General features: G+C 53.6%; 5 protein-coding genes and 1 long non-coding RNA gene across 73 annotated transcripts in view; 3 read left to right on the top strand and 3 right to left on the bottom strand.

Annotated features, from left to right (window-relative positions):
- The window catches only part of SLCO2B1 (solute carrier organic anion transporter family member 2B1), a 40,090-nt gene extending 1,051 nt beyond the window's left edge, over nt 1–39,039 (bottom strand). The window contains exons 1-13 of one of the 4 annotated variants that reach the window (XM_085216592.1): nt 38,891–39,039; nt 30,369–30,472; nt 21,880–22,017; nt 21,625–21,791; nt 19,882–20,129; nt 18,798–18,896; nt 17,906–18,036; nt 11,502–11,610; nt 7,058–7,222; nt 5,609–5,801; nt 4,741–4,894; nt 1,668–1,837; nt 585–649 (exon numbers count right to left, since the gene is read on the bottom strand). In XM_085216592.1, coding sequence (XP_085072718.1) covers nt 585–649; nt 1,668–1,837; nt 4,741–4,894; nt 5,609–5,801; nt 7,058–7,222; nt 11,502–11,610; nt 17,906–18,036; nt 18,798–18,896; nt 19,882–20,129; nt 21,625–21,791; nt 21,880–22,017; nt 30,369–30,449 — 1,720 coding nt within the window. In that variant the 5' untranslated portion in view covers nt 30,450–30,472; nt 38,891–39,039. Of the gene's footprint in view, nt 1–584; nt 650–1,667; nt 1,838–4,740; nt 4,895–5,608; nt 5,802–7,057; nt 7,223–11,501; nt 11,611–17,905; nt 18,037–18,797; nt 18,897–19,881; nt 20,130–21,624; nt 21,792–21,879; nt 22,018–30,368; nt 30,473–38,875 lie in introns of those variants that run through there. The other 3 variants (XM_085216593.1, XM_085216591.1, XM_085216594.1) reach the window with 3 other exon arrangements.
- Nucleotides 39,040–55,192: 16,153 nt separating this feature from the next.
- LOC109365395 (disintegrin and metalloproteinase domain-containing protein 9-like) lies at nt 55,193–75,556 on the top strand. The gene is made up of 21 exons (XM_085232597.1): nt 55,193–55,283; nt 55,596–55,726; nt 55,890–55,954; nt 56,039–56,117; nt 56,234–56,310; nt 57,105–57,291; nt 58,534–58,608; nt 59,416–59,487; nt 60,234–60,403; nt 61,106–61,181; nt 63,398–63,552; nt 64,254–64,422; nt 65,919–66,008; nt 66,598–66,790; nt 68,423–68,528; nt 69,500–69,683; nt 70,703–70,780; nt 71,939–72,050; nt 73,474–73,576; nt 74,196–74,250; nt 75,536–75,556. Exons 1-21 carry the CDS (start codon nt 55,214–55,216, stop codon nt 75,554–75,556), a joined length of 2,268 nt encoding a protein of 755 aa, XP_085088723.1. The 5' UTR covers nt 55,193–55,213.
- Nucleotides 75,557–77,048: 1,492 nt separating this feature from the next.
- Nucleotides 77,049–89,347, top strand: LOC104915964 (integrator complex assembly factor WDR73). Of its 5 annotated transcripts, XR_014881198.1 has the most exons (9): nt 77,053–77,214; nt 77,289–77,356; nt 78,226–78,356; nt 78,688–78,776; nt 81,629–81,696; nt 82,008–82,172; nt 82,921–83,280; nt 88,452–88,725; nt 88,807–89,347. XR_014881198.1 is itself a non-coding variant. In XM_085216589.1 (8 exons), exons 1-8 carry the CDS (start codon nt 77,105–77,107, stop codon nt 83,517–83,519), a joined length of 1,023 nt encoding a protein of 340 aa, XP_085072715.1. In that variant the 5' UTR covers nt 77,049–77,104; the 3' UTR covers nt 83,520–84,225. The 5 variants fall into 5 exon arrangements, 4 of the variants coding, with proteins under 4 accessions (XP_085072715.1, XP_085072714.1, XP_085072713.1 ...); XM_085216589.1 differs by lacking the exons at nt 88,452–88,725; nt 88,807–89,347 and adding an exon at nt 83,488–84,225 and having other exon boundaries at nt 77,049–77,214; XM_085216588.1 differs by lacking the exons at nt 88,452–88,725; nt 88,807–89,347 and adding an exon at nt 83,485–84,225 and having other exon boundaries at nt 77,049–77,214.
- A 3,558-nt stretch (nt 89,348–92,905) lies between these two features.
- On the bottom strand, nt 92,906–97,642 carry LOC146545851 (uncharacterized). Of its 50 annotated transcripts, none has more exons than XM_085216545.1 (10): nt 97,019–97,642; nt 96,292–96,891; nt 95,552–96,218; nt 95,254–95,388; nt 94,957–94,983; nt 94,796–94,838; nt 94,611–94,672; nt 94,299–94,464; nt 93,785–94,176; nt 92,906–93,447 (listed from the first exon to the last, which is right to left on the bottom strand). In XM_085216545.1, exons 1-10 carry the CDS (start codon nt 97,640–97,642, stop codon nt 93,098–93,100), a joined length of 3,066 nt encoding a protein of 1,021 aa, XP_085072671.1. In that variant the 3' UTR covers nt 92,906–93,097. The 50 variants fall into 50 exon arrangements, 46 of the variants coding, with proteins under 46 accessions (XP_085072671.1, XP_085072672.1, XP_085072686.1 ...); XM_085216546.1 differs by having other exon boundaries at nt 94,611–94,838; nt 95,552–95,593; nt 95,717–96,218; XM_085216560.1 differs by lacking the exon at nt 94,957–94,983 and having other exon boundaries at nt 94,611–94,851; nt 95,175–95,368; nt 96,425–96,658; ... (1 more) ...; nt 96,850–96,891; nt 97,019–97,503.
- Nucleotides 93,545–97,765, top strand: LOC146545850 (uncharacterized). 11 transcript variants are annotated; one of them, XR_014881197.1, is made up of 10 exons: nt 93,563–93,606; nt 93,696–93,994; nt 94,197–94,258; nt 94,355–94,421; nt 94,508–94,548; nt 94,591–94,652; nt 94,839–95,160; nt 95,717–96,218; nt 96,292–96,828; nt 96,955–97,765. It is a non-coding gene; the product is annotated as an uncharacterized LOC146545850 (long non-coding RNA). The 11 variants fall into 11 exon arrangements; XR_014881196.1 differs by having other exon boundaries at nt 94,157–94,258; XR_014881189.1 differs by having other exon boundaries at nt 93,696–94,176; nt 94,237–94,258.
- Nucleotides 97,766–97,787: 22 nt separating this feature from the next.
- On the bottom strand, nt 97,788–138,415 carry ARRB1 (arrestin beta 1). Of its 2 annotated transcripts, XM_085216584.1 has the most exons (17): nt 138,300–138,415; nt 117,773–117,803; nt 117,620–117,680; nt 115,561–115,605; nt 113,530–113,726; nt 111,123–111,182; nt 110,913–110,980; nt 109,850–109,985; nt 101,932–102,016; nt 101,771–101,843; nt 101,552–101,689; nt 101,368–101,451; nt 100,439–100,462; nt 99,935–100,005; nt 99,747–99,798; nt 99,480–99,517; nt 97,788–98,042 (listed from the first exon to the last, which is right to left on the bottom strand). In XM_085216584.1, exons 1-17 carry the CDS (start codon nt 138,317–138,319, stop codon nt 97,999–98,001), a joined length of 1,227 nt encoding a protein of 408 aa, XP_085072710.1. In that variant the 5' UTR covers nt 138,320–138,415; the 3' UTR covers nt 97,788–97,998. The 2 variants fall into 2 exon arrangements, with proteins under 2 accessions (XP_085072710.1, XP_085072709.1); XM_085216583.1 differs by lacking the exon at nt 99,480–99,517.
- Nucleotides 138,416–140,332: the final 1,917 nt, after the last annotated feature.

Below are 140,332 nucleotides of genomic sequence, written 5' to 3'. Positions count from 1 at the left end.
CTGTGCTAAGAGGATGGAAAGCAGCTGGGTCTGGTCTTCCTCCCTGTGGCCCATGAAGGATTGGTCTGTGCAGCACACCCAAGGCTGGCTGGGTTTGCAACCCCTGTGATGCAAGAAGATCCCTCTTTCTCATTGCTCTCTGACAAGGGGCCATTGCTCATCCCATTGCTCGCTCCTTCCTGAACTGCTCAGCAACGCTCCTTCCCATGGCTGAATCCCTTTGTGTGTCCACGCTCATGACCACCAGGTGAAAATCAATTCCCACCATGAGAAAAATAACTGCTGGGACCAGGGCATGAGACACACAGCCACTCTAATACTCCAGAGACAAGCACAGCCAACAGCAGTCCTCCTGGATCTGAGCCCATTCCCTCTTTCGTTTAACCATGCAGTTGCACCCCATGGGGATGACTCTTCACCTCCCACCACTCACAGCCTACAAAGCAGCTTCTTCACCTCCCTTAGAATGGAGTGTAACTGATCAAAGAGCATTTGCACAGCCCTGGGGCTGCTCAGGAATCCGTGCAGATTCCTACCAGTTAATACAATTTTCCAGGACAGCATCTCACCAAATTTCAACTTACCTAAAACTCTCAGCAGCATGAACTGTATCCCAACTGCAAACGATTTGTCTTCAGGTTGGATGCTCCTGCAACACGAGATGGAAAGTGTGACCTCTTGCAGTTGTGCAAGGATGGGTATTTCCCTCCCCAGCATCACAAAACCTTGCAGTGCCCGCACCCAAAAACTCATCCTTCCATCAAACCACCAAGGCCCCACACAGTTCCCTTGTAGGTCAGCAGAAAGGATGCTGTTTCATTCGCTGGGGCTCTGAGCTCACCACAGCTTTTTCGTGGCCAGGAAACAGAGTTGGTATGAGTAAAACACCAACAGAAGCCAATATAGCTCTGCCAAACACAAGCAGGACAAAGGCTGCTTTCTGCAACTGAAGAAGTGATTTCACCACTGGGGAAGTGGCTCTCTTTGCAATGTGCTGTCCCAGGGTGTATTTTGGTGGCACCCCGGATTTCTGAAATAAACCTTGTGGTTATGGCCAGGGTCACAGCTGAGGGGACCTGGGGTCAGCACACCTTCTCCTCTCTGTTTGGAACAGGCTGGGCTCACTCCTGGCCTGAGCAGTGATTTCATATTGCCTGGGGGGTCGAGGTAAAAATAGGTTTTAACCACAGCTCTTCCATAAAAAGCAGCTTTTCTGAGTGTATTAACCACGGAAATGGGCTGAAAGTTATGAGTTATAGATGATATCCAATTAAACCTCCTGGCTTAATAGGGGGCTGCATTAAAAAGCGATAAATCAATGGTGTAGCTTGTCACTGAGGTATGGGCTGTGGATGAGGAGAAGGAGCAGGAAGGCTGGTGGGCCAGAGGAGGAAGATCTGAGCATAGGAAGGGGGTGCTGAGGGCAAACATGGGGGTGCTGAGAAATGTGGCACTGAAGGATGTGCTGAGCAGGCGCGGTGGGATGGGTTGGGGTTGGACTTGGGGATCCGAGAGGTCTTTTCCAACCTGAATGGTTCTACGGTTCTGTGAACCAACCCTTCAGCCTTCCTCCCCTCTTCAAGAACCCCTTGCTTTTCCAAATGCAGCTTCTCCATGCAGCTTAGAGGAGCGCTTGCAGCCAACCTGGGACCCCCTGCCCTGCTCACCGGAGGATGAGCATGAAGGACGGCGTGTGGGATGTGCTGGCGAGGATTCCTGCCAGGCAGGAGAGCACCACGAAGGGCAGGAGCAGATGTGAGCAGCTGGTGCCACAGGTACCGGGCTTGGCAGAGCCCACGAGCCCATTTTCTGAGATGCAGATGCAATTGGTGTAGTTCTGCAAAGAGGAGAGAAAAGCTGCTGGGTTGAGGAAGGCAGTGGGGATGCCAGGGATAGCTGCCAGCTGATGTAGGGAAGGGGAGGGTGTTTGGATTTTGACTGTAAATAATTAGCAGTAATTAGCACTCAACACTTCAGGGAGCAGGAGGAAAAAATAAAGAAGTACAGTGAATTCAACAGAGGGCAACAGGAGTGTGTGAGGATACATGCTCTCCATCCCCACATCAGCTCTCCATCCTCATCTTCAGCACTCCATCCCCACATCAACTCTCCATCCCCACATCAGCTCTCCATCCCCACATCAGCTCTCCGTCCCCACATCAGCTCTCCGTCCCCACATCAGCTCTCCGTCCCCACATCAGCTCTCCATCCCCACATCAGCTCTCCATCTCCACACCCAGCTTCCAACATACGGCCACCGCTGGAAGGAGGTTCCCATCTCACCAGGTCCCATGGGCATCACTGGGATGTCACATTCATGAGCATGTACAGCTGATGGGGAAGAACCACAGCAGTAACTTTGGTCCTTATCTGTGCTTCCAGAAGCACCTGTTTGTGCTCCCAACCCAGACACATCCTTGTCTTGTTCACATGGGCTTCAGCAATGCCCCCCTGCCCCCTATTTCACGCTTGCTGTGCACCAAAGATGCTTCTGCACATGTTTTGGATGTCATCGTTATTTGAATGTCATCATTTCTCAGCTGAACGCCTTGGCATCGTGCATAAATCTGAATTCTTGGCATGGAAATGTCTCACCCACAGCTGATAAAACATTCAGACCCAATGTGAGTTTGCTGGCCTGTGTTGTGCATTTTGGCACTAGCCTCCAGGGGAGGGGGAGGAGACTGGGGATGAAAGAGTTCATATCCCCTCCTCCCACCCCCAAGAAAGGGGCCTTAATAGCTCAAATTAAGGCTGAGATTTATCTTCTTCAGCCATCTGAAATGAACCGAACCAAAGCAGGCTCCTTCTGCACTCAACAAGGGAGATGTGAGTCTCCAAAGGACGGCTCAGCCCTTCCATAGATAAATGCCTGTGATAGCTGAGATTTATTTGGGTCAAGGCTGATAAAAAAAAGTGCAGCGGGATACATTAAAGCTCTCATGATCTATATAACACTTCTTCCAGAGTCACAACATTCAGGGCACTTGCGTAAAGCCAAGAGGAAATGGAGGGTTGGAGATGCCTGTGGTGGAATCCTGGAGCCACGATGTGCCCCTCTCACCCAAAACCTCAGAGGACATCACGGCAGTGTGACCCCATCTGCAAAACCTCCGAGCAGTGGAGGCAAGCCACAAAGCTGCGGGTGGGCCGTCCCTATGAGACACACTGTCTGTGATGTGGTGCCACGGGGTCTGCAGTGCAGAGCTGCCCTGTCTGCTGTGAGAACCACCAGAGAAATGGGATGAGGAGGAAATCCATGAGCATCCCCACAGCAGGATGTGATCTGGGGGCAGGAAGGTGTTGTCAGAGTGGTATCTCAGCCGTGCCCAACAGAAGCATCTGGCAACTAGTTTCTTGAGAGGCTCCCATCAGTGGCGCATGTTTCTCTCTTAGTTCACCCTTATCAGACCCTCCAGTCACCCAAATTTTGGGGTGCACATTGACCAGCTCAGGTACAGTGCAGCTGAGAGCAGTGGAACATTCCCACTGTCACGCATGGCCATGCACCATGACGCAATGCCACGGAGACAGCCATAGCCCTGGGTCTCGAGCATTAATGGTCTGGATGATGGGGCAGAGCCAGACCTCAGCTAGCCAGCAGATCACACACAGCAGGTTGAAGAGGTGGATGCACCAGAGGCTGAGGAATGGGCTGCAGGAATCCCTGGAGTCCAACCAGGAGATGTTCATGGTGCACTGATACTTGGAAAAAAAGATTTGGCAAGGGATGCAAGCACGAAAGGAAGGAGTACTGCTGGCTTTGATAAGGAGTGTTTGCATGGCACTGTAAAGGGAGTCCCTATTTTACTGTAGTGTGTAGCTATATACAATAATATATAGATAATACATAGATAATAACATGTTTAGTGACTGCAGGACCAGGTGACGTTCAGGAACAGAGCATGTCAAAGGGCTGGAGGTGTCTTTGAGGAGGAAAAAGCAGCTGACAAGGATCTGCTGCACAAAAGGCAGGCACAGGCGTGCAGAAGAACACATCTGGGACCAAGCTCTGGCAGGAAATGTAATTGTTATTAAAATGGAGTGCTGTTAATTAACAAAGTGCTGCTAAAAAGTCCCCAGCCAGTTGCATGCTGCAAATACATCCTGCGCCAAGAACACGAAGGAAAAGCACTTACCCTCTATGGATTGCTAATTTTTTTCCAGATAGGTCTTAGAACTGGCAAATATTTCCTGGTTATTTATTCACTGGAGGAGCCCAGTGAGGGTGGGCTGGTTCACCCCATGGTGAAAGCATCCCTTAAGTACAAGAGGTGTCACACAGGGTGACAAAGGTGTTTATTTAGCCCTGCCCTCACTGCACGTCCTCCTGTGCCACCACAGGGAACACAGCTAAGAGAGGTGACCTCACTGGCCACAGCTTGGGGTGAAGGGAAAATAGAAGGGTTTTGTGTCGTCCATGGAAGGTGTCCACTGAAGCTCCTGGATGGTGAGGGAGATATTGTAGATGGGGTCTGTGCTGCAGAAGCAGTGGTCTCTGGGGTGGAGCAGCGGAGGGGTGAGGACATATCCTAAAAAGATGGGTATCAAAAAGGATTCTGCCTGCTGCCTCGGCCAAGAACCTGTACCAGCGTGGGTTGTGTTGGCCACTCTGTGACCACATGCCATGCATGGGGCCAATGAACGTTGGAGAACCCATTGACCCAACCTGAGCACTGCGTCGGCCATTTCTCATGAGCTGTCCCAAACCAGGATGTGATTGTGGTGGGAATGACTCACCAGGACTGAGTTGTTGGCAATACTGACAGTACTGCAGCCGGCGTAACAGGGAGAGATGTACTCGATGCCATCAGAGCCACAGATGGGGTTGTAGGCTTTCTTGGGGCAGTTACATTGGATGCTGCACTCTGAGGAGTAGTGTCCAAACTCAGAGCTACAATAGAAAGGAAATATTGATGTATGGCATTGAGCATAATTAATATGCATCTTATACAGAAAATATAATAATATTTTATATATATAAATATACCCGTTTTTATAGGGTTATGAATGAAACACTAGTTGCTTAATGCTGAACCTCCATAGAGATTCCATAGAGATCCATTGAGATTCCATGATAAACCCCTAGAGCCTGGGAGTAGCATTCACCAACGGTCCAACATGTTGCCCAATTCTGTCATTTTGTCTTCCCAGCCCTAAATGTGGGATCTTGGACCTTTGTGACCCACAGAAACCACTATGGGGCCCGCTGTGACCACAAGAATGTGAATGGATCAGCATGCAGAATTTGGGGTGGAGGATTTGGGGAAGACTGCACGGGCAAGGAGTCATAGTGCTCCCAGGTCTGGTCCCTAGCCATGTTATGAGCCCAGTGAGCAACGCGTTGTGCTTTCCAAGACGAAATTTTAATCTTGTACACTTTGTGCCAAAAAAAAAAAAAACAACACAACGCGTTCTCTCAAGTTTCACAACCAGTCAATGAAGCTGGCGTGAGTAAGGACGCGGTAGACTCAGAGTTTATTCGCAAAAGCATGAATCCCTTGCCTTGTTTTAAGGAAACAAACACAATTTTGAGTGTTCTGCTCAAGTCCCAGCCCAGCCCCAAAACGTGACCCCAGTGAGCCCCCCATCCCGCTCAGCTGCACACCTCTCTCTGTAGGTGACGCCGGCAACCTTCTGTGTGGGGCAGCCAAGGAAGACGAGGGGGAAGGCAAGGATCAGGCAGAGCAGCATGCCGAGGACACACATGGCGCTGCACTGCTTCAGGGACATCTGGAACCTCTTCAGGATGGCACCGCCGACCACGATGCCAACCATCGCCCCCGGGATGTTCACAGAACCTGGGGAAAGGCAGATCCCACAGCTTGGTGTCTGACCTCCAAACCAATGGGTTTTGTGGTCATGGTGGGGATCGATGGGGTTGGATTTGGAGACTTTGGAGGTCTTTTCCAACCTTCATTATTCCATGATTCTATAAGTGGTCATGGTGGGGATGGTTGGGGTTGGACTTGGTGACCTTGGAGGATTTTTCCAACTTTTACAATTCTGTGATTCTAGGATTCTAGGATATTTATTTTCTGCATAATGAGCCACTGATGTAACAGGGTGTCCGTTTCTGCTGTCATCATTACAAAACTGTAAATGCTTCCACGACAGACTTGGGGTTTTGAAAATCCCAACCTATAAAGGGATACTGAAGAAGTGCAGTGTGTTTAATTCATCAAAGGATCAACAGGGAGGTTACCTTCAGCCCATAAATACCCCATAAATACCCGAGGAAGGAAAGGATTTCCGGCTACAGAGAGCTTTCTGTTCTAACAGAAAAAGGAGAAGCAACATTCAGCAGCCAGGAGTGAAAGGTGGATAAATCCACATGAGAAATACACACACATCTTTAATGCCAAGAGTAAATCAAGGCTGGGCACGACCCAGTAGGGCACATCTGTGGAGAACACCGTCATTTCAGCATTTAACCTTCCTCCTATCTGCTTACTTTCATCTGATTTATTTTTTAAAGATCCTTACTCTGAGGATGCACATTGCTTAGAATTACATTTCAAAAGATCCCCCTGATTATTATCTAGATCCCTGGGTGCTCTGGTTGATTTCAAGCCTTATTCTTCATATCTTGGTTACCATGACACAGGCAGGTCCCAGCCTGAGACTAGACGTTCTGGATATTAAAAGTAAAAGCAGTTTTGTCTCGTGAGAACATATCCTGCCTGTAATATCTGTTTCCTTCATAACAATACCAGCAGCAAGAAATTAGCCCAACTTTTATGAGCAATTAGTCTAACTACAGTAAACATTTTGAAGATTAAGAGAAGATGAGCACACCGGCTGGGCTGCTTTCTTGCTGCAAAGTGTCTTTACAATGCACATGAGTATTTTTGCCATTTTTCATTTTATTTCATGCATGCTTGTTAAGAGAACCTTCACTAATGGTCTGTGTAAAGCAATCCCTACCATAGAAATGTGCACAAATCAAGCCTGATGGTTCCTAGCTCTGTTCTTGCAATGAGTTATTCTCCTCTCCTTGGTTTCCAAAGAGGAGCTCAGAAGCTGGCAAGTCCCCACGCACAACAGCAACACTTACCAATGATCATGTTGGCAAAGGAGGCTGTGAGGGAGAACTGTCTCTCCAGAAACTTCCCCATGAAGGTGGCTAAGCCAGCAACCATGGCCGAGAGGTTGACCTGAGCCAACACCACCAGCAGGTAGACGGGGTGACGAAGGTTCCTCAGCAGGACCACGGGGAAATCTGGAAGGAGAAGGGGAAGCCTGCTGCATAAGGAGGGGAACAACAAAATATCACCCATAGAAAATGGCATAGCTTTGAATCTCCCCAAAGTTTTGGGCAGGATTTTGGCAACCCTGCAGCAGTGGTGTTGGAACTGGACGATCTTTGAAGTCCCTTCCAACCCAAGCCGTTGTGTGATCCCATGGAAAATCCTGTGCAGGATTAACAATTCAGGATTGGTGAGGTCTTCCAAAGATTTCCCTTATAAAAAGGCAGAATGAGTGCTTTCAGGGTTTATCCTTCCAGTTATCTTATGTGGTGGATTGGATGTAAAGAAGTTGGGTCGAAGCATCAGTGGTTGCATGCATGTCCCAAGGAAACAGCCTCAGTTCCTTTCCCCGAAGCTTTCTGCCATGGCTCCTTCTGAAACAAGCATGAAAAACGTCTGGGAGGTCACTAAGTGTTAATTTGTTTTTTTACTGTGGTTGAAACTGTAGTGTCCTTTCTGTTTCGGTAGTAAAGATGCTTCTCTATTATTGTTATTGCTTTCAATGGTTCGGATGCATTTTTCTGAATTACAGGCAAGGAACAAGGCCAGCAGATTCCCCTGAGGCCAAACTCTTGGTACTTGAGCAGAGACATGCTGAAGGGACATTGACACCCACCAGCTGCAGACCTCCAGCCTGGAGCTGCTTCTCCCCCATGCTGAGCCTTCGTTCTGCTCATGCCTTTGCTTTGCAGCACATAAGCAAAGGACATACATAAAGGCAACTTCCAGACAAACAGCAGATGAGCTTCCCAGATGAGGGCTCTGAAAGCCAATATGTTGGAGCAGAGATAAGGAATTAACAGGGAGGATTAATGCGAAGGCCTTGCTGTAAATTAATGGTGTTAATTCCCAGCAGCTCACAAACATGGGGACAATCTCTCTATCTGCTCCAGCAGGGAGAACCATCTGCCGGGAGCTGCCCCAAGCTGTGCATTCACTTCTATTCTTTTCGTCCTAAAAAGTCACATGAAGAGCAAAGACCTCTCCACGGCTGCCAGAGGGTGACCAAATGCAAAGGGAAAGCTCACCTTCATTCCCTCTGAGCTCAACATTCTGCTCCCAGGGTTGTGCAAACAGCTGGAGATGTTGGGGACAAAGGAGGGCTCTACAGAGGGTCCAAAGAGTGCAAGGTCCTTGAGACAGGGACATGGGCATTGGGCATGGTGGGGATGAGTCAACAGTGGGATCTGGTGATCATGGAGGTCTTTTCCAACCCTTATGATTCTATGAGAGGGCAGTGATGGGAATGGGTTGGGGTTGGACTGGATGATTTTGAAGATCTCTTCCAGCCTTTGTGATTTGTGAGATGGGGATGGGTTGGTGGTTGGATAGTCTTATAGCTCCAGGTAGCCAGATATTAAAAGCATGTGGAATAAAGTCCTAAAAAACCCTTTAATACATACATATATATATGTATTATGTATATATATATATATATATATTTTTTTTAAAACAAAAAAAACCCACAAAACTTGAAACCATCTTTAGGCATCACCAAGAAACAAACAGGTCACGAGCCCCAGATTTTAATTGCTTTGAAGATCACCTTTCATGGATTAATTCCCAAATTGTGCAGCAGCGACTGAGCATCCTCCCAGGTGCTTTCAGCAGAAGGCTGGAAATTAGCAATGGAAATTAGCAATGGAAATGACTTCTAGCTCACTGCATCCTGCTTTCCTCATTGCTGTGCGCAGATCCAAAGGCTGTGAATGGAGCACAGTAAAAGGAGCAGGGAGCAGCCCAAAGTCACCCAGCACATCTGTGCAGGAGCCAGGATTGCTCTCCACAGCACTCTGACTTTCCTCATTTTGAATAGCTCTGGTGATTGGAGCCTGCTTGTTTCTCAGGAGTTGACCTCATTGTTTGGAAAGGTCCCCAGTGCTTTGCCTGAGTGTTTGTCCCATACACAGCCCCATCCTGTTATTGAGACTGTGAATGGGGAAGTTCTTCCTGTCCTTGAAGTGCAGCCCCCAGGGCTCTTCAAACTGCTCCTCGTGCCTCATCCCACACAGACCCAAAGCCCAGAGGCTGCCAGAGAAATGAGAATACAGAGAACCTCATCTATGGACCCGAGCTTGTCCTCACTTCGAAGCTTTCATAGGGAAGTCCTGGGATGGAGGTAGAAACAGTCTGCTGTGATCTCAGTTTGATCCAATTCCTGATGGGATATCGATGCTTTCCTTCATCCCACCCCGAACAGGACACCCATAGCCATCAGTGTGGCCACATGCAGGAACACAACCTGCAGAAATGCACAGGGCTTCCTGTCCCTGTACCCCCCTGACATCCTCTGGGATGCTGATGGACCACCAAGAAGACGAGGTCCAACCCACATCATCTTGCCAGTGACCATCTCCATCCAGCAGCATGTAGATGAGTTAGCTTCTAACTAATTAACTTCTGACTTCTTTTGGCTTCATCTAATCTGCCCCTGTTACATCATCACACCTACCATCCGTATTCTGGATCTAGCAAGGGTTTTGTGGGTGCAAGGATGGCACTGGAGGCTGGCACTGGACACCACTGCAGCCCCATTTCTGTAAGCAGGAGGTATATATTGAGCTGCTGGGGCTGAGATCAGAGAATCACAGCATCACTAAGCTTGGAAAAGACCTCTAAGATCACCAAGTCCAACCTCCAGATGTCTGAGTGAGGTCCAGCCCTGAGCTTTGCCATTGCTGGTTTTACAAAACCTTGGTCACCTCAGCAAGATTGCTTTCCTGGCCAAAATTACAGATTTCCAGGACTGAGACTGAGGGGATAAACTCTTGGCAATAATGGATTTATTATCACAGCCCTGATGCAAACCCCACACAGAGGCCAGGCACTTCCTCCTCTCCCCACCCAGGCACAGAGAGCTCATTTTAACTCATTTTTGGGGGGCAGAGAGCAGAGCATCAGTGTGAAAAATCCCAAATGAACGCCATAAATCTGCTCCCACACAACAGCTCCCAGCAGCGATGTGCTGGATGAATGGTTTGCTAAATGATGGTGCAGTGACGGTGGGGGAACAGCCCCCAGGCTGGCTCTTATAGCTCAGCATTGGGCTGCAAGTGAGTGGAGCAAAGAGCAGAATGAAAACCTGCCCACGCTGGCTGTGCCTGCCCTGTGCTGACCTTCATAAAACAAGAGAGCTTCCAATAAGTGAAAGGGATAATACTTGGGAAATAGACGTGGATTGACTGCAGAGGGTCACTTTTCTTAAGTAATTGCCCAAGAACCAAATATTTATTTCAAACAAACCTGACCCGTAGCCTCAATAGAGCCAAGCCCAGCTGATTCCCTTCAGTTCTACGTGCATCCCTAAGCCCCCTGACTTCCAAACAAGCTCATTGCACTGGATTAATTCCAGCCTGCACAAACAAGCAGCTGGTTTTAAATGCTCAGACCCCTGCAGCCATCCCTTGCAGGACAAGCAGGGCAGTGTGGCTGTCACATTGTCACCAGGCTTGACAGACAGGATCTGAGGAGGTTTTGGGGGCAGGATTGTGATCACTTGGAAGCTGAGCAGTAGCAGATGGTTGCACACAAGCAGCAAACCCCGCTCTAACTGGGCATCCCTCTCCCTTCCCGTGGCTCTGCTGTGAGTTTACCCCCTCTTCCTTGCTAGACTTGGGTTCTGATGAAGGGTTTGGGTTCCATTTGGCTTCCATTTCCATTGACCAGATGAGCCATGAAGCCAGGCAGTGCTGAGTGCTCCCACTCCCGGACAACAAGATGGTGCTGAGCCCCTCTCATACGATGCTTGAATCAGCACGGGCTGGGCTGTGGGTTGTGTGCAGACAAGGAGGAAATCTGTGAACTGCATTTAAGCCAGCAGGACGCCTGCCTGCATCCTGAGGGCTGAGCACAGGGAGGAACATCCCTCTTTCCTATTAGCACTGCGAGGATGGATGAATGGGACACTGCCCATTGCCAGGATGGTGGACGTGCAAGCAGAGAAGACAGAATCACAAAACAATTTAGGTTGGAAAAGACCTCCAGGTCACCCAGTGCAGCATCAGTCTGGCCTACTGAGTGCCATCACCAAACCACGTCCCTTAGTGCCATGTCCACGTGTCTTTTTGATACCTCCAGGGATGGGGACACCACTGCTACACTGGACACCTGTTCCAGTGCTTGAAGCCATGATGGACCAGCAAGAGGATGAGGACCAATGCATGTCTTCTTTCCCATGCACTCAACTCCCTCATTCAGACCACTGATATTAAAAAAAAAATCCCTGCCAAGCAGGAGGATGCACAGACTTACATTTGATGAACTGGAGTAGGGAGAGGTTTTGCACGTGCTCAGACCTCGACTTGAGCTGGCGGAGCACATCCTTGCTCTTCTTGCTGCTGATCTCCTTCCCACTTGTCACCTGTGGACAGGTAAGTGTTGATCACCACCAACATTCCCACCCAGCTCACCCCTCCCACAGCTGTGCTGAAGGAAGAAGGGGAAATCTCCCTTTGGAATCACAGCCTGGGGGAGGCAGAGGGCAGCCCACCCTCATCACAAATGGAGCTTGTGATGCTCTGCGCCCTGCCTGCAAATCCTGCCATCAGGATGAGGGCATCCATGCAGATGTCTGCATGGCAGGGCTCAGAGCCATTTTTTCCCCTTTTCCCCACAGGACTGAATCGTATTTCATAAATATCCATAGACACACAAACCCAAGAAATGATGTACCCGGACCACTGGGCAAAGGTGTATCTAAATGAGGCAAAGGGAGCTCTCATTTGAGATGAAGGATGTGAATTTCTCCAGTTTTGGATGGAGGATGAGCATTTCTCCTTAGTGGAGATGGAGATGGGGACGCAGAGGCAGCAATGGGGATGTGCCAAAGGCTCTGGGTTGTGCTGTGCAGCTGCAGACCCCTCACCTTCTCAGCCTCTTTCCACTGGTCTGGATTATGAGAATCCCAGCTGAATTCTAGCAACTCTGCTCTCTTCTGGTGCCTTTATAGGTTTTGTCCCTAAAGAACAGCAGCATGGAAGGGATATCCTTTCCCTCCATGGAAGGGACCTCCATTCTGGGGATCAACACAGCTGGAGGGCAGATGTGCTTACACCCTAATTTAGTGTCAGTTGGTGGTTGGAGCTTTGTAGGGATGGGATCCACACCCTGCCTGTCCCGCTGCCACCACTCCAAAGCAGAGAGAAAGACGAGAGGTGGGACATGGAGTCCTTGGATCACCCCAGCTCCATTCTGACCTCCTTAGGAGCCATCCCAGAGCAGCACCCGATGTCCATGCACATCATCCTGCACCAGCAAGAGGGAGGCCAAGGGAGAGGGGGGTTTTCTGGATGCACTTGTTCTGCAGGCTTTTTACTGGTGGGATGAGGGAATTAATTAGGTAAGAAGTGCTACTACAGAAGCATAACATGGAGAGGGAGCTCAGGGGGAGTGTGGTTTGATGGAAAACCACAGCTTATTTTCAGCCAGCAGCCCTGGGAGCCACGTCTGACATCCCACATCAGCTAACGTGAGTCAGACAAATGAGTTCATCTGATGGAAATTAGATGTTCCACGTTCCCTAAAAGAACTGGATGGTTTGTTGGCTGAAATGAGCTCTTTTTCTCTGAAAGCACGACATTAAACACTGGAAAGGTCACAATGTCCCGTGCTGCGAATGCCACTGTCTCTTCTGAAGAGTCTCTGCACAGCAGCAGTGGGATCTGTGCTGCTCCTTCTCCATGTGCCATTGGTGGAGCACAGAGATTGATATAATCATTTTAAATGCACAGATATAAATCCAGTTCCTGATGCTTTTCCATCAGGACCAGACAGGCAGGAGCAAAAACCACAGCATTTTTCAAAAACGAATTCAAGCTGTTGCTCACTGCATCTTTCCCAGCTGACAGCTGCTGTTGTTTCAGAGTGGGAACAGCAGTCAGGGCTGCACACCCAGAGCCAAATCCACATCCCCAGTCCTCAGCATCCCCCCAGTCTCTGTGTAAACATGACAGATCTGTGTGCATCTCCATACAAGGAGCAAAGCCCTGGAGGAGAACGCAGGATGCATTGGCTCAGATTCACAATATATTCCTGCAGGAGGAAATGCATTCCTGAGGGGTGAAGCAGGAAAACTGGGAAAGCAAGCAGAGAGGGAGCAGGTCCTGCCTGCTGTGGGGATTTCAGTGTTGCATCACGCATTGGCATGCTGACATCACTGGGTGAAACAAAACAGGTTGGTGGCTCGGCGCTTCCCGGCCGTCTGCTGCAGTCTGTTGCCAAATGAAAACAACCAAATGTAGGAAATGTCGTGCAGAATGGCCCCATGCTCTGTTTTTTTTTTAGGATTGTTCCTTAAAGGGCTCGATGGACGGGGCTCCCCTTGCATCCTTTGCTTTTGCAATGGGGTTTTGTCTAACGCTGTCAGGCTTCTTGGGATGGAGAAGGAGGCAGTCGGCTTTTGAGGGGTCTTGGTTGGGTTTCCCAAGGAAGCACCAGCAAAACCGTAGGCTCATGCACTCACTGAGGCTGGAAAAGACCTCCAAGGTCCCCAACCCACCCCACCATGCCGCAGTGCCCCACATCCCTCAGTGCCACATCCCCAGTGCTCTGGAACACGCCCAGGGATGGTGACCCCCACCCCCTCTGGGCAGCTGTGGCAGTGCCTGATCATCCCTTTGGAGAAGAAAGTGTGAGCACGGTGCAGCGTGAGCCCATCGCCTCTTGTCCCGTTTCCATGCACAGACACGAATAAATCAGACACAACGGAGCAGTGCTGGGAGACAGGGGAAGAGCAGGACCTGCTTTGCAGGACAGGCAGATGGAGGTGGCTACTGCAGCCTGGTTTCACGCAGATATACCATGGGAAGAAGGGGATAAATGACCCGCTTTTGACATACAGGTTTTCTGTGCTTAATTTGGGGTTTCTGGCAGATTTCCCCTCTGGCAGAGCTGAACCTGCTGCTCCAGGCTCAGTGCAAAGCAGGGTCAGTGAACCTATTTAGGTGTTGCACAAACAAAATGTGAAACCTCGTCGCCTGAAAAAGCACCCATTTCCCTCCTGACAAGCTTGTGCTCCTTACAAACACTCCTCTGTGCCTCTTCCAGCAGACGTGGATCCCCCTGGGCCCCATTTCCTTGCGTGCTGACATAGCCATCCTGCAGCCTTGCTCAGGTGGAGCCAGGTGATTATTTTTAACTCCTCCTGTATTTGACATCCCATTGGGAAAATCCAACCACTGAGACCGACCCATTCCTGTAACGCAGCCACTTCTGCACCATTGCACTCTGCCACCTGCCCTCCGAGTGCTCCCCAAATCATGTCCTCTATCTCCAGGCTGGTGCTTAGAGGTTTTAATGGGGAAGCCCTGGGGGCTCTAGGGAAAAAGAATCTCAACAAATGCTTGGATTCCCCTGCCCCAGCTCTTTAACCTTCGGCCACCAGCTGACGACACAAAAGGAGCAGACCACTGAAAGTTTCCCTTGAGTTCTTTTCCTTCCTCTGTGGGTTCTTTCCTTTCTCCTGGAAGCAAACCATGTCACTGCTGGATCAACGTGGGAGGATTCGGATAAATGTGGACAATTTGTCCCAAGAGAGAAATGGGAGAAGTTACTTTTCAGTTCCTCTCCATTGCACGAGGTCCCTGGGACAGAAAAAGACAAGTCACTGCCATCCCACAGCATGGGACCTGGGAAGTTCCCTGCTGATCTGTCTGCAGGGTGTTGTCCTAGGTTTGCCAGTTCCTGCCCTATAGTGCGAGGCGCTGTTGAGATCATCGAATCATAAAATTCCTCAGGTGGAAAAGATCTTCAAGACCAATCAAGTCCAACCTCAACCTAACCATACTACCCTAAGCCTGACAACCCAATGCTAAATCATCCAGTCACGAGATGGATGGGTTTAACCATGGAAGAAGGGAGGTGACATCCCAAACTTCTGCTCTGCCACATAGGTCTCCTACCTCGGTGTTTCCCTTTGCCTTCAGGCATCTCCTCAAACAATTCAGGGGTGAATTACAAGTGAGACCTGAAGGGATGGGCAACAGGGGATGCATCTCACTCAGGGACAAAGCAGAAATCCCAGCAGATGCTCTTTGGGGACCAACACAGAGCCATTGCGCTGCTGCAATGCCCTGTGAGCTCCTACACTTCCTATCCCTCCAGCCCTGCCATGAAATGCTCCCCAAAATCCACTGCAAAGGCACGAATCCACTGGCCACCCCTGTTCTCTCCCTCCCGTCTTTGGTGGCACGGTTCCTTTAATGTTCGTGCTTCCTTTCAGTCCTGATGTTTCACCTTCCAAGTGATGCACCACACGTGGGGCACTGGGATGAAGAAGGACCCAACAAGAGAGAAGCTTTGTCCCAGTCATCTCTACTGGTTTGCACACACGTGTCCTTCACATGGATGGGCTACACTGGGCTGGGGGCTGACAAAGGACGGATGACAGCATCCTGTTCTCCCTCTTCAACAACACCAGAGTTTAATTAAACAGTGGAAATCCATATGTCAGAAGGAGAACAACAAATACTCCAGGTCCATCTCCACATGGTCATGGGAGCCATGGGAGGAGCAAGAATGAACTGAAGACAATTTTTCCAGGGGAGGTGGGGAAGTGCTGGCCCTGCCTGCTGCAATGAACTGTGTTGGGAGAGCCAACAGAAATCAGGATGGTTGGAAAAGATTGTTCCTTGGGTTGGAGAGGTCCTCCACGCAGTGCTGAACAAGGTTAGTGCTTCCTCTTTTGTTTCAGGTGCTGAGAGGGCGCCTTTTCCCCTTTCAGACATGGGATGGATGGCACAGCGCTGACCCAACTGCCTACTGGGGAACTGGAAGATGCTCAAGGTCTGGGACAAAACTGTGAGAAATGGAGGCAGCATTAAACTGGAATGACTGGAATAAGACTGGTCTTGACTGGAGGCAGTTTGTCCACTAAAGGCCTTTTCTTCTCGTCTTTAACTTGAGGTGATGACAACCTTATGGCTTCGCTGTGGATGTCCCTCCAGCAGTGTTATTCAGGATGCTAGAAATGCACTGATGGGTTTCAAAGCAGAGGACCAAAAAAAGCACTGATGGAGTGATTGATTCATGAAAAAAAAAAAAGATCAAAGGAGTGAACTCTCATTAGTGTTAACACAAAGTGCAAAAGTCCTTCCAGGAACTTCAAAGGAAGCCGTGAAGATGAAACATGGCTGTAGAATGAAAATCCTCCATCTCTCTTGGCCAGCGAGACAGAGACGTCTGTGGGATGATGTCCATTGGGGACGGTGTGCTGTGGTCTGGAGGGACCACCATGAGCTCAGATGAAGTGTACAGAGTGAGCTGGGAGAAAGAAAAATGAAGGCAGAAGGACTCCCCTTTGCCCCACAGGGCCGCAGCACTTCTGGGAACCCAACAGGGGTAGAACACGACATCCCCCCAAAAAAGCCCAACTGGTCCAATTGGTGACACTTTACAAGGCAGGAGAAGCTCAAATCTCTTGAAGAATCACTTGCTGATGTGGTATTTCCAGAGAAACGAAGCAGTGTTCTGCACCAGGAGGTGCATGTGCTTGTTTAGACAAGTGTTGACATTCTGAGATGAAATCTACGTGAGAGCAGCCAGACAGGCTGCAGCATGACCATGACATTGAAAAGAATGCAATTTCATCAACCAAGCACCTCCACGGGACTCCAGCAGCCAAAAGAATCCCCAGCCTTCCTGTGTCACACCTCCTCTATAAGAACAACATGCTTTGAGTCGTTCTCTGCCATGCTCTGTTTGCCAGAAAGCCAGAACCACAGCCCAACATAGCACTTGGGAAGCCCAGCAGCTGTTTTGTGTGCTGGCACAAGTATGCATTTGCTCACCAGGGATGCAGAGATGTTGAGACCCCATTGGCAAGAACTGAGGTGTGAGCAAAGCTGGGTGCTGCAACCCCGTGTGCAAGTGAGTGCTGAAAAAATGGGGTTTAGCAATGGAAATGAGACAAACTACCCACTAGCCTCAGTATTTCAAACAGCCAGGGCACTTCTCAAGAAAGCTGGGGATGCATTGTCCCATTGTTTGTATTTCCTATGAAACAGGATTGACTTCCTCATCAGATATATAGGAAATGGGCCAGCAGTGTAACAGCTGCCAGCAGCTCCTAAGATGGACAAGGCAGAAGGAGAAGGACCATTCCTTCCCCTGAGATGTGGGGAGTGCAGCTGGGCCAGGAGGCTGAGAAAGCAGGACCTCCATCACACAGGGTTTTCCTGGCTCTATATCCTCCTGCACAGAAGTGCTGCTTTGGTGTCCCCCCATGAAGTCATCACATCCATTGAGCTGCTTGCACATGGCTGGGTTTCACTCAACTGGGCTGTGCTTAGCATAGAGCCTAAGTAAGAACAACTGATGCTGGACACAAGGCCACACCACAGCTCACATGGAATCATAGAATTATTAAGGTTGGAAAAGACCACTAAGAACATTGAATCCAACCATCAACCCATCCCCACCACGTCCACTCACAGAACCACAGGTTCATTAAGGTTGGAAGAGACCTCCAAAACCATCAAGTCCAACCCCAACCCATCCCCACCATGACTACTCACAGAATCATGAAGGTTGGGAAAGACCCCTAAGACCATTAAGTCCAATCGTTGACCCATCCCCACCATGCCCATACATCACATCCTTCCTTGAGGGAGGATGCTTGTGTGCAATGCCACAGGGACCACCCGCAGCCCCTCTCCTACCTCTTTTGGCATTTCCCGTGGGAAGAAGAAATAAGGCACTGCGGACACGGCCACGAGGCTGGCTGCCACCAGGAAGCCAAGCCACCAAGCACCAACCCACCGTGGGTCTTTGTTGGTCAGCAGGACCTCATCTGCAGCACAAACAGATGGAATGGTGTTTAGTCCAAGTCCCACAGTGCAGCAAAGGGGCGGTGCTGAGTGGCCTCAGGCACCCAAGACAACGGTGTGCTCCGTAAGGGAGGTTCCCACCCTGGGGCCATCAGTTCTGAGGTCCGAGCAGCCTGAAGGTATACTAAGTAAGGGTGTAGCTGATAGTAAATCAGAAGTTGTTGACTCCCTCCTGGGTAGAGAGGCCTTTCAGGGAGATCTCAGTAAATTGGAGGGCTGGGGAATCACCAATGTCATCAAGGGTCAGGCTGAGTGTTAGGGAGAGGTTCTGCTCTTGGGCAGTGGGCATGGCCCTGAGTTGCTGGAGCTCAGAGAGCTCTGGGACACAGCTCTCAGCCATAGGGTTGGGTGGTGAGGTGCAGGATTAGGAGCTCACTGGTCTTTGTGGGTCCTCTCCAACTCGAGATATTCCATGGTTCTGTAGAAGCATAGAATCACCAAGTTTGGAAAAGACCTCCAAGGTCATCTAGTCCACCTACCACTGACATTTCCCTACTAAACCACGTCCCACAGTACAACATCCAACCTGGCTCGCGCCACGCTACCAATCACAGAATAGTTTGCGTTGGAGGGGAGACTTAAGGGTCATCCAGTTCCAACTCTGTGCTGTGGGTTGGACTGTCACCCACCCAAACAGGTTGCCCAGAGCCCCATCTCAGCTCACTCCTCAGCATCACAGCACGATGGGGATGGATGGCTGAGCAGAGCTGCTGCCCTCACCCACCTCCAGCCACTTTGTCGATGTCGACGTAGAAACGCAGCATGCCAGAGCCCAGCATGAAGCCCACCCCCGGCCCAACCACGGTCAAGGAGAACAGGATGCCTGCAGGGAAGAGAGCAGAGAGGGGCTCAGCCCCATGCTGTGGGGTTGCAGGTGGCTCCCACCACACCTGCCCCCACTGTGGGCTGTTTCCCAGCAGCTTTCTCACCTTTCTCCTATTGAGATCTATCCTATCTATGGGGATAACAACCCCGTGCTTTCTAGGCTCCTTTTGCAGGAAAGGATTTGCAAAACTCAGATCTTTCCTTGCTACTTTTCTCCAGCCTCCTAGGCAAGGTGAAGCCAGATGTGCCCTTTGACATCATAAATCTAGATAAAACGAAGTTGTTCGAGGGATTTTTGACGTCATTGTGCCACGTGCGTTAATTTCCATTGCCAGTTTACTGTCTGCCCTTTGCAGAGTGAGGGTGATAACAGTTATCAGCAAACCCTTTGATATGAATTGCCGATGAAAACAATAATGCTGAAGGTCCCACTCCCATTCTTTTAAATAAGCTCCAAAGGTCTGGAGCAAAATTTAGAACCACAGAATGGTTTGAGTTGGAAGGGAACCTTAAAGGCCATCTGGTCCCACTCCCCACAGTGCACAGGGACACCCACACCTCCAGCAGTGTTCAGATCCCCATCCAGCCTGACCTTGGCTGTCTCCAGAAATGGGTTATCTATTTGGTATGGTGCTTCCAGACAGTAGTGACCTGCTTTTGAGTCATCCTTGCAGGCCCATCCAGCTCAAAATACAGTTAATAGATGCCAAAGGGCTTGGAGGACCTGTGTGGACCATCTCATCCATCCCACTACCGTGAGACATCTCTCCCATGCATCTGCCCCTACTCATTGCACTGAAGGATGCTTGCCCACCCTCTAGATGGTTGTTCCTGCTGTTTCAGCCTCCTGTCATTTTCCCCACACCTAAAAATAATCCCAACCTCTCCCCTAAATCACGTTTTCCAGCACACCTGGTCCGTCTGCTCTTGCTACAGAGGGTCAATTCTGTTTTCCCCTCTTTCCACCACTGCCCCAGCCTTACCCAAATAGAGGGGGGAGTTCCTCTCGCTGGCAAAGTCGTCAATGTAGGAGATGCCGAAGGGTTGGATGGGGACACCGCCGATGCCCAGCAGCACCTGGGCGATGAACATGACGAGGAGAACCTCGTGGTTCTCCCTGGCAGTGTGGGGGGCACAGATGGAGTCACTGAGGTTCCCCGAGGAGCCCATCCCTTCGGGTTGGCACAGGTCGGTGGTGTTGCTGAACACACCTGTGGGGACAAGGGAGGGGCTGAGGGTTGGTCAGGAGAAAAGAAGAGAGCAGCAAGAGTGATTTGGGTTGGAAGGGACCTTAACGATCATCTATTTCCAATCTTCCTGCAATGAGCAGGAAAAACAGAAATAAAATATCATAGAATGATAGAACGGCCTGGGTTGCAAAGGAGCACAGTGCTCACCCACTTCCAACCCCCTGCTGTGTGCAGGTCATCAACCAGCAGCCCAGGCTGCCCAGAGCCACATCCAGCCTGGCCTTGAATGCCTGCAGGGATGGGGCATCCACAGCCTCCTTGGGCAACATGAATAAGACCATAGGGGAGGTGTTTATAGCAGGATGTTTATCATTATACCCCAAATCACCTGCAAATCCAAGTGTTCAACACAGCCACCTGTACCATCTACTCCAGAATGAGTGGTTAATTGTTATCCAACCACCATTTACACCTGATCCCTGTGCGCAGCCGTGAATTATTCACCTATTCCATCTTCCTTTGGTGCCCATAGCTGAGCAAACCAGCTGCTCTCTGATGAGCCAGAGAAAAAGCATTCATTCAGGGCTCCTACAGGATTTGCTGGAACTCTGTGGCAGGACTTCATAGAATCATAGAATGGTTTGATTTGGAAGGGACCCATGAAGGTCACCTGGTCCCACACCTCTGCAATGCATGGGGACATCCACAGCTCCATCAGTGCCCAGAACCCCATCCCCTGACCCTGAGTGTCTGCAGGGTTGGGGCATCCACCACCTATCTGGGAATGTGGGATGGTGTCACAAGAGAGAAGTATTCTCCCTTCTTTTCTTCTCATCCCTTCGCCTTCTTTCAGGAAGAAACCCCCAATTCCACCCCAACCCTGTTCTCCATGAGCAATATATATATACATGCCTGTTATATATATTTCTCACAAGATGTTGACTTTTAGACAGGGTCTAGAACCCCAAGGAAACCCTCTGAGTTGTCTCAGCTGCACATGGGCAGGCAGGGAGATGCCCCGCAAGCAGGAGATGGGCATGAAGCTGCTGCTCACCCACTGCAGATGACATTTCACCTCCTCTGCCATCCTCGCTCCTTCCCACAACTCCAATTTCCTTCCCATAAAAAGCTCAAAGGGGTCAATGTACACACCGTGTCTTATCTCAGGAAAATGAAAGTAAAGGAACAGCTGATGTGGGTGAGGTCAGCTTGGTGCAGCTGATGGAAGAGATGGCTTCTGTGATATGAGTGAGGTCAGCTTGGTGCAATTCATGGAAAATGGGAGCCCTGATGTCTGGAGAAGGCCTTCCCGCTGCCTGGCTGCAGCATGGGACAAGGGGAACCAAACTTCACGCCCATCCTCATGCCCTTCCCTCCGGCTCCAGCATACAAGCTGTCTCCTGGCTCTGCCTCCCCAAGGGCAGCAGTTGCCATTGGGCACTGAGATGGTTTAATTCGCTCATTAAAACTCATCTTGCAACTGCTGATCGTTTCCTTCCTCTATCCCAAAAGGCATAAAATAAGTTCCTAGAGTACCTACTGGCAACGGACTGGTCGTACTCATAGGGTCCTGTGATGAAGTGAGGGAGGGACATGAGGAACCCAGCCAAGGAGACCAGGATGGCACCGCAGCCGATGAAGCGGGGCCGGTGCACGCGACTCCCAAAGTAGCTTATGAAGACAATCAGCAGCGTGTTCCCCACCTGCAGCAGGACACAAAGCAAGAAGCCTCAGAAATGCCAGTAGAGGAGCATGGGAGGAGCGTGGACAGGAGAAGTGAGCAGGGCTCACCTCGTTGAAGGATGCGAGCAGCCCTGATGTCTTGCTGGAGAGGCCGTAGCGTTTCTCGATGGTTGAGATGGAGCTCTTCAAGTAGCTGGAGACCAGGAGCTGGGAGAGCTGCAGCAGCCCGTGGCAGAACACAAAGAACTGCCGACACAAAACGAGAGCATCAGGCACCGTTACTGCGAGCTGCAACACTGCAACAAAAGCGTTTGTGCAACTCTTACACTAAGGCATGGCCATGGAACACAAACCAGCCAATGTGGGATCATGAAAGGCAAGTCCTGCTCGACCAACCCCATCTCCTTCTATGACTGCTTGACCCAGATGATGCAAATCTTATGGGGAGCAGATGAGGGAACTGGGATGGCTTAGTTTGGAGAAGAGGAGGCTCAGGGGAGACCCCACTGTCCTCTTGAAAGGAGGTTGTGGTGAGGTGGGGGTCAGCCTCTTCTCACCGGTAGCAGCGACAGGACAAGAGGAGATGGCCTTAAGTTGCACCAGGGGAGGTTCGGGTTGGATATTAGGAGAAATTGGTTCCCCAAAGAGTGGTTGAGCGTTGGCGCAGCTGCCCAGGGAGGTGGTGGGGTGTACAGGAACCGTGGGGATGTGGCGCTGAGGGATTGGTCATTGGGCACGGTGGGGGTGGTTTGGGCTTGGGTGTGGGGATCTGGGAGGTCTTCTCCAGCCCTAATGGCTCACTGAAACATTCTCTCTGCTCCTGCCAGCAGCGGTTTTCAGTCACCACCATTAAGTAGTTCTCTGTCCAAAATTACCAGAGGGTTAATGCTCGTAAGGAGAGTGCAGTTTCTTCAGCAGATAAATAGCTGCGGATCAACAAATCCTTCCACCTGGGCTGCTGCTCACTTGTGTTGGCCTTGACCTGAGGTCTGCAGCAGGAGCTGTGCAGCCCTCCTACACCCAGCCAGCCTGACTCCAGCAGCCACCCCGGTGCTGGCAGGAGATCCAGGATGGGAATGAGCCCTTCCAAACATGACAATGAGCAGCTCCTCTAGAGAAAGTCAGGAGGAGGTCAGGGAGGGGAATTCAGTTCTCCACTTTTCCTCCATTTTTTGTTTATTTTTAGCTCCTGCTAAGATTTGGATGCCTCTTCTTCATTTCCAGAAGGAAAACTTGTCAAAGACTGCCAGCATCCCAGAACAAAACCCTGACCCCATCTCCTCCCAAGTTTGGGATGTATTTGTGATGTGTGCACAGCTGCCCCAATAAACTCATGCCTGAGGGCAGCATCCATCCTCCAGTTCCTCACACAGAAGCATTTCTCCATCATCAAATAAACCATCCCCGGAGGGATGGGGTCTCCCTTCACCACATCTCTGCACTCAGTAAAGGGAGGGAGGTGATGCCAATCTCCTACCCTGCTGCCACATGGCTCACCACATCCTTTCCCAGTCTCCAAAGGAGTTCAGACCACCTCAGCACCCTAAGGATCACCAGGGTGTGGGTACCACTACCTTCAGCCACGTGTCGTCATCCTGCCAGCTAGATAAGATGGGCAGAATAAAGCACAGAAAAGAGAGATGCCTGCACAGGAATCCACGTGGCTGGGTTGCAGCTTTGGACAAGGATCTCTGCTTCTGGCTCAACCACCAGCTGGTTATCCACCAGGAAAAGAGGAGCAGGCTGGTGGCCATTGGATCTGCTGGAGAGACAGGCATCCCTGCTCTTGTTCTGCAGAGTTATCCAGGTGTTTACAAACCCCTCGCCCTTCCCCATCCCTTCCCACTTCTTGGAGCACAGGTTGTGATTCCTGGCCCTCAATGCCAGGGATGTGACACCACGCATCCCCATCTCCTCCAATCCAGCTCGCTGGATTTGGGGTTTGGTTCTGTCCCAGTGGTGAGGTCTGTGATTGCAATGGAAGCAGGCTGGGGGCATTCTCTGGTGCCAATGTCATGGCAAAAATACCAGCAGTCATCCTTCCAAGTGCCCCAAGCACCCACAACAAGGGGGTTTCACCAAAGACAAGGGAGGGGGTTCACGAAAAACAATGGGGTTTAACCAAAAACAAGGGGGTTTCACCAAAAACAAGGGGTTATGACAAAAACAAGGGGGTTTCAACCCAAAAAAAGGGGCTTTCACCCAAAGCAAGGAGGGTTCAAAAATAAAACCAAAACAACGGAGGTTTCACCAAAAAAAGAAGGGTATTTCAACAAATAAAGAAAGGGGAGTTCAACAAAGAGGTTTCACAAAAACGTGGGAATTTCAGCCAAAAAAAGGGAAGATTTCAACCCGAACAAAGGGGTTTCAAAAAAGAAAAAAGCAAAACAAACAAAAAAAAACAACAAAGCAGTTTCACCAAAAACAATGGGATTTCAAGTAAAGCGAAAGGAATTTCAACAGAAACAGGGGTTTCAAAAAACAACACATGGGGATTTCACAAAACAAGGGGAGTTTAAACCCAAACAAGGGGGTTTCAACCAGAACAAGGAGGTTTCACCAAAAATAAAGGGGGTTCAACCAAAACAAGAGAGTGTCAGTCAATAAAAGGGGGGATTTCAACCCAAACAAGAGTTTCACCAAAAACAAGGGAGTTTAACAAAAACAAGGGGGGGTTCAATCAAAAAAGGGGGCTTCAAGCAAAACAATAGGGCTTCAACCCAAAGAAGGGGGGTTTTACTAAGAATAAGTGTTTTTCATAAAAAATAAGGGTTTTTCACAAAAAAAAAAAAACCTAAGGGTTCGAAAAAAACAAGAGGGTTTCCACCAAAATGAGGGGGTTTCACCCAGAATGGGAATAGTCCCCAATCCTCAGCTTCCTTTTCTAGGGGAAAAGTGGCAGCTGGCCCTGGGCAATGCCACATAGGCAGCACACTGCAATCCAGAAGATGTGAGCTCTGGAGATCCCTGATCTGCTGGGAATCTGGGGGTGAAAACATCTCCCTGGGACTTCCCAGTGATGGAAAGGAATATATACTCATGGGAAAACAAAACCCAGAACTGGAAGAAGGATCCCAGGGAGGGAGCAGGAGCCATGGGAGATCTGCAATGGTGTAACCACTGCGGGATCCACTGGGGAGAAGCAAAGGGAAGGAAACTCAGCACAGCACAGCTTCCTGAGATTGATATTGATAGCAGAAGGACTGCTTTGATCCTTCATTTAACATTTTGACCTCCTTTCTTCAGCACGTGACTTTTATTAAATGACTGTTAGCGACCAAAGGTTGAAAAGCAAGGAGCAAGCAAACACGAAGAGCACTGCCCAGTTTTTTTCCAACTTCTGCAGTGATTTTAAGCCAACAAGTTCTGGGGGAAAAAAAAAGCATCACAGAAAAATTCAGTTATTTGCAAAATCTGGAAGAACTTCTGCACTTCCCATTCCTCCATGGTGATGATTTGCTTTTCTTGGGCAGCCAAATCTTGCAAATAAAGCTCTGTGAGGCTACATCTCCTTCTTGTGCTCCTCAGGGAGTCATTGCCCTGACCACAGGGCATCGTTAGGCTGGGAAATATCTTAGTGAACAAATAAACAGAGAGTGGGTAATTGCTGGTGTCCAATTCCCAGTTTGCTCCATTGCAGTTGTGCCCAGCACAAAGTCTGCCACGGGGTTCCAAAGGGACCTGCAATGAGGTCCCATCAGTCTTCTTCTTCCTTTGGGGCAGAAGACCACCAGGGCTGGACAGGTGAGGATGCAGATGACACCTTACAGTGTTCTCAGCTAGGCAGGGAGATAGGATGTGAAACAGGGCCTCTGTGTCATCTTTCTGTGCCACTTAGTTATTTTAGACCGTGACTTGGGACCAGTGGGATAAACTGGCCTGGGACAGATGGGCATCGTGACAATGAAGGTTGAATCCTCTAGATTTATTGTTCCAGGAGCTCAGGAAACCCCATTATTTTAATATGTATGAAATTTGGCTGAAAGGTAACCTTCCTGCAGCCTAAGGCCATCCTCATAAGTGACCCCATCAGCCCATGGAACCACAGCTCCTCCTGCGCTGAGCATCTCCACCATCCACAATGGAGTTGGAATCATAGGATCATAGAATCATTAGTCTCACGGAACCACAGAATCATTAAGAATCATTAAGGATGGAAAAGACCTCTGAGATCATCAAGTCCAAGCTCAACCCACCCCCACCATGCCAACTCATAGAGTCATTAAGGTCGGGGGAGATTACTAAGATCATCAAATCCAACTGTCAACCCGTCAGCTGGGGAGAAGAAGACCACTGGGATATGAGGTGGGTCTGCAAGCATGAGCCCCTCGTGCCTGACAGACGGACAGACCTCCCAGAAGCAACCCCAAAGGCAGCTGCTCGGCATCTCCTCCTCATTAAGGGCCAAGCCACACTGACATCCCCCCCCTTATAAATTGGCAGTGTGCTAACGACTCGAAAACTCCAACTGAGTGCTTGCGTAGGCTGAAGAGGAAGGAAGGGAGAGGCTTTTTAATGCAATTTATGTAAACATTTGATGCCTCCCAGATGCCTCCTTTGCAGGAAACACCTCGAAGGAGGCAGGACTTGAAGGTAAACACTCTCCTGGAAGCTGAGAGAGAGGCAGAGCAAGATGGGATCCCATCGGAGACCTGCGCACAGAGCTGGGCCACCACCAAGTCCAGCACTGTGCCTGCAGTGGGGTCAGATTGTAGCTAGGACATCTGTCCAGAGCAAAGGGGAATCACAGATTCATAGAATCACAAGGTTGGAAAGGACCTATAAGATCATCTAGTCCAACCATCCTCCCGTCACCATTAATATCACAAGCTACTAAACCGTATCTCATAGGGAGCACTTCTGCTAGAGGGCTGGAACTGGATGATGGGTTGGAGCGGGATGATCTTTATGCTTCCTTCCAGTCTAAGCCATTCTAGGATTTCTGCCTCTCGAGGAGTTCTTCTCCTGGTCTGTACTCATATCTGGGATTACCTCTACCCAACACCTGCACATGGCTTTGTTGAACCCTCTGGGTTCTTGTGTGCCCGTTTTTTGAGCATGTCCATGCCTCTCTGGATGGCATCTCTTCCTTCTTTGTGTCAACTGCACAACTCAGCTTGGCGTCATCTGCAAACTGCTGAGGATGTGCTTGATCCCACTATCAGCATCACTGATAAAGATGTTGAAGTGCACCATTCCCAAAGCAGACCCCTGGAGGACGTCACTTGTCACCACCTCCACCCAGACACGGAGCCATTGACCACCACCCTCTCCAACCACTGTGACCACGCAACCAATTCCTTCTCCACCCAATAGTCCACTCTTCAAACCTGTATCTCTCCAATTTAGTGACAACGATGTGGTGCAGGACTGTGCCAAAGGCCTCGCACAAGTCCAGGCAGACATCAATTGTCCTTCCTTTGTCCACCAATGCCATCCCTCCGTCATAGAAGACCACCAGATGGATCAGGCACCAGATTGTCCTCCCTACCACAGGAGGAGCAGGAAGCAAAATTCTCAGCAGTGCTTCTCTGCAATCATGGGCTCTTGGAAAAACTCAGTATTTTTTTCTTTATATTTCTGAAAGGCACCACAGGAATTTTGCAGTTTCTTCTTTACGAAGCCTTGTGTCGTGTTGGCACAGTATGAGTGCTCCTACTCTGCACACATCATACAGAAATGCAGCCAACTCTAGATAGGCAGCAAAATGTAGAACTGGGAGCTGAACACCAATAACTTCCCTTCCAATGGTTTGGGAATAAAAAGAAGACTCTTACAAAGCTTCTATTATGTTTTCCAGTTTAATTGCACCTCGTTGCATGGGACTGGGTGTAAGGCTCCAGCACTGATCTGAATGACTGGCAACAGAGGTGCGGGGCTAAGACAGCTCTGTTTTGCTTCCAAAGCGAGGCACAGAGCAGAAGACATCAAGGGCTGAATCCAGGGTCAGGTGCACCATGGAAAAATGGGCAGTCCATGCATTCAGGTCTTTGCCAGGGTGTTGGAGCCACGATGGAAGCATCAGCAGGCCTGACTTTACCTATCCTGATGCTATCTATCCTGACATTATCTATGTCAACATCATCTATCTTGACATTATCTATTCCAGTGTTAGTTGTCCAGAAGTTATCTATCCTGATGCACTGTGGGAATTACTGTCAGATATCTTTATGAGTTCATGGCCCATCAGCCCATGGAACATTCCCTAGGAGGGCAGCTTGATTTATGCCTCTCCGTTCCCTTTGGACACACAGCAATTAACTTTCACACCCTCATATATGCATGCTGATAAAAACTGCACTCCTCAGTCACTTCAAATGCACGAATTGCACTGTGCAATTGTTTTGTGCTTCTGGGAGAACTGTTCAAGCACCGGTTTTGAAGTTATCTTCTGTAAGGAAGTCATCTACTCATTTAGAAACTGAACGGGGTGACAGAACTTCTTGAAAACCGAAAAATAAAAATAAAACAAGGTTTGAGGGAAACATCATGTGCTGAGTACAGTTGTGTAGTTGGACACAGGCAAGCCCAGCTGTGCCACAGGGGTGAGAAGAAGCCCTTTGACCGTTCAGTGTAGAACACAGAATTGGAAGAGGTGTTGCTCTCCTTTGTCATGCCTGGTTGTGGCTCTGGTGAGGTTGGTCCAGCAACCATGAAGGGTCAGTCAGAGCTTGTGATGCACTGGAACAGGTTGCCCAAGGAGGCTGTGGATGCCCCATCCCTGCAGGCATTCAAGGCCAGGCTGGATGTGGCTCTGGGCAGCCTGGGCTGCTGGTTGGTGACCTGCACACAGCAGGGAGTTGGAACTGGATGAGCACTGTGCTCCTTTGCAACCCAGGCCATTCTATCATTCTGTGATTCTTCTCATTTTTCCACACAGAAATCCAGCTCTATGGTATCTATGAGGAACATGGGTACCTGGGTACCTCCTCACTCCGTTTCCAGCCAAATCCTTCCCTTTTAGTCCTTCTTGGGATGGGCTCCAAACACCTCCCAGTATAATTCCAGTACATACCACCAGTTTGAGAGCTGCCTATCTCCAACCTGAAGCTCCCCACGAGCCTCCCGAGCACTTGCCCTCATGGATGTCTCACTCAGCAAAATGGATGTTGGTTCTGCACGTAGTCCCAGTGCTGACTTTGCACCCCAGTGGCTTTCATCACTGGAGTTTTGAACCACTTTAAAATATCTTTGCAAGGAAAAATCGATGGGGTTTTATATTTAAAGATGTTCATGCTGGAATGTGAAAAAATAGAACTGCAGGGACTGGAAAGAGGGTGGGGGAAAAAGCTCAGGACTGCATGGCACCAGTCCTGTGCCTCCAAGCCCACGCATTTCTGGTGGCTCACTGTCTATGTGACTCTGGGATCACACTGTGACCTGCAGGGGGTGAGAGGGTTAAATTCATCCACATTTATTAAAAAAAAACCCACAAACCTAAACAAATGTTTCTTGCTTCTTACGCCTTGAACACTGGGGTCTTTTTCCCTACAGCCCGGTGAGACTCTGATATTGACTCCCAGCTACACTGCTGGTAGCATTAAATTATCTTTAATTGAGGACACGTGGTGGCCCTGAGTCTGGCAGGACATTGCATTTCCACAGGACTTTGAAGGAGCAAGGTTTATATGACTGTCCTCACCAAGTCACCACCAACTCTGCCAAGTCAACGGAAGCATCTCCCATCCTGTTCTCCATTTATTCAACCAAGAGCCTCAGCGCTGGTCCTCTCCCTTTCTTTAAAAGACAACACTGGGATAGATAATATCAGGATAGATAACATCCACTTCTCTTTGTTTAAAGAGCATCTTGAAGGCTGATCCTCACAAGCTCAATGACACGCTCCATTGAACGGAGAAATTGCCGCCCAGCTGCTGCTTGGCTTTGGTTGTCTGCCTCTTTGGGTATGTGGGAAAAGAGCATGAAACTTCCAAACTTTGCAGAAGAAAAGATGGAAATATGAGCCGACGCCTGCTGAGCACTCGATTTCTTCCTGCAAGGCAGCAGTTGGTGCTGATTTGCAATGCTTTCTGCCCAATTTGCAGATGTTCCTTATCTCAGTGTTTATGCCTTTTTCCCTTCTGAACGTTGCTGCACTGTGCATTACCTTCTCCAACAGAATCTTCACCAGTGGTCCCTTGTGGCCCCACATTTCTTCCTAGCTTTGAGAAGGAACCTTCCACCTGGCTTTCCCATGGCTCAGCCCTACGTGTGCTCCACGACAGAGCAAACCACTGACAGACACCAACTTCTGGAGATCCTCAGAGCGGTTTGACATGGTCCATGTGGCTGGCCGCCTGCTCTGGGCCCAGCAGAGCTCCTGGGGGAGATGTGGAGGAACCTCCTTGTGTGCCCTGGAACATGGGACAGCCCAAATACCCAACACAGAGCTGCCTGAATCCCCATGGGGGCCAATGCAGGGCGGGTGGCCTGAGTCATTGCTTGGGAATAAATGCACACAGCAGCAGGGTTTGCAGCAGCTAGATGCCTACATTTCTGTAGGAATAAGCAGCAATCCTATTAGTGCCTTCTGCAGGAAGCTAAGCTTCTCCAGGCCAGCAAAACCAAAGGGGTTACGGAAAGCAGGATGCATTTACCTTGATGCTGAGAAATGGGTTCCTGCAGAGTGCTTTCTGGGACCGATCCGGGCAGCTGCTCTTTGTAGCAGTGCTTGTCATTCTGTCAGGTCTGCTTTGTCCTCCTGCCAAAATAAATCATGTGGCACAAAGCTAAGTGCTCCGTAGGAATCTGCCTTGCTCAGCACAGCAAAATCCTGTCATGCTTTGCAAACGCCCACGGCACACGGTCGTCATATTAATTATTCTCAGTTTTCATTTCTTTTAGCCTTTCATTTCTGCAAAAAGCAGCACGCAAAACACAAGCACAGTCATCCCCAGGGCGCATGAGAGGCTCAGAATTATCAGTCATTTCACTCAAATGCAACAAAGTACCAACTGCTTGAGGAAGGAGAGCTGGGGCCTGGATCCTGGCATTTCTGAATCTCAGTTGTACCAGAATGTAGAATTATAGGAGCACAGAAGGCTGGGTTGGAAAGGGTCTTAAGGATCATAGAAATCTAGAATGAGTAATGTTGGGTTGGGTTGGGTTGGAAGGATTGGGTTGGAAGGGTCCTTAAGAATCACAGAACCATAAAATGGGTTGGGTTGGGTTGGGTTGGGTTGGGTTGGGTTGGGTTGGAAGGATTGGGTTGGGTTGGTGGGTTGGGTTGGGTTGGGTTGGGTTGGGTTGGGTTGAAAGGTGTCGGTTGGAAGAGTTCTTCAGCATCACAGAACCATAGAGTATGTGGGGTTGGAAGGGACATTGAAGACCATAAAACCATGGAACGGTTGGGTTGAAAGGGACCTTAAAGAACCATAGAATGAGTTGGGTAAGGTTGGTTTAGGTTGCGTTGGAAGGGACTATGAGGACCGTGGAATGGGTTGGGTTGGCAAAATTCTATAAGACCATCCAGTCCCACCATCAACCCACCACCACCATGCCCACTCCTACAATCATTAAGGCTGGAAAAGACCTTGAAGGTCCCCAAGTCCAACCGCAGCTCATCCCACCATGTCCACTACCCATGTCCTTGAGTGACACATCTACACGCTGTGCCTGGGCCAAACTCCACGCTGTAGAATTTTTCCAGCCTCAGGTCACACCAGGGAGTTCTGGATTGGATCTCAGGAAGAATTTCCTCGTGGAGAGGGTGGTCAGGGGATGCCCACGGAAGTGGTGGAGTCTCCATCCCTGGAGGGTTTAAAGGACATATGGATGTGGCACTGGGGGACAAGGTTTGATGATGGGGCTGTACCTCACCTGGAAGCATCGCCTGCTTCCTGGCTTCACAACCATCTCAACTGTGCTGCAAAAAGAAACACAAATCCATGGGAACCCCTCCCTACACCTCTGACCTCCTTCCCTACTCCTGGCTCCATCCTTCCCTCTCTCTGCAGAGAGTGTTGGGTTTGGGTTTTTAGCAGGGTCGGGTATTCGGTGCCCAGACTTCCTGAGCAGGAAGTTCCTCCATTGTTTGCAGGCCTGTTAAACCCATTAGGCTGCAGCTAATTGTTCTGAACATCCTAATAGATATTTCCATCTTGGTGCCCTCAAGCTCCACAGCAAATGGGGCGAAGGGCTTTGCGTCATTATTCTGTGTAGTTCCATTTCCTCCAAGACGAGAAGCAAAGGAGGGGGTATGGTAACCTCCAACAAATTAACAAACACATGGGTTGAAGCAAATTCAGGAAGGAGCTGGCTTAATTGTGGTGTTTATAAACCCTTAAGTGAATTGCATGGGAGAAGTAAATCCCAGACTGCTCACTTACTGGCTCCTTGGCTTCCTCTGCAAAAAGCAATTGCTGCCCTCAGCCCCATTTGCAGAGACAAGATATTGCTACAACGGGATCAATAGAGTAAATTTGATCATAAATTAAAGCTTCCACCAAAAGCTCCCCCTGAACCTCCAGAGAGCACAAGCAGCACAAGAGCAGAAGCACCCGCCTGGCTGCAGAGCACAGCATCCCTTATTGCCTGTCTGATGAATTATTGACAGCCATGAAGCATTTGTCTGCTGGAGCCACGTCACCAAAGGGGCACTTTGATGGAGATGCAAAAAGCAAATCCTGAGATCTGGAGGAGCAATTGGGTGGATGCACGGCCAAGCCTGGCTCCGTCCCACCACGCACACCTCCTGCCAGGTGTCCTGTGAGCACTGCTGTATTCCCTTGGTGTGACTCCTCCTGAGACCCCAAATGCTGCAGGGTTACGGAGAGAAATCTACTGCGTTTAGGTGCTGCTCACCCACAGATAACATCTGAGAATAAAACAATAACAGAAGCAGCACTTTGATCCAGCACTGAGGGCAGTGAGCAGTTCAGAGGATAAGACTTCATTAACCTTGCAGTGGGGATGGCGAACCCAGGAGACAAACCATCATCGGGGCGAGGAGAGAGGAAAGCAAAAGGGGCAAAACGCAGAGGTGTTTGGCTGCCTCTTGCCCCTCTGGGGGCTCTTGCAGCTGCAGGGGATGAGCGAGCACCAGCATTTTGCAAGGCATGCTGCAAGCACTGCCACCAAAGCAAACAGCTGCTGGTAGAGCTGGCAGATGCTGTGCATGCAGAGCTGTTTACAAACACATGACCTCAATTAATAACCCGGGAGCAATTAGGTTCTGTTTGCACAACCCGACACGTTTATGCAGTGAGCTGAACGAGTGCTGCTGGCGGTGCTGCCAGAGAGAGAAATGCTGCAGCTGCTCCTGTGCTGCCACGTGCATTCCCAACCCCAATGCACCCCAGAGCCGCTGCATCCCAGCGAGGTGTTTCCTGCACCCCGTGCTGCTCTGTTGGAGCTCAGTGTTTCACCTTTCCTCCCCCAGATGACAGGAGCATGCAATGCATTTACTTAGGGAGGGAAAGGGCAGGTCTGAGGCTGCACATCCTCCAGATGACACTGCTCCAGCTGCAAGCAAAGGATTTGTCCTCAGTCTTATTTTCTCCAAACTGATGGCCTGGGTCACTGCATCTTTTGGTAAGGCAGAGCCTGGGGATGCTGGGGATGGGGGAGTGCGATGCTGAGCCTGGATCTGACACTTCCACACCAACGATGCTATAAGATGTTGCCATTCCTGACCTCCCTGCTCCCCAACACTGCTCCTGTGGACATAACCCCACTGCAAAATCTTTACTAAACGGCACGGCTCCTGTTAGCTGAACAAGGGAAAGCACACACTGGGCTCAGCTTTGGAAAATAACAGCGAATGTAAAACTGCAACGCAAATCCCCACGGGGGATTCATCTGTTATTCATCTCCTTTCTGTGGGATTTCTCAATAATTTACACTCTGCAGTGGTAAAGTGGGAACAGTGTCTGTGTGTGTTGATGAGCCCCCGTGTTAATTGGGAAACAGGCTTGGGAAGTGGCTGAGAAGATGCTCTGTGGTACAGCAGAAGGAACAGAATCCTAGAATCATAGAGTCATTATAGTTGCAAAAGACCTCCAAGATCATCAGGTCCAATGGTCTACCCATGTCCAGCGTGCCCCAGTCATCATGGGATCATGGAATCATGACCTCCAAGATTCCCAAACCTGACCCCAACCCATCCCACTATGCCCCCGACCACTCAGTGCCACATCTCCATGATTCTGGATCTCCTCAGGGATGTGATTCCATCACTCTCTGGGCAGCTTGTGCCAGTGCCAATAGATGCTGCAATACATAATTCCCCCATTGGAACAAGATTGAGAGAGGGAACAGATGTACGGCTGCACCCCAAAGCTGCTTCCATCTTGCACCATTGGGCAAAAGGGATGGGACCAGCCCAGCTCAGTGACTCTTTGAAATGGGAGGTGTCAGGGAAATGGCACAGTTGAGGGCAAAAAAGAAAGTGAAAATGGGATCAGCCCAGCTCAGCAACACTTCAAACTGGGATGACGCATGGCACAGTACCCAGAAGCAAAGTAAAAGGAAATTTGCCACTGAGAAGTGCAAAATTCAGAAGAAGAAATTGAAAAATGGTGTTGAAACCTATGAGATGGGACTATGGGTGGTGAGGGGACCCCACCAATCCCAGCTCCTCCGCCTCGGGATTGGGCCTATTGCACAGGAGGGAGAACAGAGACAGAGCACAGAGCCAAGCAGAGCAATGGTGGAGATGTCCCATTGGAAAGCTTTATCCCACAGCAGTCCTGAAGTCCTCACTGCAGCGTGTAACCCTCAATGCCACCTCAAAATACGGGAGATCTGTCCATCCATTCACCTCCACCGTGGATGTTGAACCATGTTTGCAGTCAGCAAAGACGATCATTTGCAGCAGCAAATCAGGAAACAAGATTATTCAACGTGCTGCCTTAAACCTTATGGGGAAAAACTCAACGTGCAGAGACGCAGCCCTGTGGGGCTGATCCCTTGTGTGTCCTTGAGCTGAACTGCGCTCCTGCTCGTAAAACTACCAGCACAACAATTGCAGAGTTCACACAGCTGCAAGGGCAGGAGCTGCAGGGAGGCTGAGGAAGGGATTGCTTTGCACAGAGCAGCTCCTGAGATGGGAAGCAGCAAGAGCGTGGGGACAGCAGGGGACTGCAGAGGTCCTGATCCAATCCCGGTGTGTTCTAACCCAAACCTGGTGGGTTCTGACCCAACTCCGATGGGTCCTAACTCAACATAATGGGTCCTGACCCAACCCTGGTGGATCCTGACCCAAATCTGATGGGTCGTGACCCAACCTGATGGATTCTCACCCAACCTGATGGGTTCTGACCCAATCTGATGAATTCTGACCCAACCCTGGTGGGTCCTGACCCAATCTGATGAATTCTGACCGAACTCTGATGGGTTCTGACCCAAGCTTGATGGCTGCAGAGCCTTTGGAAGTGATCCCTGTGAGGGATGGCTGTGATTGCCCAATTCCCAGCCTCATTGCTGATGTCTTTTCTGAGATACGAGATCTCATCTCTCCCTGCTCCTCCTGCAGCCTCTGCATTTTCTTCCCTTTGCTCTCCAGTGCTTTCTCCTCTTGTGGGCCAGTCCACCTTGGCCCACGTAGCTCCATCTCTCCTGCTCCTGAGGATGGTGGTGGTGGTAACCACAGCCTCAAAGTGACATCAGGACAGTCCCTGTGCTGAACAGACATGATGGAGTGGCATCCATCCTCAGAAATCGACCCTCCAAATGGTTCCCATTTTCCATGGATGAGATCGCAGAGCGTCGCAGCTCTTTGGGAGACTGCAGTAAGAGCTGCTCTGGGTTAAGCAATGCCAAAGGGATGGATCAGAGGGAAGGTGTGAGGAAATGCTGCTACAAAGAACAGGGAACTGAAAGAGGAGCTGAGGAGAAGTGCAAAATGTCCCCAGCCAGCAAAAGAGATGCTGAGTGGAGTTGGTTATAAATACCAGAAGGAAACACAGCGGATAGAAAAGATGGTGTCCAAATACCAGGAGGAAACACAGCGGATAGAAAAGATGGTGGCCCTGAGAGGCAATGATGGGACAAGGAGCCAGAGAGGCTGATGACAAAGGGCAGCCAAAGCCCTGTGCAGCAATGGGTGCTGGAGCCAGACTGGGGGAAAAAGCAAGTATTTTGAGCACAGCCTGTTACCCAAGCTGGCAGTGTTGCTAGTGCTAGATCATGCAACGTCAGTGGTGGGCTTTGCAATGAGCCCTAAGAAGCCCAGTCTGAGTTCTTTGGCCCAGAGATTAGAATCATAGACTTAAGGTTGGAAAAGACATTGAAGATCCCCAAGTTCAACCCCAACCCATCACTACCATACCCACTCCTACAGTCATAGACTCATAAAAGTTGGAAAAGATCTTGAAGATCCCCAAGTCCAACCCCAACCCATCCCCAGCATGCCCACTGACCCCACTAGGGGATGTTTGGATTGGATCTTAGGAAGAATTTCATCATGGGGAGGGTAGCCAAGCACTGGATGAGCAGCCTGGGAAGGTGGTGGAACACCCATCCCTGGAGGATTTAATAGCTGTGTGGATGTGGCACGGAGGGAAAAAGCTTGGTGACAGGCTGATGGTTGGATTTGGCCACCTCAAAGGCCTTTTCCAACCTAGAACCACATCCCCATCTGGCTGCTTCCAGTGCTCACCAAATTTTCAACCCAAACTCATCTTCCTTTGGGTCATTCGTGACTGTGGACCACCACACACAGGGCAGTGCTGCTTCTGGCATCCCACTGCAGCAGGGGGAGGTCGTTCATGCCACCACTCAGCACCCATCTTCCATTATTGGGTGGATGCAGAAAGCCTTCATCCTTAGAGGTGTTGCTTCTTTCCTTTTTGCTGCTGGGTTTTTGAACTCCCTTGAGAAGAAGGTCTGGGAGCATCTCCTGCACAAATTCAGATGGATCAGCAAAACCCAGTGAAGGAGGAGATGTTTTTTATCTGGAAGCCCCCAGACCTCAGCAGCTGGAGCCACAACTGGAGCTGCATCCCAAAGCAACCCCATCCTGATTTCTCCTGGAGGACTGCAGCCTTCAGACCAGGTTTCAAGCCTGCAATTCCCTGTGCTGCTCGCTGCTCTGCAGCATCGTAACACTGCTGTCTCCTTTTCTTTCTCAAAACTAACATTTTGAGGTCCTGAGATGGGTCATGAGCCTCCCCAGACATGTTCTCCAGTTGACATTTAGCAATCAGGCTCCGATCATGGTGCGCATGAAGGTGGAAGGCAAGAGAAAACAGAGAACTGGAAAGCAAGGAGAACAGGTTGCATCCCAACCAAATCACACCAATTTAGGATAGATGCATTTTTGGGGTGGCAAAGCAGATGGGAGCCACAAGCAGGCTCAACCCATGGGCACAGAGGGGGAAAAATGTCCCTTCTGATGCTTTTCACCTCTGTGACGTCTTCCATCTGAGCACCGTAGATCAGTGCAGAGCAGAGAGTGAAAAGACTGTAGTCATGAACTTCCTGCAGATATCTGATAATATTAAAATAAAAGCCTGTTGGAACAAATCAATACAGCTCGTCCTGGTGGTGAGAAATCATCTCCTGATGGAAACTCAGATAAAGGATGCTCCATCACCTGCTGGAGCGGCACCAAGGGATGCTGCAGGGGCTCATCACACACAGCTATGGGATGCCACATAGATGTGGATGCTGACAGGCCCCTGGAGAAGCTCAGCACTGCCCTGTTTGCATTGCTGGGACACCTTCCTGCTGCTAGCTGCTCACACCCAGTCCTGAGCAGCTCTCCTGGAGCTAATTTGCTGCCATTTCCCATTGCACTGTGGACCTGGAGCACTGAGAGCAGCAGTGCATGGCCAGGCTTGGGCATAAAGCTGTGGGACCTGAGAGCATCCTGGTCTACAAATCCCACCCAGGAGTCCCACTCCACACATCTCACCCATTTCCCAGCTCCACATACCCCCAGAGGGGCCACCAAACCAACCAGCAATGCCCCCAGCCAAACTTCCAGCCTGGGGATCTCCATGCCTTGGGTTGTGTCACTGGGTCACCCAACATGGAGACCCCTGGCACGTTGCTCCACTGCAGGAAATGGGAAGGAGTGGGGGTTTTGTTTGAGATTTGATGGCTGGAGAAATCCCATAGTGCTGCTGCTAATAAATGTGTGCAGCTGAAAGCTGCTCCAGCCATACCCAGGTGGGAAAGGAGCAAGGAGGGATGTGCCCTTCGAGCACCTTGCAGAGCGCAACCATGAGCCTCTTGAGCAAAGAGAAACTCCATAAAAGAGAGAAATAAGAGGTTGTATAACTCCTATAAATGGGCAGAGAGAAGGGTGTGAGCCATCCAGCACAGCTCTGTCCCTGGGGTGGGACATTGCTCCTCTGGGTGTCCCCATACCCACCAGGAAGCTGTGGCAGTGCACTGGCAGAGGAGCCCACACAGAGCTGCCACCAGCAGTATCTGCCCTAATTTGCAGGGAGGACAGCTCTGGTTTGCTCCAATGCTTTGCAGGAGTGGATACAACACTTCCACCGTTTGCACACCCAAGGAGACACGTGCTTCACCCCAAAGCAGTTCAACAATGCCAAATCCAGCAGGGACCTAACGCCACCCACCCTATTGCCTGCAGGCAGAGCACCGAAGGCTCCCCACGACCAGCAGCAATGCAGGTGCTCTTTGCAAACACCACATCACTGCATTCCTGCAGAGCTGCCCCATCACATCACTTTGCCCCCCACTCCTGAGCACAAATACCATCAGCAACCACTGCATGTTGGTGCACAGAGGGGTTCCTCGCTGCAGCAAAGGAGTGGGGTCCCCAAGTGCCACCACCCCACAGGGAGCCATCGTCCCTGAAGCCACCGAGACGCGGGGTGAGGGGAGGCAATCCCATATGCAAAGGAGCAAAACTGGGATAGAAAGGAGCCCGGCAGCTTTGAGGTGCAGGAAACATTGCTGCAAGAAGCGGAGCTGCTTTGTTGGAAAGAACGGACTGAAATAAGCAAGCAGAATGGAGAAGAAGCAACAAATGCATGTGCAGAAAGCCCCCCCTGCGGAACAGGACCCTCAGCAATCACTGCCTTTTGTTTCTATTTGATTTTAGTATTTTCTGGCTGCTGGAAATATCCAGCCCTGGAACCAAGCAGTGCAAAAGAAGGCAGTGAGCAAAGCAGCATCAGACACTCACAGCTGTAGGACTCACCACGTCCCCGTCCCGGGAGCAAAACTTTTCCTTTGGCAGAGCCTCCAGGGCCATTCAGTGCTTTTACTTTCCCAGCCCAGAGGTGGGGCTTCAGCTCAGTGCAATGTTAACCCCAACTTTTGCAATCGTCCCTTTTGATGGAAGTTTATTTTCTTTCCTGAGCTGTAATCCAAAAAAAAAAAAGAAAGAAAGAAAGAAAGAAGAAAAAGAAACAAACAAACAAAAAAATAAAAAAACAAAAACAAACAAACAAAAACAAACGTCAGAGTTCTGCCCCTGTGTTGTGCTGACAGGGGGCTTTGCAAGCCATGTGCACGGTCCTGGTGGAAAGCATGCTGGGCTTTGCTTTTTCCCCTTTCTCCATTCCCCTTTGCACAAGGTTCCATCCCTCCTAACATTTATTTATAATATTTTCCTGAGTTTAACACCGCAAAGGGGTTTTTCCCTTTGGATCCCACTGGGTTGGGATGGTGGTAGGTGGGCACAGGGCATCTCTCCTCCTTGCTTAAATCTGGAGGATGGCCCATCTGAACAGTGGATGTCAAAAGATTTATTGCTTTGCTTGACGACCCAGAGAGGTGATCCTGTTGGTACTGCATGCCACAAAACACCACCAGTGGGTGTTGTGCACCGTCATCCTGTGTGCACTTTTGCAAGTGCACCTTTCAGCCTTCCTAAAAGTCATCTGCGTGCAGCTGGAGCTGGGATTGCTGCACTGGTGTGCTCCAAGAAAGTCCTTCCCGGCCCCTTCCTGGGCTCCCAGCAGCACCAGAGCTCTGCAGGATGCAGCCATCCCTTTTTCTGCTGCTGCTCAGCCGAAGTAGGGAACCCGTTTTCTTCCCATCCCCAAAACCAAGAGATGGAAACCCCAAAGGGGATGCTTCCCATAGCAGATGTGCAGCCAGCTTTCCTCCTGGGATCCAATTGGCCATGGAAAATGGGGAGCAATGGACACTGGATGTCCCCAAAACAGGCAGTATCTGCACAAGCTCATTAAGCAGTAATTAAGTACTCAGCAAGGGACGGGCAAATCTTTGCCCAAGCGAACCTGAGCCATCCTCCAGGCAGGGCTGCATCATGCAGATAATGCACTGCAGAGAAAATGAACTCCATCTGCTCCCGCAGGCTCGAAGCTCCCCAGGACCCACACACCGTGATGGTTTGGGGGCTCAATTTGGGGCTTTGGGATCCACGGGGGAGGCAATGGCCCAGCATTAGCAACGAGACGCATCCAAATCTGCAGGGAGTCCTCGAGCCCATCGGTCAGCCCCACCTCGCACGAAGGAAGAGCACCATCTATTGGCTCCGATTCCCCATCGCTCACTGCAGCTGCTCGGATCGTGCGTTGTGTCCCCACCGCAACGCCCGCATAGGATGCAAGGAGGTGTCAGCATCTGCAGCACAGATGTCGGCCCAAACCCCTTTCATTGCTTCCGAAGACCAAAGAGTCCCTTTCCTGCCCCTTGAGCAAAGGTCTTTCCTTCCTGTCCTAAAGAAACAGGAATCTCGGGGCCGTGCAATGCAGTGGCAGAGTCCTCATCACCAGATGATTAAATCCATCCTCACATTCTTCTATTGCAGCAGAGGGAAATTTCCAAGCGTCTGTTGGACTGCAATTGGAATTATTATGAATGAGTGGTGCTACAGAACACAAATTGTGACAGAGCAGTTTCAACACCCGTAGCAATAGCAGGGAAAGGGCGCGGAGGGAAATGCAAAGGGAAAGGAGGAGGAAAGCCAGAGAAAAGGGAAAAGTGCAATTTCTGTTCTTGGGAAACACCCCCTGGGTGTAACTTCTGTCTGTGGCTGCTTGGGGACTGCGTTGCCATGAGCGATGCCTTCGGTCTGGGGAAGTCTTTCAAAAGAGGAGAAATGCTTTGGTGAATAATGCAGAAGGAGTGGCCCAGCTGGGGATTAACACCGAGCTGAGAGCATTTGCGTGCTGTGTCGTGGCACAAGACGCACTTCTTGGAGCGTTCAGAGCCTATGATGCACTCTGCTCCGTGGGGTGCCGTGTTGGAGAGGCTGAGATTTATGGAGAGAGACCAACAGCTTTGTGATTCAGCGAGAAAGCAGCTTGGAAATCACGATGCTTCGCTGCTCCAACCAGGTGTGGTGTTGAGTGGGAGAGTTCTCGTGTTAGCCCAGCTTTGTCATCTCAAAAGGGGTGCTGGAATGGGCTGCCCAGGGAGGCGGTGGAGTCACCGACCCCAGAGGTGTTCAAGGAACGTTCAGATGTTGTGTTGAGGGACGTGGGTTGGTGAGAACTGTTGGTGATAGATGGATGGTTGGGCTGGATGATCTTGGAGGTCTTTTCCAACTTTGGTGATTCGATGATTCTATGAAATACAAAATTGCTGGAAAATAACCAGTGGAGACAAATAAAGTATTGCCTGCTAATAACAAATGAAGCACGAGGCGTGCAGTGTGAGAATATATGTATTTTACATGCAGCCCAAGGCAATTCCTCTTCAACTGGTGGGGCCCAGGCAAGCCAACAGGTTGGACAACCATTTACAGAATCACTGAATCGTTAAATCAAGGAACTGTTGAATCATTGAATCATCAAATCAAAGAATTGTTGGATCATTGAATCACCAAATCAAAGAATCATTGAATTTGAGATTTGTGGAATCATTGAACCACTCAATTATAGAATCACTGAATCATAGAATCACTGAACCACTGCATCACAGAATCTGAGAATCAGAGAATCACTGAATCAAAGAATTATTGAATCATGGAATCATCAAATCATTGAATTATTGATTCATTGAATCCTAGAATTATTGAATCATGGGATCATTGGATCATCAAATCATCAAATCATCGAATCAGAAAATACGAGAATATGAGAATCGTTGAATCATCAAACCACTGAATCAGAAAATCACCGAATCATTTCATCATTGATTCATTGAATCACTGAATCTTTGATTGATCGAATCATCAAATCACCGAATTATTGATTCATTGAATCATAGAATTACTGAGTCATGGAATCATTGAGCCATCGAATCATCGAATCATTGAATCATTGGATCATTGAGTCATTGAGTCACTGAGTCGTTGAGCTTCCGAGATCATCAAGTCCCATGTCAACCCATCCTCACCATTCCGCAAAGCCTTCCCCTCATGCAGGCTCAAAATGAGCCTTAATTGTTTCTAATGACCTGAATGCCAACAGCAGTGCTGTGCAGAGAGGGTTTCTCCTAAGGAGGAGGATTTTACTGAAAAGCAATTAGTCACTGAGGCAGAGATCCACGTGGGCACTGCTGGGTGCTTAATAATGGGAAGAGTTCCTGCTTCTGGGAAGCACTGGTAATTTGCAGTTGTTATTGAAATGAGGCTGAACATGGATTTATACTGAAACCCTCAGAACTGTTCCTTTATCAGCCCTCAGAGTTATCTGAATTAGAAAACATTTTGTCTTCACTCGAGCAGGCTAAATAAATTACTGTAAACGCAACAGAGTTCTGCATTCTCTCTATTTTCACCAATATCCTCATTTTTCTCCCCAGTGAATTTTTTGGAGATGTTTACCATCACCTCTCAATTGAAATATAATCCCATCAAGCTCAGACTGAAGGAGGCTGTGGATGCCCCATCCCTGCAGGCATTCAAGGCCAGGCTGGATGTGGCTCTGGGCAGCCTGGGCTGCTGGTTGGCGACCTGCACACAGCAGGGGGTTGGAGCTGGGTGAGCACTGTGCTCCTTTGCAACCCAGGCCTTTTTGTGGTTCTGTGATTCTGTGATTCTATGGAAGGAGTGAGACAGATTTTTCATTGATTTCTACAATGGAAAAATCACTGGGATTCCAGCAATTAATTACTTTATTTGGGCAAAGTCGTTTGAAAAATAATTTTAATGTCACGAAAGAGAAGTCCATCTGGGAGAGTTTGGGTTAAAAATTGGCAGGACTGAGAGAGAGCATCCCTCAGGAATCACAGCGCTTGAAGGAACTGTCGCTTCTCACAACTCCATGGAAGAATCCCTGGAAGGGCTGAGCTCAGTGGCAGCGACATCAGGAAAACACCTCCTGGGCACAGTGGCACCTTCCCATTAAGCTGCATCAGTCACATTTTCTAACTGGGATTTCTAAATGGGATTACATCCTTGTGATAGTCATGCTCCCACCCAGCGGGGGCAAGATGGATGGATGGAGGGAGGGAGGGAGGGAGGGATGTATGGAGGGAGGGAGGGAGGGAGGGATGATGGATGGGTGGGTGGATGGATGGATGGATGGATGGATGGATGGATGGAGGGAGGGAGGGAGGGAGGGAGGGAGGGAGGGAGAGAGGGAGGGAGGAATGGAGGGAGGGAGGAATGGAGGGAGGGAGGGAGGGAGCGAGGGAGGGAGGGAGGGAGGGAGGGAGGGAGGGAGGGATGATGGATGGGTGGGTGGGTGGATGGATGGATGGATGGATGGATGGATGGATGGATGGATGGATGGAGGGAGGGAGGAAGGGATGGAGGGAGAGAAGGAATAGAGGGAGGGAGGGAGAGAGGAAGGGAGGGAGGGAGGGAGGGAAGGAGGGAGGGAGGGAGGGAGGGAGGCAGGGAGGGAGGGTGGGTGGGAGGGATGATGGATGGGTGGATGGATAGAGGGAGGGAGGGAAGGAGGGAGGGAGGGAGGAAGGGATGAAGAAAGGGATAGAGGGATAGAGGGAGGGAGGGAGGGAGGGAGGGAGGGAGGGAGGGAGGGAGGGAGGGAGGGAGGGAGGGAGGGAGGGGAGGGAGGGAGGGAGGGAGGGAGAGATGAGCGGGTGGATGGATGGATGGATGGATGGATGGATGGATGGATGGATGGATGGATGGAGGGATGGATGGAGGGAGGCTGGCAGGGAGGGAGGGAGCATGTGGATGGATGGGCGAGTGGGCAGATGGACGGACAAACAGACGACCTCCTCTGCCGCTACTGAAGAGGAGTGGAGCAGTGAGTCCTGGGAGCAGCATGCTGGCTGTGCAGCGAGGCCGAGCCGGGCGGTGGCAGTGTGGGAGCAGGGAAGGATGGAGCTCCGGCAGCGCGGCGAGCAGTCAAAGAATCCCGGCGCTTGGGAGCCGGATAATCGGGTTTGTTATTCCAAAATCGGTTTGCTTTATAGGAAATCCCCCTCAGCTTCCCAACACACAGCAGCAGGGCCTGGGGACACCCACCACACCTGGAAGCTGGTTCAAAGCAAGGCAAGAGAAAGCTCCTGTCCTTGCCCTGCCCCACTCGTTGGTTTTTCTGCTCCTTTATAGTTCTTCTTTTTTTCAGTGAAAAATAAAACAAAAAACGAGACAGATCATCATTTCAGAAAGCGTCGATTTAAGGAAGTTGGATAGAAATGAATTATTTGCTGGCTCTCTGATCATCCAGCACGTGCAAAAAGGAAAATATTTCCAACAAGTCCTAATTAGAATCAATGTACCCATCCCACTGCGCTGCCCATCGTGTGGGTTTGGGTGATAACAGGCCTTGGAAAAGCTCATTACCACGGTGCTGGGCTCAAACCCATGGCTGAGTTTGTCTCCATGCTCTGTTGAAGCTCAACCTCTCCCCATAGACCGCGTTGCCCAGAGCTTCCTAACATGGCAAAGCTGCAAAACTCCACTTGAAAAGGTTTAAGATCCTTAAGCCCTGAGGCTCTCTGGCACCCAGGCAACCTGAAATTTGGGCAACCCAAGCACTCGTGGCACCCCATTATGATGAAAAACCACAATGAAGCCCCAAAGAGCTGCAATCATCCAGAGACCAATTTGCACTGCCACCCTAGCGTAAGAGATGGAGTTTCCAAACAAACATCTTTAGAAGTGCAATTTGCCCTGGAGCTTCAGGGGGAGTGTTCTTAACAGAGAGCTCCCAGATGCACCTCACCCACTGAGATGCAACCAGAGATCCAAGTGGGGAATTGCTGCAGAAGTTGTACTTCAGGATGAGCAGAGCTGTTTCTTGTCTTGCTGGTGGAGCTGGACTCGATGATCCTTAGGGGTCCCATCCAAATTGGGATAGTCTATGATTCTATGACTGTGCTGAACATGGCAGTGGCTCATTGTTGCTGCTATTTGTGCTTGTGCCCACGGAGTGGGGTGGGGACCAAAGCAGGCAGTGGGTTCTCTAGCACCAGAAGAAGTGACCTCAAAACCCAAATTGCCAGAGATGAGCGTGCAAGGGGACAGGGAAGGATGATGGTGGGTGGGAGTGACAGCAGTGCTGTTCTGCAGATTGGTGGGTTTGGTAAATTTGCAAAAAATATTTTAGATTGAGGGGTGTGAAGGTGGGAGTGGGTTGGAGAGGAACCACCGTACCAAGGAGACTCATTCAGGTCAGAGGAGATGTGATTTAGTGTCAGACTGGATGGGGCTCTGAGCACTGATGGAGATGTGGGCATCCCTCTGCACTGCATGGAGTGGGACCAGGTGGCCTTGAAGGGTCCCTTCCAAGTCAAATGGCTCTGTGATTGGATGGAGGGATGGATGGAGGGAAGGATGGAGGGATGGAGGAAGGGATGGAGGGATGAAGAAAGGGAGGCAGGGAGGGAGGGAGGGAGGGAGGGAGGGAGGGAGGGAGGAGGGAGGGAGGGAGGGAGGGAAGGAGGGAGGGATAGATGGAGGGATAGAGGGATAGAGGGAGGGATAGAGGGATAGAGGGAGGGAGAGATGGATAGAGGGAGGGAGAGATGGATGGATGGATGGAAGGCAAGGAAAGAGATCTGTCCCTATTCAAATGCCACGTGGACTGCTCAGAGAGGGCAGGGAGTCTGCATTTGTGGAGATATTCAACACCCAAAGGAACACGGCCCAGGTGACCTCAAGAAGTGCCTCCCAACCTCAACAACTCTGCAGTTTGGTTATTTGTCTGACAGCATTTCACACTGCTGACTTTGATACTGATGTGAGCCAGCTCCCATTGCTCCACACGCAGCGTTCTCATGGTGCAACCCTTCCAGCTGCTCCAGGCTCCCGGGTGAGATGAGCTTCCCCAGGGGTGCAGCTCAGCTACCAACAGCTGTTGGTGTGCTCAGGTCCCTGCAACACTCAAACCTGCAGCAGCTGTTAGGCCTGATGGCGTGGATGTTTCCCATCATTGGTAGTTCAGTAAAATCTCCGGCCTGCAGGAGGGGTTGTTGACTCATAAGACATTTTTCCAGCTGAGAAAGAGCAGAGCTGAGATAATCCCAGGATCACACAGAGTGGGCTACATCTGAAGCTGTTTGTAATTCAAACTCGAATTGTGATGGACAAGATGGTTTATATCCAGCAAGGAGTTCTTCCTTCATGCAATAGGCATTTTATTGCTTATTTCCCAAGAAGGATTTCAGAAGCACATTTTCAGGTGGCTGAAGCTTAGGGTTCAGCCCTAGGATGCTGGGCCCCACCTGTATTCTTCTTTGAGTTATTCTCCCTGGAGCAGAACGGCTTTGGGGACAACCTGCAGGGGCACAACCAGAACCTGAATGGTCAACGCAGAGCAAAAGGACGTTTCTCACTGGGAAGGGCTCAATTCAGGAATTGCCCTTCTGTGTGAATTTCCCCCTCAATTGCTACAGAGCCAATGGGAAGGTCTTCTCCTGCCCCGCGCCTGCATTTCCCAGCCCACATGGCTCCCAACAACACTTGGCCTCTGTCACTTTCCAGCTCTTTAAGAGATGCAAAGGATTTTTCTGCAGTGCCCTCGACCAACATCTCCTTCCCATTGTATCTTTTAGTGCTGCAGACCTTACTTTTGCTGTAACAGTGATTTGTGCCTTGGGACTCATTTTGAAAGAAAACCAGAAAGGCTGAGAGACTTGAGGATTCCCTGCTGGTGTTGCTGGGAGGATCTAGATCTTATTATCCGTGCTCAAAAAAGATTTGCCACAGCTTAACTCGGTGAGAAATGCGAGCTTCCACGTGCAGCTCTGAAAAGAAAGATGCTGTGAGATGCAGAGGTGCTCCAAAAGAAAGATGCTGTGAGATGCAGAGGTGCTCCAAAAGAAAGATGCTGTGAGATGCAGAGGTGCTCCAAAAGAAAGATGCTGTGAGATGCAGAGGTGCTCCAAAAGAAAGATGCTGTGAGATGCAGAGGTGCTCATCCATGCAGACATGGCGTGCTGGCCAACGTACCTGGACGTCCCTGCACACACAGCACTGTCCTGGGCTCCTGTCCAATGAAGAAGCAGAGGCTGCTCTGTAGGGACAGCACCCGTGGGCTCAGAGATGCTGCCCAGCTCAGCCCCACGCACCATCCTTCATTTGTCTTCAAAATGCTGGAGAGCAGAACTGGAGCCAGAGAGATGTCGGTTGGGATGCTCTGTGGTTGTGCCTTGCATTGGGTCGTGCAGCTGCTGGCTGCTCCTGTGCACATCCCTGGCCATGCCCTGCATCCTCACTTGGGCCGTGAATCACAGAACTGTAGACCCATTCAGGTTGGAAAAGACCTCAAAGACCCCCAAGTCCAACCGTCAGCCCATCCCCACCATGCCCATTTAACCACACAGCCACACAGCCACTGAGGTTGGAGAAGACCTCCAAGGTCCCCAGGCCCAACCCCAAGAGCAGCGTTTCCCTGTGCAGCCATAGAGGAACCCCAAACCCTGGCAGAATGGCCCGATGCCATTGAACCACAGATTCCACGCAGCAAGAAGTGCTGTGTGACTCCCATCTCTGGCGTAGGGTCAACCAGAATGGGGCCATCAGGAGGATCACTGCAAGTGGAAGGGAGCTCACATCCTTCCACAAAGATTTCCTGCAGGTTTTCACTTATCCCTGGGGATGACATTAAGAAGAAGGGAAGACCGCGTTCCGACTCCAAAGCCCCAGTGAGTTATTGTGGGTATTATTCTGTTAACGCAATCATAATTTTTTTCAGCCTAATTAAGTGCTTCACCTTGATTTACTTTTTTCCCTCGTGGAGTCCGGGATGGAAAAAATACGATTGTGATTTATGTCAACGGTCTCAGAAAGATGAGAATTTGATATACGGCGTCTGAACAACAACTTCAAATCAATGCTAATTTTAAGGACATTACCCGCGGGCGATTTTAATTCAATACAATACATTATAGGGTTTGGTTGTTGTTGTTTTTTTTATGGCGCAGCTTGACCAAATTACATCCTCAAAGGTTGCCAGTTTGGAGGAAAAAAACAACAAAACACCAATAATAATGAGGAAGAGAAATGGACAAAAAGCAGATCAGGTGGGGGGAGAGGATGCAAATATCAATTGTATTTAAATCTCAGCGGGGCAGAACATCTATTTGTTTGTAATATTAAATGGATCTCCTCTATATGATTATGGAGATGGCTTTCTGGGTGAAAGGTAAAACGATCTGAAAATTAGGAGAGATTTAATAATGTTAGGAAATTGCAGGAGGCCAACCATCATTCAGCTCCTTGAGGTAAAGCACAGCGCGTTTCCAACAGAGCTTCATTCCTGTCCTCTTAAATTGGGATGAAGAAACGAAGAAAAGGCACAGAAACCAAATTAACCTTCACTGCTCCTCTCGTTAGTACCAGACTAATGAAAACAGGGGTGGCTGTTGGCTTTTTTTTTTTCCCTCTGAGCAGAATTTTGGTTTTGATTTGTCTGCTATTAGAGAATAGATAAATTCTAAAGGAATGTTGTGCCTGTGAAGGTGAAGGAGAAATTTGTGGCTGAAATGGGAGGCGATGGAAGCTCCCAAAATGTTTGATTTTGCTGTAGAAATAAAGCATATCGAGCAGGGATTGGGCAAAGCAGTGCTTCCTATTCTGCATCCAATCTTCATGAGCCACCGAGGAGTATTTATACGGAGAGGAAAAGAAGTCCTTCCAACTCAGAAATCTTACAAGCCAGTGATGGAGGTGTGAAATAAATGGAAAACTGTGGCACACACCTTCTTATCTTCCTTGGAAAATCCAAAATGCAGTGCAGGTTAATGTGAGTTATGTAAGCACAGAGCTACGCTGTGTAAAATAGCAACGTAAGGGCTGAAAGCTGACACGAATTGTGGGCAGATGAAGTGAAGTCAGTGATGGATTCTTGATCCTGCTTGGGTTTCTTCAATGTCTTTGAACTTCTTGAATCTCTAAAGCATTTCTTGCTGCAGCATGAGACACCGTGCTGACCTAGATCAGCCAAAAATAAAGGTTTGAAAATTGCTTTGTTTGCAAGAAACAACCTGGAAGTGGGGAGAAATTTGATGTTTTCGTCTGAATTTCAGCAACAGCACCAGGAACCCAGTCCTGCTGCGGAGGAACGCGATGAGCTGCAAGGAGACAACCAGAGGTAACAAAGGCATGGAGAGCAGAGAGCAGGATGGCTTTTGGCAGCAAAGCTGGTAATATCCCAGCAAAAGAGAGCCCGATGCTTTCATGTTTTACAGCAAAGCCCTCGAAATGTTGTTTTTTTCCCTGAGAAAAATGGGCATTTCCATTGCACAGTTCATCTCCCACTGGACAAGGAGGTCCTCATGGGTCCCTTCCAACTTGGCATACCCTGTGATTCAATGAATGGGGCAGAGGAGTGGTGACCCCAACATATCCCTTTTTCCCCAAGGGACCCTGCAGATTCAAGCTCTGCATGGAGAGGTGTTCAAGGCCAGGTCGGATGGGGCCCTGGGCAGCCATGAAATGTGGAGGTTGGTGGCCCTGCCTGTGGTGGGGGGTTGGAGCTTCATCATCTCTGAGCTCCCACCCAACCCAGGCCATTCTGTGATTCTGTGATTCTATGGAGAGCACCCAAAGCTGGGTGAGACGTCTCCTGCCCTTCGTGTCCAAAGCTGGAGACTGCATTGTCTACAGATTCAGGCATAATCATCATCACCGTCATCATCCCTTAATTCAAATCACCTTAATTGCAGGCTGGAGGCAATCGGGGCTGAGCTGTGTGCTGCAAAGTGCTCAGCTCTTCCCCTGCGTGCATTTTCCATGCAAAGCTCCTCGGAGAAATGCAAAGTGTTGCCCACCTCTTCCCTTTCATCCTCTTCATCCTTGCAGATGTTTTGACCATGGAGAGATGCAGCAACAATGCATCCACTGGAGACTTTTTCCCGGTGGGAATTCCAGCTTGGGGATCTTGGAGATCTTCTCCAACCTTGATGATTCAATGACCCTATGATTTCAATGCCTCCCATCTGCTCCTGGTGGGCAGCTCCTGCTCCATCACCATGGTGTGCATCTCCTGCAGGGCAGACATTCCCTTCCATGTCCACAACACTGTCATCCCTATTTCGACCCCCTTGTTAAACATAAAATTTGCATAAAATTTACAACATTGCAGACACCTCATGCTGGTCACTATGTCCTTCCTCTGGTTAATTAAGGGATTGTTGCCTTTAGAGCCCCGTTTGGGTCCCATGAGCTGTGGCATATCTTATGTTAATATACTGCAGCCTATTTCTGTCAAGCTTCCAGTAGACTTGCATGCAATATTTATATTTTCCTCCTTTGGTTTTTATCACCCAGCAACTAAACCACTAAATAAAGTTGAACCCCCCCCCCCCAAAGAAGTTGAACATTGCCTCTGGGCAGAAGCATAGAATTGTGGAATGGTTTGGGTTGGAAGAGACCCCAAAGATCTGAGCCAGGGGAGGTTTGGGTTGGATGTGAGGAGGAAGTTTTTCATGCAGAGGGTGGTGAGGCAGTGGAACAGGTTGCCCAAGGAAGCTGTGGATGCCCCATCCCTGCAGGCATTCAAGGCCAGGCTGGATGTGGCTCTGGGCAGCCTGGGCTGCTGGTTGGCGACCTGCACACAGCAGGGGGTTGGAGCTGGGTGAGCACTGTGCTCCTTTGCAACCCAGGCCATTCTATCATTCTATGAAATGATTCTATGATCATCAAGCTCCAACCCCCCTGCCACAGGCAAGCCCACCAACCTCCAGACCTGGTATCAGACCAGGTTGCCAAAAGACCCTTCACAGCACCCAATCAGTTGACCTTTCTGTTGCTGTCACTGCAGAGAAGCTATGCCCGACTTCCTCTTTGCTCATTTCCAGTCATAAGATCACATTTCCCTTTTTTTGGGTCTGGCACCAGATCCCTGTCACCCACATAAACTCACAAACCAGATCATCAGACCTCTTAGATGGGTGCTCAGAGGCTCTCACTACAATACCTATTCTCCAGATCTTCAACTGCTCTCACGATTCTTTATAGAATCACAGAATCACTACGGTTGGAAAAGCCCTCTCAGATCCCCAAGTCCAACCCCAACCCGTCCCACCACGTCCCCAAGTACCACATCTCTATGGTTTTCACACACCTCCAGGGATGGGCGCTCCCTGGCTAGACTGTGCCGATATTCTTCTCCCAGCTCTCTGTGCATTTCAATATTCTTCAAGGATGATCATAAAAACTAAACAACCATGATACAATCACCCTCCATTGGCTGCTCCATCATCACGTGTGGAGATTACCATTGCCTAACGCACCAGCTCTTCTCTCTTCTCTGGTATCTACAAGGTCGCCCTGCTCCCCTGAAGTCATTTTGCAGATCCCAGCACTGCGGGGATGCTCAGCCCAGAGGGAATCCTCACCCCATCCTGGCTGGCAAGCTTCTTCCTCCCCCAATGGCTCAGAGCCCTCCTGGCAGTCACTGAGCACCGCATGCACTCCAGGGATAAGCGAGGGCAGGCAGGAGAGAGAAGCAAGCATTCAGAAGAACATTATGGAAAATAACTGCACAGATAGGATGCTCAAGCCTTCCCCGCTTCCCTCATTCATCACACTTGACAATATAATCATTTTGCCTAACAGCTAGAAACCACTTCCAGCTAATATTGTTTGTTCTCTGCAGCAATGGCATTATAGCAGTATCTAGAGGGTCATGCAGCTGCGTTTTTACAAGATGTTGTATTCACATCATACATTTTCTGCTCCAAACCTTTCTCTGAGCTCCATGCGAAACAAAACAAAACAAGCAGGCATTACATCGAGCACAAGAAATTACAAGAGCGTAAATCTTCGAGGTGCAGCAGAGTATTTCTGAGCCGTGAGGTTTCAAAAACTACCCCCAGATCCTTCCACACCCATTTGTGTGGCAGTGCAAAGTCACAATGCTTTCCCAAAAGGGACACCCAAAATCCTCCCCCCCCACCCCCCCCCAAAAAAAAAAACCCACCAGCACTGCCAGCAAGGTTGGTTTGAGGCCATTTTTCATGGTTTGCACCCAGAGTGCAGTGCTTGGAGGCGTTTGATGTCTGCTCTCTCCCCTCTGCTTTTTGCAGAGACCTTTCTGGCTTGGAATGCACGCTTTGCTCCTGGAGACGCCGTGGCATTTGCTCTGTGTTTGTCATGCTGAGACAGTCTGAAAATAGGCAGAGGGAAAAACTGGTGTTTTGTGCACAGAAGAGGAAAGCGCCCACGGCGCCAACCCTGGGGAGCAGCTTCTAAATAATGCTTCCCTAATGGATGTAGAACTGAGGCTGCCATGGGGAGCTGCAGGACCATGAGGGAGATTTAGGGCTATGAGGGGCTGTAGGGTGATGAGGGGCTGTAGGGTTCTGAGGAGCGGTAGGGACACAAGAAGCTGTAGGGCCATGAGGAGATGTAGGGCCAAAAGGATATGTAGGGTCATGAGGAGCTATAGGGCCATGAGGAGCTATAGGGCCATGAGGAGATGTAAGGCCAAAAGGATATGTAGGGTCATGAGGAGCTATAGGGCCATGAGGAGCTATAGGGCCATGAGGAGATGTAAGGCCAAAAGAATATGTAGGGTCATGAGGAGCTATAGGGCCATGAGGAGCCATATGGGCATGAGGAGATGTAGGGCCAAAAGGATATGTAGGGTCATGAGGAGCTATAGGGCCATGAGGAGCTATAGGGCCATGAGGAGATGTAAGGCCAAAAGGATATGTAGGGTCATGAGGAGCTATAGGGCCATGAGGAGATGTAGGGCCATGAGGAGATGTAGAGCTATGAAGGGTTGTAGGACATGAGAAGCTGTAAGGCCATGAGGAGCTCTAGGGACAGAAGGAGCTGCAGGGCCATGAGGAGTTGTAGATCCATGCAGGGTTGTAGGACTTGAGAACCTGTAGGGCCATGAGGAGCTGCAAGGCCATAAGGAGCTGTTGTGCCATGAAGGGTTGAAGGACATGAGAAGCTGTAGGGCATGCAGGAGGCTTAGGACATGAGGAATTTACATATCCACAAGGAGCTTTATGGCCATGAGGAACTGAAGGGCCATGGGGGGCTGTAGGGACATGAGGAGCTATAGAGCCACGAGGGGCCATAGGGTCATGAGGAGCAGTAGGGTCATGAGAGGCTGTAGGGCCACGAGGAGCTGCAGGACATGAGAAGCCGTAGGGCCATGAGGTCTCCCTGCTGCCTCCTCTTGCTCCTCACACACCCCTGTTGAGCTTCCTGCAGCTGCCTATTGCTCAGCTCTGCAGTGTGTTGAGATCTCCCTGCACAGCCCTAATAGGGTCAATCACTTCTCCCACTTCAGTGTCCCCCACAAATTTATTGAATATGACCTCAGACCCCACATCCGGGTCGTGGATGAAAACATTAGGGAACTGGCCCTGAAATGGATCCTGCACAACCTCGCTCGTGACTGGTCCCCAGCATGATGGAACCCATTGGCCATCACCCTCTGATCCCAATCCATCAGCCAACCATCCACCCACCGCCTTCTGGTTTTGCCAACCAGACCTTTTAACCCAAAGAATATTGAGAGGAACGGTATTGAAAGCTTCACTGAAACCCCAGAAGGATTACATCATCCATCTTCCCATTTTTGCTGTAATCCATTCTCCCCATGGGCAGCAGAGGGGCTGCACCCCGTTCAGCCGTGCCCGTCCGGTCCCACGTCCCTGGGAGGACAGAGGGATGGGAGATGAGGATGAACGCATAAAATGCAGCATTTCCTGCATCAACGGTTACAATTTGGGCATAAACAGCCCCAGGAACTCAGGAGGTTATGGGCTGCAGGGAGAAGGAAAGCACTTGTGGGGCAGAGGTGGGTGGGACAGGGTGAGGAGGGAGAGAGGTGGCAGTTGGAGGTGGGAACGGACAGTGAGGGGGGGGCAGAAGGGGTACAGGTGGCAGTTGGAGCAGGGGTGAAATGGGGAGAGGTGTGGGGAGGGGATGGGGTGGGATGGGGTGGAATGGGGAGGGATGGGGTGGAATGGGGAGGGATGGGGTGGAATGGGGAGGGATGGGGTGGGTGAGATGGGGTGGTATGGGATAGGATGGCAGGTGGAGGAGGGATGGTGACAGTTGGAGGTAAGAAGGGAGAAGGAGGAGGTGCTGGAACAGGCCAAGGTGACAGTTGGAAGAGTGACAGGGATGGGAGGAAGGTGGGATGGAGATGGATGGATGGGATGGGATGGGATGGGATGGGATGGGATGGGATGGGATGGGATGGGATGGGATGGGATGGGGATGAGATTGGGGATGGGATGGGGATGGGATGGGAGGGGATGGGGATGGGATGGGATGGGATGGGGATGAGATTGGGGATGAGATGGGATGGGATGGGGATGAGATTGGGGATGGGATGGGATGGGATGGGGATGAGATTGGGGATGGGATGGGATGGGATGGGGATGAGATTGGGGATGGGATGGGGATGGGATTGGGATGGGATGGGGATGAGATTGGGATGGGATGGGATGGGATGGGGATGAGATTGGGGATGGGATGGGATGGGATGGGATGGGATGGGATGAGATTGGGATGGGATGGGATGGGATGGATGGGATGGGATGGGATGGGGATGAGATTGGGGATGGGATGGGATGGATGGGATGGGGATGAGATTGGGGATGGGATGGGGATGAGATTGGGATGAGATTGGGGATGGGATGGGATGGGATGGGGATGAGATTGGGGATGGGATGGGGATGGATGGGGATGAGATTGGGGATGGGATGGGATGGGATGGGATGGGATGGGATGGGTTTGGTGGGATGAGATTGGGGATGAGATTGGGAATGGGTTGGGGATAAGATTGGGGATGGGATTGGGGATGGGATGGGGATGAGATTGGGGATGAGATTGGGGATGGGATGGGGATGAGATTGGGGATGGGATTGGGGATGGGATGGGGATGAGATTGGGGATGGGATTGGGGATGGGATGGAATGGAGATGGGATCAGGAGGCAGGTGGAGGGGCTCCAGGTCATTGGAAGGTGGTGGATGGAGCCCAGATGGCAGTTGGAGGATGGTAGGGTAAGGCTGTGAGGCAGTGGGGTAAGAGTGGAACAGGTCCAGGTGGGGCAGGATACCTCACTGGGCTGCTGGTGGGGTGTGGGGGTGGATGTGGGTGATGGTGACAGTGGGGGCTTGGGGCCAACAGGGAGCTGGGGGCACTGGGGAGAGCATCTGGGTGACACTGCATCCCCAACAGGGCTCACCAGGCTGCCAGGGTCACAAAGATGGGGATGAGGCAGTGCCCAACCCTGGGGGGCACAGGGGTCGTGGCACTGATCCTGACCCTCTGCACAGGTAGGACAGGGGTGTGGGAGGGGGATGTGGCAGGTGGGCTGAGGGATGTGGGCTGGGGGATACAAGCAGGAGTTGTGCACACAGGGCTGAGCACCTTGAAATTCTGTCAATTGCCCATTCCTCCCAGTTTAAATAAAGAGATCTCTAAGTGGGGATTCTCCTATCTTACACTTCATTAGAAGTCGGTTTCAGCAGAGAAAAGAGATGCTGAACCCACCTCTTCCACACCTCTCACCGAAGAACCTGTAAATTTAAATATGACATTGCTACATTTATTGAGATCCCCTCAAAATCCTTCTCCTGCGTGGAACTGGGGGGGAATGCTTCCCACCCTGGTCCCCAATGCAGAACCTCTTCCAGGCTTTAGTGGAGCATCGAGGGTCATCTACTCCGAAGTGATGGTGCCGAGGCAGCTGGAGCTGAGGCACGAGGCAGCCGTGCAGGTCAGGAGCTTTGGGGAGTGATGTTGGGGAGCATATTTCAGAGCTGGGATGCCTCCAGCTCCAAAAAGAGGGGCAGATCCAAACCGACCTCCAGATGGGGTTTCCTCAAGGGGAGATGGTTGGAATGAAGTGAGGCGAACACGCCGTGCTTTGGGTGTTTCAGGACGACGTGGCCTATTTAATCACGGCAGAGGGAAGCTACCACGTCGTCCATCTGACTCGAGCAAAGTAAGGCTCTGCCTCGGCTCCTCCCCTGCCACCTCCAAGTGGGTCCCCTATGGGGTCAGCCTGAATTTCTGCTTTGCTTCACAGAAATCTGGTAGCCAAGGACCTCCCGGTTTACACATACGGTGCCAGGGGAGAGCTGATCACCGAGTTCCCCTACATCCAGGTGCAGGAAAATTGAGGAACCCCAAAAAATCCCCCCTCAATTCATCAAAGACTCGACACTGTGATTTTCACGTCTCCCTTTATGGATGCATTTCTCAGCTGACCTGTACCTTGCAGGATGACTGCTTCTACGAGGGCTTCGTGGAAGGGTCGCCAGGCTCCATCGTGGCCCTCAGCACCTGCTATGGGATCAGGTAGGGCCGTGCACTGAGCAATGCATGGTGGATTTTTAAGATGTAAATGTATCTGCAGAAGGATCCTGCTTAGCCACATCACGGCACTGGTGTGGAAATAAGCAGCCTGAAGACGGATCCCCCCTAGGAGGTGGACTTGATGATCCTTATGTGCCCCTTCCAAGTCAGGCTATTCCACGATTCCATGATTCTCTGAGCAATGTATAGCCTTCATTTGCAGTTTTTTAACCCTTCCCCAAAGCTTTGATTGCTCTTTCAAGGACATCTCATATCCCCCAAACGCTGGGCATGGCACTCTTTGTATCTTCTTACTGGATCCCTGCCTACAGGTTCATAGAATCATCGAATCACAGAATCGTTCAGGTTGGAGAAGACCTCCAAGATCCCCAACCCATCACCACCAATGACCCCATCCCTCAACCCCACATCCCCATGGTTCTGAACGCCCCCAGGGATGGTGACCCCCCGACTCCCTGGGCAGACGTATCAGTGCATCAGCACTCTTTGGAGAAGAAATTATCCCTAATACCCAACCTGACCATCACCTCTCACCCTATTGCTGTTACCTGCGAGCAGAGGCCGACCTCCCCCTGGCTACAACCTCCTTTCAGTGCTAGAAAGGACATTTTTCTCACTCCACCCTTCCCAAACATACAGAGTATGGACCGTCGGGGTTTCTGTTTGATGGCCCAAGCCCTCGGGACGGCCCACCCTTCCAGCACTTGGCGTCTTCTTCCCTTTACTAACCGATTTCAGAAGCCAAGCTTCTCACCTCTCTCTGTCTGAACACCCAGAGGAATTCTGCAGATCGGGGACCTGCAGTACGAGGTGCAGCCGGTGCAGAACTCCTCCACGTTCCAGCACCTCATCTATCGCACAGAACCAGCAGAGGGCTGGGTCCCACCCTGCCAACTGCCCACGGAACACCCAGCCAAGGATGGAGACCACACCAATGGGAGCAGGGAAATCCTCAGCATAGAGGTACGGGCACTCTGTCTGCTTGACTCAGCATCACGCAGCGTTCAGCGCACGCGGGTTACGTTAAAGGTTGGGTTTTATGGGCATCAGGGAGTGCTGCACTGCCCCGCTTTGCTCACATTACACGGGAAAAGCTCCAGTGCTGCCAGCACACACACATCTGCCACTTCTCTGCCGGTCAGAAACATCCATTCTATGTTTCTCAGAGGAAATCGGTTCGTTCTACATCTTGGGATATGGGATATTGCCCAAGTGCTCGTTTTCAGAAGAAAAAAAAGCAATTGTTTGCTTCTGCCCCCAGTGCTTCTGGGTCTGGTGAGGACGTTTGTCATCGCTGTCCCTTGTGTCAGGAGAGCTGAGATACAGTGTCATTCCTGTACCTGTGAGCAGGGACTGCTGACAGCTCCAGTCTGGCCAATGCCAGCACGTTGCGATTGCATTTGGGGCAAGAAACCAGGAGCGAAACATTCCAGTGCTTTGATTGCATTCGAACCCTGCAGATCACACAGCAGCACTCCGGAACACCTACGAGGACTTTTCGCCTCCCAACAGCAAAGCTTTGAACCCAAAAATGCCATCCTGGGCTTAGTGGTGAGGTGACACTTTGCAGAGGTGGGATGCTGCTGCCATCAAGGCTGGTGTTGGACTGGATGGCATTGAAGGTCCTTTGCAACATGGATGATGCTGCGATTCTACACCACGCGTGGAAGATCGCGCATCAACCAATTGCTGTCAGCAATTAATGTACAAAATGTGGAAGCCCAAGGCTGAGCACCTGCCATCGGTGGGCTCCCACTGCTGTGATATGTTGATGCTCTGGGGACTTCAGAGCCAAACAGAACAAAGCAAGAGCCATTCCAGTGCCTTTCCAGTGCCTGGAGCTTCAGTCCAGGAGCACTTGGAGTCTCACAGCAAGGAGCTGCTGGCCTCCTGCTGTTTGATGGGCAGAGCTCAGGTGCAGATCAGCTTTTTGGTGCTGCATTTCACGGTCTGAGCGATAGGAAAATCACGCAAAAGTTGAGCATGAGCAATGACACCCAATCTGTAACCATATTCTGCCTCTGAATCTCTCTGTTCTGTCCCTGATTACTCATTGCACTCATTAATGTTTTTCCTTCTCTATCACGTAGTCTCTGTGTTCTTGTGCTCTGATCACCAGGGAAACCCTGCACCTTGGGTCTGCAAAACTTCGGAGCCCTGGGCAGCCCCTGATACGTGATTTGTGTCATTTGTTCCCTCTTGCAGGAGGTGCCCGGTCTCGAGATCCTGCCCATGCCCACCAGATACCTGGAATTAGCTCTGATCACCAACAAGGAGCTGGTGAGCGCCAGGTGCCAACGCCGTGGTACTTCGCTACGGCCGTTGTGTTGTGTCAGAGGCACTGAACACTTCCTCTGAAAACAGGGCAGGCAGTGCCCCACTGTCTTTAGAGAAGAGCCCATCATTCACGAGCAGCAAATCCAAGCACTTCTTTAGGCAGCGTGCAATGCTGTAAGCAGAGGCTGAGAGAGAAGAAATGGTTTTAAAACAAGCGTTGGGGACTGGCTGCTGCAACGTGCTCAGGGGCAGATCTGAGCGGTGCTTTCTGGGATCGGCTGAGCGTTTGAGAACGACACTCATACGTATTTGAACGGAAGGATGTGTCAAACAGTCCTAAGGGAATGCAGGTCCCGGAAAGGGCTTTGTTTAACAGAGGCTATTGCAAGCAAGCAACACCTTTCCCTGCATCGTCTCACTGAATGAGCAGGTTCCTGTCTATGCCAAAAGCCATCTTCCCGAAACAACAGGGCCTCAGTGGGGTGGCAAACCCCACCCTGTGGGTCGTAGAATCATAAAGACTGGAAAAGACCTCCAAGATCCCCAAGCCCAACCCATCCCATCACATCCCTCAGTGGCACATCCCCATGGTTCCCCAGGGACGGTGACCTCCCCGTCCCTGGGCAGCTGTGCACTGCACCACCAGCTCACATCCTTCCCGTGTGGTTACTTTCTGATCCAGGCCTGCGTCCCTTCGTGCCGTATTTAATGCATCTTTGCACATCCGCGCGGCTGGGAAGCAGCTGAGGGGATCTGTGGGGCTTCCTGTTTGCACCCCGAGGCCGTAACTCGTCCCTTCTGCCCTTCCAGTTCAAAGCCAACAGACAAAACGAGACCCTGATGCTGCACCTCTTCATTTCCATCAGCAACGTCCTGAACACGGTGAGTTCCCATGGGAGAATGCCAGCAGCGCTCGGTGCCAAGCCAGGAGCCTGGGGAGGGGATGGCTGCTGTGTCTGCAAACACTGCCAGGCAGCAATGAGCTCCTGAATGATGTAAAACCCAATTCCACGGCTAAAAAATTGCTTCAAGTGTGAGTGAAGCCAATTGAGAGATAATTTTGAAATTATCCCCTTCAAGCTGCTTGATGGAATATGCATTATCAGTGCTAAATGCTTCCTGGTAGCTCATTATATTCTCCCTCTCTCTTCATTATCTTGCTTTGAACCTTCGGAAAGAACATTGATGGGGCACTGGGGCGGCAGCCACAAGCTCAGTCACTCCCAGCTAGGCAGAAAGCCCTCTTGCATTACCATAATGCAGGAAAACAAACACAGCGCTCAGCCACCAGCACTTGGCTCTGGAGCTTGGCTCCTGAATGAGTTCCAGAGAGAGGCAGGAGGCAGGATGATGGGATCGCACAGCACAGAGCTGTTGGCCAAGACCTCCCGGATCACCCAGCCCAACCATCACGACGACCTACCAAATCCCAGCACCAAACCACGTCCCTTGGTGCCACATCCCAAACACCTCCAGAGCTGGGGATGCGCCCACCTCCCCGAGCAGCCCATCCCAACGCTCAGCGGCCCTCTCTAGGGTGAACTTCTTCCAAACCTCCACCCTCACCGTCCCCTGGTGCAACTTGAGGCCGCTTCCTCCCAACCAACCCAAGCCCTTGCCACCCGCAGGTCTACAGGAGCATGAAGCTGCAGGTCGTCCTCAGCGCGGTGGAGATGTGGACCACAAAGGACCAGGTTGCGGCCAGGCAGAGCCTGTCCCAGACACTGCGGTCCTTCAGCAGCTGGTGCCAGCAGGATGCTGCAGATCGCCTCGGCTACGACCACGTGGAGATGCTGCTGTAAGGATGGCTTCCTCCCCAACCTTCCTAATTCCTCCCTGCTCATGCTAATCGGCCTTTTGTCCTGGTGGTATCTTACAAGAGAAGATTTTCCAGCTTAGCCCATGCTATTAATCAGCACGCATTTGTCATGTAAATTGGTACAGAGAGGATTTTAATTATGTTGCTCCTCCTTTTCCTTGTCCTCTTTTATGGCTTCCCACAGATATGTACACATAGCGTACATCTTTCTTCCAATTTCAATACAGCTGTCCGTAACTGAATTATTATAATCTCATAGGTAGACTGGCCATTCATTTTTTAGACTCGCTAACCCATTCTCAGGAGGTTTACAACCCAATATTTGAATTAAAGCTTTGGATGGGGGAGTCAGAGCTCAGCCTGCAAGCTGTTTAAACACTTACTTCGTTTGCTTTTTTTAAGACCTCTTATTTTGCTCCCGTTTTGACTTCTTTTTGCAAGGAAAGAAATCATATTAAGACACGTGCTGTGTATGTACCCGTGTTTATCCAGCAGGGAAGGGAAGCCACGCAGCCAGCCCAAGGTGCTGGCATGAAGCTGAAAGGATGCCCATGGATTTTGCTTTCAGAAAGAAGATCCTTGCTACCTGCAGCTGTTGTTTTCCAGCTGTAGCCCCAGCAATGCATCCTGTTGCTGTGATTAATTTACAGTTTCTCTAATGCCCAAACCTCTCTGCTGCAGTGGTGAGCACTACAAGGAGTGGGGCTTTACCTGGAAGGGGATGATGTGCCAGCCCAACTCCGTCGGCGTCGTTTCGGTAAGGAGAGACCTCACAGACCATAATATTCCCCCTGTAAGCCATACTCCTATATAGTACTTACAATTTTAAACAAGGATCAAATCATGGAATCATTCAGGTTGGAAAAGATCTCCAAGATCCCCATCCTCAACCCCAACCCATCATTGCCACTAAATCACGTTCATCAGTGCCACATCTCCGTGATCCACAGCCCCTCAGTGCCACATCTCCGTGATCCACAGCCCCTCAGTGCCACATCTCTGTGATCCACAGCCCCTCAGTGCCACATCTCTGTGATCCACAGCCCCTCAGTGCCACATCTCTGTGATCCACAGCCCCTCAGTGCCACATCTCTGTGATCCACAGCCCCTCAGTGCCACATCTCTGTGATCCACACCCCTCAGTGCCACATCTCTGTGATCCACAGCCCTCAGTGCCACATCTCTGTGATCCACAGCCCCTCAGTGCCACATCTCTGTGATCCACAGCCCCTCAGTGCCACATCTCTGTGATCCACAGCCCCTCAGTGCCACATCTCTGTGATCCACAGCCCCTCAGTGCCACATCTCTGTGATCCACACCCCTCAGTGCCACATCTCTGTGATCCACAGCCCCTCAGTGCCACATCTCTGTGATCCACATCCCTCAGTGCCACATCTCTGTGATCCACACCCTCAGTGCCACATCTCTGTGATCCACAGCCCCTCAGTGCCACATCTCTGTGATCCACACCCCTCAGTGCCACATCTCTGTGATCCACACCCCTCAGTGCCACATCTCTGTGATCCACAGCCCTCAGTGCCACATCTCTGTGATCCACAGCCCCTCAGTGCCACATCTCCGTGATCCACACCCCTCAGTGCCACATCTCCGTGATCCACACCCCTCAGTGCCACATCTCTGTGATCCACAGCCCCTCAGTGCCACATCTCTGTGATCCACACCCCTCAGTGCCACATCTCTGTGATCCACACCCCTCAGTGCCACATCTCTGTGATCCACAGCCCTCAGTGCCACATCTCCGTGATCCACAGCCCCTCAGTGCCACATCTCTGTGATCCACACCCCTCAGTGCCACATCTCTGTGATCCACAGCCCCTCAGTGCCACATCTCTGTGATCCACAGCCCCTCAGTGCCACATCTCTGTGATCCACAGCCCCTCAGTGCCACATCTCTGTGATCCACACCCCTCAGTGCCACATCTCTGTGATCCACAGCCCCTCAGTGCCACATCTCTGTGATCCACAGCCCCTCAGTGCCACATCTCTGTGATCCACAGCCCCTCAGTGCCACATCTCTGTGATCCACACCCCTCAGTGCCACATCTCTGTGATCCACACCCCTCAGTGCCACATCTCTGTGATCCACAGCCCTCAGTGCCACATCTCTGTGATCCACAGCCCCTCAGTGCCACATCTCTGTGATCCACAGCCCTCAGTGCCACATCTCTGTGATCCACACCCCTCAGTGCCACATCTCTGTGATCCACAGCCCCTCAGTGCCACATCTCTGTGATCCACAGCCCCTCAGTGCCACATCTCTGTGATCCACACCCCTCAGTGCCACATCTCTGTGATCCACAGCCCTCAGTGCCACATCTCTGTGATCCACACCCCTCAGTGCCACATCTCTGTGATCCACACCCCTCAGTGCCACATCTCTGTGATCCACACCCCTCAGTGCCACATCTCTGTGATCCACAGCCCTCAGTGCCACATCTCTGTGATCCACAGCCCCTCAGTGCCACATCTCTGTGATCCACAGCCCCTCAGTGCCACATCTCCGTGATCCACAGCCCTCAGTGCCACATCTCTGTGATCCACACCCCTCAGTGCCACATCTCTGTGATCCACACCCCTCAGTGCCACATCTCTGTGATCCACAGCCCCTCAGTGCCACATCTCTGTGATCCACACCCCTCAGTGCCACATCTCTGTGATCCACAGCCCTCAGTGCCACATCTCTGTGATCCACAGCCCCTCAGTGCCACATCTCTGTGATCCACAGCCCCTCAGTGCCACATCTCCGTTGTCCACTCAGTCCCTCAATGCCACATCTCCAGGGAAGATGCCCCCACCACCCCCTGGGCAGTCTGTGCCGACAGCTGACCCCTCATTTGGAGAAGAGTTCCCAGTTGGCACAAATTTCGCATTGCTGGAAGCCTGTCTCTGAGCATCTCTGCACCCACACCCCCTGCTCAAGAAGGCACGGACTTGTGTTTGTTCTCCTGCAGTTCTCTGGCCAGGACACTGCCCAAAACATGATAACCCTGGCGCACATGATCGGCCACAGCTTGGGCTTCAACCATGACGACGGGAAACAATTTCAGCACAGATCCTGTGACTGCAACTGCACCCACAGGGGATGCATCATGGGATCATACCCAGGGTGAGTGAAGCCTGGCTCTCCCTCCATTGCTTTGGGTGGGATTTGGGCGCTTGCCTTCTGCTGCCCACCTTCGAGTGCCTGCCGGGGTTCTGCAGGGGCGTGTGGCTGCTGTAGATAAGACAGGAGATCCCAGCTCTCCGTGAGACACACAACCACAGCAAACTCCTCTTCTTGGCTTCCGTTGGTGATGCAATAACTGTCTGTTCATTTTCCACCTGCTTTCTCCAAGTGCTGCTTGCTGCTGGCTCACAGCTGGCTGAGTATCTTAGAACCACAGAATCACCAAGGGTGGAAAACATCTCCAAGATCATCCAGTCCAACCATCCACCCACCACCAATATAACCCCACCAAACCACAGCCCTCAGTACTACATCTACATATTTACATCTTCCAGAAAGTCACCTTGCACGTGGCAGGAGATGCTCCTTCCACCCTCTCTCTTGTTGCAGGACCATAATGAAGAAAAATCGTTCCACTAATTAACTAAAATTACCCGAAATGCATTTCAGAGGGAGTCATCAGCAGTCCTGCTTCTGCTTAGGATGGGGTAAAGACCTCAGCAAGTTGGGGAACTGCATTTCACGACCCTCTGCTCCTTCAGCTTTCACCATCATTCATTGGAATAGCAACCTCTTTGAGTCCACCAAGTATATATATGTGGTATGGTTGTACATATAATCATTTTTTTTTTTTCTTGCAGATCTTGCTTGGCATTCAGTAACTGCACTCTGAAGGAATATTACGAGGAAGTAATACGAAAAAACAAACCTTGCCTGCTCAACATACCGCCCTTAAAACCATCCCTTTTCAAACTCTGTGGCAACGGCGTCCTGGATAGAGGAGAAGAATGTGACTGTGGCAGCGACAAGGTGAGCAGTTCAGTGTTTCACCACAATCTGCACGGCAGAATGGCGTTGGTAAAGCTGTAGTGATCACCAAAATGAGGGTTTTCAGACAGGCTTTCCGGGGGGCTCTGCAGAAAGGACACGTCTTTGCATCCAAGCTGCTCTATGCACAGGCAGATTATTACCACTCGCCATCTTCCTGCCTACAAAATAAGAGCTTTTCTGTCTCTGTTCTCTGTTTTCTATTGTATTTATGCTAAAGTCAATGGAAGAAGTGCTTCTGAGAGCACCTCGGTGCATCTCCACTGCTGCAACCCGTGCCGTTGCAACACTTCAGCAAGGCTGAATTTGCCAGCAAAAACTCACACAGGAACCGTGGAACTGCCAGTTGTGCCACTTAATCAAAATGCAGCCTTCACCCTGACGTGTCCCCATAGAGTGGTTTGCACGTCTACTAGATGTAGGCATAGGCAGAACACCCTGCACCTCACTGCTAAGGGGCCCACTCCAGGAAAAGCCAACTCCTGCCCCCAGAGCCCTGGTGGCTGCTCCCGGAGCTCTTCTCCATCAGACATGGGTTCAAGCATGCCAACCACGAGCTTCCTTCCATTACAGCTCCTTTCCATCTGTTTTCCACCTCCCACGCTTGTTCTGCCCTAATCCACCTTCACTTCTCTCCACCGTTGGTCTTTCCTCCAAGCCACCCCTTCAGAATGCCCCCAAAACGTCCCACAAAAAGTCTTAACAACATCCTACCTTCCCTCTAAAACAACAGATTACATGTCTGGTCTCTCCAGGTGACCCAAAGTCTTGTTCTCTGCCAGCAATTTGGGAGCTGTGGTCTTTGCAAAAGCCCCATTATTCCATCTTCCTCTGGGTTTGCGTACCTGTGTAATAACCCATTACTGTTTCTGAATCCCCTCCTTAAGTTAAAAAGCCATTGCTATGTAAGGAGAGCTAAAGAGAAGATGTTTTTAAGGATACACCAGGTATCCTTCAAATCAACTCGTTAACTTTGTTTATGGGACAAAGTTCAGGGTCACAGAATCATGGAACCATTAAGGTTGGAAAAGTCCACTAAGATAACGGAGTCCATCAGCTCTGACATCAACAAGGATTTGGAGAATTTGGGATTTTAAGGTGAATTATAGCTGGAAGAGTTGAAAAAGGGAAAGAAGGAAAGGACAAAAGAAGGGAAAAATGACAGAAAGGGAGAATGAGCTCTCCTGTCTGCTCAGAGGGGTTTCCAAAGCACCTATTCTTAGAGCATCCCTGTGCAGTGTGCAGAGATGAGATGGAAGTGTTCATCTCGAGAGAAAAATGGGAATTGTATCAGAAGTGTTGACACGAGGTGTCCTTCCCTGTGCCAGAGAACTCCAGAAAGCCAATGCTTGAAGTGCAGCAGAAAAGAGCAGGCTTCTCCTTCCCACGAATTCCTTTGATTATATGATCCTTTATGCTGGAGAAGGCGTCCTGACAAGAAACTAATGCCACAGTCTTCTGGCGTGGTTTACTTCCAGGCATGCCTCAAGGAAGGATGCTGCTTCTCCAACTGCATGCTCGCCCCAGGAGCTTCCTGCTACAGAGGAGAATGCTGCCGCAAGTGTCGGGTGAGCCACGGCACGAGCACTGCCTCTGCATTCACAATGCAGGGGAACCAATGTTTGCTTTTTCCCTTCCCTTCCCTTCCCTTCCCTTCCCTTCCCTTCCCTTCCCTTCCCTTCCCTTCCCTTCCCTTCCCTTCCCTTCCCTTCCCCCTTCCCTTCCTCCCTTCCCTCCCCTCCCCTCTCCCTCCCCTCCCCCTCCCCTCCCCTCCCCTCCCCTCCCCTCCCCTCCCCCTCCCCTCCCCTCCCCTCCCCTCCCTCCCCTCCCTCTCCTTTCCTTTCCTTTCCTTTCCTTTCCTTTCCTTTCCTTTCCTTTCCTTTCCTTTCCTTTCCTTTCCTTTCCTTTCCTTTCCTTTCCTTTCCTTTCCTTTCCTTTCCTTTCCTTTCCTTTCCTTTCCTTTCCTTTCCTTTCCTTTTCCTTTCCTTTCCTTTCCTTTCCTCTTCCCTTCCTTTCCTTCCCTTCCCTTCCCTTCCCTTCCCTTCCCTTCCCTTCCCTTCCCTTTTCCCTTTCCCTTTCCCTTTCCCTTTCCCTTTCCCTTTCCCTTTCCCTTCTTCCCTTTCCCTTTCCCTTTCCCTTTCCCTTTCCTTTCCACAGTTTCAACCAGCAGGAAAAATCTGCAGAGCATACCAGAGCGAGTGTGATCTGCCAGAGTACTGCAATGGCAACTCAGCCAGCTGCCCTGTGGATTTGTTTAAGCAAGATGGAACTCCATGTGGCAACAACAACCACTGCTACGAAGGGCAGTGCCACAGCCACGAGGCGCAGTGCAAGGCTTTGTTTGGCAAAGGCAAGATAATCGACATAAGGAATCAGCAAATCATCCCATGTGGAATTAGCTCTCGCCTTAGAAATGCTTCATCATTTAGGCATCAGTATGGGCTTGGGCTGACCTGCTAGAAAGGAGCTCTGCCGAGAAGGACCTGAGGGTCCTGGTGATCAGCAGGGTGATCATGAGGCAGCCCCCATGGCCGAGAGAGCCAATGATGTCCTGGTTGGCCAACAGTTGGCCAACAGTTGACCAACAGCTGACCGTGAGGCAGCAGTGTGCCCTGGTGGCCAAGAAGACCAGCTGAGGTGCACAGAGCGTGGGCAGCAGGGCAGGGAGGTGCTCCTTCCCTCCGCTCTGCTCTGGGGGGGCACTCCTGAAGCACTGCACCCAGTGCTGGGCTCCCCAGCTCCAGGCAGAAAGGGAACTGCTGGGGAGAGCCCAGTGAGGGTGCAGAGATGGTGGAGCAGCTCCTGGTGGGGACAGGCTGAGCGCCCTGGGGCTGAGCACCTGGGGGAGAGGAGATAAGAGGGAATTATTACAGAATACTTTTGAAACGCCCCAGGATTTTATAGCAGTAGCTACACAACTGTATGTTTAAAACAACATGTATTTAAAGGCAGTATAAAATACATATTTACAATAGTTAGGGCAGCAGAAATGTGGTTTCCTCAGGCGTTAGCTGTTGCAGTGCTGTTCAGGTCCATCTCACACTCAGTGGGACAAGGGAATGGCACTTCTCACTAGAGAAGAACCAGAAATAAATGCACGATGAAAACAGTCACCGAAACCCCTCTTATGCAGTTGAAAACAGCAGCACTCTGCATTTGTGCATCTACATTTCCTCCAAGTTTTAACTTGAAGCGTAATGCCTGCCCACAGCCTCTTTGAGGCTATCTCAGTTCTGCAGGAAGTACCCAACTTCCCCAAGTGCCGTCCCAAGGCCATGGCACAGCAGATGTACTCTGCACTTCCTCCTCACTGACGGCAGCAATGACCACCAGGACTCGAGCTGTAGGTTTCATTATGAGCACGAATCTGCAAATAAAACCACATTCCTACGTGCTCTACCACATCTACAAGAAGTTTGGAATCTGCAGAGCTGTAACCCCTGCACACGAAGGCAGCAGTGTTTGTCATGATATAGGCAACGCTTGGAGAATATGAGGATGTTCTGAAAAAAACTGGGGGGTTCCCTGGGTTGGAAGTGGTTCTGTCTTGCTGAAGCCCAACTCTGGGAGTTGTTTCTGACGTCTGACAAGAATCCTTACTGTTAATACAGAGCATAACGGTAGGGATTCTGGTTTCAGGGTAAATCTAAGATGCACTGGCACGTTTGTTTTAATGAAAAAAAAGAAAAAGAAAGAAAGAAAGAAAGAAAGAAAAGAAGTAGGCTTTGGAGAGATTTACAGTCTTTATTCCAATCTTCCACACCGGATTATTCCGGACAAATGAGCATGGTCCATTCTCTGACCATCGATTTTTCTCTTGTAGCAAATCTCTCCACGTAGCCACTTCATTACAGTCAAAAAGAGGAAAACAAGACAAAAAAAAAAAAGAATCCATAAAATACATGGGGCCATTTAGAACACCCACAAAAACCATCAGCAGTTGCCTCACCACAACAATCTCCTCCTTTCTCCCACTCCGCAGCCGCCCACCGTGCCCCGCTGAGCTGCTTCAGGGACGTGAACCTCCGAGGGGACCGCAGTGGGAACTGCGGCTGGAACGGCACCCACTACACCAAGTGCCTGGAGGGGTGAGCAGTGCGGTAGCAGAGGCACTCGGACCCTTTTTCTGAGAGATATTCAGCCTGATTTGTTGTTGGGGTTTGGGCACAATAGGTTGCCAGCTTTCCTTCTCCAAGAGGTCATCCCGCCAACTGGCCGGGCCGCGTTTTCCTTTTCTGTTTGATACGTTGTTCTCCAACCCCCCTTTTTATTTTTCCGCCTTTAGTGCTATTTCCTTTCAGCACTGCCACCATTTGCAGCTGCCATCAGTCGGTATGTCCCGAAAGCACATCTGGAAGGACACCTCTAGAGAGGACACTGTCATGCACAGCGCTGTGCCTTGCAGCACACCACTCTCCAAACTCTCCTTCCCATCCCTGTCCTGTGGGATTTGATTGGGATGATGGTTTGAGACCAAGGAGGTTTGCCTACCTTGGGGATTTTCCCTATGCACAGTTAGTGGGTGTTACCTCTGCCCACAGCGAGGGGTTGGAAGCAGATGATCTTCAAGGTCCTTCCAACTCAAGCCATTCGATGGTTCTTTGCCTACCTTGCCTTTCTTCACGCTTGCACTTTGGTGTTTCACCAACAATTGGACACTGCTGTCATTGGAGCAGACAGCAGAACGAAAATTCATCATTCAGCTTACCTCCGCTTTTCATGCTGAGCACTACACAAGCAGAACTTGAGCTTCGCTCTTGCCACCTTTGGCCACAGAGATGAGCTTCGGAAGAACGATACCTAAATCCTCCCAGCATAAATATCATTATTTCTCACGCTTTATAAAAAAATAGGAGAAAGGTATGAAAAGCAAGGCTCAAAACAACAAGTGGAAGCATCTCTGCAGCTTCTCGAAAGGTCCCAAAGGGCTGTGCCTGCCTGTCCCAAGGCACCAGCACCAGCTGGCAGGAGGGTCCGTGTCAATACCAGCCAGTAGCACGGATCACTGCGCCTTCTGACGTCCCTGCAGTCTGTCTGTCTGTCTCTCTGTCCATCTCAGGAACATCCTGTGTGGGAGAGTGCAGTGCACTAACATCAAAAGAGTGCCAGTCCGGCAAGACGGCGAGACCGTGGTGCAGACCTTCATGACCAACCAGCTCTGCTGGGGGCTCGAGTTCCACCTGCCTTTCGACACGCCTGACGATGGCTTGGTGAAGGACGGCACGTCGTGTGGTACAAACAAGGTACCCCCAGATAGCTAGAATAGAGCAGGGATTAGAGGGAAGGATTTTCATCCTAAGGAAAACATTCGTGACCTCTGATGTCAGCCCCCTCCTGCTAAAGCCTCCTTAGCAGCTGAAAAACAGCACTATATGGTCGTAGCTTTTGTTGCTGGCAGCACACGGCTGTCTTTCCATTAGAAGAGGGAAGTAAAAGATTCTCCGCTTCTTTGGAAGCAACCAATCAAAGTCAACCTTTGTTTGCTGTGCAGACAAAAGCACTGCAAATGTTCTTCCAAGAATAGGACGCGTTTCTTCCCTGTGAGGCACTCAGAATGCCAAAGTCCTGTCGAGGCTGTGACGTACTGAAGGAGCATTTCTTGCTACCATATGGCAGAGAACGTTTCTGAGAAAAACACACATGCTGAGTTCCACAAAGGGAAGGAGCTCTTGGTAGAGTTCCCCTTTCAGAAGAGATGGGTCCCATGCCTCTCACCACAGTCATCGCAAAACCAATTCATTTGCAAGGCCAAAAGCTGAAAATAAATCTCCTCCTGCCCAGAGGAGACATCCGTGTGCCTCCTGAAGGTACGAGGATGCTCCACGTTACTCACTGAGCGCAGACCTATGAAGATCAGGGTGGTTGTGAGGGGTCCATCCAAAGCCCATCCGTCCTCCCTGGCCTTGGGCAGGTACTGAAGGAGGGGTGTGAGCAGAGCAGGCACGTGGGGAACTTCACCCAGACGACTGGGTTTTTTTGCAGCAAATGAATGACTCCTGAAATAGAACTGGTTTTTGTAGCGCGTTGTGATGCTCGGTTGGGTTTCTTCAGCCTCCGCTTTGGTTTGTCTCAGACTTGAAACACAAAGACCTTCCTTTTTTTGCTCCTATTCCTTCCCCTGTCGCTCCTTTAGAGAGAGGGAATGGAAAGCCCTGAACAAAGGAACAGACACTGTAATTTTATCCTACTTCACCAGTCAGTGCCCTCTCCCAACAGCTGTCACCGTACCTCGTCCCTAACACCAACCTGCCTCTTCCTGCAGATATGCATCAACAGGACGTGTGTCAGCGCAGCTTTTCTCAACAGCATTTGTACAGCGAAAAAATGCCATGGCAGAGGGGTAGGTAGAAAACCTCTAACTGTCCTTTGAAGGGTAGAGTATGTGAAATGTAAATTTGCCTTTCGAAGCAACGTAGAGGTCCAGAATGGCTCCTGGCTCAGCAGCACAAACATTATTTTGGTTTCCACACACGACTTCCCCCCGGATCCTGCTCCGACAGCTCGCAGCCCTCTATCTCAGTGTTCATTGCCTTCCTCTGCCATTTTTCTTCTTCGTTCCCACAAACGTTGCAAAAAGTGACTTCTACATTGTAACGTTTCATCCTTCAGTGCAGCTGTCAGTGCTGCTGAATCTAAATCAGCCAGAGTTGGAGAGATCTGAAAAATGCATGCTCGATTCTGTAACATTGCTCTCCTTGCAAATGCCACCGAAATGGCAGATTTTGTACAACGTTTCGATGTAGTCTTACATAAAACCCATGTTTCAGGCAGCAACACTGGCAGAATTTCCTCACACAGGGGTTTATTTATGCTGCCACCCGTACCTGCCCCTCTTTCCAGACAGATATCCCTGCACAGGAGCAGATCTGTCTGGGTGTCAGCGTGGATGTTAAAGGAGAGTTTTGCCATCACCTCTGTCTGTCTTTATCTTCCTTTCGAATCACACGAAGGTGACAAATTCATTTGGGACACATTTGTGAAACGCTGCGTCGTTGTGGCAGAAAACAGTTACAGCATCCACAAAAGGAGGGCAAGCAGCAAAGGCTGCGAAAGTGCTTTCTGATGTCGAGATGAAAACAGACAGAGACACGCGGAAAGCACTCCTGCTAAGCTGGAGAAAGGCAAAGGCAACCATCTCTCACCCTCTGTGCGCTGTCAGCTCCTCCTGCTGTGTCTGTAGCCTCTCTCTGCAGGACCATCGTCACTGCAAGAGGGTGCAGGGATGGATGGGGAGCTCCTGCTGCCTTCACGTCACCGACAGAGCAAACGCACAGCTTGTGACAGCTGTGTCCGGGGCACCCGTCCGCCACCTGCACACCACAGAGGTTAAACATTTCCACGGTGGCTGCCAAAGGAGAGTGACAAATTTGCCTCGGGGTGTGGATTCCGTCCTGCCCTCCTCTGCTGGTCCTGAGATGAAGTGCCGGAGGCCAATCCCCCCGGGGCCACCAAATGGCTGCTGCATTTTTCATGCCGTAAAACGTTCATTCTCTTTCAGGTCTGCAACAACAAGAACAACTGTCACTGTGATTCGGGATGGGCCCCTCCGGACTGCAGGGCAGAAGGGTATGGAGGCAGCGTTGACAGCGGACCACCTCCTTCTTACTATGGTGAGCATAGTGCAGGGTGTGGTGCAACCGCTCTGCACATCACACCACCTCTCAGCACGGTTTTCTCTTTCCACCTGTGCTTTCAGATCATTCCAGCCTTGGTTCAGGCATCTCTTTTCCCTTTGCTATGTAGCCACACCAGACCCGGATGCGATTGAAGTTGAGCTTCGTAGGCCTCCTCCACCTGCTATAATCTGCTCAACTCTACCCTATTCTACTCCACTATTTTAATTCTATTTTATTCTCTTTTTTTCCTCTTATCTCGCCTCCTTTTTATCAGCGCAATGGTGCTTGCCCTGCTGGCCCTCTCTCTGGCTGCTCCCAGGGCAACCACAGGAACTACAGATCGATTCCATTAAGCACCAGGGCCAAGCAGCCAGCACGCAGTTCATTAAGGCAGCTGATGAGGAGTGTCTGTTGAGCTCATCAGAACCCTCTTAGGAGAATTTTCCTCTCCTCTTAATAGACATCTCCAGCAGAGCTCCAATCCTGGGATGACAGGGCATAAATAAATATTTTCCGGGCACGTACCCCTGAGAGATGCTCTTCTGCCTTCCCATCTATTAGGCATAACGACTTGCCGATGAACAAAACCACAGTCACTCAGCAGAGCTGCACAACCCCCAGCTCCTGACCACGGACGGCTTTCAAGCCCTTCCCTGGCCCGCTCTGCCTATCGGTCCTGATGATGATGATGAAGAGCTCTGAGCTCTTTCTGCTGATTGCTTGGCCAGGCAAACGGCAAATGAAGCAGCAATGGGCCCACTGGCACTGCAGAAATCGAACTCTTTGGAGCAGTTAGCGCTCCATAGCTCCCCTCAGCCGTTCCTCCAATATCACTGTGATATCTCACCTACTTTGCATGGAGACGAAGGGACCCCAGGGGCCGTGCTGAGCTCCTCAATCCACGGAGAACGGCTGATGCTTAGGCTGCAGCTGGTATCCCCGTGTTGGCTCTTCAGCGTGCTGGAAGGAGCAAAGCCTTTCACACCTTCCCTACAAACAGCCTCCCGCCTTTCTTTATCCGCACTCTCCCCACACACTGGAGCCTCAACCATCAGCAATGTTCAGCTCAAACCACTCACCCTTCTGGCTGTGTTTGGGTCTTTCTTCACCTGCGTGTCCTCCTCTGTGCGCCCTGGGAAGCTGGCTTGCTTGTGTGTGATGTCCCCAACCTCCTTACAATGCGGTCCTCATTGTTCCCAGGTCTGTTTAGCATCACTTTACCCTCTTTGATGAACACCTCACGGCTTCTGCTTGCTTCTGAGAGAGAAAAGAACACTGGTAGCTCCCACTGAGGTTATCAGGGAGGTTTCCTAGGGCGCGCACACGAGCTCCTGACCCTTTGTGCACTGGGGAATGGCAGCAAAACCAGCACGTTTTGTGTGCGCAGAGTGTGATGTTCTTTGTTTCCTTTTCCAAGTGTACAGAGGTACGGTAAAAGCTATTGGAACGCTGCTGCTTCTCACCCTGATTTTGGGCGTCCTGCTGTACAAGAGGGTCGATATTGCCGAGTACATCCGAAGGTAGGAGTGCTCCAGCCACCGGCAATCCCTGCCCCAGGCTCTCGGGGTGCCCAGGGTTGGGGTCACCGTCCCTGGGGTTGTCCCAGCACCATAGGGATGTGGCACTGAGGGATGTGGTGGGTTGGGCACGATGGGCTGAGGTTGGACGTGGGGACCTGAGAGGTGTTCACCAACCTCAGTGATTCTGAGATTCTATGGTTTCTATCCATGCAGAGGAATGCAACCAACCATGTCCCGAGCTGGGAACAGAGTTCTCTCACTGCTGCTTCTTACCTGGAAATGGCTGATAGAGCTTCATTGTTTTTAACCCATTCTGGCATTTATTTTTTTCCATAGAAATTCCGAAATGAAAATTGCTGTGTAACTTCAGGGTATTTTCTTCATAACCTTGTACTTCTTCCAATCGGCTCTTCCTTTTTTCTCCTACTTGCTTTACCTCTTCCTTTGATTTTCACTTCTTTCCATGAAGGAAAGAGTTGAGAAAAGAAAGATTTCTGTATAGCGTACGGAAGATAAGCGCTCCCTTATCCTCTGACTGCTTTGCTTTTGTCCTTAAACAGCAGCATCTCATCTTGCACAAAACCCCTCTCCAATGGTCACTGAGCTCTTTATTTTATAGGTGGCGACAACAGAGGTGGGACAAAAGAAACAACCCCACTCCTCCTCCAGAACTGGTAAGCAGTGCTCCCATCTCCATTAAACCTCTTGAAGGGGAGGGAGTTGGAAACTGCAGCTTCTGGCTGCTTTCCTCCCATCTATCTTCTTTCCCAGCCATTCTTGCTCCTCCGGTTCTGCTGGTGCAAGCTGAGAGGTGAGGACGCACCCAAAGGATACAAATACTTCTCAGTATCCCTGCAGAAAGCTGTTTCGATTTGTGCCAAAAGAGAGTTTAATGTAAAAATACCAGGTTCCTATAAATAGAAGCGCATTCGGGCTGCCTGCTCCGAGAGCCGACGTTGGTGTGACAGCGCAGCTGCACAAAGCCCAAACAAAGCATTAGTTCTTGTCAGAAATGAGAATGTTTGCCTATGTTTGAAGACAGATTTCTCCCCCCCCCCCAAAAAATGATGAAAGTCAGACGTGGCAGAGGCCAGCAGGGGCTGCCAGGCACCACGGTCGGCTCCAATCTCAGGCGGTGGGGTTTTCCTGCAGTGCCCATTGCTGCTGAGCGAGCCGTGCTATGCTGCAGGAATGCAGCTCACCCAAACTACACCAAAGCTGCTGCAGTTGCATCAGACCAGCTTTCCCACGGATAAGCTGGCTGGGAAAAAGATATAAATCCTCTCTCTTCTAGTTACAAAAGAAAACAGGCGTGGAGCTGGAAAACAGAACAAAAAGAAGAGCAGTGGTGGTCTCAGCTCGACACATAACTTCTGAAGAAATCCTCTGTGGCTCACAGAGAAGTGAACTCAGAGGCGCAGACAGGGAATCATATCATATCACAGACTGATAGAATGGCCTGGGTTGCAAAGGAGCACAGTGCTCACCCAGCTCCAACCCCCTGCTGTGTGCAGGTCACCAACCAGCAGCCCAAGCTGCCCAGAGCCACATCCAGCCTGGCCTTGAATGCCTGCAGGGATGGGGCATCCACAGCCTCCTTGGGCAACCTGTTCCACTGCCTCACCACCCTCCGCATGAAAAACTTCCTCCTCACATCCAACCCAAACCTCCCCTGTAGCTGATGTCTCGGGATGCTGATGAAATCGAGCAGTGATGCTGAGGGTACACACTTAACAACTGCACTACATCTCTGCAAACATGATGAATGCAAAAAGCCATTAAAGACAGGAGAGCAGCAGGGAAGCCTTGAGACAGCAGGGCTGGTGGGAAACCTCAGCTCAGGGAGCAGAAGCAAAGACAGGAGGGGCTCTGGTACAGCTCATCTTTTGAGACGTAGCATCCCCAGAAATGTCATAACAGGTGTGATAAACCACAGTGATATCACATTTTGTCTTTCAGGAGCGCCCAGAAGATGCATAGAAGTCCTCCTGAGCTGTGCAGGATGCAGGAACCCAAGGGCTTCCCAGGCCGGTCCCATCCATTTCGTTTTCGTTTTGTTTTAAATAACGACGTTAGATTGACTGGAATAAACAGTTTTTCCCCCTATTTCTGATGGTGGTAAATATCCTCTTGTGGGCTCCCCGTGTGTCTGCTCACACTGACCTGCAGCACGGTCCCAACACACGTCCTGCCATCCCTCAGAGCCATGAAATGGTGTAAAGGACGGAGGTTGGGCTGGCGTGGTAATATGGGACAATCCGGGGGATTTCTGAATGCAACCCCACTCCTGCATGTGGGAATTTGGGAAGAGAGGACACACAAATGAGGGAATTTGGGTCTTATTTATGAAGAGAGGACACACAAATGTGGGAATTTGGGTCTTATTTATGAAGAGAGGACACACAAATGAGGGAATTTGGGTCTTGTTTATGAAGAGAGGACACACAACTGAGGGAATTTGGGTCATTTATGAAGAGAGGACACACAAATGAGGGAATTTGGGTCTTCTGAAGAGAGGACACACAGATGTGGATATTTAGATGGGAATCTGGGTCTTGTTTAAGAAGAAAGGACACAGAATTGTGGGGATTTGGGTCTTTTTGTGAGGAGAGGGTACAAAAATGTGGGTGTTTGGGTCTTATTTAGGAAGAAGACACACAAATGTGGGAATCTGGGTGGGAATTTGGGTCTTATTTACAAAGAGGACACACGAATGTGGGAATTTGGGTCTTATTTAGGAAGAGAAGACACAAAAACGTGGGAATTTGGGTCTTTTTATGAGAAGAGGGAAGAAAAATATAGGTATTAGAGTCTTATTCATGAAGAGATTATACACAAACGTAGGAATTTAGGTGGGAATTTGGGTCTTATTTACGAGATGAACCACAAATGTGGGATTTTGTTGGTGTTGTGGGTTTTTTTGTTTTGGTTTTGTTGTTTTTTTTTTTGTGAAGAGAGGACACAGATGTGGGAATTTGGGCCTTTTTATGAGGAAAGGATTTTTATGAGGAAAGTCTTATTCATGAAGAGAGCAGACACGAATGTGGGAATCTGGGTCTTATTTATGAGGAGATGGTGCAAAAATGTGGGAATTGGGGCCTTATTCATGAAAGATACACAAACGTGGATATTTATGTGGGAATTTGGGTGATATTTATGAAGAGAAGACACACAGATGTGGGGATCACGGTGTGTTTATGAAGAGACAGTATACAAATGTGGGAATTTGGGTCTTATTTACAAAAAAGATCCACAAATATGGGGATTTGGGTCTTTTCGCGAAGAGAGGACAGACAGATGTGGGAACTCGGATCTTTTTTGTGAGAGGGTTGAAAAATGTGGGAATTTGGGTCCGCTTCACAAACAGACGTCACACAAATCTTCCCTCAGGGAAACAACCTGGCGCCAAAAGGGCCCAGACGGGCGCGCGCCGCCCCGCTGCGACGTCACTACCGTGCGCCGCCAGGTGACGTCACTGAGGTGCGCCGCCAACGTGACGTCACTGCTGCGCGCCGGGCAGCGGTTGCCATGGAGGCAGTGGGGAAACGTGGAGAGGAGGAGGAGGAGGAGGAAGAAGAAGAAGAAGAAGAAGAAGAAGAAGAAGAAGAAGAAGAATGGTTGCTGCAATCCCTGCACCTGTGAGCGAGTCCCTGACCTCGGCCCCTCGGCCTTCCCCCTCCGATTTCTCACCGCCGCCCCTCTGTCCCTGCAGGTACGAGGCTCTGCACGCCTTCGAGCTCCAGGCTCCCACCCGTGTTATCGAATGGGCCCTGGGGAAACGTGAGTGGGGAGATGGGTGGGGAGGAGGGAGGGCGAGAGATGGGGGCTGAGGTTCTTTGAAGGTGGGAGGGGATGGGTTGTGGCCCGGGGGGGGGGGGGAGAGGTGCCATGGGGCTGGGTTGGGGCTCACTGGAATGGAGAGGTGCCATAGGGCTGGGTTGAATCCTATGGGGAAGGAGCGGTGCCGTGGGGCTGGGTTGGGTCTCAGGGTGGAGGAAAGGCACCATGGGGCTTGGTTGGGAACTATGGGGGAAGAAAGGCACCATGGGGCTTGGTTGGGAACTATGGGGGAGGAAAGGCACCATGGGGCTGGGTTGGGGCTCAGTGGGATGGAGATATGCTATGGGGCTGGGTTAGGACTCAATGTGGAGGAGCGGTGCCATGGGGCTGGGTTGGGTCTCAGGGTGGACAAAAGGCACCATGGGCCTGGGCTGGGACTTATGGGGGAGGTGCGGTGCCATGGGGCTGGGTTGGGCCTGTGGGGGAGGAGAGGTGCCGTGGGGCTGGGTTGGGTCTCAGTGTGGAGGAAAGGCACCATGGGGCTGGGCTGGGCCCATGGGGGAGGAAAGGCACCATGGGGCTGGGCTGGGCCCATGGGGGAGGAAAGACACCATGGGGCTGGGCTGGGGCTCAGTGGGATGGAGATATGCTATGGGGCTGGGTTAGGGCTCAATGTGGAGGAGTGGTGCCGTGGGGCTGGGTTGGGACTTACGGGGGAGGAAAGGCACCATGGGAATGGGCTAGGGCCAGTGGGTGGAAGGGGAGGGTGGCCATAGCTCTGGGGACACGTTGAGTTTCGGCCTGGGCTGGGGCTCTGGGTGGGCCAGGGTTCAAGGTGGGCAGTACTGTAGCTCAGGGGCGCCTTTTAGGAAGGGGGGGAATCTCTCACCGCGTCTCTGGGTCACCCCAAGATGTCTGCGTGGCCGGGTATGGGTGCTCTGGAAGGAATGAGATCCTGCAGCTGCTGCCACCACCAACACTGCAAGCAAAGGAGAATCAGGTGGGTGCTGCAGCCAGGCAGATGCAGAAGGGGCTCGCTGAGATGTGGTTCCACTGAGGAGCCACAGTGCTGAGGGTTATCCCTCGAGTGGGTGATGTCTGAGCTGAAGTAAGAAGTGGTGTTTTGCCAGGTTGGTACAGGCAGCAACAAACCACGGCAGAGCTTTTGGCAGGAGTCTTATCTGTAGCTTTTTCCCTGAAGTATATCAGGATCTTTCAATCCTACGGTTGAAATCAGCGTTCAGTGGACAGGTTTCTTTCTGTGTATTAACTGACCACGCTGCATTCTGTGCCATTAAATGGGAAGAAACGGCTTTGCCTTTGATTTCCAGGGTCTGTGTCCCCAGAGAGATTTCAAGGTGGAATGTGGAGGGTTCTCAAAACGCCCTGTTTACAACCTGAAACACGTGCCAGGCACCAGGTATGGCCAACAAAATCCTTTTGGGGCACTGGGGGGTGGAGGAGGGGCTCGTCCTCTTTGTACTCAGCTGCTTCCCAACACAGCTGGTGGGAGCTGAGAGCTCTGTGAGTCTGGGCAGAGAGCACTGGCCTTCCCAGAACCACATCTTAATGTTCAGAGTGCAGCAGTGTGTTGGGGTGCACTGTGTTGGGGTGCTGCTGCTGTGCTCAGAGCTGTCGCGGTGCATCGTGCATCACCCTTGAGGCTGCAGGCAGTGATCTTTGACTATTTAACCAGCTCTCTTGGCTCACTTTTCCTTTCAGGATCTGTTCCCATTCAGTTCTTTCCAAGAAGGTCCTGGAAGAGGCTCAGTTTAACACTCCTCGAGTCCAGGGTTGTGACCTCACTGCCCTGCTTTCCCCCTGGCAGGATACAGAGCTTCACAGTCCCGTGGTCTCTGCCTCCAGGGCTGCTCCCAGCCTCCACCTCTCCTTGTTTGTCAGTACAAGGTTCAGCCACGCACCTCTCCCCTCTGGCTCCTCCACCACCTGAGTCAGGAGGTTTCCATCAGTGCTTGCCAGGAGCTTCCTGGCTTGTCTGTGCCTCGCTGTGCTGTTCCTCCAGCAGATGTCAGGGTGGCTGTAGTCCCCCTGTGACCACAAGCCTGCTTCCCACTGTCTGTAAAAGATCTTATCAACTTCCTGATCAGGCAGCCTGTAGCAAACACCCCCTCCGTTAATTCTTTCACACCGGCTCTCGACCCACGTGTTGTCCACCCCGAGGCTGAGCTCTGTTTGTTCCAGGTGTCCTCTCACAGAAACGGCGGCTCGGCCGCCTCACCTTCCTTTCTGACTTCCTTAAGCATCACGTGGCTGTTGGTGGCAGTGTTTCGATCACGTGAGTGGTTCCACCACACCTCTGCAATGGCAGTGAGAGCTGAGCCCCGTGACTGCGCTCACAGCTCTGCTCCTTCCCGTTTTCTTCCTGCTCTTCCTGTTTGGTGAGATGAAAGCCATCTCTCAGTTGTCAGCCCTCGAATGGGGTCCTGTGGGTATAGAAGCCATGGAAACAGCCCGTTCCTTACTTGTAAAACCTGCCTTCTCCTCTCCTCTTTTACGTTAGCTTGCAGGGTTGAGGAGGAAGCAACCTGGACCTGCAGACCCTTATCCACCATCCCGGAGCTCTGAAATCCTATTAGCTAGGGCCCAAGTTGCCCTTGGTATCATTGATGCTCGTGTGGGCAGTAAGAAACCAGATGAGGTTCAACACAAGCAAGTGTAGGGTCTTACACCTAGGGAGGAATAATTGCATGCACCAATACAGGCTGGATGATGAGCTGCTGGAGAGGAGCTCTGCAGAGAGGGACCTGGGCGTCCTGGTGGACGACAGGTTGGCCATGAGCCAGCAGTGTGCCCTCGTGGCCAAGAAGGCCGATGGCATTCTGGGGTGCATTAAGAAGAGCGTGTCCAGCAGGTTGAGGGAGGTGATCCTCCCCCTCTACTCTGCCCTGGTAAGGCCTCATCTGGAGCACTGTGTGCAGTTCTGGGCTCCCCGGTACAAAAAAGACAGGGATCTCTTGGAAAGAGTCCAGCGGAGGGCCACAAAGATGGTGAAGGGCCTGGAGCATCTCCCCTATGAAGAAAGGCTGAGTGAACTGGGTCTGTTTAGCCTTGAGAAAAGACGACTGAGAGGGGACCTGATCCAGGTTTATAAATATCTGAGGTGTGGTGGCCATAGCGGTGAGGCCAGTCTCTTTTCAGTGGTACGTGGAGACAGGACGAGGGGAAACGGACATCAGCTGCAGCACAGGAAGTTTCGCACCAATGTGCACAAGAACTTCTTCACGGTGAGGTGACGGAGCACTGGAACAGGCTGCCCAGGGAGGTTGTGGAGTCTCCTTCTCTGGAGATATTCAAGTCTCGCCTGGACGCCTACCTGTGCGACCTGGTGTAGGGAACCTGCTTTGGCAGGGGGGTTGGTCTCGATGATCTCTAGAGGTCCCTTCCAACCCCTACAATTCTGTGATTCTGTGTGGGAGAGGAGCAGGGGTAGCAGCGGGATGTGTGGACGGGATTCTGCAGGGTCCATCAGCTCAGGTGCTTCACCTGAAGCCGTGGCCGCGAAGCCCCTGAAGCCATGCCCGGCTCCTCCTCCACCCGAAGGGCACCAAATCTGTTTGTCGCATCTTGAGGAGGAGCGACAGCCTTTCCATCCTCCGTCTCCACGTGGTGCGGAGCCCACCTGCATCTCCCCCACCGCGGGGGGTTGAGGCTCGTGAAGCTGCAGGCTCTGTAGGAACAGCCTCTCCACCTCTTGCTCATCTTCACAAAAGCCACACAGCCTCCTTCCTCCTCGCCCCAGCGGCGTTACTCAACGCCACCTCCACAGCTCCTGCAGAAGAGATGCCCCACGTTGCCTCACCAAAAAACCCTTCTCGCCTCCGTTTCTGATGGCTGTCCTCTTTTCCATCCTTTCCTTCTGCATTTGGAGCTTTGTGGAGCTGCCCAGACCAGGATTTACGTGGCTGCTGCCTCTGCTCCCCGCAGGTTCAGGAGGTTCTCTCTGCTGATGGTTGCAGGCAGAGCAAACACGCTTCCTTCTGGCTGATTCAGCTCTCGCCTCCTCCACGAGCCCTCTCGGGGGCTCTTTGCACCATTCCTAGTCTAGCACTTTTAGAAAATGTGCTAATTAAATGCCTGGGCTGTGTGGATTGCTTCCCTCATGGCTGCGTACCTCCCTCACCCTCTGGAGGAGCTCCTGGAATGGAGTGGGGAAGCACAGCCGTGCTCCTCCCGCCCTGCGTGCCTCAGCTCAGGGGTTGATGCTTCTCCCTGCTCCTGTTGAGCTCTATGGGGTTCTGTTTGTTTCCTCAGCTTGCTGGTGACGAGCGGCCCGCCCGACAGCTCCCTCCAGGTTTGGCAGATGTCAGCAGAGGACTCCGGTAAGGGAAGGTGGTTTGCCCACCAACAGGCACTCGTGATTGCTCTTTTGAGAAGGAATTGTTCCCAATATCTGCCCTGATCCTGCAGCTTTCCATGGGGTTTGCTTGATTCCTAAAGGTTTGCTGTCAGTCTTTGCTGGATGCCTTGGGAAGAGTGGTTTTGTGCTGGAGACAAAGCTGTAATTGGATTTCCTATTTAGTTCAGTGGGTTGCTTTTGGCTTTGCACAGCATCTTTGCCAAACGACGTAATCTTGTGGATTACTCTCCACCCGACACATTTCACAGCTGCTTCTCTCTCTCTTCCCAACAGATGTTATTAAATCTGTAAGTGCCATCTCGACAGAAAATAGCACTGGGGAGAGCTGGGCAAAAATTGCAACCATTTCAGCGAGAGCCCCGTGGGTCCTCCATGGCTCAAGGCTCAGCAGCACCCAGATCACAGAGGTGGAGTCACAGAAGAAGGTGTACACAGCAGGTATTCACAGCACTTCTTAGGGCTGGGAGCTTTGGGGGCTGCGTGAGGGAGAGCACACGAGTGGCACACGTTCATTGTGCTGCCCTCGATGGTCGGAGAATCACAGAATGGCCTGGGTTGCAAAGGAGCACAGTGCTCACCCAGCTCCAACCCCCTGCTGTGTGCAGGTCACCAACCAGCAGCCCAGGCTGCCCAGAGCCACATCCAGCCTGGCCTTGGATGCCTGCAGGGATGGGGCATCCACAGCCTCCTTGGGCAACCTGTTCCACTGCCTCACCACCCTCTGCATGAAAAACTTCCTCCTCACATCCAACCCAAACCTCCCCTGGCTCACTTTCAAACCATTCCCCTTGTCCTATCACCACCCACCCTCACAAACAGCCGTTCCCCCTCCTGTTTATCCGCTCCCTTCAAGCACTGAAGGCCACACTGAGGTCTCCCTGCAGCCTTCTCTTCTCCAAGCTCAACAAGCCCAGTTCCCTCAACCTTTCCTCATAGGAGAGGTGCTGCAGCCCTCTGATCATCTCAGTGCCCTCCTGTGGACTCGTTCTCAGGGTTCTGCCTCAGATCTGTGCCCTGCGGGAGCTCTGCTGATGGTTTTGGTGCAAAGAATCAGACTGCAGTTCGTGTTGTCCCAAATCAAGGGCCGTTTGGTTCCTTTGTGGTTTGTGCAGACGAGAGGACAAAGCTTAGAGACCTCAGCAAAACCCAACCGTGCAAACACCTGAGATGTGCTCATCTCTTCCAGCCTCCAGCAGCAGCGAGGAGCTCGGCAGCCTGGCCTTCCTGGATGCCAACACGTCAGTGCTGTGCTGCACGGCAGGGCAGCTGTGCGTGGCTGATATTCGGCAGCACAGCCCCTTGCAGGCTCTGCCCATCCCCTCGGCGCAGGGTGGGCAGTGCTGGTGCATGGCACTTGGGTGCTCTGAGCTGAGCTCCCAGCCCATTGCGTGCCTCTCAAGTGCAGGGCAGCTCATCCTGATGGATGTAAGGAAAACCTCGCAGTGTTTGGCCTCGGTCAAGTGCAGAGTTCCCTCTTGCAGCTCCAGCGCTGAGTTCCTGAGCGTCACCTGGGCTCCTGCTCTGGATGGCTGCCTTGCTGTTTCAGGTGGGTGCTCTGGGCAGAAATTTCCTTTTCTGGATGTTGTTTCGGGTCGCGTTTTGCAGCAGCCCGGCCTGTTTTAAATGCCCCAATTAGAGGCTGTTCAGAGCTGCCCCAGAGAGCTGAGCTGATTGCCCTCCCAGCCACCTCCCTCCACGAGTCACAGGGAGAGCCTCCAACCTGGGGCTCTCGCAGCTTCCTTTCTCCCAGCAGAGACCACAGCCCTTAGCAAACCCGGCTCCTGAGGGGGGCTGTGCCATACAGCACCACCAATTCAGGAATTGGCAAGCTTTATGGAGCTGATGTGGGTCAGCTTCAGACGTCATCCTGGGCTGAGACCCTGACCTCAATCCTAACTGTAAACCTGACCCCAACCCTGATTCCGAAACTCTAACCCCAACCATAACGTAACCCTGTGATCCTAACTCTGACCTGAACCCCAACTTTAAGACTACCTTAACCCTGTGATCCCAACCCTGACCCCAAAACTCTAACCCTATCCATAACCCTGTGACCCCAACTCTGACCTGAACCCCAACCCTAAGACTAATCCCTACCTTAACCCTGTGACCCCAACCCTGACCCCAAAACTCTGACCCTATCCATAACCCTGTGACCCTAACTCTGACCTGAACCCCAAACCCTAAAACTAATCCCTACCTTAACCCTGTGATCCCAACCCTGACCCCAAAACTCTGACCCTGTCCATAACCCTGTGATCCTAACTTTGACCTGAACCCCAACCCTAAGACTAATCCCTACCTTAACCCTGTGATCCCAACCATGACCCCAAAACTCACCCTATCCATAACCCTGTGATCTCAACTTTGACCTGAACCCCAACCCTAAAACTAATCCCTACCTTAACCCTGTGATCCCAACCCTGACCCCAAAACTCTAACCCTATCCATAACCCTGTGATCCTAACTCTGACCTGAACCCCAACCCTAAGACTAATCCCTACCTTAACCCTGTGATCCCAACCATGACCCCAAACCTAACCCTAACCTTAACCCTATCACCCTAACTCTGACCTGAACCCCAACCCTAAGACTAATCCCTACCTTAACCCTGTGACCCCAACCCTGACCCCAAAACTCTAACCCTATCCATAACCCTGTGACCCTAACTCTGACCTGAACCCCAAACCCTAAGACTAATCCCTACCTTAACCCTGTGATCCCAACCCTGACCCCAAAACTCTAACCCTGTCCATAACCCTGTGATCCTAACTTTGACCTGAACCCCAACCCTAAGACTAATCCCTAACTTAAACCCGTGACCCCAACCCTGACCCCAAAACTCTAACCCTATCCATAACCCTGTGACCCCAACTTTGACCTGAACTCCAAACCCTAAGACTAATCCCTACCTTAACCCTGTGATCCCAACCCTGACCCCAAACCTAATTGTGAACCTGACCCCAAAACTCTAACCCTATCCATAACCCTGTGACCCCAACTCTGACCTGAACCCCAACCCTAAGACTAATCCCTACCTTAACCCTGTGATCCCAACCCTGACCCAAACCTAATTGTGAACCTGACCCCAAAACTCTAACCCTATCCATAACCCTGTGATCCTAACTTTGACCTGAACCCCAAACCCTAAAACTAATCCCTACCTTAACCCTGTGATCCCAACCCTGACCCCAAAACTCTAACCCTATCCATAACCCTGTGACACTAACTCTGACCTGAACCCCAACCCTAAGACTAATCCCTACCTTAACCCTGTGACCACAGCCCTGACCCCAAAGCTAACCCAATCCTTAACCCTGTGACCCTGACTCTGACCTGAACCTCAAGCTTAATCCTAATCCTTACCTTAGCCCTGTGACCCCAACCCTGACCCCAAAACTCTAACCCTGTCCATAACCCTGTGACCCTAACTCTGACCTTCCCCCCAATCCTAAGCCTAATCCCAACCTTAACCCTGTGATCCCAAACCTGACCCCAAACCTAACTATAAACATGACCCCAAAACTCTAACCCTGTCCATAACCCTGTGACCCCAACTCTGACCTGAACCCCAACCCTAAGACTAATCCCTACCTTAACCCTGTGATCCCAACCCTGACCCCAAAACTCTAACCCTAACCATAACCCTGTGACCCTGACTCTAACCTGAACTCCAAACCCTAAGACTAATCCCAACCTTAACCCTGTGATCCCAACCCTGACCCCAAACCTAACTGTAAACCTGACCCCAAAACTCTAACCCTATCCATAACCCTGTGACCCTAACTCTGACCTCACCCCCTAACCCTCAGCCTAATCCCAACCTTAACCCTATGATCCCAACCCTGACCCCAAAGCCCTAACCGTATCCATAACCCTGTGACCCCAACTCTGACCTGAACCCCAACCCTAAGACTAATCCCTACCTTAACCCTGTGACCCCAACCCTGACCCCAAAACTCTGACCCTAACCATAACCCTGTGACCCTAACTCTGACCTGAACCCCAAACCCTAAAACTAATCCCTACCTTAACCCTGTGATCCCAACCCTGACCCCAAAGCTCTGACCCTAACCATAACCCTGTGCTCCTGACTTTGACCTGAACCCTAACCCTAAGCCTAATCCCAACCTTAACCCTGTGACCCCAACCCTGACCCCAAAGCTAACCCTAACCATAACCCCGTGACCCTAACTCTGACCTGAACCCCAACCCTAAAACTAATCCCTACCTTAACCCTGTGATCCCAACCCTGACCCCAAAACTCTAACCCTGTCCATAACCCTGTGATCCTAACTTTGACCTGAACCCCAACCCTAAGACTAATCCCTACCTTAACCCTGTGATCCCAACCATGACCCCAAAACTAACCCTATCCATAACCCTGTGACCCCAACTCTGACCTGAACCCCAACCCTAAAACTAATCCCTACCTTAACCCTGTGATCCCAACCCTGACCCCAAACCTAACTGTAAACCTGACCCCAAAACTCTAACCCTGTCCATAACCCTGTGACCCCAACTCTGACCTGAACCACAACCCTAAACCTAATCCCTACCTTAACCCTGTGATCCCAACCCTGACCCCAAACCTAATTGTGAACCTGACCCTAAAACTCTAACCCTATCCATAACCCAGTGATCCTAACTTTGACCTGAACCCCAACCCTAAAACTACCTTAACCCTGTGATCCCAACCCTGACCCCAAAACTCTAACCCTATCCATAACCCTGTGACACTAACTCTGACCTGAACCCCAACCCTAAGACTACCTTAACCCTGTGACCACAGCCCTGACCCCAAAGCCCCAACCTTAACCCTGTGACCCTGACTCTGATCCTAACCCTAACCTAAATCCCAACCTTAACCTTAACCCTGTGACCCCAAACCTAACTGTGAACCTGACCCCAAAGCTCTAACCCTAACCGTAACCCTGTGACCCTAACTCTGACCCTAACCCTAATCCCAACCTTAACCCTGTGACCCCAACCCTGACCCCAAAGCCCTAACCGTAACCCTGTGACCCTAACTCTGACCCTAACCCTAATCCCAACCTTAACCCTGTGACCCCAACCCTGACCCAAAAGCCCTAACCATAACCCTGTGCCCCTAACTCTGACCCTAACCCTAATCCAACCTTAACCCTGTGACCCCAACCCTGACCCCAAACCTAACTGTGAACCTGACCCCAAAACTCTAACCCTAACCATAACCCTGTGACCCTAACTCTGACCCTAACCTAAATCCAACCTTAACCCTGTGACCCCAACCCTGACCCCAAAGCCCTAACCATAACCCTGTGACCCTAACTCTGACCCTCAGCCTAATCCCAACCTTAACCCTGTGACCCCAACCCTGACCCCAAAGCCCTAACCATAACCCTGTGACCCTAACTCTGACCCTAACCCTAATCCCAACCTTAACCCTGTGACCCCAACCCTGACCCCAAAGCCCTAACCGTAACCCTGTGACCCTAACTCTGACCCTAACCCTAATCCAACCTTAACCCTGTGACCCCAACCCTGACCCCAAACCTAACTGTAAACCTGACCCCAACACTGACCCCATAGGCCTAACCATAACCCTGTGACCCTAACTCTGACCCTGACTCTAGTCCTAACCCTAATCCCAACTGTAACCCTGTGACCCCAACCCTGACCCCAAAGCCCTAACCATAACCCTGTGACCCTAACCCTGACCCTAACCTTAATCCCACCTTAACCCTGTGACCCCATCCCTGACCCTAAAGCACTAACTGTTACCCTGTGCCCCTAACTCTGACCCTAACCCTAATCCCAACCTTAACCCTGTGACCCCAACCCTGACCCCAAAGCCCTAACCATAACCCTGTGACCCTAACTCTGACCCTAACCCTAATCCAACCTTAACCCTGTGAACCCAACCTTTAACCCCAAGTCCTAACCATAATCCTGTGACCCTAACTCTGACCCTAGCCCTAATCCCAACCTTAACCCTGTGACCTCAACCCTGACCCCAAACCTAACTGTAAACCTGACCCCAACCTTAACCCCAATACCCTAACCATAATCCTGTGACCCTAACTCTGACCCTAACTCCAGTCCTAACACGAATCCCAACTGTAACCCTGTGACCCCAACCCTGACCCCAAAGCCCTAACCGTAACCCTGTGACCCTAACTCTGACCCTAACCCTAATCCCAACCTTAACCCTGTGACCCCAACCCTGACCCCAAACCTAACTGTAAACCTGACCCCAACACTGACCCCAAAGGCCTAACCATAATCCTGTGACCCTAACTCTGACCCTAACCCTAATCCCAACTTAACCCTGTGACCCCACCCCTGACCCCAAAGCCCTAACCGTAACCCTGTGACCCTAACTCTGACCCTAACCCTAATCCAACCTTAACCCTGTGACCCCAACCCTGACCCCAAAGCCCTAACCATAACCCTGTGCCCCTAACTCTGACCCTAACCCTAATCCAACCTTAACCCTGTGACCCCACCCCTGACTGTCCTGCAGCCATGAGATGGGGACGGGTCTCCTCCCTCTGCTCCAGCAGCACGTGTTTATTTTGCTGCCCTTGGTGCTCACTTCTCGGATTTGTGCAGCACCCAAAGCCGTGGCTCGGTGGGAAATATTGATGGCAGGCGTGCAGTTGGACCTCGGAGGTCTGTTCCAAGCGTGGAGGTTTTGTGATCCCGTGATCGTGACCCCTGTGCTCCTTTTCTAAGGCTTCGATGGGACCGTGCACGTCTACGACACACGGAGCTGGGCCGGCAGCGGCCGTGAAGCGCAGCCACTCTTTGTGCACAAAGGCCACGCGTTTGGGGAGCGTCCCTTGGTGACGGCGCACACCTGGCACCCCCAGAAACCGAGAACTGTGCTGTCAGCAGCCGCCGACGGCTCCTTGCACATCTGGGATTGGCTTCAGCCTGGTGGGAGCTGAGGGCGGGTGCCGCTTCGGGGCTTTCCTGCCTGTGCTGCGAGCGGGATGTTTGCCTGGAGGTGGTGAGAGCTGGGCCCGCAGCAGCAAGAATTCCTTCGGCGAATTCCTTGGGAATCCTTTTGCGAGATGTTTGCCTGGAGGTGGTGAGAGCTGGGCCCACAGCAGCAAGAATTCCTTCGGCGAATTCCTTGGGAATCCTTTTGCGAGATGTTTGCCTGGGGGTGGTGAGAAGAGCTGGGCCCACAGCAGCAAGAATTCCTTCGGCGAATTCCTTGGGAATCCTTTTGCGAGATGTTTGCCTGGAGGTGGTGAGGAGAGCTGGGCCCGCAGCAGCAAGAATTCCTTCGGCGAATTCCTTGGGAATCCTTTTGCGAGATGTTTTCCTGGAGGTGGTGAGGAGAGCTGGGCCCGCAGCAGCAAGAATTCCTTCGGCGAATTCCTTGGGAATCCTTTTGCTCTGCACTCCCACGTCTCGTTGGGATGTTTGCTCCGTTCTCGTGTCCCCTCCCAGCCGTCGTTCCGCCGCCGCTCTGTTGGCCTTGTGAGGCTCAGGAGGAAAAAATAATTAAAAAAAAAAAAACCACCAACAAAGCAGCAAAGCCTTGAGTACAATGTGAGGAAATAGGCTGTGCTGTGGCACGCTGAACCTCCTGCCTGCCTGGCCCTGTTGCTGCTCCATCACGTGTGTGTGCGCGTGTGTTGCGGGGTGGGGTGTGTTGCGGGCTGCGGCGTTGTGTTGTGCGTTGTGTTGTGCGTTGCGTTGTGCGTTGCGTTGTGCGTTGCGTTGTGCGTTGCGTTGTGCGTTGCGTTGTGCGTTGCGTTGTGCGGTGGGGTGCGGGGTGTGCGGGGTGGGGTATGTTGTGCGGTCTGCGGTGCGTGGGTGGCCGGGGGGGTGTGTGCGGAGTGGGTGTGGGGTGTGTGCGTGTGGGGTGTGTTGTGGGGTGGGGGGTGGGGTGGGGTGTTGTGCGGGGTGTGGGTGGAGTGTTGTGCGGGGTGTGGGTGGAGTGTTGTGCGGGTGTGCGGTGCGGTGTGCGGTGCGGTGTGTGGTGTGTGGTGCGGTGTGTGGGTGGGGTGTGTTGTGCGGGGTGCGTGGCGTGTGCGCGTGTGGGGTGTGTTGTGGGTGGGGTGGGGGGGTGGGTGGGGTGGGGGTGGGGTGTTGTGCGGGGTGTGCGTGCGGTGTGCGGTGCGATGTGCGGTGCGGGGTGGGGTGTGCGGGTGGGTGTGTTGTGTGGTGTGTGGATGGGGTGTGGTGTGCGGTGCGGTGCGCGGGGTGCACGCGGGGTGTGCGGGGTGTGTGCGGATGGTGGGTGTGGTGTGTGCGTGTGGGGTGTGTTGTGGGGTGTGTTGTGGGTGGGGGAGGTGGTGTGGGGTGGGGGGTGGGGTGTTGCGGGTGTGGCGGTGCGGGTGGAGTGTGCGGGGTGGGGTGTGTTGTGCGGTGTGTGGGTGGGGTGTGTGGTGTGGTGCGCGGGGTGTGGCGGGGTGTGTGCGGAGTGGGTGTGGGGTGTGTGCGTGTGGGGTGTTGTGGGGTGGGGGGGTGGTGTTGTGCGGGGTGTGGGTGGGGTGTTGTGCGGGGTGGGTGGGGTGTTGTGCGGGTGTGCGGTGCGGTGCAGGGTGGGTGTGCGGAGTGCGGTGCGGGGTGGGGTGTGCGGGTGGGGTGTGGTGTGCGGTGCGCGGTGGTGCACGCGGGGTGTGCGCGCAGGGTGTGTGCGGAATGGGTGTGGGGTGTGTGCGTGTGGGGTGTTGTGCGGGGTGTGGGGTGTTGTGCGGGGTGTGGGGTGGGGGGGTGGTGTGGGGTGCGGGGTGGGGTGTGTGGGGTGGGGTGTGCGGGGTGGGGTGTGCGGGTGGGTGTGTTGTGCGGTGTGTGGGTGGGTGTGTTGTGTGGTGTGTGGTGTGCGATGGGGGTGCGCGTGGGGTGTGTGCGGAGTGGGTGGCGGTGTTTGCGTGTGGGGTGAGGGGGGTGTGTGGGTGGGGGGTGGGGTGGTGTGCGGGGTGTGGGTGGGGTGTTGTGCGGGGTGGGGTGTGGGGGTGGGGTGTGCGGGGTGGGGTGTGCGGGGTGCAGGTGGGGTGTGTTGTGCGGTGTGTGGATGGGGTGTGTTGTGCGGTGTGCGGTGTGGTGCACAGGGTGCACGCAGGGTGTGCGGGGTGTGTGCGGAGTGGGTGTGGGTGTGTGCGTGTGGGGTGTGTGCGTGTGGGGTGTGTTGTGGGGTGTGTTGTGGGGTGTGTTGTGGGTGGGGGGGTGATGTGGGTAGGGGTGGGGTGTTGTGTAGGGTGTGCGGTGCGGTGTGCGGTGCGGGGTGGGGTGTGCGGGTGGGGTGTGTTGTGCGGTGTGTGGATGGGGTGTGTTGTGCGGTGTGCGATGCACGGGGTGCGCACGGGGTGTGTGCGGAGTGGGTGTGGGATGTGTGCGTGTGGGGTGCGTGTGGGGTGTTGTGCGGGGTGCGGGGTGTTGTGTTGTGTTGTGCGGTGTGTGTGTGTGTGTGTGTTGTGCGGTGTGTTGTGCGGTGTGTGTGTGTGTGTGTTGTGCGGTGTGTGTGTGTGTGTTGTGCGGTGTGTTGTGCGGTGTGTGTGTGTGTGTGTTGTGCGGTGTGTTGTGGGGTGTGTGTGTGTGTGTGTTTTGCGGTGTGTTGTGCGGTGTGTGTGTGTGTGTGTGTGTGTGTGTGTGTGTGTAGCAGCCCTTCCTGCTGTCAGCTTCTCCCTCCCCCGCACCCCGAGCAGCAGCACCCAGCTGGGAGGAGGAGGCCTGGCTGCATCTCGTGGGGCTGCTGGCTGCCAGCTCAACTCGAAATGCAATTTCCTGGGGCCGAGGAGGCGGAGGAGGAGCGGCAGCAGCTTGGATCTTGCGGTGCAAAGGGGTTCAACCGCTCTGTGCCTCTCGTGACAGCGACCCTTGCGCTGTTTGTTGTCCGTTGCGTCCCGCTGCTCCGTTTGCAGCGGGGACAGGTGGGGACAGAGGGTGAGCTGTGGCCAAGGCCGCACGGCAGCTGTGTGCTGGGAATGAGATGTACCGACCTGCGCCGTGTCATGGCAACAGCTGCTGGGCTGCGGGGGCTGAGCCGCGTGCTGCGGGGAGGTGATCAGATGGAGGAGCGCGAGCTGCAGCCCGGGGCTGAGCAGCAGCATGGGGCTGAGCAGCAGCATGGGGCTGAGCAGCAGCACGGTGCCCGCTTGTCTCTTTTGCACCACCCCAGCAAAACCAGAGCGGCTCAGCGGTGGGGGTGAGCGCCCCGCTTTGCTCCCGTCCCTTTGCTCTTTTGGGTTGAAACCTCGTGCTTCGGGAGCGGGGCTGTTCCTCGAGCAGGATGGAGATGCGCGGGGTGATCGCTGCAGCCTTCCTCCTCCACGCTGCGCGAAAGCAGCAGAGGCGAAGCGTGAGCCCATTTCACAGCGCAGCCATGCCGGGAGCGCGGAGGGAAGCAGATCTGCTGCCCTTTGCAGGGAAATGGCGCTTAAGTAACAGCGCGCTTTCATCACCTAGGACTTCCCTTTTTGCTTTTTTTTTTTTCCTCTCCCTTCCAAATCATCTCAGCTCGGAGAGGGCTGGCGGCACCCAGAACACCCAGAACACGAGGTGCTCGCAGCTGGGCACGCAGGGGTGCCCTGAGAGCAGCCTTGCCGCAGGGCAGCAGTGGGGCTGCCTGCCGCTCCCCACGCGGCTCTGCTCTGCTCACCCCACGCATGGACGCCGCTGCGGAGGCCGCAGAGCTGACGGTTGCGCACTCAGAAGCTTGGTTTGCTGCTGGCTGTGCCGTTCCTCCACGGGGAGAAGATGGATGCAGGCGTTGCCCTGCCAGCAACGCAGCCGGCCCTCAGCTCTGCTGCAGCATCCTCAGCTCCCGGCCATCCTGCAGGGCCTTTCGTGCACCGAGAGCACAAAAGAGAGCAGCAAGCAGAACGTTAGCACTGCCCGGCCTTGCGTTTTGCTTCCGACCTCCTGCCTGGAGCACTCAGCTTTGGAGCAGATCCCACGGGAGCATCCGTGTGCCCAAGGGAAGGTCAGCGCTGCGGGTTGCAACGAGGGGACTTTTGGTGCCGCAGCATCGATTTGGGATTGTTTTCCTGCAATCAGTGTTTGGGGACGCGGAGGCACGGCAGCCCTGCGAGCTGGAGAGCAAAGCAACGTCAACGCAGCCACCCAAAATGGGGCCTGGGGAGAAGGGGGGGGGGGGGGGTGGGGGGAGGCAAGAGAAGCATGGGCACGCTGAGGGTTTGGTTTTGTGTGTGTGTGTTTGTGTTCAGAGATTAATAAACTAGAATAATTTATTTGACAGGACACAGAAACGTCACAGAGATGGTGGAGGATCCAAAGAAGCAGGTGTCAATGAACAGTACAAAGAAACCACTTTACAAAAAGAGAAGTACCACGCCGCCCACCGGCCTGACCCCAAATTGGGGAGGGGGGCGGCTCGGAACCTCCTCCCAAATCCCCCCCCCTTAGGTTGGGGCACAGGGCTGTCCCCAGGCTCTGCTCTCAGGGCGACACAATAAATAGTGGCAGTGGCCCCAGTGAGGGGCTGGGGGGACCCGGCTGTCCCTGCAACGGGGGGGATACGGGGTGGGTGGACCCTGATCCAGGAGGGAGGGGTATGGGGTGAAACATGGGGTAGGGTCCCCGATGCTGGCACCTGGGGGGGTTCCAGGGGTGTGGAAATGGATGCAGAGCAATGATAAACCCTGGGAGGGGGGGGGGTGCTGCAAAGAGGGCTTGGGGTGGGAGCTTTGGGATTTGGAATCCAGCTCTAGGTCCCTTCTGACCCTTACACTTCTGTGATTTGGGGTGGGAGGTTTGGGATTTGGAGGTGGGAGGTTGGGATTTAAGGTGGGAGGTTGGAATTTAAGGTGGGAGGTTTGGGATTTGGGGGTGGGAGGTTGGGATTTGGGGGTGGGAGGTTGGGATTTGGGGGTGGGAGGTTGGGATTTAAGGTGGGAGGTTGGGATTTAAGGTGGGAGCTTTGGGATTTGGAATCCAGCTCTAGGTCCCTTCTGACCCCTACACTTCTGTGATTTGGGGTGGGAGGTTTGGGATTTGGAGGTGGGAGGTTTGGGATTTGGGGGTGGGAGGTTGGGATTTAAGGTGGGAGGTTGGGATTTAAGGTGGGAGGTTGGGATTTAAGGTGGGAGGTTTGGGATTTGGGGGTGGGAGGTTGGGATTTAAGGTGGGAGGTTTGGGATTTGGGGGTGGGAGGTTTGGGACAGGAGATTTGAGATTTGGGGGGAGGACGTTTTGGGATGGGGGTGGGAGCTTTGGGATTTGGAATCCAGCTCTAGGTCCCTTCTGACCCCTACAGTTCTGTGATTTGGGGTGGGAGGTTTGGGATTTGGGGGTGGGAGGTTTGGGATTTAAGGTGGGAGGTTTGGGACAGATTTGAGATTTGGGGGAGGACGTTTTGGGATGGGGGTGGGAGCTTTGGGATTTGGAATCCAGCTCTAGGTCCCTTCTGACCCCTACACTTCTGTGATTTGGGGTGGGAGGTTTGGGATTTAAGGTGGGAGGTTGGGATTTAAGGTGGGAGGTTGGGATTTAAGGTGGGAGGTTGGGATTTAAGGTGGGAGGTTGGGATTTAAGGTGGGAGGTTTGGGATTTGGGGGTGGGAGGTTGGGATTTAAGGTGGGAGGTTGGGATTTAAGGTGGGAGGTTTGGGACAGGAGATTTGAGATTTGGGGGAGGACATTTTGGGATTGGGGTGGGAGCTTTGGGATTTGGAATCCAGCTCTAGGTCCCTTCTGAACCCTACACTTCTGTGATTTGGGGTGGGAGGTTTGGGATTTGGGGGTGGGAGGTTTGGGATTTAAGGTGGGAGGTTTGGGATTTGGGGGTGGGAGGTTGGGATTTGGGGGTGGGAGGTTTGGGATTTAAGGTGGGAGGTTGGGATTTAAGGTGGGAGGTTGGGATTTGGGGGTGGGAGGTTGGGATTTGGGGGTGGGAGGTTGGGATTTAAGGTGGGAGGTTGGGATTTAAGGTGGGAGGTTTGGGATTTGGGGGTGGGAGGTTGGGATTTAAGATGGGAGGTTTGGGACAGGAGATTTGAGATTTGGGGGAGGACGTTTTGGGATTGAGGTGGGAGCTTTGGGATTTGGAATCCAGCTCTAGGTCCCTTCTGACCCCTACACTTCCGTGATTTGGGGTGGGAGGTTTGGGATTTGGGGGTGGGAGGTTTGGGATTTAAGGTGGGAGGTTGGGATTTAAGGTGGGAGCTTTGGGACAGGAGATTTGAGATTTGGGGGAGGACGTTTTGGGATGGGGGTGGGAGCTTTGGGATTTGGGGGTGGGAGGTTGGGATTTAAGGTGGGAGGTTTGGGACAGATTTGAGATTTGGGGGGAGGACGTTTTGGGATGGGGGTGGGAGCTTTGGGATTTGGAATCCAGCTCTAGGTCCCTTCTGACCCCTACAGTTCTGTGATTTGGGGGTGGGAGGTTTGGGATTTGGGGTGGGAGGTTGGGATTTAAGGTGGGAGGTTGGGATTTGGGGGTGGGAGGTTGGGATTTAAGGTGGGAGGTTTGGGATTTAAGGTGGGAGGTTTGGGATTTGGGGGTGGGAGGTTGGGATTTAAGGTGGGAGGTTTGGGACAGGAGATCTGAGATTTGGGGGAGGACGTTTTGGGATTGGGGTGGGAGCTTTGGGATTTGGAATCCAGCTCTAGGTCCCTTCTGACCCTTACACTTCTGTGATTTGGGGTGGGAGGTTTGGGATTTGGGGGTGGGAGGTTGGGATTTAAGGTGGGAGGTTGGGATTTAAGGTGGGAGGTTGGGATTTAAGGTGGGAGGTTTGGGACAGGAGATCTGAGATTTGGGGGAGGACGTTTTGGGCTTGGGGTGGGAGCTTTGGGATTTGGAATCCAGCTCTAGGTCCCTTCTGAACCCTACACTTCTGTGATTTGGGGTGGGAGGTTTGGGATTTGGGGGTGGGAGGTTGGGATTTAAGGTGGGAGGTTTGGGACAGGAGATTTGAGATTTGGGGGAGGACGTTTTGGGATTGGGGTGGGAGCTTTGGGATTTGGAATCCAGCTCTAGGTCCCTTCTGACCCCTACACTTCTGTGATTTGGGGTGGGAGGTTTGGGATTTGGGGGTGGGAGGTTGGGATTTAAGGTGGGAGCTTTGGGACAGGAGATTTGAGATTTGGGGGGAGGACGTTTTGGGATTGGGGTGGGAGCTTTGGGATTTGGGGATAGGAGGTTTGGGGTGGGAGATTTGGAATGTGGGATAGAAGGTTTGGCATTAGGATGAGAGGTTTGGGATTTAGGGTAGGAGGTTGGGATTCGTATGGGAAGTTTTGGATTTGAGGGTAGGAGGTGTGGAATAGAAAATGTGGGATTCGGGGTGGGAGATTTGGGATTTGGGGGTACAAGGTTTGGGGTGAGAGGTTGGGATTTGAAGGTTGGAATTGGGATGGGAGCTTTGGGATTTGGGGTTGGAGGTCCTGGGTGGGAGCTTTGGGATTTGGGGTAGGAAGTTTGGGATTTGGGGCGGGAGCTTTGGGATTTGGGGGTTTGGGGTGGGAGGTTGGGATCTGGAGGTTGGAATTTGGATGGGAGCTTTGGGATTTGGGGTAGGAGGTTTGGGATTCGGGGGTGGGAAATTTGGGGCTAAGAGCTTTGGGATTTGGGGTAGGAGGTTTTAGGGTGGGAGGTTGGGTATTTGGAGTGGGAGTTTTGGGATTTGGGGTAGGAGGTTCTGGGTGGAAGCTTTGGAATTTGGGGTGGGAGCTTTAGGATTTGGGGCGGGAGGTGTGGGATTTAGGATAGGAGGTTCTGGGTAGAAGCTTTGGGATTTGGGGTAGGAGATTTGGGATTTGGGGGTGGGAGCTTTGGGATTTGGGGCAAGAGGTGAGGGATTTGGGGTAGGAGCTTTGGGATTTGGGGTAGGAGATTTGGGATTTGGGGGTGGGAGCTTTGGGATTTGGGGCAAGAGGTGAGGGATTTGGGGTAGGAGGTTTGGGATTTGGGGTAGGAGATTTGGGATTTGGGGGTGGGAGCTTTGGGATTTGGGGCAAGAGGTGAGGGATTTGGGGTAGGAGCTTTGGGATTTGGGGTAGGAGGTTTGGGATTTGGGGTAGGAGGTTTGGGATTTGGGGATGGGAGCTTTGGGATTTGGGGTAGGAGGTTTGGGATTTTGGGTAGGAGATTTGGGATTTGGGGATGGGAGCTTTGGGATTTGGGGCAAGAGGTGTGGGATTTGGGGTAGGAGATTTGGGATTTGGGGCAAGAGGTGAGGGATTTGGGGTAGGAGGTTTGGGATTTGGGGCAAGAGGTGAGGGATTTGGGGGTGGAGCTTTGGGATTTGGGGCAAGAGGTGAGGGATTTGGGGTAGGAGGTTTGGGATTTGGGGATGGGAGCTTTGGGATTTGGGGTAGGAGATTTGGGATTTGGGGATGGGAGCTTTGGGATTTGGGGTAGGAGGTTTGGGATTTGGGGTAGGAGATTTGGGATTTGGTGGTGGGAGCTTTGGGATTTGGGGCAAGAGGTGAGGGATTTGGGGTAGGAGGTTTGGGATTTGGGGATGGGAGCTTTGGGATTTGGGCAAGAGGTGAGGGATTTGGGGTAGGAGGTTTGGGATTTGGGGATGGGAGCTTTGGGATTTGGGGTAGGAGATTTGGGATTTGGGGATGGGAGCTTTGGGATTTGGGGTAGGAGGTTTGGGATTTGGGGTAGGAGATTTGGGATTTGGTGGTGGGAGCTTTGGGATTTGGGGCAAGAGGTGAGGGATTTGGGGTAGGAGGTTTGGGATTTGGGGTAGGAGCTTTGGGATCTGGGGTCTGGACAGGATTAGGGTTAAAATCCCAGCCCCAGGCAGCATCTGTGGGTCTGAGGTTGGTGCATCCCGAGACGAGGGGGCACTCATGCAGTGGGGCGGTGAGCAGGAGGGGGGGTGGCTGGGGACCCTTTCCCACGAGCAGGCTGCCTAAAAAAACCCCCCCCCCAAGTTCTGCTGCACCCCCTCCCCCCTCCCCAGCATTGAGAGTGGACAATAGAAAATGCATAAAAGAGCAGCTCCCAGGAAAGGGCCCGGAGCTTTAGGAAGGGAAAAGGGATGGAGGGGTGAAGGCTGACGGGGGTGGGCTGAGCCTTGGGTTCCTCCCCCCCCGCCTCCCCCCACCCCAAAAGGGACGAATGGGGACAACAGGGCACAGCTGGCAGGGTCTAATTGCTGCTGCGACGATCGGTTGAAGACAAAACGAATCATCATCATACAAAAAAACCAAAATAACAATAAGAGAAGAAGCCTCTAACGCGTGGATGTGAGCAGGGTGGGCAGCTCCGGGGTCTGCTTATCTGTCGTTGAGTTGGGGGGAGTTGGTCCTTTCCTCCTCATCCTCCTTGTCGTCCTTCATCCCCTTCAGCCGCTGCCGGGCGAAGTCCTCGAACACGATGTCGTCGTCACTGGGGGAGAGGGGAGAAAAAGACACACAGACACACGGAGGGAGAGGTTTTGTGGGGGTTCGGGGTGCTCAGGGGGTGAGTTTGGGGAGGGAGGGGGGTCCTAAAGGTCTGTCGTCAGCACTGGGTTGCAAAGCGTTACTGCTGTGCACAGCACGAAGGGTCCGTTGGGTGGGGGGGGGTGAGAGGGAAAGGCCCCAAAGCAGCAGAGGTGGCAGCAAAGCCACCCCAAAATCTATTCCAGCTCCAAAAGGTCCCTGAAAAGCTCCCAGTGCAGCTCCAAAGCTCCCCAAAGCAACACCAAACCTCTCTGATCCTCCCTGAGCAGCACCAAAGCCACCCTATAACCTCGTATTGCTACACTGGGATCTCCTACAGCAGCCCCAAATCTCCCCCTGCAGCCCCAAAGCAACCCCATAACCACGTACTGCTGCACCAAGATCCCCTATTGCAGCCCCAAATCCTCCCCAAAACCTCCAACCCCAAAGCAACCCCATAACCACGTATTGCTGCACCAAGATCTCCTATTGCAGCCCCAAATCCCCCCCAAAACCTCCAACCCCAAAGCAACCCCATAACCACGTATTGCTGCACCAAGATCTCCTATTGCAGCCCCAAATCCTCCCCAAAACCTCCAACTGCAGCCCCAAAATCTACCCCAGCCCCAAAATCTTCCCCTGCAGCCCCAAAGCCACCCCATAACCACGTATTGCTGCACCAAGATCTCCTATTGCAGCCCCAAATCCTCCCCAAAACCTCCCCCTGCAGCCCCAAAATCTACCCCAGCCCCAAAACTGCTCCCAAATCTCCCCCTGCAGCCCCAAAGCAACCCCATAACCACGTATTGCTGCATCACCATCTCCTATTGCAGCCCCAAATCCTCCCCAAAACCTCCCCCTGCAGCCCCAAAATCTACCCCAGCCCCAAAATCTTCCCCTGCAGCCCCAAAGCCACCCCATAACCTTGTACTGCTGCATCACCATCTCCTATTGCAGCCCCAAATCCTCCCCAAAACCTCCAACTGCAGCCCCAAAGCAACCCCATAACCACGTATTGCTGCACCAAGATCTCCTATTGCAGCCCCAAATCCTCCCCAAAACCTTCAACTGCAGCCCCAAAATCTACCCCAGCCCCAAAACATCCCCCAAACCTCCCCCTGCAGCCCCAAATCCTCTCCAAAGCCTTCCCCTGCAACCCCAAAATCTACCCCAGCCCCAAAACATCCCCCAAACCTCCCCCTGCAGCCCCAAATCCTCCCCCAAACCACACTGCTGCACCAAAGCTCCCCAAAATCTCCTCCTTTCCCCTCCCTTCTTCTCCCCCTCCCCCAGGGTCTCCCATTTACAGCCCAGGTGCAGAGATGGGACTTGACCCCAACGGTGCAACACAGACACCCAAGGGACACTATGGGGACAGCATGGGGACATCCCAGGGACGCACCACGACACGGGGACGGGTGCTTCCTTACTGAGCTTCTCCTGTTATGCAAAAGCCATGCGGGGGGGGGGGGGGTGGGAATTGGGGTGGGAGGAAGAGAACAGAGAAAGGAGCAGAGTGCGTTAGGGTCAGCATGCGGGGGTGGGCACCGCTCCCCCCTGCTTGTGTGAGTGGGTCGGGGCAGCATGCAGCCATGCCAAGCTGTGTGGGATTGATGTGCACCCCCACGAAGACCCCAAGGAGAAGGGTGGGGGTGGGGGGGGCTCTTACTTTGTGTCAAGCTCTATCAGGTTTGTATCTATGGGAGCTTCGTTCTCTGGAACTGAACAGAAGGAATGAAGGCACGGGGTTAGCTTTACACTCCCTGGACTGCAAATTAAAGGGGGGAAATGGGGGGGGGGGGGGGAGGATGGGGTCGTGCTGTGAGGGTCCCCATTGCAGCCAGGGGGAACGCTCACCGTCCCGGTGTGCCGGCTCCTCTCGGGGTTTGGGGTGCATCAGGGTGAAGGGCAGCTCCACTGCCACGTCACTGCAAAGAGAGAGCCATGGTGGTTACAGCTTCAGCCCGGCCCCGTTGGGGTGGGCTCAGTGCTATGGGACCCCCACCACGCCCCCCCCCCACCCCTCTCCGTGTGCTGCATGAACACGAGGAAGGGGATCAGTGTGGCAAAGCTGCTTACAAGAAGCTGGGGCTGAAATCTCTGGGGTGGGGGTGGGGGTATGGGGCACACTGCAGTCCCCAGAGCGTGGGACAGCAGGGGTTGTGGAGCACTGTGTGCACTCCATGCACTGCCTCCCCCCCCCCAAAAAAAACATCATATTTGGGTAAATGTGGGACCTGCAGCATTACCTGCAGCAAAGCCAAGGGATTGGTGCCCAGAACTGGAGGGCAGATCCAAATGCTGGGGGGCAAAGGGGACTGAGGGGACAGGGCAGCACAGCATGGGGACAGCAGGAGTTACCTGGAGGCAAGGTCTCCCAGCAGGCTGCAGAAGGTCAAAGGAGGTGAGAAATTAATTAATTAGTCATTGAACTCAACCGTATCTGCCCACCCTCCCACCATGCATGGGGCAGATGGGGACAAGGGGACCATGGGTGTCACTGGGAGAGCTGTCCCCAACCCCAAGTCCTTCCCATTCCCATCCCCATGCCCATTCCCACCCCAATGCCATCCCCACCCCAATCCCAATGCCATCCCCAGGCCAACCCCATTCCATCCCAATGTCAACCCCATTCCATCTCAATGTCAACCCCATTCCATCCCAATGTCAACCCCATTCCATCCCAATGTCAACACCATTCCATCCCAATGTCAACCCCATTCCATCCCAATGTCAACCCCATTCCACTCCAATGCCGTTCGCATCCCACCCTAATCCCATCTCTATCCCATCCCCACCCCAATGCCAACCCCATTCCCATCCCAACGTCATCCCCATCCCAATGTCAACTCCATTCCACTCAAATGCCCACCCCAATGCCATCCCTATCCCATCCCAATGCCAACCCCATCCCAATGCATCCCTATCCCATCCCAATGCCAATGCCAACCTCATTCCATCCCAACGCCATTCGCATCCCACCCTAATCCCATCCCTATCCCATCCCAATGCCATGCCCAGCCCAATGCCAACCCCGTCCCCATCCCAATGCCAATGCCAACCTCATTCCATCCCAATGCCATCCACATCCCACCCCAGTGCCATCCCCATTCCATCCCAGTGCCATCCCTATCCCAATTCCACCCCATCCCATCCCAATGCCATCCCCGTCCCATTTCCAGGTGCTGCTGGAATCCCAAAGGAATGTCCCATCCCACGGGGACAAACCAAGGCTGATCTCAAGCTCAATGCAAACCTGCAGCCCCCACTGAGAGGTGCCCACCACTCACCCTCCTCGCGACACCACCAGCTTCACCTTCACCTTGTAGGACACGATGATGCCCAGGATCTCCTTGTTGGCTCCATCCCTCAGCCTGCGGGATGGGGCACAGGACAGGGATGAGCGTGGACCCCAATAGTCATCACCCAGAGGTGACACTAAGGTGGGACGGGGGGACACAACGGGTGGCTCACAGCGTGCTGGAGGCCAGGTTGGTGTCCTCATGCTTCAGCTTGCCATCCAGTGCCAGCCCACGCTTCTCCCGGTTGTTGGCAAGGAAGGGGGTCAGGGTGTAGACTTTGCAGAACGTTGAGCTCGGAGCCACCATGTCACTGGGGACAAGAGTGGGTGTCATCCACCGGGGACCCCAAGCACCCCTTGGGGTAGGAGGGATCCCAAGCCCGGTCACTCACTCGGCGTCCTCCACTGCCACGGGACACTTGTACTGGGCGGTGTTGAAGAGGCAGATGTCGGCGTACTGGCGCACTGGGGGAAAGATGGAGAGTGGGGGGGTCAGGGAGGGGACCCCAAGGGGACGGGGATTGGTTGGGGGGAGGGTGGTCCCCATCCTCACCTGAGATTTTGATCTTCTTCACTGTCTTGTTGGTGTTGTTGGTGACGTGGACGTTGACGCTGATGGGTTCCCCGTGGTAGTAGATCTGTGGGGAGAAGGTGTACAGAGCTGCAGGGTTGGAAGGGACCTCTGTAGGTCATCCAGGCCAACCCCCCCCAAAGCTGGTTCCTTCAAGAAGGCTGCAAGATCCCCTGTGGTCAATCACTGGTCAACTGTTGGCCAACCAGGACACCGTCAGCCTTCGTGGCCACCAGGACACACTGCTGGCTCATGGTCAACTGCTGGCCAACCAGGACACCGTCAGCCTTCGTGGCCACCAGGACACACTGCTGGCTCATGGTCAACTGCTGGCCAATCAGGACACCATCAGCCTTCGTGGCCACCAGGACACACTGCTGGCTCATGGTCAACTGTTGGCCAACCGCTGGCCAACCAGGACACCATCGGCCTTCGTGGCCACCAGGACGCACTGCTGGTTCATGGTCAACTGTTGGCCAATCAGGACACCATCAGCCTTCATGGCCACCAGGACACACTGCTGGTTCATGGTTAACTGTTGGCCAACCGCTGGCCAACCAGGACACCATCAGCCTTCGTGGCCACCAGGACACACTGCTGGCTCATGGTCAACTGCTGGCCAATCAGGACACCGTCAGCCTTCGTGGACACCAGGACACACTGCTGGTTCATGGTCAACTGTTGGCCAACCAGGACACCGTCAGCCTTTGTGGACACCAGGACACACTGCTGGTTCATGGTCAACTGTTGGCCAATCAGGACACCATCAGCCTTCGTGGCCACCAGGACACACTGCTGGTTCATGGTCAACTGCTGGCCAACCAGGACACCGTCAGCCTTCGTGGACACCAGGACACACTGCTGGTTCATGGTCAACTGTTGGCCAACCAGGACACCATCAGCCTTCGTGGCCACCAGGACGCACTGCTGGTTCATGGTCAACTGTTGGCCAACCGCTGGCCAACCAGGACACCATCGGCCTTCGTGGACACCAGGACACACTGCTGGTTCATGGTCAACCGCTGGCCAACCAGGACACCATCAGCCTTCGTGGCCACCAGGACACACTGCTGGTTCATGGTCAACCGCTGGCCAACCAGGACACCATCAGCCTTCGTGGCCACCAGGACACACTGCTGGTTCATGGTCAACCGCTGGCCAACCAGGACACCATCAGCCTTCGTGGCCACCAGGACACACTGCTGGCTCATGGTCAACTGCTGGCCAACCAGGACACCATCAGCCTTCGTGGCCACCAGGACACACTGCTGGTTCATGGTCAACTGTTGGCCAACCAGGACACCATCAGCCTTCGTGGCCACCAGGACGCACTGCTGGTTCATGGTCAACTGTTGGCCAACCAGGACACCATCAGCCTTCGTGGCCACCAGGACGCACTGCTGATTCATGGTCAACTGTTGGCCAACCGCTGGCAAACCAGGACACCATCAGCCTTCGTGGCCACCAGGACACACTGCTGGTTCATGGTCAACTGCTGGCCAACCAGGACACCATCAGCCTTCGTGGCCACCAGGACACACTGCTGGCTCATGGTCAACTGTTGGCCAACCAGGACACCATCAGCCTTCGTGGCCACCAGGACACACTGCTGGTTCATGGTCAACTGTTGGCCAACCAGGACACCATCAGCCTTCGTGGCCACCAGGACGCACTGCTGGTTCATGGTCAACTGTTGGCCAACCGCTGGCCAACCAGGACACCATCACTCTTCTTGGCCACCAGGACACACTGCTGGTTCATGGTCAACTGTTGGCCAACCAGGACACCATCAGCCTTCGTGGCCACCAGGACACACTGCTGGTTCATGGTCAACTGTTGGCCAACCAGGACACCATCAGCCTTCGTGGCCACCAGGACACACTGCTGGTTCATGGTCAACTGTTGGCCAACCAGGACACCATCAGCCTTCGTGGCCACCAGGACACACTGCTGGTTCATGGTCAACTGCTGGCCAACCAGGACACCATCAGCCTTCGTGGCCACCAGGACACACTGCTGGCTCATGGTCAACTGCTGGCCAATCAGGACACCGTCAGCCTTCGTGGACACCAGGACACACTGCTGGTTCATGGTCAACTGTTGGCCAACCAGGACACCGTCAGCCTTTGTGGACACCAGGACACACTGCTGGTTCATGGTCAACTGTTGGCCAATCAGGACACCATCAGCCTTCGTGGCCACCAGGACACACTGCTGGTTCATGGTCAACTGCTGGCCAACCAGGACACCGTCAGCCTTCGTGGACACCAGGACACACTGCTGGTTCATGGTCAACTGTTGGCCAACCAGGACACCATCAGCCTTCGTGGCCACCAGGACGCACTGCTGGTTCATGGTCAACTGTTGGCCAACCAGGACACCATCAGCCTTCGTGGCCACCAGGACACACTGCTGGTTCATGGTCAACTGTTGGCCAACCGCTGGCCAACCAGGACACCGTCAGCCTTCGTGGCCACCAGGACACACTGCTGGCTCATGGTCAACTGCTGGCCAATCAGGACACCATCAGCCTTCGTGGCCACCAGGACACACTGCTGGTTCATGGTCAACTGTTGGCCAACCAGGACACCGCCAGGCTTGGTGGACAGCAGGACACCCTGCTGGTTCATGGTCAACTGTTGGCCAATCAGGACACCATCAGCCTTCGTGGCCACCAGGACACACTGCTGGTTCATGGTCAACTGCTGGCCAACCAGGACACCGTCAGCCTTCGTGGACACCAGGACACACTGCTGGTTCATGGTCAACTGTTGGCCAACCAGGACACCATCAGCCTTCGTGGCCACCAGGACGCACTGCTGGTTCATGGTCAACTGTTGGCCAACCAGGACACCATCGGCCTTCGTGGACACCAGGACACACTGCTGGTTCATGGTCAACTGTTGGCCAACCGCTGGCCAACCAGGACACCATCAGCCTTCGTGGCCACCAGGACACACTGCTGGTTCATGGTCAACCGCTGGCCAACCAGGACACCATCAGCCTTCGTGGCCACCAGGACACACTGCTGGTTCATGGTCAACCGCTGGCCAACCAGGACACCATCAGCCTTCGTGGCCACCAGGACACACTGCTGGCTCATGGTCAACTGCTGGCCAACCACTGGCCAACCAGGACACCATCGGTCTTCGTGGCCACCAGGACACACTGCTGGCTCATGGTCAACTGTTGGCCAATCAGGACACCATCAGCCTTCTTGGCCACCAGGACGCACTGCTGGTTCATGGTCAACTGTTGGCCAACCGTTGGCCAACCAGGACACCATCAGCCTTCGTGGCCACCAGGACACACTGCTGGCTCATGGTCAACTGCTGGCCAATCAGGACACCGTCAGCCTTCGTGGACACCAGGACACACTGCTGGTTCATGGTCAACTGTTGGCCAACCAGGACACCGTCAGCCTTTGTGGACACCAGGACACACTGCTGGTTCATGGTCAACTGTTGGCCAATCAGGACACCATCAGCCTTCGTGGCCACCAGGACACACTGCTGGTTCATGGTCAACTGCTGGCCAACCAGGACACCGTCAGCCTTCGTGGACACCAGGACACACTGCTGATTCATGGTCAACTGTTGGCCAACCAGGACACCATCAGCCTTCGTGGCCACCAGGACGCACTGCTGGTTCATGGTCAACTGTTTGCCAACCGTTGGCCAACCAGGACACCGTCAGCCTTCGTGGACACCAGGACACACTGCTGGTTCATGGTCAACCGTTGGCCAATCAGGACACCATCAGCCTTCGTGGCCACCAGGACACACTGCTGGTTCATGGTCAACTGCTGGCCAACCAGGACACCGTCAGCCTTCGTGGACACCAGGACACACTGCTGGTTCATGGTCAACCGCTGGCCAACCAGGACACCATCAGCCTTCGTGGCCACCAGGACACACTGCTGGCTCATGGTCAACTGCTGGCCAACCAGGACACCATCAGCCTTCGTGGCCACCAGGACACACTGCTGGTTCATGGTCAACTGTTGGCCAACCAGGACACCATCAGCCTTCGTGGCCACCAGGACGCACTGCTGGTTCATGGTCAACTGTTGGCCAACCAGGACACCATCAGCCTTCGTGGCCACCAGGACGCACTGCTGATTCATGGTCAACTGTTGGCCAACCGCTGGCCAACCAGGACACCATCAGCCTTCGTGGCCACCAGGACACACTGCTGGTTCATGGTCAACCGCTGGCCAACCAGGACACCATCAGCCTTCGTGGCCACCAGGACACACTGCTGGCTCATGGTCAACTGCTGGCCAACCAGGACACCATCAGCCTTCGTGGCCACCAGGACACACTGCTGGCTCATGGTCAACTGTTGGCCAACCAGGACACCGTCAGCCTTCGTGGCCACCAGGACACACTGCTGGTTCATGGTCAACTGCTGGCCAACCACTGGCCAACCAGGACACCATCGGTCTTCGTGGCCACCAGGACACACTGCTGGCTCATGGTCAACTGTTGGCCAACCAGGACACCATCAGCCTTCTTGGCCACCAGGACGCACTGCTGGTTCATGGTCAACTGTTGGCCAACCAGGACACCATCAGCCTTCTTGGCCACCAGGACACACTGCTGGCTCATGGTCAACTGCTGGCCAATCAGGACACCATCAGCCTTCTTGGCCACCAGGACACACTGCTGGTTCATGGTCAACTGTTGGCCAACCAGGACACCATCAGCCTTCGTGGCCACCAGGACACACTGCTGGCTCATGGTCAACTGCTGGCCAATCAGGACACCGTCAGCCTTCGTGGACACCAGGACACACTGCTGGTTCATGGTCAACTGTTGGCCAACCAGGACACCGTCAGCCTTTGTGGACACCAGGACACACTGCTGGTTCATGGTCAACTGTTGCCCAATCAGGACACCATCAGCCTTCGTGGCCACCAGGACACACTGCTGGTTCATGGTCAACTGCTGGCCAACCAGGACACCATCAGCCTTCGTGGCCACCAGGACACACTGCTGATTCATGGTCAACTGTTGGCCAACGCGGACACCATCAGCCTTCGTGGCCACCAGGACACACTGCTGGTTCATGGTCAACTGTTGGCCAACCAGGACACCATCAGCCTTCATGGCCACCAGGACACACTGCTGGTTCATGGTTAACTGTTGGCCAACCGCTGGCCAACCAGGACACCATCAGCCTTCGTGGCCACCAGGACACACTGCTGGCTCATGGTCAACTGTTGGCCAACCAGGACACCGTCAGCCTTCGTGGACACCAGGACACACTGCTGGTTCATGGTCAACTGTTGGCCAACCAGGACACCGTCAGCCTTCGTGGCCACCAGGACACACTGCTGGTTCATGGTCAACTGTTGGCCAACCAGGACACCATCAGCCTTCGTGGCCACCAGGACACACTGCTGGTTCATGGTCAACTGCTGGCCAACCAGGACACCATCAGCCTTCGTGGACACCAGGACACACTGCTGGTTCATGGTCAACTGTTGGCCAACCAGGACACCATCAGCCTTCGTGGCCACCAGGACACACTGCTGGTTCATGGTCAACTGTTGGCCAACCAGGACACCATCAGCCTTCGTGGCCACCAGGACGCACTGCTGGTTCATGGTCAACTGTTGGCCAACCGCTGGCCAACCAGGACACCATCAGCCTTCGTGGCCACCAGGACACACTGCTGGCTCATGGTCAACCGCTGGCCAACCAGGACACCATCAGCCTTCGTGGCCACCAGGACACACTGGGGGCTCATGGTCAACTGCTGGCCAACCAGGACACCATCAGCCTTCGTGGCCACCAGGACACACTGCTGGTTCATGGTCAACTGTTGGCCAACCAGGACACCATCAGCCTTCGTGGCCACCAGGACGCACTGCTGGTTCATGGTCAACTGTTGGCCAACCAGGACACCATCAGCCTTCGTGGCCACCAGGACGCACTGCTGATTCATGGTCAACTGTTGGCCAACCGCTGGCCAACCAGGACACCATCAGCCTTCGTGGCCACCAGGACACACTGCTGGTTCATGGTCAACCGCTGGCCAACCAGGACACCATCAGCCTTCGTGGCCACCAGGACACACTGCTGGCTCATGGTCAACTGCTGGCCAACCAGGACACCATCAGCCTTCGTGGCCACCAGGACACACTGCTGGCTCATGGTCAACTGTTGGCCAACCAGGACACCATCAGCCTTCGTGGCCACCAGGACACACTGCTGGTTCATGGTCAACTGCTGGCCAACCACTGGCCAACCAGGACACCATCGGTCTTCGTGGCCACCAGGACACACTGCTGGCTCATGGTCAACTGTTGGCCAACCAGGACACCATCAGCCTTCTTGGCCACCAGGACGCACTGCTGGTTCATGGTCAACTGTTGGCCAACCAGGACACCATCAGCCTTCTTGGCCACCAGGACACACTGCTGGCTCATGGTCAACTGCTGGCCAATCAGGACACCATCAGCCTTCTTGGCCACCAGGACACACTGCTGGTTCATGGTCAACTGTTGGCCAACCAGGACACCATCAGCCTTCGTGGCCACCAGGACACACTGCTGGCTCATGGTCAACTGCTGGCCAATCAGGACACCGTCAGCCTTCGTGGACACCAGGACACACTGCTGGTTCATGGTCAACTGTTGGCCAACCAGGACACCGTCAGCCTTTGTGGACACCAGGACACACTGCTGGTTCATGGTCAACTGTTGGCCAACCAGGACACCATCAGCCTTCGTGGCCACCAGGACGCACTGCTGGTTCATGGTCAACTGTTGGCCAACCAGGACACCATCAGCCTTCGTGGCCACCAGGACGCACTGCTGATTCATGGTCAACTGTTGGCCAACCGCTGGCCAACCAGGACACCATCAGCCTTCGTGGCCACCAGGACACACTGCTGGCTCATGGTCAACTGCTGGCCAACCAGGACACCATCAGCCTTCGTGGCCACCAGGACACACTGCTGGTTCATGGTCAACTGTTGGCCAACCAGGACACCATCAGCCTTCGTGGCCACCAGGACGCACTGCTGGTTCATGGTCAACTGTTGGCCAACCAGGACACCATCAGCCTTCGTGGCCACCAGGACGCACTGCTGATTCATGGTCAACTGTTGGCCAACCGCTGGCCAACCAGGACACCATCAGCCTTCGTGGCCACCAGGACACACTGCTGGTTCATGGTCAACCGCTGGCCAACCAGGACACCATCAGCCTTCGTGGCCACCAGGACACACTGCTGGCTCATGGTCAACTGCTGGCCAACCAGGACACCATCAGCCTTCGTGGCCACCAGGACACACTGCTGGCTCATGGTCAACTGCTGGCCAACCACTGGCCAACCAGGACACCATCGGTCTTCGTGGCCACCAGGACACACTGCTGGCTCATGGTCAACTGTTGGCCAACCAGGACACCATCAGCCTTCTTGGCCACCAGGACGCACTGCTGGTTCATGGTCAACTGTTGGCCAACCAGGACACCATCAGCCTTCTTGGCCACCAGGACACACTGCTGGCTCATGGTCAACTGCTGGCCAATCAGGACACCATCAGCCTTCGTGGACACCAGGACACACTGCTGGTTCATGGTCAACTGTTGGCCAACCAGGACACCATCAGCCTTCTTGGCCACCAGGACGCACTGCTGGCTCATGATCAGTCTGTGATCAACTGCTGGCCAACCAGGACACCACTGGTCCTCTTGGCCACCAGCACAGACCGTTGCCTCATGGTCAACTGTTGGCCAACTGTTGAGCAACCAGGACACCCCAGGCCTTCTTGGCCACCAGGACCCACTGCTGCCTCGTGGTCACCCTACTGGCCAACCGTCGGCCACCAGGACCCCGAGGTCCTTCTCTGCAGAGCTCCTCTCCGGCAGCTCAGCCCCCATCCCCACCTCCTTGTCCAAGGACGCCTCCAGGTGCAGCGGTTTGTCTGACATGAGGAACTGCCTGGTGGTCTCTGCCATGGGTTGGGGGCCGGGGCGCTCCGGGGCGTACTGCACTTTGCGGATGACCAAGCGAACAGAGTTCCTGTGGGGACAACGAGGGGACTGCCTGCAGCTCTGCCCCACAGCTCTGCCCCACAGCTCTGCCCCACAGCTCTGCCCTCTTTTTTGACGTGTTTTCTTATCTCTTCGTCTCAGCTTGGTGAGTCTCCAGGGAAGGGCTGGTCCTGCTCCATCCCAGAGGACACTTCCATCCCTAAAGAACTCTAAAGAACATCTTGATCCCTCCCCGACTTGGAAGATACCTAAAGGACATCACCACCCCTATCCCCTCTGAGAGGAGTTCTCCATCTCAGCCCCATTCTGGAGGACATCTCCACCCCGCCTCCAACCTAAAAGAAAACCTTCATCCCTCCCCATCCTACAGGATGCCTCCATCCCAGTCCCACCCTAAAGAACATATCAGTCTTTTCCCATCCTGGAAAACATCTCCTTTCCTTTCCTGTCCTAAAGAATATCTCTAGCTCTTCCCATTCTGGAGAACATTTGCTTCTTTATCCCATCCTGGAGGACTTCACCATCCCAACCCCATCCTAAAGAACACCTTTATCCTGTCCCATCCCATAGGACACGTCCGTTCCATTCCCATCCTAAGAGACGTTTCCATCTCTGTTCCACCCTAAAGGACATCACCAACCATCCAGGAGGATACCACCACCCCAGCCCCGCTCCGAAGGACATCTCCAACCCTGTCCCATCCGGGAGGACATTCCCATTCCATTCCAAATCTGGATGACATCTCCATCCCAGTCCCACCCCAAAGGAAATTTCCATCCCAACCTTACCCTCCAGCACATCACCAACCCCATCCCATCTTGAAGAATATCTCCATCCTAGTCCCACCCCAAAGGACATCTCCATTCCTTCCCCACCCCAAAAGACATCTCCACCCCTTTCCCACCCCAAAGGACACTTCCACCCTCGCCCCATCCCAGGCCACCTCTCCCTTTACCTCTTATGGATTTTCTCCTCCAGGTTCTCCGCGCAGAAAGCTTTGACCTCATAGTCCACACCGCAGGCCTGGACAGTGGTGAGGGGTGTGGAAGAGGGAGCAGATCAACCCCTCCACACCCCAAAACCCACACGGGACCCATTGGGTTCTCCGTCACATCGCCAGGAGGGACACAGCAGGGTGACATGAAGATGCAGCACTGCTCCTTACCTTCCCTGTGTCTTCGGGGCCGGGTTGCAGCGTGACGGAGCAGGGCAGGTTGGGGGGGATCTGCAGCACAAAATAGGGTCAGGAGTGGGGACCCCAACTCCAAACCCCTCCCCAGGGGAAGTGACAGCCCCCCGGGATGGGGATCCATCGTATGCTGCCTGCTCCTTTTAGGCCATGGCTCAGCACCGTGGGCCCCAGGGGGTCACGCACTGCACTAATGCACCTTTTGGGGGGTTTTAGGGTTTTTTTTGGCTTTAATCCGGGAGATTTGGAAGAATTAAGGCTGTTTTCCTGCTAAGATCCCGCTGAGCCCGTGGGGTTTAGTGGGCAGCTCACGACTTGAAAATGTCACCGGGTGCCCTGGGGTGCCCCTACTGGGGGGGCTTTGCCCCTCAATTTCTGCCCAACGCCCCCCCACCCCTTTGCAGCGCTTCTGCACCGCGATGGAAATTTCCTCCAGCTCCTCCACAGCTCCCAGACTGTGCTGGAACAAATGCAGCCAATTATCACAGCAATTAAAGCGTGGAGAGGAAGGAGGAACTGCTTCCATGGTGGCGCAGACACAGCAGGGTTCTGCCCAAGGCTACACATCATCCCGTGCCTCAGTTTCCCCACTGGATTCACTGATCCTGCAGCACTGCAGCTCCACCCCACACCTCCAGCACCCCCCTGCCCCAAGAGATGGTGGGAATCCCAAAAAGCCCTGTGCCCCTTGCAGTCCCAGGGGTGATGCTGCATCCCTAGACCTCAAAAAGGACGGACCCAAGGGGGATGCTGAACCCCAATGAGGTGCTGAACCCAAAGAGATGAACCCCACATGGTACTGTACCCAAAGTGATGCTGTGCCCCAAAGTGGTGCTGAACCCCAAAGCAGTGCTAAACTCAAAGTGATGCTGAACCCCCACGTGGTTCTGCACCCCAAGTGATGCTGCACCCCAAAGCAGTGCTAAACTCAAAGTGATGCTGAACCCCAAAGCAGTGCTAAACTCAAAGTGATGCTGAACCCCAAAGCAGTGCTAAACTCAAGGTGATGCTGAACCCCAAAGTGATTGGTGCTGAACCCCACAGTGATGCTGAACCCAAAGTGATGCTGAACCCAAAGTGGTGCTGCACCCCAAAGCAATGCTGAGCCCAAAGAGATGCAGAACCTCCATGTGCTATTGCACCCCAAGTGATGCTGCACCCCAAAGCAGTGCTAAACTCAAGGTGATGCTGAACCCCACACTGATGCTGCATCCCAAAGTGATGCTGCACCCCAAAATGAAACTGCAATCAAAGAGATGCTGAACCCCAAAGTGATGCTGCACCCAAGGGGATGCTGAACCCTAGCAAGTGATGCTGCAAACTCAAGGTGATGCTGAACCCAAAGTATTGCTGAACCCACAGTGATGCAGCACCCAAGGTGAAGCTGAACCCCAAAAAGTGGTGCTGCACTCAAGGTGATGCTGAACCCCAACAAGTGGTGCTGCACCCAAGGTGAAGCTAAACCCCAAAAAGTGGTGCTGAACCCAAGGTGATGCTGAACCCCAAAAAGTGGTGCTGCACCCAGGGTGAAGCTGAACCCCAAAAAGTGGTGCTGAACCCAAGTGATGCTGCACTCAAGGTGATGCTGAACCCCAAAAAGTGGTGCTGCACTCAAGGTGATGCTGAACCCCAAAAAGTGGTGCTGCACTCAAGGTGATGCTGAACCCAAAGAACTGCTGAACCCACAGTTATGCTGCACTCAAGGTGATGCTGAACACCAAAAAATGATGCTGCACTCAAGGTGATGCTGAACCCCAAAAAGTGGTGCTGCAACTCAAGGTGATGCTGAACCCCAAAAACTGCTGAACCCCAAAAACTGATGCTGCACTCAAGGTGATGCTGAACCCCAAAAAGTGGTGCTGCACTCAAGGGGATGCTGAACACCAAAAAATGATGCTGCATTCAAGGTGATGCTGAACCCCAAAAAGTGGTGCTGCACTCAAGGTGATGCTGAACCCCAAAAACTGATGCTGCACTCAAGGTGATGCTGAACCCAAAGAACTGCTGAACCCACAGTTATGCTGCACTCAAGGTGATGCTGAACACCAAAAAATGATGCTGCACTCAAGGTGATGCTGAACCCCAAAAAGTGGTGCTGCACTCAAGGTGATGCTGAACCCCAAAAACTGGTGCTGCACTCAAGGTGATGCTGAACCCAAAGAACTGCTGAACCCACAGTTATGCTGCACTCAAGGTGATGCTGAACCCCAAAAAATGATGCTGCACCCAAGGTGATGCTGAACCCCAAAAAGTGGTGCTGCACCCAAGGTGATGCTGAACCCAAAGAACTGCTGAACCCACGGTGATGCTGCACCCCAACGTGACCCTGCGCCCCACCACGATGCTGCAGCCCAAAGCAGTGCCAGCCCCCCAGGCTCCCCACCTCGAAGGTGAAGGGGTAGGCGTGCTCGCCCAGCTTCTTGATGAGGCGCTCCTGCAGGCGGGTGAGGGGCTTCCTCTCCTCGGGCACGGGGGGGAAGGCCTGAGCGTTGGCCACAAACAGGTCCTTGCGGAACGTCAGGCCCAGCACGTCCAGGTCCTCACGGCCATAACGGAACGCACACGTCAGCGTCACGAAGACTGCAGGCATAGAAGGGGTGAGGTGACGACATGGCACGGTGACGACGTGGCACGGCGACACGGCGCTGTGGTGGCATCGTGGCATTGTGGTATCAATGTGGTGGTGTGATGGCATGGGGGCATTGTGGCGTCGAGGCGATGTGGCACCGTGGTGACGTGGTACGGTGGCATCGTGACATAGTGGCATCGTGGCACCGTGGTGACGTGCTGTGGTGGCATCGTGACATGGTGGCATGGTGGTACGTTGGTGACGTGGTACGGTGGCACCATGACATGGTGGCATCATGGTGATGTGGTACGGTGGCAACGTGACATGGTGGCATCGTGGCACCGTGGTGACGTGCTATGGTGGCACCGTGACATGGTGGCATCGTGGCACCGTGGTGACGTGCTATGGTGGCACCGTGACATGGTGGCATGGTGGTACATTGGTGACGTGGTACAGTGGCACCGTGACATGGTGGCATGGTGGTACACTGGTGACGTGGTACGGTGGCACCGTGACATGGTGGCATCGTGGCACCGTGGTGATGTGCTATGGTGGCACCGTGACATGGTGGCATGGTGGTACATTGGTGACATGGTATGGTGGCACCATGACATGGTGGCATCGTAGCACTGTGGTGACGTGGTACGGTGGCACCGTGACATGGTGGCTTGGTGGCACCATGGTGACGTGGTATAATGGCACTGTGACATGGTGGCATGGTGGCACCGTGGTGACGTGCTATGGTGGCACCGTGACATGGTGGCATGGTGGTACATTGGTGACATGGTATGGTGGCACCATGACATGGTGGCATCGTAGCACTGTGGTGACGTGGTACGGTGGCACCGTGACATGGTGGCTTGGTGGCACCATGGTGACGTGGTATAATGGCACTGTGACATGGTGGCATGGTGGCACCGTGGTGACGTGCTATGGTGGCACCGTGACATGGTGGCATGGTGGCACCATGGTGACGTGGTATAATGGCACCGTGACATGGTGGCATGGTGGCACCGTGGTGACGTGGTACGGTGGCACCGTGACATGGTGGCATGGTGGCACCGTGGTGACGTGCTATGGTGGCACAGTGACATGGTGGCACCATGGTGACGTGGTATAATGGCACCGTGACATGGTGGCATGGTGGCACCGTGGTGACGTGGTACGGTGGCACCGTGACATGGTGGCATGGTGGCACCGTGGTGACGTGCTATGGTGGCATCGTGACATGGTGGCACCGTGGTGACGTGGTATAGTGGCACCATGGCATAGTGGCACAATGGCACTGTGGCACAAGAACACAGTGGCATGGTGGCAAGGTGACACCATGGCACAGCGGTGACATGGCACAGCACTGCCATGGCACAGTGCCACCACAGCACAGTGTCACTCTGGCATGGTGGTGGCATCATGGCACAGTGGCAGCATGGCAATGTGACTCCATGTTACGGTGTCACCGTGGCACTGCAGCTCCATGGCAGTGTGGCACAATTTCACAGTGGTGCGGTGGCACGGTGACACCACAGCAAGATGGTGACATGGCACAGCATTGTCATGGCACAGTGTCACTTTGGCATGGTGGTGGCATCACGGCACAGTGGCCCCATGGTGTGGTGGCATCACGGCTCGTCCCAACCCCACCAGGAGCAGCAGAGGGGGCATTGGGAAGAGGTGGTGGCACCCAGAATGTGCTGTGACAGTTGGGGACAGGTGGCACTGCCCCACGTGCCAGTGGGATGGGGACACGAGATTGGGCACCCAGAAATCCTCAGCCAAGGGCCCAGCAAAGCCCCAGGTGCCACCCCCATGTCCCCAACCTTGGGGACATCGTGATGGGGCCGTTACCTTTCCTCTCCTTCAGGTACTCAGGATCAACCAGCACCACTCCGTCTGTAAGGGAAGAGCAGAGCCGGCAGGTTGGGGACATGGCACCAGGGTTGGGGACATGACATGAGGGTTGGGGACGTGGCACTGGGGTTGGGGACAAGCCACAGGGACTGGGGACATTGCATGGGGGTTGAGGATACAGCACAGGGTTGGGGACACGGCACAGGGACTGGGGACATGGCAAAGGGTTGGGGACAGGACATGAGGGTTGGGGACGCAGCACTGGGGTTGGGGACATGGCATAGGGTTGGGGACAAGATGTGAGGGTTAGGGACATGGTACAGGGACTGGGGACATGACATGAGGGTTGGGGACAGGACATGAGGGTTGGGGACACAGCACTGGGGTTGGGGACATGGCACAGGGTTGGGGACAGGACGTGAGGATTAGGGACACGGTACACGGACTGGGGACATGGCACTGGGGTTGGGGACATGGTACAGGGATTGGAGACACGACATGAGGGTTGGGGACACAGCACTGGGACTGGGGACAAGAGGGTTGGGAACACAGCATAGGGTTGGGACAGGACGTGAGGGTTGGGGACACAGCATAGGGTTGGGGACAGGATGTAAGGGTTAGGTACATGGCACTGGGTTTGGGGACAGGACATGAGGGTTGGGGACGCAGCACTGGGGTTGGGGACATAATAAGGGGTTGGGCACACAGCACTGGGGTTGGGGACATGGCATAGGGTTGGGGACAGGATGTGAGGGTTAGGGACGTGGCACAGGGACTGGGGACATGACATGAGGGTTGGGGACACGGTACAGGGACTGGGGACATGGCACTGGGGTTGGGGACACAGTACATGAGGGTTGGGGACACAGTACTGGGGTTGGGGACATGGCACAGGGTTGGGGACAGGACGTGAGGATTAGGGACACGGTACAGGGACTGGGGACATGGCACTGGGGTTGGGGACATAGTACAGGGATTGGAGACACGACATGAGGGTTGGGGACACAGCACTGGGATTGGGGACAAGAGGGTTGGGAACACAGCATAGGGTTGGGACAGGACGTGAGGGTTGGGGACACAGCATAGGGTTGGGGACAGGATGTAAGGGTTAGGTACATGGCACTGGGTTTGGGGACAGGACATGAGGGTTGGGGACGCAGCACTGGGGTTGGGGACATAATAAGGGGTTGGGCACACAGCACTGGGGTTGGGGACATGGCATAGGGTTGGGGACAGGATGTGAGGGTTAGGGACGTGGCACAGGGACTGGGGACATGACATGAGGGTTGGGGACACGGTACAGGGACTGGGGACATGGCACTGGGGTTGGGGACACAGTACATGAGGGTTGGGGACACAGTACTGGGGTTGGGGACATGGCACAGGGTTGGGGACAGGACGTGAGGATTAGGGACACGGTACAGGGACTGGGGACATGGCACTGGGGTTGGGGACATAGTACAGGGATTGGAGACACGACATGAGGGTTGGGGACACAGCACTGGGATTGGGGACAAGAGGGTTGGGAACACAGCATAGGGTTGGGACAGGACGTGAGGGTTGAGGACGCAGCACTGGGGTTGGGGACACAATAAGGGGTTGGGCACACAGCACTGGGGTTGGGGACATGGCATAGGGTTGGGGACAGGATGTGAGGGTTAGGGACGTGGCACAGGGACTGGGGACATGACATGAGGGTTGGGGACACGGTACACGGACTGGGGACATGGCACTGGGGTTGGGGACATGGTACAGGGATTGGAGACACGACATGAGGGTTGGGAACAGCATAGGGTTGGGGACAGGATGTAAGGGTTAGGGACATGGCACTGGGTTTGGGGACATGACATGAGGGTTGGGGACACGGCACTGGGTTTGGGGACAGGACATGAGGGTTGGGGACACAGCACAGGCTTGGGGACAGGACATGAGGGTTGGGGACACGGCACAGGCTTGGGGACATGGCACAGTCTGGCCACCTTTCGTCCCCGCTGCAAAGGGCACAGCCACCCAAAACGACGCGCATCCCCTTCCCGTCCCCTCCGTCCCCACTCACCCACGGGGTCCACCACGTCGATGTGGTCCACAAAGTCCCTCTTGCCCAGGTACACCGTGAGCTACGGGGACAGCACGGGGTCAGTGGGACCCCCATGTGTCGTCCCCCCCCAACCCAGCAGAGCCCCCCGACCCCCCCCCCCCCTCTGCTCACCTTCCCGTTGGGACTGGCTTTCTTGAACACTCTGCAATGGAAAGCAAAAGGGGACGGCGGGTTATGGGGTGGGAGGGGGCGGCCCCATGCCTCCGCTTCCCTATAGGGCCGAGCGCTGCCATGCAAAGGCCCTGCTGTGCAAGGAGCTGTGCAAAGAGCTGTGCAAGGAGCTGTGCAAAGAGCTGTGCAAAGAGCTGTGCAAAGAGCTGTGCAAGGTGCTGTGCAAGGAGCTGTGCAAGGTGCTGTGCAAGGTGCTGTGCAAGGTGCTGTGCAAAGAGCTGTGCAAGGTGCTGTGCAAGGTGCTGTGCAAGGTGCTGTGTAAAGAACTGTGCAAAGAGCTGTGCAAAGAGCTGTGCAAGGTGCTGTGCAAGGTGCTGTGCAAAGAGCTGTGCAAGGTGCTGTGCAAGGAGCTGTGCAAAGAGCTGTGCAAAGAGCTGTGCAAGGTGCTGTGCAAAGAGCTGTGCAAGGTGCTGTGCAAAGAGCTGTGCAAGGAGCTGTGCAAGGTGCTGTGCAAAGAGCTGTGCAAAGAGCTGTGCAAGATGCTGTGCAAGGTGCTGTGCAAGGTGCTGTGCAAAGAGCTGTGCAAAGAGCTGTGCAAGGTGCTGTGCAAGGAGCTGTGCAAGGTCTGTGCAAGGTGCTGTGCAAGGTGCTGTGCAAGGTGCTGTGCAAAGAGCTGTGCAAGGTGCTGTGCAAAGTGCTGTGCAAGGTGCTGTGCAAAGAGCTGTGCAAGGTGCTGTGCAAAGAGCTGTGCAAGGTGCTATGCAAGGTGCTGTGCAAAGAGCTGTGCAAGGTGCTGTGCAAAGAGCTGTGCAAAGAGCTGTGCAAAGAGCTGTGCAAAGAGCTGTGCAAATTGCTGTGCAAGGTGCTGTGCAAAGAGCTGTGCAAAGAGCTGTGCAAGGTGCTGTGCAAGGTGCTGTGCAAGAGCTGTGCAAGGTGCTGTGCAAGGTGCTGTGCAAGTTGCTGTGCAAAGAGCTGTGCAAGGTGCTGTGCAAAGCGCTGTGCAAGGAGCTGTGCCAAGAGCTGTGCAAAGAGCTGTGCAAAGAGCTGTGCAAAGAGCTGTGCAAGGTGCTGTGCAAGGTGCTGTGCAAGGAGCTGAGCAAGGTGCTGTGCAAAGAGCTGTGCAAGGTGCTGTGCAAAGAGCTGTGCAAAGAGCTGTGCAAGGTGCTGTGCAAGGTGCTGTGCAAGGTGCTGTGCAAGGTGCTGTGCAAAGAGCTGTGCAAAGTGCTGTGCAAGGTGCTGTGCAAGGAGCTGTGCAAGGTGCTGTGCAAAGAGCTGTGCAAGGTGCTGTGCAAAGTGCTGTGCAAAGAGCTGTGCAAGGTGCTGTGCAAGGTGCTGTGCAAAGAGCTGTGCAAAGAGCTGTGCAAAGTGCTGTGCAAAGAGCTGTGCAAGGTGCTGTGCAAGGTGCTGTGCAAAGAGCTGTGCAAGGTGCTGTGCAAAGAGCTGTGCAAGGTGCTGTGCAAGGAGCTGTGCAAGGAGCTGTGCAAGGTGCTGTGCAAGGTGCTGTGCAAGGTGCTGTGCAAAGAGCTGTGCAAAGAGCTGTGCAAGGTGCTGTGCAAGGTGCTGTGCAAAGAGCTGTGCAAGGTGCTGTGCAAGGTGCTGTGCAAAGAGCTGTGCAAAGAGCTGTGCAAGGTGCTGTGCAAGGTGCTGTGCAAGGTGCTGTGCAAAGAGCTGTGCAAGGTGCTGTGCAAGGTGCTGTGCAAAGAGCTGTGCAAGGTGCTGTGCAAAGAGCTGTGCAAAGAGCTGTGCAAGGTGCTGTGCAAGGTGCTGTGCAAGGTGCTGTGCAAAGAGCTGTGCAAAGAGCTGTGCAAAGAGCTGTGCAAGGTGCTGTGCAAGGTGCTGTGCAAAGTGCTGTGCAAAGAGCTGTGCAAGGTGCTGTGCAAAGAGCTGTGCAAGGTGCTGTGCAAGGTGCTGTGCAAAGAGCTGTGCAAAGAGCTGTGCAAGGTGCTGTGCAAAGAGCTGTGCAAGGTGCTGTGCAAAGAGCTGTGCAAAGAGCTGTGCAAGGTGCTGTGCAAAGAGCTGTGCAAGGTGCTGTGCAAAGAGCTGTGCAAGGTGCTGTGCAAAGAGCTGTGCAAGGTGCTGTGCAAGGTGCTGTGCAAGGTGCTGTGCAAGGTGCTGTGCAAGAGCTGTGCAAAGAGCTGTGCAAGGTGCTGTGCAAGGTGCTGTGCAAGGTGCTGTGCAAAGAGCTGTGCAAGGTGCTGTGCAAGGAGCTGTGCAAGGAGCTGTGCAAAGAGCTGTGCAAGGTGCTGTGCAAGGTGCTGTGCAAGGTGCTGTGCAAGGAGCTGTGCAAAGAGCTGTGCAAGGTGCTGTGCAAGGTGCTGTGCAAGGTGCTGTGCAAGAGCTGTGCAAGGTGCTGTGCAAAGAGCTGTGCAAGGTGCTGTGCAAAGAGCTGTGCAAGGTGCTGTGCAAGGTGCTGTGCAAAGAGCTGTGCAAAGGTCTGGCTGCGCAAAGTGCTGTGCAAAGAGCTGTGCAAGGTGCTGCGCAAGGTGCTGTGCAAGGAGCTGTGCAAAGAGCTGTGCAAGGTGCTGTGCAAGAGCTGTGCAAGGTGCTGTGCAAAGAGCTGTGCAAGGTGCTGTGCAAGGTGCTGTGCAAAGAGCTGTGCAAAGGTCTGGCTGCGCAAAGTGCTGTGCAAAGAGCTGTGCAAGGTGCTGTGCAAGGTGCTGTGCAAAGAGCTGTGCAAGGAGCTGTGTAAAGAGCTGTGCAAGGTGCTGTGCAAGGTGCTGTGCAAAGTGCTGTGCAAGGAGCTGTGCAAAGAGCTGTGCAAGGTGCTGTGTAAAGAGCTGTGCAAGGTGCTGTGCAAGGTGCTGTGCAAAGAGCTGTGCAAAGAGCTGTGCAAGGTGCTGTGCAAGGTGCTGTGCAAGGAGCTGTGCAAAGAGCTGTGCAAGGTGCTGTGCAAAGAGCTGTGCAAGGTGCTGTGCAAGGAGCTGTGCAAGGTGCTGTGCAAAGAGCTGTGCAAGGTGCTGTGCAAGGAGCTGTGCAAGGTGCTATGCAAGGTGCTGTGTAAAGAGCTGTGCAAGGTGCTGTGCAAGGAGCTGTGCAAGGTGCTATGCAAGGTGCTGTGTAAAGAGCTGTGCAAGGTGCTGTGCAAGGTGCTATGCAAGGTGCTGTGCAAAGAGCTGTGCAAGGTGCTGTGCAAAGAGCTGTGCAAAGAGCTGTGCAAGGTGCTGTGCAAGGAGCTGTGCAAGGTGCTATGCAAGGTGCTGTGCAAAGAGCTGTGCAAGGTGCTGTGCAAAGAGCTGTGCAAGGTGCTGTGCAAAGAGCTGTGCAAGGTGCTGTGCAAAGAGCTGTGCAAGGTGCTGTGCAAAGAGCTGTGCAAGGTGCTGTGCAAAGAGCTGTGCAAGGTGCTGTGCAAAGAGCTGTGCAAGGTGCTGTGTAAAGAGCTGTGCAAGGTGCTGTGCAAAGAGCTGTGCAAAGAGCTGTGCAAGGTGCTGTGCAAGGTGCTGTGCAAAGAGCTGTGCAAGGAGCTGTGCAAGGTGCTGTGCAAAGAGCTGTGCAAAGGTCTGGCTGCGCAAAGAGCTGTGCAAGGAGCTGTGCAAGGTGCTGTGCAAGGTGCTGTGCAAAGAGCTGTGCAAGGAGCTGTGTAAAGAGCTGTGCAAGGTGCTGTGCAAGGTGCTGTGCAAAGAGCTGTGCAAGGAGCTGTGCAAAGAGCTGTGCAAAGAGCTGTGCAAGGTGCTGTGCAAGAGCTGTGCAAAGAGCTGTGCAAGGTGCTGTGCAAAGAGCTGTGCAAGGTGCTGTGCAAGGTGCTGTGCAAGGAGCTGTGCAAGGGTTGTGCAAGGCTGTGCAAAGCGCTGTGCAAGGTGCTGTGCAAGGTCTGCAAGGTGCTGTGCAAGGAGCTGTGCAAAGGTCCAAGGCTGTGCAAGGTGCTGTGCAAAGTGCTGTGCAAAGGTCTGTGCAAGGTGCTGCGCAAAGTGCTGTGCAAAGTGCTGTGTAAGGTGTTGTGCAAAGGTCTGGCTGTGCAAAGGTCTGTGCAAGGAGCTGTGCAAGGAGCTGTGCAAAGGTCTGGTTGTGCAAGGAGCTGTGCAAAGGTCTGGCTGTGCAAGGTGCTGTGCAAGGAGCTGTGCAAAGTGCTGTGCAAGGTGCTGTGCAAAGGCCTGTGTGCAAAGAGTTGTGCAAATGCTGTGCGAAGTGCGGTGCAAAGGTCTGTTTGTGCAAGTTGCTTTGCAAAGGTCTGGTTGTGCAAGGTGCTGTGCAAATGCTGTGTAAGGTGCTGTGCAAACACCTGGCTGTGCAAGGTGCTGTGCACAGGTGCTGTGCAAGGTGCCATGCGAAGGCCTGGCTGTGCAAGGAGCTGTGCGAGGTGCCGTGCAAGGAGTTGTGCAAAGGTGTTGTGCAAGATGCTGTGCAAAGGCCTGGTTGTGCAAGGTACCGCGCAAGGTGCCGTGCAAAGTGCTGTGCAAGGAGCTGTGCAAGGAGCTGTGCAAGGAGCTGTACAAAGGCCTGGCTGTGCAAGACGCTTGTGCAAAGGACCCGTTATGCAAGAGGTTGTGCAAGGTGCCAGGGTTGTGCAAGGTGCTCTGCAAAGCAGTGGGTGCTGAGCACGGAGCTGGAGCAATGCGAGGTCCTGTGCAACGTGCAAGACGCAACACAAAGGCCTGGGCTGTGCAAGTTGCTGCGCCAAGTGCAAGCTTGCACGCAAAGGCCCTGCTGTGCAAGATGTCGGGTGAGGCGTCAGGGTTGCGCAAGGCGTTCTGCAAAGCCGTGCAAAGCCTTGCAGCTGTGCAAGGTGCCGTGCGAGGTGCTTTGCAAGGTGCAAGCTCTTGTGCAAAGGCTCTGCTGCGCAAGAGATTGTGTGAGATGCCTGAGCCGTGCACGGTGCTCTGCGAAGTGCTGAGTGCTGTGCAAGGAGCTGTGCAAGGAGCTGAGCAAGGAGCTGTGCAAGGAGCTGTGCAAGGAGCTGAGCAAGGAGCTGAGCAAGGAGCTGAGCAAGGAGCTGTGCAAGGAGCTGAGCAAGGAGCTGTGCAAGGAGCTGTGCAAGGAGCTGAGCAAGGAGCTGTGCAAGGAGCTGTGCAAGGTGCTGTGCAAGGAGCTGAGCAAGGAGCTGTGCAAGGAGCTGAGCAAGGAGCTGTGCAAGGAGCTGTGCAAGGAGCTGAGCAAGGAGCTGTGCAAGGAGCTGTGCAAGGAGCTGAGCAAGGAGCTGTGCAAGGAGCTGTGCAAGGTGCTGTGCAAGGAGCTGAGCAAGGAGCTGTGCAAGGAGCTGAGCAAGGAGCTGTGCAAGGAGCTGTGCAAGGAGCTGAGCGTGGTGCAAAGCTTCCTGCACCCTCAGCACCTGCAGGCTTCCTCTGCCTCCAAGGGACGTGGGGACATGAGGACATGGGGACATGAGGACATGGGGACATAAGGACATGGGGACATAAGGACATAAGACATGAGGACATGGGGATATGGGGACATGGGGACATGGGGTTCTGCTCGACCCACACCTCCCTGAGTGCTTTGGGAATGGGGTCCCTGTGTCCCTGCACACCTGTGCCCCTATATCTCAATGTCCCTGTGTTCCCATGTCCCCTTATACCAGCATCCCCATGTCCCTATAGTCCCATATCCCCATGTCCCTATAACCCTATATCCCCATGACCCCATGTCCCTATATCTCAACGTCCCTGTGTTCTCATGTCCCCATATCTCCATGTCCTCAAGTACCATATCCCCATGTCCCCAAGTCCCCATATGCCCATGTCCCCAAGTCCCCATGTCCCCAAGTCACCATGTCCCCAAGTCCCCATGTCCCCATATCCCCATATCCCCATATCCCTACATCCCCATGACCCCATGTCCCTATATCCCCATGTCCCTATATCCTCATGTCCTCATGTCCCCATATCCCCATGTCCCTACATCCCCATGTCCCCAAGTCCCCATATCCCTATGACCCCATATCCCTATATCCCCATATCCCTATATCCTCATGTCCCCATATTCCCATGTCCCTATATCCCTATGTCCCTATATCCTATATCCCCATGTCCCCATATCCCCATGACCCCATATCCCTATATCCCCATGTCCCCATATCCCCATGTCCCTACACCCCATGTCCCCATGTCCCTATATCCCCATGTCCCTATATCCCTATGTCCCCATATCCCCATGTCCCTACACCCCCATGACCCCATGTCCTTATATCCTATATCCCCATGTCCCTATATCCCCATGTCCCTATATCCTATATCCCCATGTCCCCATGTCCCTATATCCCTATGTTCCCATGTCCCCATGTCCCTACACCCCCATGACCCCATGTCCCTATATCCTATATCCCCATGTCCCCATATCCCCATGTCCCTATATCCTATATCCCCATGTCCCCATGTCCCCATGTCCCTACATCCCCATGTCCCTATATCCTATATCCCCATGTCCCCATATCCCCATGTCCCTACATCCCCATGTCCCTATATCCTATATCCCCATGTCCCCATATCCCCATGTCCCTATATCCCCATGTCCCTATATCCTATATCCCCATGTCCCTATATCCCCATGTCCCTATATCCTATATCCCCATGTCCCTATATCCCCATGTCCCTATATCCCCATGTCCCTATATCCTATATCCCCATGTCCCCATGTCCCCGTGCCACAGCAGTGGGGTTTGGAGGTTCCTCAGGGACTGATGGTGCTGTGGTGGTGACACCAAGGGGGGAACGCGGAGCTCGTTACCAACCGACACTAACGAACTAATGCTAATGAAGCTGTGTGATGCAATGGGGCCGGGCAGGAAGAGAGCGCTGCGGGGCTGCCAAGGAATAGGGCTGGGCTGTGAGGGGGGTGCAGAACCCCAAAGCCTCACCCTATGGGTGCAGAACCCCACACTATGGGTGCAGGAACCCCAAGAACCCCACACTACGGGTGCAGAACCCCAAAGCCCCACCCTATGGGTGCAGGAACCCCAAGGCCCCACCGTATGGGTACAGAACCCCACACTATGGGTGCAGGAACCCCAAGAACCCCACACTACGGGTGCAGAACCCCAAAGCCCCACCCTATGGGTGCAGGAACCCCAAGGCCCCACCGTATGGGTACAGAACCCCACACTATGGGTGCAGGAACCCCAAAGCCCCACCCTATGGGTGCAGAACCCCACACTATGGGTGCAGGAACCCCAAGAACTCCACCCTATGGGTGCAGGAACCCCAAGAACTCCACACTATGGGTGCAGGAACCCTAAGAACCCCACACTACGGGTGCAGAACCCCAAAGCCCCACCCTATGGGTGCAGGAACCCCACAGCTCCACCCTATGGGTACAGAACCCCACACTATGGGTGCAGGAACCCCAAGAACTCCACCCTATGGGTTCAGAATCCCACAGCCCCATCCTATGGGTACAGAACCCCACACTATGGGTGCAGGAACCCCACAGCCCCACCCTATGGGTGCAGGTACCCCATCCTATGGGTGCAGAACCCCAGAGACCCACCCTATGGGTGCAGGAACCCCAAGAACCCCACCCTATGGGTTCAGAACCCCAAAGTCCCACCCTATGGGTGCAGGAACCCCAAGAACCCCACACTATGGGTTCAGAACCCCAAAGCCCCACCCTATGGGTACAGAACCCCACACTATGGGTGCAGGAACCCCAAAGCCCCACCCTATGGATACAGAACCCCACACTATGGGTGCAGGAACCCCAAAGCCCCATCCTATGGGTGCAGGAACCCCAAGAACCCCACCCTATGGGTTCAGAATCCCAAAGCCCCACCATATGGGTGCAGGAACCCCAAAGCCCCACCCTATGGGTGCAGGTACCCCATCCTATGGGTTCAGAACCCCAAAGCCCCACCCTATGGGTGCAGGAACCCCAAGAACCCCACACTATGGGTTCAGAACCCCAAAGCCCCACCCTATGGGTACAGAACCCCACTATATGGGTGCAGGAACCCCATCCTATGGGTGCAGAACCCCAGAGCCCCACCCTATGGGTGCAGGAACCCCAAAAACCCCACCCTATGGGTTCAGAATTCCACAGCCCCACCCTATGGGTACAGAACCCCACACTATGGGTGCAGGAACCCCAAAGCCCCATCCTATGGGTTCAGAACCCCAAAGCCCCACCCTATGGGTGCAGGAACCCCAAGAACCCCACACTATGGGTGCAGGAACCCCACAGCCCCACCCTATGGGCTCAGAACCCCATACAACGGGTGCAGGAACCCCAAAGCCCCACCCTATGGGTTCAGAACCCCAAAGCCCCACCCTATGGGTACAGAACCCCACACTATGGGTGCAGGAACCCCATCCTATGGGTGCAGAACCCCAGAGCCCCACCCTATGGGTGCAGGAACCCCAAAAACCCCACCCTATGGGTTCAGAATTCCACAGCCCCACCCTATGGGTACAGAACCCCACACTATGGGTGCAGGAACCCCAAAGCCCCATCCTATGGGTTCAGAACCCCAAAGCCCCACCCTATGGGTGCAGGAACCCCAAGAACCCCACACTATGGGTGCAGGAACCCCACAGCCCCACCCTATGGGCTCAGAACCCCATACAACGGGTGCAGGAACCCCAAAGCCCCACCCTATGGGTTCAGAACCCCATACAACGGGTGCAGGAACCCCACAGCCCCACCCACGGTTGCAGCCCCACCCCACAGAGCACGACCGGGACACACGGGGTCACCCTACAGCCCTGACCCCATTGCAGTGGGGGATGTCCTTTATGGGGCCGCCCCACACCCCACTTCCCCACCCCCCCCTTCACGCACAGGGAGAGGAGAGGAAGCTCAGCGCCCTCCCCGCCCCCCCGCGCCCTTCCTGGTGCTGACAGCTGCAGGAAGCAGCCGCGGCCCCACACATTTCCCCTATGGGGCCGCAAAGTGTCCGGCCCTAAAACATCACCATCGCATTCTGCAGCTCCTGTCCCCAACACGTCCCCACTGGGTCCCCATATCCCCCTTCCCCCCCCCCCCCCCCCAAGTCCCCAACACGTCCCTATGCCTCCGCCCCATGTCCCCGTCCCTACGTCCCTACCCACAATGCGTTCCTGTCCCCAATGTGTCCCCATATCCCCAAGTTCCTGTCCCCACGTGTCCCCCATCCCCATATTCCCCTGTCCCCATGTCCCTGTCCCCCTGCCCCCGTCCCCAACGTGTCCCCATGACTCTCCACATCCCAATGTCCCTGTCCCCAATCCACCCCAATGTCCCTGTCCCATTCCCCACCCCCATGCCCCTGTCCCCATGGCCCTGTCCCCAATGTGCCCCTATGTCCCCCTGTCCCCATATATCCCCCTGTCCCCAGTGTGTCCCCATGTCACTGTCCCCATATCCCCCTGTCCCCAATGTGTCCCAATGTCCCCATCTTCAATGTGCCCTCGTGTCCCCCTGTCCCCATATCCCCGTCCCCAAGTCCCCAGTGTGCCCTCATGTCCCCCTGTCCCCCTGTCCCCAATGTGTCCCCATGTCCCCATATCCCTCTGTCCCCAATGTGTCCCCATGTCCCCGTCCTCAATGTGCCCTCATGTCCCCCTGTCCCCATGTCCCTGTCCCCAATGTGTCCCCATGTCACTTTCCCCATATTCCCATCCCCAATGTGTCCCCATGTCCCATATCCCCCTGTCCTCAGTGTGTCCCCATATCCCCCTGGCCCCATATCCCCCTGTCCCCACTGTGTCCCCATGTCCCCATATCCCCCCGTCCCCACTGTGTCCCCATGTCCCTGTCTCCAATGTATCCTCATGTGCCAGTGTCCCCATGTCCCTGTCCCCAAGGTGTCCCCAAGTCCCCCTGTCCCCAGCCCCATATCCCCCTGGCCCTGTCCCCAATGCGTCCCCATGTCCCCCTGTCCCCAGCCCCATATCCCCCTACCCTGTCCCCAATGTGTCCCCCTGTCCCCAGCCCCATATCCCCCTGGCCCTGTCCCCAATGTGTCCCCATGTCCCCCTGTCCCCAGCCCCATATCCCCCTGGCCCTGTCCCCAATGCGTCCCCATGTCCCCCTGTCCCCAGCCCCATATCCCCCTGGCCCTGTCCCCAATGTGTCCCCCTGTCCCCAGCCCCATATCCCCCTGGCCCTGTCCCCAGTGTGTCCCCAAGTCCCCAGCCCCATATCCCCCTGGCCCTGTCCCCAATATGTCCCCATGTCCCCCTGTCCCCAGCCCCATATCCCCCTGGCCCTGTCCCCAATGTGTCCCCATGTCCCCCTGTCCCCAGCCCCCTATCCCCCTGCCCTGTCCCCAATGTGTCCCCCTGTCCCCAGCCCCATATCCCCCTGGCCCTGTCCCCAATGTGTCCCCATGTCCCCCTGTCCCCAGCCCCATATCCCCCTGCCCTGTCCCCAATGTGTCCCCCTGTCCCCAGCCCCATATCCCCCTGGCCCTGTCCCCAATATGTCCCCATGTCCCCCTGTCCCCAGCCCCATATCCCCCTGGCCCTGTCCCCAATGTGTCCCCCTGTCCCCAGCCCCATATCCCCCTGGCCCTGTCCCCAGTGCGTCCCCATGTCCCCAGCCCCATATCCCCCTGGCCCTGTCCCCAGTGCGTCCCCATGTCCCCATGTCCCCAGCCCCATATCCCCCTGCCCTGTCCCCAATGTGTCCCCCTGTCCCCAGCCCCATATCCCCCTGGCCCTGTCCCCAATGCGTCCCCATGTCCCCCTGTCCCCAGCCCCATATCCCCCTGGCCCTGTCCCCAATGTATCCCCATGTCCCTGTCCCCATGTCCCCACCCCCTTGTCCCTGTCACTACCCTCCTGTCCCTTTCCCCCACGGTGTCCCCATGTCCCCATCCCCCTGGCCCCGTCCCCTTTGCTACGGTGCTGCTGACAGATCCGGGATGTGAGATCCGGAGTTCCTACAGTTTGCTCTGCAAACAAAGTCCAGGAAGGCGACGTCTCCCTGTGGGGTGGCTGCCGGGGTCCCTGCCCTATAACCAACTCCCTGCCCTATAACCAACTCCCTGCCCTATAACCCAACTCCCTGCCCTATAACCAACTCCCTGCCCTACTACCCAACTCCCTGCCCTACTACCCAACTCCCTGCCCTACTACCCAACTCCCTGCCCTATAACCAACTTCCTGCCCTATAACCCAACTCCCTGCCCTATAACCAACTCCCTGCCCTATAACCAACTCCCTGCCCTATAACCCAACTCCCTGCCCTATAACCAACTCCCTGCCCTATAACCCAACTCCCTGCCCTATAACCAACTCCCTGCCCTATAACCCAACTCCCTGCCCTATAACCCAACTCCCTGCCCTACGACCCACCTCCCTGCCCTACAACCCAAATCCCTGCCCTATAACCCAACTCCCTGCCCTATAACCCAACAACTCCCTGCCCTATAACCAACTCCCTGCCCTATAACCAACTCCCTGCCCTATAACCCAACTCCCTGCCCTATAACCAACTCCCTGCCCTATAACCCAACTCCCTGCCCTATAACCCAAGTCCCTGCCCTACGACCCACCTCCCTGCCCTACAACCCAAATCCCTGCCCTATAACCCAACTCCCTGCCCTATAACCCAACAACTCCCTGCCCTATAACCAACTCCCTGCCCTATAACCCAACTCCCTGCCCTATAACCCAACTCCCTGCCCTATAACCAACTCCCTGCCCTATAACCCAACTCCCTGCCCTATAACCCAACTCCCTGCCCTACTACCCAACTCCCTGCCCTATAACCGAACAACTCCCTGCCCTATAACCCAACAACTCCCTGCCCTATAACCCAACAACTCCCTGCCCTATAACCCAACAACTCCCTGCCCTATAACCCAACTCCCTGCTGTGGTTTTGGGGACCACACGAAGCATTTTGGAAGACCACAGCTGCCTGGGGGCTCATCCCATTGCCCCAAACCCAGAAGCTGGATCCCACTCTGTTGCATCCCACCCCATTGCAAACCACCCCACTGCATCCCACCCCATTGCAAACCACCCCACTGCATCCCACCCCATTACAGTCCACCCCATTGCATCCCATCCCATTGTAATCTCACCCCAACAAATCCCACCCCACTGCAATCCACCCCATTGCATCCCACCCCACTGCATCCAAACCCACTGCAATTGGACCCCACAACACATCCCACCCCAACAAATCCCATCCCACTGCAATCCACCCCACTGCATCTCATCCCATTGCATCTCACCCCACTGCATCCCACCCCACTGCAATCCGTCCCATTGTATCCCACCCCAACAAATCCCATCCCTCTGCAATTCACCCCAACAAATCCCATCCCACTGCAATCCACCCCACTGCATCCCACCCCAACAAATCCCACCCCAACAAATCCCATCCCATTGGATCCCACAACAAATCCCACCCCACTCCATCCCACCCCACTGCAATCCGTCCCATTGTATCCCACCCCAACAAATCCCATCCCATTGCAATCCACCCCACTGCATCCCACCCCACTGCAATCCACCCCATTGCATCCCACCCCACTGCAATCCACCCCACAGCATCCCATCCCACTGCAATCCACCCCACTGCAATCCACCCCACTGCATCCCACCCCACTGCAATCCACCCCACAGCATCCCATCCCACTGCAATCCACCCCACTGCAATCCACCCCACTGCATCCCACCCCACTGCAATCCACCCCACAGCATCCCATCCCACTGCAATCCACCCCACTGCAATCCACCCCATTGCATCCCACCCCACTGCATCCCACCCCACTGCATCCAAACCCATTGCAATCCACCCCACTGCAATCCCACCCCACTGCAATCCACCCCACAGCATCCCATCCCACAGCAATCCACCCCACTGCATCCCACCCCACAGCATCCCATCCCACAGCAATCCACCCCACTGCATCCCACCCCACTGCAATCCACCCCATTGCATCCCACCCCACTGCAATCCACCCCACTGCATCCCATCCCACTGCAATCCACCCCACTGCATCCCACCCCACTGCATCCCACCCCACAGCATCCCACCCCACTGCATCCCACCCCACTGCATCCCACCCCACTGCATCCCACCCCACTGCAATCCACCCCACAGCATCCCACCCCATCGCATCCCATCCCACTGCAATCCACCCCACTGCATCCCACCCCACTGCATCCCATCCCAACAAATCCCATCCCACTGCACCCCACCCCAACCCCATCCCACCCCCACCCCCCAAATCCCACTCTCATTGTCCCAAGGTAGGGACATGGGGACCCCAATTGGGACACAGGAGACCCCATTGGGGACATGGGGGACCTTCCATAAGGACAAAGACCCCAATAGGGACCCAATGGGGATGTGAGGACCCCAATGGGACATGGGAGACCCCAACAGGGACATGAGGGACATTCAAGAAGGGCACGAGAACCCCAACAGAAACCCTATGGGGACATGAGGATCCCAACAGGGACATGGGAGACCCCAATAGGGACAAGAAGACCCCCGTGGGGAAAACGAATTGGGACACAGGGACCCCAACGGGAACATGAGGACCCGCAATGGGGCCATGGGAAACCCCAAGAGGGACGTGGGGGACCTCCAACAGGGACATGAAGACCCCAATAAAGACACGGGGACCCCAATAGGGACATAGGGACACTCAACAGAGACATAGGGGACACCCACCAGGGACACGGCAACCCTCAATAGGGACATAGGGACCCCAATAGGGACACAGGAGACCCCAAGACATGGAAACCTGAACAGGGACATGGCAACCCCCAATACGGACATGAAGACCCCAATAGGGACACAGGGACCCCAACAGGGACACAGGAGTCCCCAAGACATGGGAACCTAAACAGGGACATGGCAACTCCCAATAGGGACATGAAGACCCCAATAGGGACACAGGGACCCCAATAGGGACACAGGGACCCCAAGACATGGGAACCTGAACAGGGACATGGCAACCCCCAATAGGGACATGAAGACCCCAATAGGGACATGAAGACCCCAATAGGGACACGGGGACTTGAACAGGGACGTGGCAACCCCAATGGGGATATGGGGACCCCCCGTAGGGACACAGGAGGTCCCAATAAGCACACAGAGACCCCGGGAAGGACATGGTGATCCTTAATAGGGGCACAGGGATATGGGGACCCCAGTCTGTATACAGGAACCCCAATAGGGATATGGCAACCCCTAATAGGGTCACAGATCTCAAGAGGGACACAGGAGACCCCAGGACTTATACAGGGACCCCAAGAGGGACATGGGGACCCCTAAAAGGGACATAGGGACTCCTAAAAGCAACATGGGGACACAGGGACCCCAATAGGAACATGGCAACCCCCAAAAGGGACATGGGGACCCCAATATGTATATAGGGACCCCAATAAGGATATGGGGACCCCAATAGGGGCATAGGGTCCACCACAAAGACAGAGGGATGCCCACCAGGGTCATGGCAACCCTCAATAGGGACACAGGAGACCCCATACATATGCAGGGACCCCAATAGGAACGTGATGAGCTCCAGTAGGGAGATGGGGACACCCTATAGGGACATAATGACCCCAATAAGGCCATGGGGACACCCACCAAGGCCATGGCAATTCCCTATAGGAACATGGCAGCCAGCAGTAGGGACACGGGGACCCCAATGGGGCCATGGCAACCCCTCATAGGGACATAGGGAGCCCCAGTGGGACACGGGGACCCCTACTAAGGTCATAAGAACCCCAAGAGGGTCATGGGGATCCCAAAAGGACCATGGCAACCTCTTATAGGGACACAGCGACCCCTAACAGGGACATGAGGACCCCTAGAAGGGGCAAAGGAACCCCAAAAGGGCCACGGCAACCCCCAATAGGGACACAGGGACCTCTAATAGGGGCACAGGGACCCACACGGGGACACAGAGACCCCTAACAGGGCCATAGGGACCCCAAAAGGGACTCGGGGATGCCCACCAAAGCCATGACAACCCCCAAAAGGGACATGGGGACACCAGCAGAGACACAGGGACACCAATGGGAACATGGGAACCCCTAATAAGGACACGGGGATCCCAAAAGGGCCGTGGCAACCCCTAGTAGGAACACAAGGACCCCAAAAGGACCATGGCAACCCCTCATAGGGCCATGGGGACCCCCATAGGGACACAGGAACCCCTAACGGGAGCACGGGGACCCACAAAGGGACATGAGGACACCCAATAGGAACACAGGGACCCTATGGGGACATGGCAACCCCTAATAGGGACACAAGGAAACCCATAGGGGCATAGGGACCAAAATAGGGACATGGGGATCCCTAATAGGGGCATAGGGACTAAAATAGGGACACGGGGACCCCCATAGGGGCATAGGGACCAAAATAGGGACACGGGGACCCCTATAGGGGCACAGGGACCAAAATAGGGACATGGGGATTCCTAATAGGGGCATAGGGACCAAAATAGGGACACGGGGACCCCCATAGGGGCATAGGGACCAAAATAGGGACACGGGGATCCCTAATAGGGGCATACTGACTCCCATTGGGACATAAGGACCCCATAGGGGCCATGGCAACCCCCAGTAGGAAGACAAGGACCCCTCATAGGGGCACGGGGACCCCCATAGGGACATAGGGACCCTTAATAGGGACACGGGGCCCCAGTGGGGACATGACAACCCCCAATAGGGACACGGGGCCCCAGTGGGGACATGACAACCCCCAATAGGGACACAGGGTCCCAATGTGGACACGAGGAGCCCTATATGGACATGGGGACCCCCCCAAGACCCAGAAAGGGACGTGAGGACCCAAAAAGGGCCATGGCAACCCCCTATAGGGACACGGAGGACCCCAGTGGCCACACAGCAGCCCCTCACAGGGACATGGGGAACCCATAGGGATACAGGAACCCATAAGAGGGACATGAGGACCCCAATAGATACACAGGGATCCCGTGGGGACACAGCAACCCCATATAGGGACATGAGAACCCCCAATAAGAGCATAGGGACTCCTAATAGGGCCACACGGTTCCAATGGGAACCAACGACCCCACTGGGGACATGGCAGCCCCTCATAGGGACACAGGAACCCCAAAAGGGGCACAGGGGGATCCTAATAGGGACACAGAACTCCCAACAGGGGCATACTGACCCCCAATAGGGACATGGGGACCCCAAAAGGGCCACGGCAACCCCTCATAGGGATACAGGGACCCACATAGGGGCACGGGGACCCCAAAAGGGCCACGGCAATCCCAATAGGAACACTGGGACCCCAATAGGGACATGGCAACCCCTTATAGGGACACGGGGACCCCTAATAGGGACACGGGGGCCACCAACAGGAGCACAGGACCCCAAAATGGCCATGGCAACCCCCAATAGGAACGCAGGGACCCCAGTGGGGACACAGCAGCCCCTCATAGGGACATCGGGACCAACACAGGGACACAGGAATCCCTAATAGGGGCACGGGGACTCCCATAGGGACCCTAAATAGGGGCATACTGCGCCCCAATAGGGACACGAGAACCCCAAAAGGGCCATGGCAACCCCCAATAGGGACATGGCAACCCCTCATAGGGACACAGGGGACCCCCAACAAGGGCACGGGGACCCCAAAAGGGTCATGGCAACCCCCAATATGAATACAGGGACCCCAATAGGGACATGGCAACCCCTTATAGGGACACGAGGACCCCTAATAGGGACACGAGGACCCCCAACAGGAACACAGGACCCCAAAATGGCCATGGCAACCCCCAGTAGGAACGCAGGGACCCCAGTGGGGACACAGCAGCCCTTCATAGGGACATCGGGACCAACACAGGGACACAGGAATCCCTAATAGGGGCACGGGGACCCCCATAGGGACCCTAAATAGGGGCATCCAGCGCCCCAATAGGGACACGAGAACCCCAAAAGGGCCATGGCAACCCCCAATAGAGACATGGCAACCCCTCATAGGGACACAGGGGACCCCCAACAAGGGCACGGGGACCCCAAAAGGGCCATGGCAACCCCCAATAGGAACACAGGGACCCCAATACGGACATGGCAACCCCTTATAGGGACACGGGGACCCCTTATAGGGACACGAGGACCCCTAATAGGAACACGGGGCCCCCCAACAGGAGCACAGGACCCCAAAATGGCCATGGCAACCCCCAATAGGAACGCAGGGACTCCAGTGGGGACACAGCAGCCCTTCATAGGGACATCGGGACCAACACAGGGACACAGGAATCCCTAATAGGGGCACGGGGACCCCCATAGGGACCCTAAATAGGGGCATCCAGCGCCCCAATAGGGACACGAGAACCCCAAAAGGGCCATGGCAACCCCCAATAGAGACATGGCAACCCCTCATAGGGACACAGGGGACCCCCAACAAGGGCACGGGGACCCCAAAAGGGCCATGGCAACCCCCAATATGAATACAGGGACCCCAATAGGGACATGGCAACCCCTTATAGGGACACGAGGACCCCTAATAGGAACACGGGACCCCCATAAGGACACGGGGACCCCCAATAGGGGCACAGGGACCCCAGAGGGGCCACGGCAGCCCCTCATAGGGACATGGAGACCCCAATAGGAACACAGGGACCCACATAGGGACATGGCAACCCTCAAAAGGGACACAGGGACCCCCCATAAGGACACGGGGACCCCCTATAGGGATACAGGGACCCCAGAGGGGACACGGCACCCCCCAATAGGGGCATAGGGACCCACATAAGGTCACAGGGACCCCCAGTAGAGGCACGGGGACCCACATAGGGACACTGTAACCCCCAATAGGGCCACAGGGAACCCCATAAGGACACAAGGACCCCTAACAGGGCCACAAGGACCCCAGTGGGGACATGGCAGCCCCTCATAGGGACATGGGGACCCCAATAGGAACACAGAGACCCACACAGGGACGTGGCAACCCCTCATAGGGACACAGGGGCTCACACAGGGACATGGGAACCCCTAATAGGGGCAAGAGGACACCCCATAGGGACACAGGGACCCCTAATAAGAACACAGGGATCCAAATAGGGACACGGCAACCCCCAATAGGGCCACCAGACCCCCAGAAGGACACAGGGACCCTCGATAGGGGTGCAGGGACCCCATTGTGGTCATGGCAACACCTCATAGGGACATGGGAACCCACAGAGGGACATTGGGATCCCTTATAGGGGCACAGGGACCCCCAACAGGGACATGAGGAACCCACAAAGGGCCATGGCAACCCCAAAAGGAACACAGGGACCCACATAGGGACATGGCAACCCCTCATAGGGACACGGGGAACCCTAATAGGGGCACAGGGACCCCAGTGGGGACATGGCAACCCTTCATAGGGACACAGGGACTCACATAGGGACATGGGAACCCCTAATAGGGGCACAGGGACCCACACAGGGACACAGGAACCCCTAATAGGGACACGGCAACCCCCAATAGGGCCACCAGACCCCCAAAAGGACACAGGGACCCTCGATAGGGGCGCAGGGACCCCATTGCGGTCATGGCAACACCTCATAGGGACACGGGAACCCACAGAGGGACATTGGGATCCCCAACAGGGACATGAGGAACCCACAAAGGGCCATGGCAACCCCCAAAGGAACACAGGGACCCACATAGGGACATGGCAACCCCTCATAGGGACACGGGGACCCCTCATAGGGGCATGGGGACCACAGTAGGGACATGGGGACCCCCAATAGGAACACAGGGACCCACATAGGGACATGGCAACCCCCAATAGGGGCACAGGGACCCACCATAGGGACATGGCAATCCCTCATAGGGACACGGGGACCCCTAATAGGGACATGGCAACCCCCAATAGGGGCTCCAGACCCCCATAAGGACACAGGGACCCTCTATAGGGGCACAGGGAGCCCAGTGGGGACATGGCAATCCCTCATAGGGACACGGGAACCCACAAAGGGACATTGGCAACCCTCATAGGGACACGGGGACCCCTCATAGGGACACGGGGACCCACATAGGGCCATGGGGACCTTTATAGGGGCACAGGGAGCCCAGTGGGGACATGGCAACCCCTCATAGGGACACGGGACCCCATAGAGGCACGTTGGGACCCTCAAAAGACACATGAGGACCCCAATAGGGTCACGGAAACCCCCCAATAAGGACACAGGGACCCACATAGGGACATGGAGACCCCACATAGGGACACAGGGATCCACATAGGGACATGGCAACCCCTCATAGGGGCACTGAGACCTCCATAGGGACACAGGGACACCCCCAATAGGGGCACAGGGACCCCTAATAGGGACACACAGGGCCATGGAGACCTCTTATAGGGTCACAGGGACCTCAGTGGGGACATGGCAACCCCTCATAGGGACACGAGGACCCCTAATAGAGGCACGGGGACCCACATAAAGACACAGGGACCCCCAATAGGGTCACAGGGAACCCCATAAGAACACAGGGACCCCCAATAGGGTTACAGGGACCTCAGTGGGGACACGGCAGCCCCTCATAGGGACATGGAGACCCCAATAGGGACACGGGGATCCACATAGGGACATGGCAACCTCTCATAGGGGCACTGAGACCCTCCATAGGGACACGGGGACCCACATAGGGACATGGCAACCCCCAATAGGGGCACAGGGACCCCTAATAGGGGCACAGGGACCCACAGAGGGCCATGGAGACCTTTATAGGGGCACAGGGACCTCAGTGGGGACATGGCAACCCCTCATAGGGACACGAGGACCCCTAATAGAGGCACGGGGACCCACATAAAGACACAGGGACCCCCAATAGGGTCACAGGAAACCCCATAAGGACACAGGGACGCCCAATAGGGCCACAGGGACATCAGAGGGGACACGGCAGCCCCTCATAGGGACATGGAGACCCCTCAAGGGACACGGGGATCCACATAGGGACATGGCAACTCCTCATAGGGGCACTGAGACCCTCCATAGGGACACAGGGACCCACATAGGGACATGGCAACCCCCAATAGGGGCACAGGGACCCCTAATAGGAGCACAGAGACCCCACACAGAGACACAGGGACCCAATAGGGCCACAGGGACCTCAGAGGGGACACGGCAGCTCCTCACAGGGACATGGAGACCCCAATAGGGACACGGGGATCCACACAGGGACACATGAACCCCTAATAGGGACACAGAGAACCCCACAGGGACACAGCTGCCCCTCACAGGGACATGGCAACCCCCAGTAGGAACGCAGGGACCCGCATAAGGACATGGGAACCCCCAAAAGGGGCACGGGGACCCCAGAGGGGACACGGCAATCCCCAATAGGGGCACGGGGAGCCTCAGTAGGGACCATGGCAACCCCCAATAGGAACGCAGGGACCCCATAAGGACACAGGGACCCCTGATAGGGACACAGGGCCCCCAATAGGGGCCACGGCAGCCCCCAGTAGGAACAGAGGGACCCCCATAAGGACACAGGGACCCCTGCTAGGGGTACAGGGACCCACACAGGGACACGGGGACACCTGACAGGGCCACAGGAACCCCAATAGGGGCCACGGCAGCCCCCAGTAGGAACACAGGGACCCCCATAAGGACACAGGGACCCCCCATAGGGCCACATTTCGCCCCCCCCCCCCCCCCCCCCCCTCCGTTCCCGCTCCCCGCTCACCGCGTGCCTTTGTCTCCCATGGCCCCGCAGATCCGCGCAGCGCTGAGGTGAAATTCGGGCCGGGTCGCCGCCCCCCCCCCACCCACCCACCCCCCCCCAAAAAAAAAAAAGAAAAACCTCGCGTCGATTCCCCCCAACCCCTCGCTGTAGACACAAACGCGCACAAACCCCCCCCCCTCCCACTCGATTCTCCTCCTCCTCCTCCTCCTGCGGCCGCCGATGCTGCTCCTTTGGGAGGGGGGGTCGGGGGGGGGCGGAGGGGCGGCCCCGAGCAGCGGCGCTGCGGTTGTGTGAGGAGGAAAAAATGGGGGGGGGGGGGGGGAAGCGGGGGAGGGGCGGGAAAAGGCGGGAACGGCGCCGCCTAGCGGAGAGAGCGGGAAGAGAGGGCGAGCGGCACTGCGCGTGCGCGCGGCTCCGCTCGGTGCGCATGCGCATTGGGTGTGTGCATATAAAGTGTGTGCGCATATAAAATGTGCATGCATGCAGCTCCTTTGCATGTGTGTGTGCATGCAGCGAGTGTGCATTGCAGGGCTGTGTGCATGCATGCAACTCCTTTGCATGTGTGCATGCATGCAGCTCGTGTGCATTGCAGGGCTGTGTGCATGCATGCAGCTAGTGTGCATTGCAGGGCTGTGTGCATGCATGCAGCTCTTTTGCATGTGCGTGTGCATACAGTGAGTGTGCATTGCAGGGCTGTGTGCATGCATGCAACTCCTTTGCATGTGTGCATGCATGCAGCTCGTGTGCATTGCAGGGCTGTGTGCATGCATGCAGCTCGTGTGCATTGCAGGGCTGTGTGCATGCATGCAGCTCTTTTGCATGTGTGTGTGCGCATGCAGTGAGTGTGCATTGCAGGGCTGTGTGCATGCATGCAGCTCCTTTGCATGTGTGTGTGCATGCAGCGAATGTGCATTGCAGGGCTGTGTGCATGCATGCAGCTCGTGTGCATTGCAGGGCTGTGTGCATGCATGCAGCTCTTTTGCATGTGCGTGTGCATACAGTGAGTGTGCATTGCAGGGCTGTGTGCATGCATGCAGCTCCTTTGCATGTGTGTGTGCATATAGTGAGTGTGCATTGCAGGGCTGTGTGCATCTACATGCAGCTCCTTTGCATATGTGTGTGTATATAGTGAGTGTGCATTGCAGGGCTGTGTGCATGCATGCAGCTCCTTTGCATGTGTGTGTGCATGCAGCGAGTGTGCATTGCAGGGCTGTGTGCATGCATGCAGCTCCTTTGCATGTGTGTGTGCGTGCAGCGAGTGTGCATTGCAGGGCTGTGTGCATGCATGCAGCTCCTTTGCATGTGTGCGTGCGTGCAGTGAGTGTGCATTGCAGGGCTGCGTGCATGCATGCAGCTCCTTTGCATGTGTGTGTGCGTGCAGTGAGTGTGCATTGCAGGGCTGTGTGCATGCATGCAGCTCCTTTGCATGTGTGTGTGCATGCAGTGAGTGTGCATTGCAGGTCTGTGTGCATGCATGCAGCTCTTTTGCATGTGTGTGTGTGCATGCAGTGAGTGTGCATTGCAGGGCTGTGTGCATGCATGCAGCTCCTTTCCATGTGCGTGTGCATATAGTGATGTGCATGTGTGCATGCATATAATGCATGCATGCAGTTCTTTTCCGTGTGTGTGTGCATATAGTGAGTGTGCATGCAGCTCCTTTGCATGCATATAGTGCATGCCTGGAGCTCTTTTGCAGGTCTGTGTGCACGCATGAAGCTCCTTTGCATGTGTGTTTGCATGTGTGTGCATGCACTGCCCTGTGTGCGTGTTTGCACTGAGTGCACGCGTGCAGCTCCTTTGCAGGTCTGTGTGCATGCAGTGTGTGCATGCACTGCCTTGTGTGTGTGTGTGTGTGTGTGTGCATGGAGTGAGTGCATGCATGCAGCTCCTTTGCATGTGTGTGTGTGTGCACATAGTGAGCGTGCATGCAGCTCTTTTGCAGGTCTGTGTGCATGCATGCAGCTCCTTCGCATGTGTGTGTGCACACAAGTGAGTGCATCTACATGCAGCTCCTTTGCCTGCCTGCCTGCACA

The sequence above is a fragment of the Meleagris gallopavo genome, chromosome 1, assembly GCF_905368555.1.
Source record: "Meleagris gallopavo chromosome 1, MGAL_WU_HG_1.1, whole genome shotgun sequence".
Classification (NCBI taxonomy): Eukaryota; Metazoa; Chordata; class Aves; order Galliformes; family Phasianidae; genus Meleagris; species Meleagris gallopavo.
This window is presented reverse-complemented; position numbering and strand designations above follow the sequence as displayed.

Coding starts and splice junctions, on each gene's coding strand:
- LOC109365395 (XM_085232597.1), top strand. CDS start 55,214: ATGGGGATGAGGCAGTGCCCAACCCTGGGGGGCACAGGGGTCGTGGCA. Junction 63,553..64,253: donor ATCATGGGATCATACCCAGG/GTGAGTGAAGCC, acceptor TTTTTCTTGCAG/ATCTTGCTTGGCATTCAGTA. Junction 70,781..71,938: donor AAAAATGCCATGGCAGAGGG/GTAGGTAGAAAA, acceptor ATTCTCTTTCAG/GTCTGCAACAACAAGAACAA.
- LOC104915964 (XM_085216586.1), top strand. CDS start 77,105: ATGGAGGCAGTGGGGAAACGTGGAGAGGAGGAGGAGGAGGAGGAAGAA. Junction 77,215..77,288: donor TTGCTGCAATCCCTGCACCT/GTGAGCGAGTCC, acceptor CTGTCCCTGCAG/GTACGAGGCTCTGCACGCCT. Junction 82,173..82,920: donor GAAGAAGGTGTACACAGCAG/GTATTCACAGCA, acceptor CATCTCTTCCAG/CCTCCAGCAGCAGCGAGGAG.
- LOC146545851 (XM_085216534.1), bottom strand. CDS start 97,642: ATGCATTTTCTATTGTCCACTCTCAATGCTGGGGAGGGGGGAGGGGGT. Junction 96,219..96,291: donor TCCCACTCCAAATACCCAAC/CTCCCACCCTAA, acceptor CGAATCCCAAAC/CTCCTACCCCAAATCCCAAA. Junction 95,369..95,551: donor CCCACCCCCAAATCCCAAAC/CTCCCACCCCAA, acceptor TTAAATCCCAAC/CTCCCACCCCCAAATCCCAA.
- ARRB1 (XM_085216583.1), bottom strand. CDS start 138,319: ATGGGAGACAAAGGCACGCG. Junction 101,844..101,931: donor GAAGAAGATCAAAATCTCAG/GTGAGGATGGGG, acceptor TCTTTCCCCCAG/TGCGCCAGTACGCCGACATC. Junction 100,006..100,438: donor CTGGGAGACCTTGCCTCCAG/GTAACTCCTGCT, acceptor CTCTCTTTGCAG/TGACGTGGCAGTGGAGCTGC.